We start from the raw sequence: 144,179 nt of genomic DNA on the forward strand, positions 1-144,179 counted from the left end.
TCCAGCTCCATACAGCCCCCTCACTGGCAGACTTCAAAAAGAAACTCATGACCTGCTTCTTCGATGGAGACATAGCGCCCAGATACCCTTAGGGATGACAGTGCTGCACTGAACAAATGCAGTTTGATGGAGTGATTGATTGATACAGATGGTGATCCGGATACTTCCTCAAAAGGAAAATATGTCCAGGGTAAGAATGTTCAGTACATTCTATTTCACATAACAGAGGTATTGGGATTTCCACAAAAAAACCAGGACGATAAATGGTTTTATGTACAATCTAGTGGATCTGCAGTAGATGATCTCCCGCACCTCAATCTGATTTAGGAGATTATTTGTAAAGAGTAGAAAGATATTGAGAAGAAGAATGTACCTAGGTTTCTCAATGAAGGATAACTTATTTAGAAACATGATAAGAACCTTCCCTAGATCCCAAACGTAAGCTCAAATGTCACCTCTATGGGTTCCTCCTCTGCCCTGTATTGTGAAGATTCCCATTATCCTATCAGCTGAAAAGAAAGTGAGTATGCCTGAAGAAATTGTATGCTGCCTTTTATTTTGGTTTTCTAGGTAGTATATATGCTGATTATGCCTTCCATGGCCTCTTAAAGGATTTTGAGAAGTTGTATGACTGAACATACAACTTCTCATTCTGACCAGGATGGCAATTCGGTCAAAGGTTTGTCCAGTGTGCTTTTGACAATTTATGGGCCTCTGCAGCAGGAGTAATGGTGGCTGACAATAGAACCTTATTGCTCAAACCTTGGAAGCTTGAATCAAATCAAACATCCTGGATACAGAGGTTGGCCTTTGAGAAAAATATTTAGCACCTCTATAAGTTGTTCTGTGGACAGAAATTCATCTTTCAGAAGCAGGAACCTTTAGTGACAAAAAGACTCTAAGCATCCTACTCTAGGCCGGGCTCGAGGTCCCGGAGCCATGTTTGGCAACAAAACCTGGCCACACGTGAAATCAGAATGTGGCTCAGAAATTACTATCCAGAGGTGGTTGCCAAACTTCAATATTTCCTACCTTATGGACTTTACATTTCACAGACCAATGTATGCTCTTGATCATTCGAGAAGGTTACAAATCTTTCATTGTTTGTTTTCCCTTCCCTTGTTCATTTTACATTACTATAAGGGAAGGGATGTGTTAGGATTTTAAGTCATCTCCCTCTTGTATGTTCCCTTTCTGATGTCATTGTGTGTGTTGGATGCTGAGCGCTAGGGCTGGTCATACTGTCACCTGCTACAGGACTCGAAGGAGCAGCTGCCTGAGACAGAGGAGGAGCCTGCCACTAGCTGCTTCCCACCTGCCGTGACGCACGTATAGCTCTGCAAGATCTCCCAGGATGCGGGACCCCCAGTGCTGCGGCTGGTAACACTGCCCCCTGCTACAGGACTCAAAGGACCAGCTGCCAAAAACAGAGAGGGGGCCTGCCACTAGAATCCCCTGCCTGCCGTAATGCGCATATAGCACTGTGTTGTAAATAGATGTCACTGCAACCATGAAGTGAGTAAGAAGTCCTTTATTGAAGATCACAGGAAGAGACAAGGTGCTCCCCAACCAATAATTGGAAGGGAGAGGGCAGCTCTGTGGAGTAGGTGTCAGGTTGCTCTTTTAATAGCTCAGAACTGTATTGCATGACAGCGGCCCAATAGTACAACGTGTTATTGGGAAAGGCCCAGCCACCTCGGTTTTTAGGCAGACATAGTTGTCTGAGTGCCCTCTTGGGTTGTGAGTATGCCCAAATAAATTGTGTATATATTTGATGGAATTTCATAAAGTTGATTTTGCTGAATTCTAGAGGTATTGTGCGGAAATAATATAGAAGTTTGGGGAAATAGGTAATTTTTATGGCATTACATCTGCCAACTAAAGTGAGATGCAGGTTATTTATTGTCTTCAGTGCTTTCTGGTTTGTGTGGCGAGCGGTAGTAGGTTGTAGGAAACAATTTCGTCCAGATTAGAAGAAATAGGAACTCCTAAATTTTTGGCTTTAGGTACCACCCTATGGTCAGTCCAAGAGATTTGGCTATTTGGTATTATCTGGGTCTTGTTTTTATTAAGAGCATAGCCAGAGAGCTTCCCAAATTTGCTTGCCTCCATTTTCAGGCCCGCTATGGCTCTTAGGGATATGGTAAAGTAATGGCCAGGTCGTCTGCATAGGATAGAATTTTGGTACTGCAGCCTTGGTAGCTAACAAGTTGGATGTTATGGTTGCTTTCGATCTGTTTAATAAAAGGCTCCAAGTAGAGGGCAAACAGCAAAGGGGAGTAGGGACAGCCCTGCCTGGTGCCTCGGGATATCTCCAGTTGCCCGGTTAATTGTCCATTAATAGATAAACAAGCAGAAGGTTTTAGATAGAGTGCTTGTACAGCCTGCATAAGCTTTGGTCCAAAACGCATCCTCTTCATGACAGCCCACAGGTATCTCCAGAAGACCCGGTCAAAAGCCTTTTCGGCGTCCAGTAGTGTTAAAGACATCGGGTCTCCTGCTGCCTGTGCGGGATCAAATAGGGTAATTGCTCTCCTAACATGCTCTGTTGTGCCCTTTTTTGGGATAAACCCATGCTGCCATACTGATACGAGGGATTCCACCACTGAGGAGATTCGGCTTGCCAATACTTTAGAAAGGATCTTGGAATCACAGTTGATGAGTGTTATTGGCCTATATGAACTCATATTAAGCGGGGTTTTATCTTTTTTAGGGAAGATTGCTTTCCTGATATTAGAACAGGAGGATGGGGGCATGGCCCCGCTGAAGATGGATGTTACTAACTCTGTTAATATTTGTTGGAGTTGAGGTGCAAAGACCTTATAAAATTCCACGTGGATACCATCCAACCCAGCGGCTTTCCCATCAGGAAGGAAATTAAGGGATTCCTGTATCTCTTCCCAGGTAGGACTTAGGTCTAGTACTTCGCTGGTGTCGGTGGAGAGTGTTTGGAGATTGATCTCATTCAGATATTTAGAGATGTCATTCTCAGTTATATCAGCCGGGTCTTTATTCTCCTTAGTGTATAATTTTGCATAAAAATCCTGAAAGCCCTTACATATCAGATCGAAGTCTTTGGTCTCTTCTCCTGTTTGGAGTTTAATTGTGTGTATCTCATTGCTTGAGACCTGCTGTCGGGTCCTAACCGCCAAGTGGTGCCCTATGCGATCGCTACATTCATAATTTTCCTGCCGTGTACCTGCCCATTTTGCTGCTGATTTTTCCAAGACAATCGCTCCGATTATAGCTCTGGCCAGGACAACCTCGTCTTGAATACCCTCGGTGTTTAATCCTGCTTGGATAGCTTGGGTTAGTTTAGTTTCAGCAGTCTTAAGCTTCTCCTGGAGATCGCTTATCAGAAGCTTCTCCTTTTTATTTTTGCCTGCTGAAAAGCCAAGAGTCTCGCCCCTGATGCCTGCTTTAAGTGTGTCCCAGACAATCGCCAAGGAAGCTGACCCCATGTTTATTTCTAGGAAGTCCTGTATCCAACCCCGCATATGTGTCTGATATGTTAAATCCTGTAGTAAGGCTTTCCCAAAGCTCCAGGTGGATGGTGTTCTAGGTTTTCCCAGCCCCTTGATGTTAAGAATAAGAGGGTTGTGGTCAGACATAAAGCGCGGGGCTATCTCAATGGCGCTGTTGTTAATGAGAGAGGATGATATAAAGAAATAGTCTAGCCTGACAAGGTTGTGGCGAGGGGCATAATAGAAAGTGTAGCAGGGTAGGGGAGGATTCAGACAAGCCCAAGCGTCTTTTCATCCATGCGTCTCAACCAGATTAATCAAGGCCTGAAAGACCAGGGGCTTTCTGCCCTTATACTTCCAGCTGTTATCAAAATCGCAGTTACTGGGCAGATGTAGATTGAGGTCGCCACAAAGAATCATGGGAGTGGGCCAGTGGGCAGGTTCCCCTGATACGAAGTTGATAACTCCAGGATCATCCGTATTACTACCATAGATTGAGCATAGTGTAAAGGGGGACCACCAGGAAGAAGACATTCGGTTATAGCCCGTCTACCTAGAGGGTCCGCTTTGACCCAAGGAGTATTAAGACGTAGCCTTTGCCCCCAAAACTTTTAACCCTAAAGAGTCAAGCAGATATTTCTGTGAGCCTTCAATGTGTGTTTCCTGCAGGCAGTAGATGTCACCCCTCAAAGTTCTGAGACCCTGAGACACACTTTGCCTATTGGAGCGATCATTAAGCCCACAAATGTTTACACAAACGATTCTTAATGTATCTATGTTAACCATAAAAAAAAGAATTTGCAGTATCCGTTCAGTGCCATGAGAAATACAATCTACTTGTGTGTACAAATGGTGACTAAAAGGTGATTTACAGCAAATTTCTGTGCCCATTTTTCCAATAAAAATATGTGTGCCCCCCTCCCCCTCCCCCTTCTTTGAGCAATCAGGTAAACCCTGAATGATGACAATCTTCAGCCACGCCGGAATGAGAAAAAGAAGACTCTATATGGCCAGTAGTAAAATAAAAACCTTCTCATAGTTTACTGTGTGTAGGCTAACAAGGTAAGAGGAAGAAAGAAAGAAAATCAAACAAAAACGACACAGAGGCGTCAGTGCGTGTGAAAGAAAAAGAACAAAAAAATAGTCTGTAGTAGTCTATATAGGCACCCTGGGGTGGGCAGCTACAACTCAATTCATCTGTTACTTCTTTTGGACTTCAACTCGTCCAGGTATTCCCCAGCCTTTACTTCGGAGAAGAAGATTTTGGTTGATCCATTGGAGATGACCTTAAGTCTAGCGGGATTCATGAGATACACGTCCGCCCCTTGTTGCTAAAAAGGTAGAATTAGTTGTCTTAGGCGCCATCTGCGCTCCACTGTCTGATGACAGAAGTCTGGTTTAGCAAAGAAAGTTATTCCATTGGCACCTTTTTTAGAGTTGAAACGGGCTTTATCGTAAATCATCTCTCTGAGAAGGAAATTTCCGAAATACACCAGAAAAACCCTTGGATGCCCTCCAGCTGGGTTATGTTGTTGCTTTAGATGAACGGGAAAGCGATGCGCCCTCTGCACCTCATTGTCCCAATCCCAGCCTAATTCATCAGGGAAGGACTCTTGAAGCAGCTTAACGATGAAACGTCTTGGGTCATCCCCCTCCTTTCCTTCAGGAATGCCAAGTAAGCACAAGTTGTTTCGACGCTGGCGGTTTTCCTGATCCTCCATCTTTGTCATTAGGTCAACCATGCAGGCTGTGTTGGACTCCCCAAGTTGTTTGGCGGCCAGGCTTTCTGTCTCTAGATGGTCTGTTTGTGCCTCGACCATGGTAACACGATCGCTGATGTCGGAGCAGGTTTTGTTCAGGCGCCTTAGTCCACCTTGCAGTTTCTTAGCAGCGTTTTTAGCTGCGCGGTTATCTGCCCGGACCGCTTCTTGAAACTCCTTAATTGAGGCTAGTATGGAAGCTATCAGAGACTAGCAGCAGGTTCGAGGGCAGATCCAGATGAAACTGGACAGCTGGGAATTGAGGAAAAGGCATTTTAAAGCTTGTGTGACCCGGCAGTCCAAAGAGGAAGCCAGCCTTATGATTTGTGGAGTCCACTTATTTCTCCTCAGTACAAGTAGGAGCACAGGTCCAGTCTTCAAGACTCTTCTCGGGTCACAGATAGCATGTCCAGTCTTCCTCTGTTATTCCACAGGTGTAGAAGTGATCTGAGGAGAGTAAGGTGGCTACTTCTTAACCAATGGGGTAAACTGTTCCCAGGGGTGGCCAGGGGTTCCCAGCACAACCTATGTGTTTTAATGTAGAAAATCTCCCTGTGTCCCTCTGTGTCCAAAACCAACATAACAGAGCGTTCCCTTCCTTGTGCACAGCTCCACCGTGTGGTCACTCAAAACTAGTTGCGAGGGCAACTCTTCTCCCACTTGGCATGGTGCCTGACTGGCTACAGGGACAAAGGAAGGGGCTGGATGTTAGCTACATCTGCCTGTTACAGGATAGGGCCCATTGAAGGTAATTACGTTCCTGGGACATCTAAGCTGGTCAGCCTGTCCAAGAAAGAGAACACCTCCCTACCCCTAAGGAGTTTGTTTCAGCTTCCAGTAGCAAGTTCACACCACATGAGGGGAGCTACGTGGCTCCTGAGTGACAGTTTGAAGTTCATGCAAATTGACGTCTAGAAGATTTAGGCAGTCAAAAGGTAACTTTTCTAAAACTACCCATTCTAAATATTTATAACAAAAACATATTTACAAGTCAATTGGGCTTGTAATAAATATTTTGAAAAGTCAAACATGTACTCTGCACCTACTTCTTAACTGAAGAGAGCAAATAGTGAACGTAAAATGGTATATCGATGCTTTCTTGTGGAACAGATAACCCTTCTACAGAGAAAAAAATACTGTGAGGGATTTTTCACATTAATGACATGTCTAAAATTACAATCAACTAACATTTATTCTGGGGTTCAAGGGGTGTGTTTTAAGACCATCGCACAGTTATATCCCCCGTGATAGCATACAGAAAAACAAAAAATAACTGTGGGTCTGACAAAGAATTCAAAACATGCTATGTGTAGCTGGCTATGTATCTGTTATTCCTCTAGAGATGGAAGACAGAAAGGACAGTAAACCACTGTGGAAAAATGTCCATCAGTTACGCGATAGTGGGCGCCCAGTACATCATGTGGTCTACTCCACAGTAGTATAACCACCACTCTATCACCATAGATCAATATTGGAGAAGAAGAGTGATGGATGGATGTCTGGTGGATTGAGTTGTCGTAACTGTGAGCAGTGCAAAAAATTAAAGTGTGAAAATTGAAAAGTATAAGATTGGATGGTGCATACAATTTTCTTTTATTCTGGCGTTAAGCACCTCCAAGGTTAAAAATAAAGTGCAAGTAAGTCAGGTGGTTCAAACAAATACCTTCTGACTGGGCTATCTGGTCGACATGTTTCTGCGGTTATTGGTCAAGTGTTACCATCCGCTTCCTCAGGACCCATTAACTTAGTTGCTACTGCTAAGTAAATAATAAGTGAAAATAGGACAATATACAAACATACAAAGTGTCACCTGTACACTTCCATTTTCTCCTGTGAGTGTCCATTTTTGATATAGCCAGCGAATCCACATGTAATGAAAAACACAATAACATAGCACTCACATTAGTTAAGGCTATCCCAAGACACAATTTGTCAATATTTGTGATGTTATATCTAGGTCAAAGTTACCTTAGAGTATCCCACATTGTTAAAATAATAATCAATGTCTCACCTTAATTTGTAAGGGAAAACGCCTCACCTCACCTGGCAAACAGCTCAGGAAAATGAAGCACCGCTCTGTAGTGCAGAAAAATGTATACAGGGTCAGTGTCAATAAAGCGCAGTGTCTGGCAATAACAGAAGCCCAACCAAGGTGGGTGCCCAGAAAGACATTCCACGCATGGGGGGCCCGTTAAACTATCGTTATGCCCGTAAATATGCCGGATGCGGTGTATTCACCATCAATGTGCCGTGATATCAGCAGTCAGAGTGTTTCCAGAGCTGTGGTGTAGGTAATTGTTATGTCTATTGAGTTATTCGCCAAAGATAGATAGGAGAGAGACGATCCTCCAATAGGCGAAATGTAATCATGGTCTCACAATGTTAATACCATCAAAGAAAAGTGCATCTCTATCGGTAATGTCGCTCGCTTCAATAAGACTAAGACCTAGTCATGAGCGCTCCCACCCATTCTGGCAAGCGGCACATAACGAGCGCTGCTGGTCTATCAAAGAGTTAAATGAAGCCCCTCCTGCTGCCTTACCTATCCGTCGGTACTTCTGACAGCCGGCCGGGCTGTTTGGGGAGGTGCCGTGTAAGACGACGTGCACTTCCTTATTGATTCTGTGCCTGCGCATCAGATCATGCGCGCAGAGGCCAGAACTACCGCTACTCATGGGAAGTGTAGTCCGCATGGGTGACAGCGAGCGTGCATGCGCGCGAGTGTGATCAAAAAACTACAGAAAAGGGAAATGTAGTTCATTGAAAGGGCTATGCAATCGCGCTCGTTTCAGCCAGTAAATAGACCTAGTGACACGTCACCATACCGAGGGGCATATCTGTAGTTATATTAATTTATTTTAGGCTCAATTCATAATATTAGTCAGATACCGGCACTGATGACTCGGTGATATAATTGCAACTATCATCGCATGGAAGGTCCCTGAATGTAAAGAGACTCAGTGAAGTTCGAGACCGTATTCTATCTTAATGCGGTCTCATTGCGTCCCTTGTGTGAAAGTGTCCACCACACATGACAATTATTGGTGTGTTGAGCAGATCTACTGTAGACTGCCTAGTGTTTTCTGGTGTAGATTCTAATACAGTCAGTCTTAGGGTGGTCAGATGATCCGGAGCTCTCTTGTTAAGGAGCGACCCAGTGTGTATAGAGCTAAAAGCCCATCTTAGCGTGGAACAGGGGATTACTATTAAGCAGTGGGCCTAACAGTGACTCTATCTGGACACCCTCTGGGTAGGTTCTGTTCCATGTCTCATTGGCCAAGCCTAACTCAGGATAGCAGACGATGGCCAGCCAGGCAGATTTCTCAGAGTTCATGCATTGTCTACAGTGTCATCCACGGGATGTCTTCGTTGAGCCCGTTCTTGTCGCAGTTAAGCTTATAGACCCATTTTTGTTCGATTCTGAACAAATGTCTGGATATGTCCGTGATGTGGTTGGGAATGTTGGGTTGTTCTAACACAGTCCACTCAAAGTCCGTGGGTCTGTGCCCTACTTGAATGAAGTGATTGGTCAGTCTTGTTGACTGCTTTTGGCATCTTATTGTGCTCTTGTGTTCTGAGATCCTAGTCTTCACCTTACGGGTGGTCATGCCAACATATCTCAAGGCACACGGGCAGGTAATTAGATAAATCAAATTACTGCTGTTGCAGTTAGTAAACCTTCTCTGTTCCCAAGGTCGAGTGGTTCCTATATCTACTGAGGTAGTTCTTCTCGTTTGCGGACATGCCGCACAGCTGCCACAGGGGTGGTGTCCCGTCACTGGTGGCATATTCCAAGAAAAAGAGCGGCTAACAATAACAGGGAATCCTTGTTGGAACCACCGGTCCCCAAGACTAAGAACGACAGGCTTACTTGTGTAAACACTTTTAGCACAAGATCTAACGCCATACAACGCATTGTCCGCAAACACTGGAGGATCCTAAATACAGGAGAAGATTCCCTTCCACAACCACTTTTTGCATTCAAAAGAGCGACGAGTCTGAGAGACAGACTTGTACATACCAGACCTCCACCCAAGCCAATCCATCAAGTGGGAACTGTTTGGAATATGCCACCAGTGACGGGACACCACCCCTGTGGCAGCTGTGCGGCATGTCCGCAAACGAGAAGAACTACCTCAGTAGATATAGGAACCACTCGACCTTGGGAACAGAGAAGGTTTACTAACTGCAACAGCAGTAATTTGATTTATCTAATTACCTGCCCGTGTGCCTTGAGATATGTTGGCATGACCACCCGTAAGGTGAAGACTAGGATCTCAGAACACAAGAGCACAATAAGATGCCAAAAGCAGTCAACAAGACTGACCAATCACTTCATTCAAGTAGGGCACAGACCCACGGACTTTGAGTGGACTGTGTTAGAACAACCCAACATTCCCAACCACATCACGGACATATCCAGACATTTGTTCAGAATCGAACAAAAATGGGTCTATAAGCTTAACTGCGACAAGAACGGGCTCAACGAAGACATCCCGTGGATGACACTGTAGACAATGCATGAACTCTGAGAAATCTGCCTGGCTGGCCATCGTCTGCTATCCTGAGTTAGGCTTGGCCAATGAGACATGGAACAGAACCTACCCAGAGGGTGTCCAGATAGAGTCACTGTTAGGCCCACTGCTTAATAGTAATCCCCTGTTCCACGCTAAGATGGGCTTTTAGCTCTATACACACTGGGTCGCTCCTTAACAAGAGAGCTCCGGATCATCTGACCACCCTAAGACTGACTGTATTAGAATCTACACCAGAAAACACTAGGCAGTCTACAGTAGATCTGCTCAACACACCAATAATTGTCATGTGTGGTGGACACTTTCACACAAGGGACGCAATGAGACCGCATTAAGATAGAATACGGTCTCGAACTTCACTGAGTCTCTTTACATTCAGGGACCTTCCATGCGATGATAGTTGCAATTATATCACCGAGTCATCAGTGCCGGTATCTGACTAATATTATGAATTGAGCCTAAAATAAATTAATATAACTACAGATATGCCCCTCGGTATGGTGACGTGTCACTAGGTCTATTTACTGGCTGAAACGAGCGCGATTGCATAGCCCTTTCAATGAACTACATTTCCCTTTTCTGTAGTTTTTTGATCACACTCGCGCGCATGCACGCTCGCTGTCACCCATGCGGACTACACTTCCCATGAGTAGCGGTAGTTCTGGCCTCTGCGCGCATGATCTGATGCGCAGGCACAGAATCAATAAGGAAGTGCACGTCGTCTTACACGGCACCTCCCCAAACAGCCCGGCCGGCTGTCAGAAGTACCGACGGATAGGTAAGGCAGCAGGAGGGGCTTCATTTAACTCTTTGATAGACCAGCAGCGCTCGTTATGTGCCGCTTGCCAGAATGGGTGGGAGCGCTCATGACTAGGTCTTAGTCTTATTGAAGCGAGCGACATTACCGATAGAGATGCACTTTTCTTTGATGGTATTAACATTGTGAGACCATGATTACATTTCGCCTATTGGAGGATCGTCTCTCTCCTATCTATCTTTGGCGAATAACTCAATAGACATAACAATTACCTACACCACAGCTCTGGAAACACTCTGACTGCTGATATCACGGCACATTGATGGTGAATACACCGCATCCGGCATATTTACGGGCATAACGATAGTTTAACGGGCCCCCCATGCGTGGAATGTCTTTCTGGGCACCCACCTTGGTTGGGCTTCTGTTATTGCCAGACACTGCGCTTTATTGACACTGACCCTGTATACATTTTTCTGCACTACAGAGCGGTGCTTCATTTTCCTGAGCTGTTTGCCAGGTGAGGTGAGGCGTTTTCCCTTACAAATTAAGGTGAGACATTGATTATTATTTTAACAATGTGGGATACTCTAAGGTAACTTTGACCTAGATATAACATCACAAATATTGACAAATTGTGTCTTGGGATAGCCTTAACTAATGTGAGTGCTATGTTATTGTGTTTTTCATTACATGTGGATTCGCTGGCTATATCAAAAATGGACACTCACAGGAGAAAATGGAAGTGTACAGGTGACACTTTGTATGTTTGTATATTGTCCTATTTTCACTTATTATTTACTTAGCAGTAGCAACTAAGTTAATGGGTCCTGAGGAAGCGGATGGTAACACTTGACCAATAACCGCAGAAACATGTCGACCAGAAAGCCCAGTCAGAAGGTATTTGTTTGAACCACCTGACTTACTTGCACTTTATTTTTAACCTTGGAGGTGCTTAACGCCAGAATAAAAGAAAATTGTATGCACCATCCAATCTTATACTTTTCAATTTTCACACTTTAATTTTTTGCACTGCTCACAGTTACGACAACTCAATCCACCAGACATCCATCCATCACTCTTCTTCTCCAATATTGATCTATGGTGATAGAGTGGTGGTTATACTACTGTGGAGTAGACCACATGATGTACTGGGCGCCCACTATCGCGTAACTGATGGACATTTTTCCACAGTGGTTTACTGTCCTTTCTGTCTTCCATCTCTAGAGGAATAACAGATACATAGCCAGCTACACATATGTCTAAAATTAACCCTACTTATGTCCTGATTTTAAATACCATAGCCCCTATCTTATGGGTCCTGCAAGATGTTTTAGCCCAATCCCACACTTTTATTTTGTTACAAAATATAATGTATCCAATCTTTAAAGTCATTCAATAATCAGAAATAAATTAAATCAAGGGATTAATACTGAAATGGGATTTCATTTAAAATAATGTATCAATTGGATTGAAAGGCACATATTACTGTAAATACACAAGCCAAAATAAAACATTGCTGAAAAAATTATTTAAAACCGAGGCTGTTCATTTTATTAAAATTTTGTGGCGCATCCAAATATACAAAAACAGCCTTGATAATTCAATGATCAAATGACAACTAATAGTTTGCACACAAGAGCCACCAAATGAACTGTGACGGATTGACGCATGGGACGCAGTGCACATCTTTTACAACAGGAGGCGTAGGAGGGGAAGTGTAGAAAGTTAAAACAAGATTGTATTTGAAATCTGACCCTTCGCTGCACTGCAGAAATGTGTCATGTTGCCGTCTTTGAGTGACCGTTTTGATTGATTATGAATTGTGCAGAGAATGTTCTAGACTCCAATAACTCCTGAGTGGTGAGTTCATTTTGTTAAATTGCTATCATAGCGGCGTGTTCTAGCGGATATATTTATAGCGCCAAAGTACAATTTGGCGGGCAAAGTCATAAAGTGTTGTAGCTCGCAGTTAATCATCTTCATAAAATATCAAAGGCATCTCTTATGGTAATAAGGATTTATTTTAAGGATTCTTTTTAGTACAGCTGCCAAAGTGAGGCATTTCTCATGATTCATGGATTGTTAGAGAACTAAAAAAGGCAAGCTATAAGAGTACTTACTATCAAATACTGTTAATTTACCATGTCTTTTCACAAACTGAAGATTCAAAGCTACCAGGCATTTCACTGGTCCGAAATGTTGTGTGTGCATTTTCAATTTACATCACAATTAAGTGCACCTGTGTCAAATTATGAAAACTAAAAATGTAGAAATGCATTTTAATGCAAAATGAATTGACATATTAATGGGTACAGCTTTTAGTCTGAAAATGTTTCTGACCTTCATATAAATTATCCCCTTTCACACAGGAATCTGCATGAAAGGGGCGTGCACTGGGTATCGCTGTGGGCATTCCACCGCAACACCTATTGCTTTTTGATGCTGCCCCATATTTACAAGAATTTGTAAATCTGAGGCAGCCCCAACGCCACTGATTGGCGCAGCAAGGAGAAATACTTTAATTTCTTATTGTTTTTGCTCTTTAAATATGTGCTGCATTCTGCAGCAAACATAGAAAGAGGAAATCTCCTTTAAAGATTGTTTATGTTCAGGAAGGGAGACCTGAACACATAAACAATCATCCCTGCAACACAACAAGGGTATCTGAGTTGGAACTAGGCAGCTTTATTTTAGCGCCAGTGCAGAGTAAAACACAGGGGTTTGCTGTATTCTTGTAAATACGGCGCATCCCTGCATTTTTTAAATGACGCAGCACGGTGCTGCTAAATTGTTTGAAGCATCCCACTGCGCCATTTGCTAGTAAAATTACCTCTGGGTATTAAGATAAGCTACATGCGTAAAAGGTAACTTCTGATGATCACCATGGCCGCCATTACTTAAAAGAACAGAGTTCAAGATTAACAAATGGGAAACTTCATTCATAAATGTACACACAAATAGACGCACAGCTACAGAGGATCATTTGTTCTGTGTAAACGGTATCAAAGGATACATTCAGAAGAGTGCCTGTGTATAGATGTTTGCCGGCTGGTCTCCATATGCTATACAAATCAGCCACAGCACAGAATTTCACATACAATTAGGAAAGGATTTTTAATACACAAAATACTACACTCATAGTATACTTATACGCAATGCATGTTATGTATGTAGAATGGGGCACAGTGTACAGATATGCTGTGCAACACTCCAAATGGGGGAAAACAGCTACACTTGTCCACATTCACACACCAGCCAGAAATAGCAATCTCCAACACATAAGGTAATATTACAATAGGTAATAATAAGGGGGTATTTCTGGGAAGAGCACGATCACACATGCAAACAAGTACAATACACACAATGGGAAGAATACACAACAAGCAATGGAAATGCAATAGGTCTCGCATTTGTTCGAGTTAGAGCTATTGGCGTTGTTTAATGATAATTTCTTTTACCCATGTGTTTTGGTTTGGAGTAGAGTGTATGTATGTGGTGTGTTGTGGAATTATGTAGGTTGGATTGGATTTGTTAGTTGTGGAATTGTGTGGCGTGGAACTGTGTGGATTTCTGTAGTAGAATTATGTGGCATTGTGTTCTGTGGAATTATGTGGATAGTAATTATGTGGTATTCAGTATAGTAGCATTATGTGGAGTGGTGTTGTGCGTTAAGGAGCATAATTATGTGGAACGGTATTTTGTTTTGTGGAGTGTTATGTAGTGGAGTTTATTTATGTGGTGTGCTGTTGAATTGTGTGGCAGGATGTGCAATTTGTGGTGTGGATTGGACATATGTGTTGTGTAAATGTGTTGTTGAGTCGAATTATGTGGTTTGGTGTCAAATTATGTGGTGTGGATTAGAAATGTGTGGAGTTGAAATGTGTGGCCTGGATCAGTATGGATAGCTTTGCCTTTTTGGTGATGAAAATAAAAAAATAGGTAGGAGATGTGTGTCATTGTTGTGTGAATACACATAATGGGGCATACTGTTGCTGTCATTTTACATATTTATGCAAAAGCAAATTTCACACAACACTATATTTGACGATTTGTGAGTTTGGTCTGTGAGTTATCTTAGCTGGCGGTGTTGTAATCTAAGAATGTTTTGAGGCTCTCCCGAATGCACACATTTTGCATGTTGGGTCTAGGGCAAGGCCACTAGAATTATGATGCAGAATAGGCCAAATTATGCAGAATGGTTGACTAAAATAAGCGGCATGAAAAGGAAAATTATGTGGTATGACAGTATCACTTCAATATTTTGTCATTTTTGCACTTTTTAATGCTGTCTGGACACATGTTGCACCTCATTAGTTTCAGTTTAACATCTGAACATAGCATATGCAGGAGAATGGTGACCAGTCCATCTTGCAAAGGGTCTTTCACTGTACTGCAAGATGTATAGCTGCATTTTAGGTCACTTTTGAAACGTTTGAGCTTTAAGCAAAAACTATTTGGTCAAAATCCTTAGATTATGCAGCAGGTAATGGATTATGTGCTAAATGCGACAGATCCATAAATATTCCAAAAATGCAACAGCATCACAATTGCATAATTCCAGCGGATTTGGTCTAGGGAGAAAGACATGCACAGTGTCTGGCTTTTCAGTCAGTGGCAGATTACATACTGGTATTTGTAGTATGTGCATAGAACTAACAGTATGAAAAGTGCTGTTAGATACAAAGGTCAGACTCGCAGTGGTACTTGATATAAAGCAAAGACTGATTGACGATATCAGGACATTTGCCAACCAACCATAGGCCAGGAAGGTAGCCACCATTATTGCAGCAGGTTCAGGGCTCTGTGTCCCAGAGTTCTGTGGGGCCAATTGAACCCTGGTGATTGCTGTATTTTTGCTACTACAACCAAAGGGGGCATTTTCCTTGCTTACACCTGGGCCTGTGGGCGAACTTGCTTGGCTCTGTCAACAGGGTGGCTAACGAATACTGGCACTATAAATGTGTGATGGAAAAGGACTATATTTACACATGTGTGATGGGATACGATTACTGGCACAATAAATGCTTGCTGTACTCTAAAGATGGGATGCCATAAACATGGGCAAGCCTACGGCTGCAATAGTTGTGTGATGGGGCATGGTTAGTGGTACAAGAAAAGGAAAAGGGAGGTGCGTAACCGAGGGTTAATAAATCATAAGGGTGCTCTGTTCCAAAAAGTGGATTTTATTAGAGTAAAGACCAGGTAAATGATGGAAGTGCATTGCTACCTGTAGACACCTTTTTAAAAATAAAAACAAACGTCCCAATGTGTTTGCCTGGAACAAAAACCCAGGAGGAATAAAACAGATAATGACTAATAATTTAAAAAACATGAGGAGTGTGAGATATATTTTTAACAAAACAGGTTGGTCATCCCCAACCTCCTTTAAATGTTGCTACTTTGCAGCAAACCCTGCTTGCACCAGATAGGTAGTCAACCATAACAGTTCCAGCTGAGAGGCCCACTAAAAGTTAAGGCTCATCACAGATAACCAGTCTAGACACGAAGGTAAATGGGTGACAACAACCCCACTCCGCTGGCGTAATTAGAGTAAAATCATGTCTTCAACTGGAAACCCAAAATGCAAGCTTTATTCCTGCATGGTCAGACTTGCCATTCAGACACTGAAACACTTCCTGGTGGCCTGCACACTCTGAAGCAAGGATTGAAGCCATTCTTATAGAACTTTGCAAATGAGATTAATGAATTAGCCTTGTCCTGAGCCTGTTGAATACCATGAACAGAAAACACACAAGCCTTTAACCTGGCTATTAAGACAGCCCTGCGAATTGCTGCAGATTGTGTGCAGCAAACACCAGGGGGTAACCAGTTTGACATAACCGCCCGAGTTTGGTGTTGACTGTTGCAAGCAATGAACAGTGAAATAACATTTCCCAAGAAGGAAGAGACAACTGCACTGATGAACTCTGGAATCTTAAGCATCACTAAACACAGGCCCCCGTGATAGGTGGACAAGAAGCTGGCCTATGCAGGTTGCACTTGCCACAGTCATGGTCAAAACGAGGAAAGCATATGAAATCACTACAACTGATTTTAGGCTCAAAGGCATCTAAACATACTGCAAAGCTGCCCATCGCACTCACAGCACACGATGTAAATAAGATGACATTTTCGGTTTATTATATAGACAAGATATTGTGTGGCTGTAGCACTGCACGATATATACAGAAGCAGAATGTAGGCAACTAAAAGCTTAGTGATGTACAAGGCCGGGCATCATCTGGACCAAACCTAAATCAATATATACACACTACCATTGGAAACATGTACCAAAGCTCTAATGCATCTAATCACCAAGGAATGCATGAATATGTATCCACGCGCATACAAATATTTATGGTGTGTACTATTGTACACTCTCACATAGGTTCACCACTGCATCGATGCAGAAGCAATCTCCAAAGGGTCGATTTTTCTTTTGTTACGTTTTTATCATTGTAAAGCGTTTATGCGGATTTCAGGGCTGGGCTACTGTAGTAATCTTGTGATAAATAAATCAAAGATGGATCTTAGATGAAAGATTTATTTCAATAAAATTAGCACGTTGTAATTTACATTCGAATAAAAAGGTCAAATCCACATCAGAAGTTCTTTGAAATCCCGATCGTCACCAAATATTTGTAGTAATATTGTGATAAATAAATCAAAGATGAATCTTAGATGAAAGATTTATTCCAATAAAATGAGCACGTTCTTACACATCAGAGGTCAAGAAGAAACTGACCATCAGTGAATGTACAATGGAACATGGAACACAGACCTATTCAAAAGAGTATGCATTATACGTTATATGAAACACACAATACAACATACTATTACTACATACTACAGTTACTATTACAGTATTTTTTCAAGAAAGTTTAAAAAAAGAGAGACCAGTATATGGGCTATTGACAAAAGTCAAACATGACCAGAGCAACGATTTTGGTGATTCTTTTAATTAGTGGATCAACATCAGCAACTATTTTAGCAGACGCACATTTTGCAGAATGCAGTTTTTGAATACTCATATATTTAGTGGGAACATGAAAGGTCAATGGGGGGACCCAGGGAGAGCCGTGCGCGAGCCGGTCTCTCCCCGGGTAGGTTTGCGCTAGGAAATGGCCACGACAGGTGGGGTCCTGATTAGTGAGGGACAGGTGGGGCAATTAGGGTCAGCGCGAGGCAAGGGTTCATTGCGCACTAGGGAGGCGGGCAGAGAGTTTCGTTTCTGTAGTCTCCGCTTCCTCGCGCTGCTGTGGGGCTCTGGCTCTTTGGTGCGGCTCCCCGCCCCCTCCTGACGGAGCAGACCTGCACGCCCAGGTTTCCCCATGGCCTCCCCCAGGACCGTGACTGTCGTGACCCTGTCCGTGGCTCTCGGGCTCTTCTTCGTTTTTCATGGGAACCGTTACGCTGACCCCGCGGCTCAGCAAGGATGCGTACAGGGAGATGGTGAGTGCCACGCGCCTGGGAGTGGGCTGGGGTGCTACAGTGCCTTTTGTCTCCTCCTTGGCACCTCGATGCCGCCAGGGTGCCTTGGCACGGCTTGGGAAGGGGGCAAATGCGCAGGGCGAATGCCTTCGTGTCTGGTGCATTTCACTGTGGTTCGGGTGCTCCTGGCACCCGAGGTTATTTTGTAAGACACATGTCCATTAGAAGTGGCCATTCGGAATCGGTGTTAGTACACTAGAAGTTTGATGCCTCCATGCATATTTGCATGTTGGCAAAACGCCGTTAATTTATACGGTTAGTCACCGGCCGGTGCAGCACTACCGATCCTCACTCACCGACATCCACATGCAAGATCCTTGTATGATGGTGGGCGAGGGAGGGTTGCTGGGGTCATATCGCTGCTTACAGGGCCATGGCAGCTTCGGGGAAGAGTTTCTGGGTATTCGACACGGAAGGCAGCAGAGGCCGTTTGGCAATGCTTTTCTATCTCATAGTCAATTGTGGTCAGCGTCTGGGAATATCGGGGGGAGGACCCTGATTATTGGGAGCAGCCCTCACTCGGCTGTTCCTTTATTTTCTTCTCTCTGTTTTCTTTGCTGCGGTTTGGTGTGGCGCGGGTTTTTTCCCAGGGGTGTCGGAGCACTTTGCAAGGAAGCTGGATTGCAACTGCTGTTTTCTCTTTGTACTCATTTTGGGAACCTTTTTGTACCTTGCACACTCCGTTTTCCCTTGTAACACACAGTATGCTTCCTCTCCCATTTTGTTTGCCTTTGATACTTGCACCGGTGCCCCCATTGCCTACGTTCCATTAATGCTTGTGCCTGGTTGTCTAGCTTATATTGCAGTATTAGGCTTCTACTTGTTTTTTGTTTTCTTTTGAAACCCACACTTTTGTCACTTTTTCCTTATGGCGCTTTTGCTACCCATGTCTTTTGTTTTCTCAGAATTGTCGTTTTTTTACATCATGTTCCTTAACGTCTGCTTTTGTACTCTGTTCTAGTGTGATGTTCTCCTCCTGTATCAGTCTTTTTGGGGAGCGCTCTGGCGCCTTCGGGTGGGGTTTGCGCTTTCTGGAAACGCGTGTATGGCTGAATAACTACATACCTATATAACTTTCAGTTTTGTATGAATTGCATGGGGGATGCACAGAGGGAACTTGTGAGGGTGCAGCCTGTAGGGTTGCACAACGAGGAGGCTGGTGCTTATAGTTATCTCTGTATCCATGAGAGGGGATGCGCATGGGTATACTCTAGGGGTTCCTTAGGACTTGGAGAGTAAAGAGGGCTCCTGCATATCTAGTGTTTCGAGTTCTCTATATATACGTAGGGAGGGGAAGCGAATGGATATACTCTGAGCGTCGCATCGGCTTAGTTCTGGGTGCAATGCCCCCCCCCCTCGTGCCCCTGTTTCTCCGGTGTGTAGTGGGGCTGGCCAGGTTTCCCTACGTCTCTCCACTTAAATTGGCAGGGCTTATGTGCTGTCCCCCCTCTCCCAGCAGGTTCAGCCTGGGGCCCTTGGTTCACTTGTTTCCTCCGTCGGCTTGTTTGTGGGGTGTGGGGGTGTGTTGCCACCGAGCTCCGCTCCTTTTCCGTTGGGAAGCAAGGTGGTTGGGCCTGACTCTTTGCTTGCTGCGGTATCCTTGTCCGGGAGCATGCTTCAGGGGGCGATTCATGCGCGGTTGTTTCCACTGCTGCGGCGGGGGTTTGTGGGTATATCAGTACGGTGCAGTCTGGCTTGGGCGGCAAGGATACAGCTACAGTACGTCGGTCCTCGGCTGACAGGACACAGTTACGGGCTGAGCAGGAAGCGTTTCAGTCTGGGGCGGAGGGCTCTGAAAGGGGATCTGGAGCGGATTTCTCTTCTGGTTTGTGAGGCGCAGTGCGCAGCGAACGTATCCAAGGGCATTCCTACGTTGGTGGACTTGGTGCTGGCAAGTTGCCTAGGGGCTGTGGTGTTTATGTTGGACATGATGATGACCTTATTTTGGATGTCTCTAATGATAACATGGAGGGGGTGAATTACCAGTTGAGGATGTTGCACATGTTTAAGTCACAACTGAGAGGGGTGGGTTGGGGCAATCTGTTTCTCTCAGTATTTTGCAGGAGTCCTGTGCGGACCATGCAAAAGATCAAGTCTCTTCGTCAGTCAAGTCACGTCAAGGGGACCCTGAGTTGTTCAACGGAGAATGTTGCAGTGTCGAACGGTACAGTGGCTGGTGGTCTGTTTGGCAACGAGGGGAGAGTCTCCCAGTTTTGTACTAGATCTCTTGGTATTGGGGATGAGTTTGTTGGGGAGCAAGTTGCTCTTCAAACGCTGCTTGTGCGGCAACCTAATGTGAATACAAAGTTTGGAGGGGACGATGCCGCCATTTCACATGAGCGGTCAGGGGACTCTGTTGCGGGCTACCCCAACGGCAGTTTTTGGGGAGGGGAGAGCGGAAGAGGTTTCTGGAGCGGATTCCTCTTTTCAGGAACAGGGCGCAGTGCGCAGTGATGGTATCCAATGGGAGTATTATGATGGAGGTGTGGGAGATGGGGGGATTCCTGGTGGATGTGGTAAGTATGTGGAGGGGACGATGCCGCCATTTCACTTGAGCAGTCAGGGGACTCTGTTGCAGGCTGCCCCAACGGCGGTTTTGGGGAGGGGAGAGCGGAAGAGGTTTCTGGAGCGGATTCCTCTTTTCAGGAACAGGACGCAGTGCGCAGTGATGGTATCAAATGGGAGTATTATGATGGAGGTGTGGGAGATTCCTGGTGGATGTGGTAAGTATGTTGAGGATGATGTCTTGCATTGGGATATTGACGATGATGATTTGGAAGAAGGAGAAGTACGTGATGGGGCGGTTAGAAATGTTGCCATAAGTGTTTGGAAAGGGGGTGTGGGGCAATCCCATGTTGTTCGTTTTTTGCAGGAGTCTGGTGCGGACCACGCAATAGCAAGGGGAGAGTCTCCCCGTCAAACGTACTCGTTCTCTTGGTGTTGGGGATGGGGATGTTGGTGAGCAAGTTGCTCTTCCAAGCTGTCTGAGCGGCATGCTGCTGTGAATGGTAAGTTACAAGGGGATGTTACCGCCGTTCGTGCGGGGCGGCCAGGGGATGATGCTCACACAATGACTTCAAGTGAAGGGGACCAGTCTGTTCACACAAAGTTGCCTTATTCTGGAATTGGTATGCCGTTGGGTTCACACTTATCGGAGCAACTCAGTCTGGAATTTGGAGTAGCGAGTTTGTTGCTGTTTTTCGGTTGCCATCTCTGGCAAATTGGCGGGGGTCTCTTGTAATGGGCTGCTGCGGTGGGGAAGAGATCCAGTGGGGGGGGGGGTGTTGGTCAAGACAGTTTTGAAGGGCCTGGGTAGGCTGCAGTCTGTTTCCAGGTGTTTGCGTTGACCGGTCACTTTTGAATTAGCTCCAGTAAATGTTGTTTCGCTTAAGGGGTTGCTGTTATGATGAGTTTGAGTATTTCGAATTTAGGTTGTGTTTTGTGTGGTTATTTTTTCGGGGCCTTTCGGGCCTCTGCGCTTTTGGGGTTGCGCACCAGGGGGGGCATGACCAGTGCGGCAGTGGTTCTTGAACCAGATAGGTTGCGCATCTGTTTGCGCGCTTCCAAAACGGACCAGCTGGGTAGGGGTGAGTGGTTTTTTTTTTTTCTTGGTAGTAGTGGTGTTGTGGTTTGTTGCCCGGTGTGTGTGTGGGTGTGGGTTTTTGAAGTCTTGTGTTTTTTCGTCTGGTGTGATCTTTTGTCTCGCTGATGGCAGTCCCGTTACAGTTGTCCAGTTATTGGTTGTGTTACGGAAGGTTTTGTTAGCTCTGGGATTGGAGTCTGCACGATTTTATACCCATTCTTTAGGATTGGGGCGGCGACTGAGGCTGCCCGGCGGGGGTGGGACTGGTCTCGGATCCGGAGAATTGGGAGGTGGAGGTCAGGGTGTTGCGAGAAATATGTGAGAAAGTAGCACATCTTTGCTTCGTTAACATTTCTTTTTCTACTAGGTCCCTGGCTCGGGCTGGCCGGCTTAAAACGGAGGGTGTGGATTATTTGACACTCCTTCGTGAGGTGGGCTGCAGTGGCTGCGGAAGGACAACATTGTGGGCGATCTTTAGGTCTTACCAGTTTACCACATGAGGTTGTTTGGCATGGTATTGGAGGAATGCGTTCGGGGGGTTTGTTTACTTTGCTGGCTACTCTTGGTATTAAGGGTGGGGGCCACCGGACCTGCTAGTCATTCATCTGGGCGAGAACGACCTGGTCTCTTTATCTGGCTTAACTTTGATTAACACAATGCAAATGGATCTGGAGGTACTCAGAGACGCATGGGCGAGCACCATGGTGATCTGGACAGAATTCGTGCCTCGACTTCACTGGACTACTGCACGGGAGGATTCTGCGATGGACAAGGCGTGGAAGAAGCTGAACCGTTCTATGCGATTGTTTTGTAAAGATTTGGGTATTTATGCTTTGTCTCACCCTCATTTGCAGGTTTCGAATGGCACCTTTCGTGCGGATGGTGTCAATCAATTTATCTTTTAGAATTACAGGATTTAATTGCAAAAGTTCTTGATGTTCAATTGTGGTGCTCTCAGAGTTCAATTTAACTGTTGGGGTGGGGCAGGAAAACTCTAAAGGTTTTCCTGGGTGGCGGATTTTAGTGGGGGGTGGGCAGCCTGGAGCAGGTTGGTCTATCCTCAATAGACAGTTGTAGGAAAGGAAGGGGTATACATAAGAGTTAGGGGCTTCTGGTTTGGTTAGGTTTAACTTGGTGGGGGGTTTATCAGTGGCTAGGAATGACCTGTTAGGCTGATAGCAATTTGAATTAATAATTAAATAAATAAATAAAGAAGTGGTTTGATGTTTTGTCTATAACCTGTCTTAATAAAGTGGCCTTTCTTGCTGACTAAGAAGTTGTGGACATGGACTTTATTGCGCGAGGGGGGACCCGGGGAGAGCCGTGCGCGAGCCGGTCTCTCCCCGGGTAGGTTCGCGCTAGGAAATGGCCACGACAGGTGGGGTCCTGATTAGTGAGGGACAGGTGGGGCAATTAGGGTCAGCGCGAGGCAAGGGTTCATTGCGCACTAGGGAGGCGGGCGGAGAGGTTCGTTTCTGTCCCACCCACCCTCCCCCTTTTTTCTTTAGGCCTTTTTTTTGTTTTTGTTTTTTTTCCCGTGCTTTCCGTGCTGGTTTTGTTGTTTTTTATTTTTGCCACTTTAAGACAGGTTGTTTTCCTTTGTAGGCGGATTTTAGTGGGAGGTGGGCAGCCTGGAGCGGGTTGGTCCATCCTCAATAGACAGTTGTAGGAAAGGAAGGGGTATACATAAGAGTTAGGGGCTTCTGGTTTGGTTAGGTTTAACTTGGTGGGGGGTTTATCAGTGGGTAGGAATGACCTGTTAGGCTGAGAGCAATTTGAATTAATAATTAAATAAATAAATAAAGAAGTGGTTTGATGTTTTGTCTTAAACCTGTCTTAATAAAGTGGCCTTTCTTGCTGACTAAGAAGTTGTGGACATGGACTTTATTGCGCGAACGAAAGCACTCCGAAATTGTGGATTTGCTGAATACCCAGTTCCTCCGGTCAAGGTACGGGAAAGTGTGAAGGTTTCAAAGGGCCCCTGTTTTTGAGAGTGAAAAAATAAAAAAAAATTCTGCAACCAAAGACGAACTTGCAAAAAGTAGTAAGGCAAGTTGTGAAGGCTGCCATGAGAGAGTTGCGGATCACTCTCCACAAGGAGTAGACGAAAGTAACGCGTGGTTCAGTCACTGCCAGGTTTAGAAGTGCAATGGGCGATATGCTGCATTCCGGCACCCATGGAAGGTGCGGGCATGCTGGCTGGTGGACTTACATGGCAACATGAATTATCACAAGTCTCCCTTACTTGGTTCTTTTTGGTGTCCTGCATTCGTGCTCAACAGCGTGGCGGCCATTTTAGGATCAGGTATGACCAACCTGGGTTGCTGACAAACCGGTAAACGTGTAACATAGGAGGGGAAGAGAAACAATGAGTGGGAGATTGCAAATGCATCCACCTTGTTGAAAGATAAAGCAGTGCTGCGGCCGCGCCAATTAAAAGCAAACATATAACCCACTTCTGCAGTGCATGTCAGGTCATTAACAATAACGAGCAAAGGATCAGGATGGAAGAAATAACAAGAGAGAGCGTGCAAAAGCGTCCCTGTGCTTAGAGATGAAGCGTAGCGGCTACTCTGATTATAAGAGTCATACAGCATCAAGGTGTGATTTCAGAAAGATCCTTTTCTTCTTTTCTATCCTTTCTCTTGAACGTAAATAAACTTCTTTTCTTGCCTTTTTGAGTTTCCGCTCTTTCTTCTCTTATTCTTTTTTTTTCTCACGCGGGATTCTCTACACCAACTGAGTTGCTCCACTCCCTCTGTTTCTTTATCCACACCCTGCTAGCCAATCGTCTCCAGCTGTTGTAGGGGAAGTTACAATGACTACAATGGATTATTATAAAATAGGAAATATTTATTATGCATAACTGAGATAAGTCGGTGTCCCTTTCCAGGCTAGCAGGCAACTTCCCAGTCAAGCCAAGACATAGAACACCCCTACAACGAAAGATCTAAAAAAAACACAACCCTTAAAGGTAAAGGACAACATAAGCTAATTGAGAATACAACAGGTATCTGCATTAAAGCTGTCAGGATCCGTAGGCCGGTAAAGAACTGACTGCCCGATAGCGAAGTAAGAACCAGGAAGTCCCGACAAAAAACTACAATTCCAGCGTCCATAGCATTAGCACGCTCCAAGTGACTCAGACGCTGATTCAACCCGGATAGAGGGACGCCAGATGCTCCAAACACTGCCGATTATTTTGGGATTTCCTGCAACTGAAGCAGCATTTCTATCCCGAAATTCAATGTGGTAAGGGTGCCCCTCGCACCTCGTTCTTGTTCTTTGTTTAATATTAATGGTGCATGAACACTCGAGAACAGGCTTTCTCAGCATTTTCTTGGCCCATGCTTCTCTGTTGGGGAAAACAGCGTTTTCGGCTGTTTCATGCAGAGAAGCCTAGTGGGCAACATTTGACTTGTACCTTTCTGGATTTTCTGGTCCATTTGAGGGCAAGCTCCTTGCTGCCTTGTTGGCGGAACTGCACAGTCGGCGGTTCCTTGCAGAGAGGCGCTTGTGTTGTTAAAAGCGCTCCGCTCCTTTGTTTGTCATTCCCTGTTGGCGAGACCAGATGCTCCTGGGTTCTCATGCAGGGAGTGGATCCTTTTCATTTGGCGATTGTTTCTTGGATTATGTATTAACATTCAGTTGAATTCACTATACCTGTGGATCTTTGAAACTTGCCTTGCTCATACTAGCTCACCAATGCTCAAATCAAGATTGCCTTGTGATTAGTGAATTCCTCCAGTGGCGCGCCTTATGTTTTCAAAGTGCCAAAAGTAATGTGCACTTCTTCTTTGGTTTTATTCATGCATGGTCTGTTCTTATATACCATTTCCTAGGAGAGAGATAAGAGGGCATCAGGAAGTTCCTATATTGCTTTTGGGAAGATTCCACAAATTACCAGGTTAGGTGGTGTAAATATATGTTACTCCGATGACAGAGTGATTTGTGGTGTATGTGTAATAATGATGGATGTTTTCTCCTCCGTTTAGTGTTTCATGTTGAAAGTCGGCGATCCCCCCTCTTCTCTCTTCTGGTAAAAACCCCTCTTTCATTTCCTTTATAGGTGTTATATAGATTCACTAGATATACCTCACAGAGCGTTCACCTGTTTTGTTATATTGTTGCACCAAACTGGGTATTTACGATGTTTTTCCTGTGTCATGCATAGGTCTCCCTCCATGCTGTTCCTACCCTGTCCGTTCTCCGCTTTGACTATCCCACTAGTCCTCGTGTATTTATATTCTGGACTTGAGGGCAGTTGAGAGGTGGACTCGTTTTGAGCATCAGCATAATCCCAAAGATTCTGGAAGGTGGAACATGACAAAAGCGTACGGCAAAAGAAACTGGATGAAAAAAATCAATAAACATTTTTTTCTTCCAAATAGGGTGTTAAAGATGTTAAGTGTAAGAAGACTGTAGTTTACCGGTGCTCCTGCGACTGGAAATGAAGTGAGGTATTGGCTGCGGGATGAGTCAGCAGGCTGCAAAATAGAGTGACCCTGGAGAGAACCACTGGTAAGCAGGAAGTGGGAACAGAGTGGATATATTGGTTACAGCAGGTGTTGCAGCAGCACATGTGCTGCCATGCTCGACCTAAAAAGTATGCACACCTGAATTAGATTACAAAATAATTGCCCAGCTATTTAAATCCTAAACTCATTTATTACTTAACTAAAACATTCTAAGACCCTAAAAGGGAGCACTTGATCTGTGTCTCAAACGACAGGCATAAGACACATATTTGGGCACAGCAATACTATTAGTTCTTTCTTAAATTATTTTAGGATCCTTACTGCAGCCAGGATCTGTTCTGTCTAATATGATGATATGCAGGGCAGACGAAGAATAAAATTCTTCAGTTTCTATATTATTCTTACAAATGAGAGAAAAATGTGAACAGTCTGTGAATGCTCGCCGTTCGCTGCGAAAACAATGTGCTGGAAATTCCAAAATCTAAACCTCAAAAATAGTGCTCTCACTTCAGGCAGCTGTAACCGGTCCATGAACTATTTGAATGCCATTGATTTTTAAAATCTAGAACCTTCTCCATCTGGCTTGCTGTGCTTGATTCTAGCCACCCTATTCCACATACATACTGCCAGTATCCCTTTTTTCATGGAGATTACTGCTTCCTTAAAGATAGACAAAGGATCGATCCAGGCCTCCTGAAGGTCCTGCTTATAGAACAAGGCCTTAGCCAAATTGAACCATTACTCTCAGTTCTGCAAGTGCCTTCATATAATGGTGTAATACACTAATAGGCCATATTCACACACAATAAGGACATTATTTGAGGTTTCCTCTATGCTTTAGTTCCAAATACAGATGTACAGGGATTAAAGGAGCAGTTTGTGGCATTTTAAGAATGGATCAGATTATGCTAGTGACACTTTAGGTATGCTCAGGCCACAGAACTTTCTCGTTACTTGTTGCAAGAGTTATTACATTTCTTGAAATATTAGCTCGAAAACAGACCTTAGCTTTAAATTCTACTGATTTTCCAATAATTTTTTTCAGTGTCATACACTTTTCAGGGAATGCAATGATGCTCAGAGTATCTTTGGTTCCCTTATAGCGTATTTTGCTTTTTGCCCTGCACAGTTTATTCATCTCGAGTGAATGTGTGATATCTGATTGGTAATTTTGTTGGATCAGCCTTGGCTATTCCTTTGTTAATGACATTGCATTCCTGTTTGGACATCTATGATACGTTATGACTTCAGTTCAAGAAGATTTTTCAACACCCTGATTTGGAGCAGTCTGCTGACAGAACTCTATGTAATATCTGGTGTGCAGTTAGAATATCGAGTTTAAAATATCGAGTTGCACAAATATTGAGTCAGAAATATTGTGGTTCACAAATATCGACAGCAGGAATATCGTGGTCAGGAATATCGACTTGAGGTAAGCAATATCGATTTTAAAAATATTGAAGTGTTTAATATCGTTTGCAAAAATGTAGTTGTTAGAAATATTGATTTTTTAATTGAAGTTATGTATTGTAGTATATGTTTTAAATGTATGTGATGTATTTTTTTGTATAAGAATTGTTAGTATTTTTAATATATGCGTTAAATTACTTTTTTTAATTCAAATGTTGCGCTTTTACTTCCGTGGTGGGTTGTAGGCTTATAGGGGAATGGGGTGCGAAATAATGTAATTATATTAAATTAATTGATTATTATTTATTTATTAAAACGTGTATTTATTAATATTTGTTTAATTGAGATGATATAGTGTTAAATGTGTAAAGTAATTTATGGAAAATTATTAAATAATTTGTTGTTAATTAATAATTACTATTTATTTTTGTAATCAATTATGGTAAATGTTTTAATAATTTTAGGTGTGTGTTTTGGTGCTTATAGGTGTAAATAGTTGGAAGTAATTTATTTTTAATTGATGAATTATTAATTTGTTGTTAATTAATTGTAAGTAATTTATTGGTAATTAATCATGGTAATTGTGTAATTAATTTTAAGTGTGTGTTTAGGTGTTTATAGGTGTAAAGGGGGAGAAGTCATTTATTTTAATTAATTAAATAATAATTGGTTGTTAATTAATTATAATTAATTATTTGGTAATTTATAGGGTAATTGTGTAATAAATTTTAGGTGTGTGTTTTGGGATTTATAAGGGTAAAGGGTGTTAAGTAGTTTATTTTTTATTAATAATTATTTGGTAATTGATATTAATTAAATTAATTTAAAATGTATCATGGCAATAGTGTAATTAATTTTAGGTGTGTGTTGTGGTGTTTATAGGGTTATTGGGAAGACATTTGTGTTTAATTAATATATTGTTGTTAATGCTTATTATTTGACTTTTTGGAGGTAATTGTTTATTTTATGTGTGTTGTTTTTACTTTCAGAGGAGTAAAGGGTGGGTATTAAATGTATTTTAAATACTTTATACTTAGTTGTTAATATTAATCGTTTTTAAGTTAAAATAAGTTTTAATTGTGTGCTATTAGTTTATAGTTTAATTTAGGTGTGTGTTGTGGAAATTATAGTTTTAAAGTGTGTGCAGAGTTAATTAATGTTTCTTTTATTTAATAATCTTTTTTTAATTCATTAATAATTATGTTAATTATGGTAGTACATTTAATTTAAAATGGTAAAGTGTGTTGTTATTGGTGTGGTGTTATAGGGTAGGAAATAAAATAAATGTATTTATGTATCAATTCATGTTTTTGTTTGTAAATATTTTCTAGTTTAAGTGAATTCGTTTTTTATAATGTATTTATTATTCTATTTTATATAATATTTGTAGGTATTTGTTATATGTAATTAATATTATAATATGTTTTGATTTGTATATATTTATTACATTTTATTTAATCTTGTTTACATATTATTTATTTACATATGTATATTTTAAAAAAAAATATTTTTTTGTGAATAGTAAATTTTACCCCTCCGCTATCCAACACTTTCCCTACTGTTGCACTCACCTGAGTGGGAATAGAACATTGTACCCCTCCACTTTCCAACATTTTCCCTACTGTTGCATCCACTGGAGTGGGAATAGTATTTTTACCCCTCCGCTATCCAACACTTTCCCCACTGTTGCACTCACCAGAGTGGGAATGACAAGTTTTACCTCTCCGCTGTCCAATACTTTACCTACTGTTGCTCTCACTGGAGCGGGAATAATAATGTTTCCCTCTCTGCTACCCAACACTTTCCCTACTGTTGAACTCATTGGAGTTGGAATAGTAAACTTTACCCCTCCTCTATCCAACACTTATCGTACTGTTGCACTCATTGGCGTGTGAATAGTAAATTTTAACCCTACACTATCCTACACTTCCCTACTGTTGCACTCTCTGGAGTGGGAATAGTAAATTTTGCCCCTCCACTGTCCAGCACTTTCCCTACTGTTGCTCTCATTGGAGTGGGAATAGTACGTTTTTACTCCTCCGCTACCCAACACTTTCCTTTTGTTGCACTCACTGGAGTGGGAATAGTTATTTTTACCCCTCCACTATCCAACGCTTTCCCTACTTTTGCAATGAGTGTTTTGTGAAATTTAAGTTTAAATATTTTGTATTAGTTTAATGTTTTAATTTATTATAGATTATTGTTTTTTTATATTTTAAATAATTTATATATATATTTCTATGTTTTATATAAGTTTAACCTTTAATCTTAAATAAAAAATAATAGTTTATTAATTGTTTTAAAGCAAATACATATATGTGTATACATAAAATATGTCTGTGAGTTTATCTTTTTTAAGTTGTTTTGTTATATTTTATTAAAATGTATATTAAGGAATCGATTGCGATTTGGGAAACAAATCCGTACGATGTCTCGAATTCGTAATCGTTTCCATACAAATCGTACAAATCCGTCCGAATCGCGTAGTACGATCCGTAGGTAAAAAATCCGTCCGAATCTTTGCGAACCGTACGAAAAGCAAGGGAAAGTCCATACGAAATGGCCCTTGATGTAAGGATCCTACCAGGAATTTTCTGCAGGAGCGCCAGGAACGTCAGGAACACGTAGGTCTTCAACCTTCCACTATCACCAATAGCCTCTATCAAACCCTAGAGCGCAACGGTAATTAGGGGAATGAAGGGAAACAAAACAAGGATAAAAGGAGAGACACTCTCTGGGATTCCGCCACCTCTCCACAGCAGGTAGGTAGTTTCTAACGCCCTGTAAATAAAAGGAACAATAAGCTGTGCACTAGAGACAGAAATATAGAAGCCCTGGTGTAAACAAGTTCTAGAAGTTACCTAGCACAAATGCTCTGTTCTCTATCACAAGGTTGGGCCTCTCAGTGTAGGTGCAAAAGACTTGACTCTCTGAAGGGAAAACACAATCTTCAACATACCCATGTAGTCTCTAGGTACAGTTACTGGCTTTTAACTGTATGTAGCGAAATGTCTCACCAACAGGTATCCAATAGACAATTTATTGCCTGTAGTCGTGTAAGTTGTTGCTCTTCAATTCTGACAGTTTTTTCCTACAACACAGGTATCGGCAGAAATGAGGCAGGAGTAATGTGCATGCAACAACAATCATAGGTAATTTAAGCAGTGCTGCGCACTGTTACCGTAACCCAAAGGAGGTCCCCAGCGAAGAATCATCTCAGGGAGCTGGTAGGAGTACTGGTAGCAAGAATCCGTTCGTAGAATGTAACTCATAAAAATGGGGAAGGGGTCTAGAAAATATGGAGAACGTTCCACGCGCAGCGGGACCTCTACTAAACGGGTTCCCCCGCTGACAGAACCGACTCAACGAGACCCGGCCGGCCGACGGGACAAAATCCGGTCGGTGGGCGAAGCCACGCAACGCCAAAGCCAGCCCTGCCTACCTGTCTTCCTACGCGAGTGAAATCCGGCTGCACGGAGAGCGAGGGATACAGCTAGGACTGAGGGAAATGGAGAAGGAATCCAGGCGCAGGTGAGGAAATGATGAAAGAATCCAGGCGGGAGTAAGGGGCAGTCAGAAATCACAAAACAAGCGAAGGCAGAATCCGCGCTGGACGCGGAAAGCAGGAAGTCGGCAAACAGGCTACGGGGCAACACTAGTGCGCAAAGCCTCGTCTTCACAGGAAGTCAGGCTTTTCAACCTGCCTGACTTCCTCGCACATGCGCGGTAGGGAACCGCCATCTTGAATTTGAGATCGGCATCGGCAATCATGACACCTGAAAGTGAACAATACGATTCGTAAACATGCTGTACGACCCGTCAAGTACGATTCAGACCCGGGAATCAGAATGCGATTTGTACGGAACAAGTCGCGTATGAGCTGTGATTCGCACGGTAAATTTCGTGTATGAGTGAGCCACACAACCAAATACGAGACGAACCCCCCTGAACGAAGCACACGTATTCCCAGTAAAAACGACGCATATGAATAAGCCACAAAAGCACATACGAATCGAACCCACACTGAACGAAGTGCACGTGAACCCCTTAAAAACGTAGAATATGAGCAAGCCACAAAAGCAAATACGAATCGAACTGCCCTTAAACGAAGCGCACGCGGACCCCCTAAACACATCGTGTATGAGCGAACAACAAAATCAAATACGAGACTAACCCCCCTTAAAGAAGCGCACACTAACCCCGTAAAAACATCACGTATGAGCCAGCCACACAAGCAAATACGAGACGAACCCCACCTGAATGAAGCGCACGCGAACCCCTAAAAACAGCACAAGGATGTAGAAATCGACTCGTACCGCGACAACGTCGCGTTGCACACACAAATAAACAGAAGCAAATACAAGTAAACGAGCCGTACTGAACCATGCGGACACTGTAAAACAGCACAAGGAGGGTGAAAACGACTCACACAACACCACAAAACACGTCTCCAGTGTACAAACCATGGAAATGAATGTCCTGGCCAGATCTAAACAGGCAAACAGAGGGGCTAACTAAGAAACACCCTTTATAACACACCCACCAAAAATTCAAAATAAGCCCAACCCACAAATTGGACAAAAAAAAGGGCCCACACACACACAAACCATGATACTTTGCAACAGACACAATTAGCAAAACACACTGACAACACACCACCAACTGCACACATCCACCTTCACACATACCCCCAATCACATTCAGACCCACACACCCACATCCATACACACCGTCACCCCACACCATGTCCGCACAGAAGAATCCAAAGTTCACAACAGAGAAGATGGAGATCCTTTTAGATGAAGTCATCAGAGTCGAGCCACAGCTGTTTGGCGCATTGGTCAGACGGACCAGCATAGCTGAGAAAACTGCTGTGGGACAGGATAGTCAATAGGGTGAATGCTGTTGCACCCATCAGAAGAGCAAGGAAGGAGTGCCAGGCCTGGTGGTACGATCTGCGGAGGATGACCAAACGGAAGATGGATGAGGAGTACCAAAAGAGCCAGCACACTGGAGGTGGTGGTCCCCGCAGACCAGTACAGTACCAGCCCTGGGAGGAGAAGGTGATGGCCCTGCTACCGCCGGTGGGAGTATATGGAATTGAAGGAGTCGTAGAGCCTGGTAAATACACAAAGAACTCCTGTAACATGGGGGTAATGGCATCCACACCCCAAGTACAAAAAAGACCCGCACCAACCCCTAAGCGCCCACCGCCCACAACTACATCCAAAAACAACGCTAATGCCTCTAACATGTGTATGCCCCATTGAGAACGCAAGGCCATGCTATGTCCCATGCTACAGCAAGGACAGACCCAAAAATGGACGTCCGGTATGCTGGGAGGGTGGGTGTCACAAAATGCATTGTGGGACTCCAAATCAGACCCAATTGCATGGGCGTCCATGGGGAGGGCAGGGGGGCTCTAGCCCCCCCCCCCCCTGGATTGCCAGTGCACCTGGTGTGGGCCCAGTCAGGGCCGGACCTAGTCCATCATGCTTTTGAAATGGTGACATTGTTCCAGGTGGCAGCCCTCTTCATTGGCTCGGAAGGGTGCAAGGGGGAGGGCGAGAAGGGTGCAAGGCAAAGGGAAGAAGGGTGCAAGGGGGAAGGGGAGAAGTGTGCAAGGCAGAGGGGAGAATGGCACAAGGGGGAGGGGGAGGGGGAGAGGGAGAAGGGTGAAAGGGGGAGGGGGAGAAGGATGCCAGGGGGAGGGGGAGAAGGGAGAACGGTGCAAGGCATAGGGGAGAAGGGTACAAGGCGGAGGGGAGAAGTGTGCAAGGCAGAGGGGAGAAGGGTGCAAGGGGGAGGGCGAGAAGTGTGCAAGGCGGAGGGAAGAAGGGTGCAAGGGGGAGGGCGAGAAGTGTGTAAGGCAGAGGGAAGAAGGATGCACGGGGAGGGGAGAAGTGTGCAAGGCAGAGGGGAGAAGGGTGCAAGGGGGAGGTCGAGAAGGGTGCAAGGCAGATGGGGAGAAGAGTGCAAGGGGGAGGAGGAGAAGGGTACAAGGCAGAGGGGAGAAGGTTACAAGGGGGAGGGGGAGAAGGGTGCAAGGGGGATGCGGAGAAGGGTGCAAGGCAGATTGGAGAAGGGTGCAAGGCAGAGGGAAGAACGATGCAAGGGGGAGGGGAGAAGTGTGCAAGGCAGGCGGGAGAAGGGTGCAAGGCGGAGTGGAGAAGTATGCAAGGCAGAGGGGAGAAGGGTGCAAGGGGGAGGGTGAGAAGGGTGCAAGGCAGAGGGGAGAAGGGTACAAGGCAGAGGGGAGAAGGGTGCAAGGAGGAGGGGGAGAAGGGTGCAAGGCAGAGTGGAGAAGGGTGCAAGGCAGAGGGGAGAAGGGTTCAAGGGGGAGGGGGAGAAGGGTGCAAGGCAGAGGGGAGAAGGGTGCAAGGCAGACGGGAGAAGGGTGCAAGGGGGAGGGGAGAAGGGTGCAAGGCAGAGGGGAGAAGGGTGCAAGGGGGAGGGCAAGAAGGGTGTAAGGCAGAGGGGAGAAGGGTACAAGGCAAAGGGGAGCAGGGTGCAAGGAGGAGGGTGAGAAGGGTGCAAGGCAGAGGGGAGAAGGGTGCAAGGGGAAAGGTGAGGAAGGTGCAAGTCAGAGGGGAGAAGGGTGCAAGGCAGAGGGGAGAAGTGTGCAAGGCAGAGGGGAGAAGGGTACAAGGCGGATTGGAGAAGTGTGCAAGGCAGAGGGGAGAAGGGTGCAAGGTGGAGGGCAAGAAGGGTACAAGGCAGAGGGGAGAAGGGTGCAAGGAAGAGGGGAGAAGGGTGCAAGGAGGAGGTAGAGCAGGGTGCAAGGGGGAGGGGGAGCAGGGTGCAAGGGAGAGGAGGAGCAGGGTAGAAGGGGGAGGTAGAGCAGGGTACAAGGGGGAGGGGGAGAAGGGTGCAAGGGGAGGGGGAGAAGGGTGCAAGGCAGAGGGGAGAAGGGTGCAAGGCAGAGGGAGAAGGATGCAAGAGGGAAGGTGAGAAGGGTGCATGGGGGAGGGTGATAAGGGTGCAAGGCAGAGGGAAGAAGGGTGCAAGGGGGAGGTGGAGAGGGGTGCAAGGGGGAGGTGGCGCAGGGTACACGGGGAAGGTGGAGCAGGGTACAAGGGGAGAAGTGTGCAAGGCAGAGGGAAGAAGGGTGCAAGGGGGAGGGCGAGAAGGATGCAAGGGGGAGGGCATGAAGTATGCAAGGCCTGGTAAGCAAACAAGCAAATCCTGTAACATGGGGGTAATGGCAAGTACAAAAAATGCCCATACCAACCCCAAAACGCCCACCGCCCACACCTACATACAAAAACAACGCTAATGCCTCTAACATGTGTATGCCCCATTGTGAAGCCAAGGCCATGCTATGTCCCATGCTACAGCAAGCACAGACCCAAAAATGGACGTCCGGTATGCTGGGAGGGTGGACGTCACAAAATGCATTGTGGGACTCCAAATCAGACCCAATTGAATGGGCGTCCGCGGGGGGGGGCAATAGGGGCTCTAGCCCCCCCCCCCCCGGATCGCCAGTGCACCTGGTGTGGGCCCAGTCAGGGCCAGACCTAGTCCATCATGCTTTTGAAATGGTGACATTGTTCCAGGTCACAGCCCTCTCATTGGCTCGGAAGGGTGCAAGGGGGAGGGGGAGAAGGGTGCAAGGGGTAAGGAGAGAAGGGTGCAAGGCAGAGGGAAGAAGGGTGCAAGGCAGAGCAGAGAATGGTGCAAGGGGGAGGGGGAGGGGGAGAAGAGTGCAAGGGGGAGGGGCAGAAGGGTGCAAGGCAGAGGGGAGAAAGGTGTAAGGCAGAGGGGAAAAGGGTGCAAGGGGGAGGGGAGAAGGGTGCAAGGGGGAGGGCGAGAAGTGTGCAAGGCAGAGGGAAGAAGGGTGCAAAGGGGAGGGTGAGAAGTGTGTAAGGCAGAGGGAAGAAGGGTGCACGGGGAGGGGAGAAGTGTGCAAGGCAGAGGGGAGAAGTGTGCAAGGGGGAGGGCGAGAAGGGTGCAAGGCAGAGGGGAGAAGAGTGCAAGGGGGATGGGGAGAAGGGTGCAAGGGGGATGGGGAGAAGGGTGCAAGTCAGAGGGGAGAAGGGTGAAAGGCAGAGGGGAGAAGGGTGCAACGCGGAGTGGAGAAGTATGCAAGGCAGAGGGGAGAAAGGTGCAAGGGGGAGGGGAGAAGGGTGCAAGGGGGAGGGCGAGAAGTGTGCAAGGCAACGGGAAGAAGGGTGCAAAGGGGAGGGCGAGAAGTGTGTAAGGCAAAGGGAAAAAGGGTGCAAAGGGGAGGGCGAGACGTGTGTAAGGCAGAGGGAAGAAGGGTGCACGGGGAGGGGAGAAGTGTGCAAGGCAGAGGGGAGAAGGGTGCAAGAAGGAGGGCTAGAACGGTGCAAGGCAGAGGGGAGAAGAGTGCAAGGGGGAGGGGGAGAAGGGTGCAAGGCAGAGGGGAGAAGAGTGCAAGGGGGATGGGGAGAAGGGTGCAAGTCAGAGGGGAGAAGGGTGAAAGGCAAAGGGGAGAAGGGTGCAAGGCGGAGTGGAGAAGTATGCAAGGCAGAGGGGAGAAGGGTGCAAGGGGGAGGGGAGAAGGGTGCAAGGGGGAGGGCGAGAAGTGTGCAAGGCAAAGGGAAGAAGGGTGCAAAGGGGAGGGCGAGAAGTGTGTAAGGCAGAGGGAAGAAGGGTGCACGGGGGAGGGGAGAAGTGTGCAAGGCAGAGGGGAGAAGGGTGCAAGGAGGAGGGCGAGAACGGTGCAAGGCAGAGGGGAGAAGAGTGCAAGGGGGAGGGGGAGAAGGGTGCAAGGGGGATGGGGAGAAGGGTGCAAGGGGGATGGGGAAAAGGGTGCAAGTCAGAGGGGAGAATGGTGCAAGGCGGAGGGGAGAAGGGTGCAAGGCGGAGTGAAGAAGTATGCAAGGCAGAGGGGAGAAGGGTGCAAGGGGGAGGGTGAGAAGGGTGCAAGGCAGAGGGGAGAAGGGTGCAAGGAGGAGGGGGAGAAGGGTGCAAGGCAGAGGGGAGAAGGATGCAAGGGGGAGGGCGAGAAGTGTGCAAGGCAGAGGGAAGAAGTGTGCAAGGTGGAGGGGAGAAGTGTGCAGGGCAGAGGGGAGAAGGGTGCAAGGCGGAGTGGAGAAGTATGCAAGGCAGATGGAAGAAGGGTGCAAGGGGGAGGGTGAGAAGGGTGCAAGGCAGAGGGGAGAAGGGTGCAAGGAGGAGGGGGAGAAGGGTGCAAGGCAGAGGGGAGAAGGGTGCAAGGCAGAGGGGAGAAGGGTGCAAGGGGGAGGGGGAGAAGGGTGCAAGGCAGAGGGGAGAAGGGTGCAAGGTAGAGGGGAAAAGGGTGCAAGGGGGAGGGGAGAAGGGTGCAAGGCTGAGGGGAGAAGGGTGCAAGGTAGAGGGCGAGAAGGGTACAAGGCAGAGGGGAGAAGGGGAGAAGGGTACAAGGCAGAGGGGAGAAGGGTGCAAGGGGGAGGGCGAGAAGGGTACAAGTCAGAGGGGAGAAGGGTGCAAGGCAGAGGGGAGAAGGGTGCAAGGTGGAGTGGAGAAGTATGCAAGGCAGAGGGGAGAAGGGTGCAAGGTGGAGGGCAAGAAGGGTGCAAGGCAGAGTGGAGAAGGGTGCAAGGCAGAGGGGAGAAGGGTGCAAGGGGGAGGGGGAGAAGGGTGCAAGGGGGAGAAGGGTAGAAGGGGGAGGGGGAGAATGGTATAAGGGGGAGGTGTAGCAGGGTACAAGGGGGAGGTAGAGCAGGGTATAAGGGGGAGGGGGAGCAGGGTGCAAGGGGGAGGGGGAGCAGGGTGCAAGGGAGAGGTGGAGCAGGGTACAAGGGGGAGGTGTAGCAGGGTACAAGGGGGAGGGGGAGAAGGGTGCAAGGCAGAGGGGAGAGGAGTGCAAGGGGGAGGGCGAGAAGGGTGCATGGGGGAGGGCAAGAAGGGTGTAAGGCAGAGGGAAGAAGGGTGCAAGGGGGAGGTGGAGAGGGGTGCAAGGGGGAGGTGGCGCAGGGTACACAGGGAAGGTGGAGCAGGGTACAAGGGGAAGAAGGGTGCAAGGCAGAGGGAAGAAGGGTGCAAGGGGGAGGGTGAGAAGGATGCAAGGGGGAGGGCATGAAGTATGCAAGGCAGAGGGGAGAAGGGTGCAAGGGGGATGGTGATGAAGTAAAAAATGTGCACACCCCTATAAACATATCTGTGGACGCCCATGCCCAATTTACCTCATCCCATATGGGCCAGATACACATCCATGCACCATACTCAATGCACAGGGAGTGGGAAAGTACTGATAAGATAGCTGACACTGGGCCCTGGTGTAGGCAGCACAAGGCCCTCCTGTGAACAGTGCAAACACAAACACCAGGACAACAAGATCAGATATCTTGGACAGGAACTCACAACCACTGTCATGGCAGCATGCTCCATGGGGGGATGTCAGGTCCCCATTGGATTCTGGTAGGAAGCTGGGATTTGGAGTCAAGCGCAGAGTTCACAGCCTATCAGCTTCCGTTTCTTCAGTTTGGAATTGGAGACAGAGATTAGCTCGTTCTTGGAACTCATAAAGTTCCACTACCCTTCCTGGTTGTGCCGCAATGCTTTGACATTAGCGTTCTAGTCTTTCTGGCAAGGCGGCCATTTCGTGCACTCACGTTCTATACGCGGCGCACTTCAACTGAAGAATTTCGACGGTTGGACGCGTCTAGAAGTGCGCGCCCAAACCTTCATAGTATTGAGTCCCAGAGTCATTCTGTTTTGACATTATAGTTATTTCATAGTCCTTAGTCTCCACAGCCCCCATTTCCAGAGTCCCTTCGTCATTCGAGAAGTATCGAGTTTTCGAGTTCGCACCTTCTGTGAGTGCGGTCTGAAAGAAACTCTCATTCCCTCTGCGCAGTTCATCATCAGAGCGGTAAGAAGTTTCCATGGCGCTCTCCGCAGTGTAGTCAGCACTACGTTTCTCTGAGAGCTCTTGCATCTGTAAATATTTATATTTGGAAGTCAAGAAACCTTCCCTCTGTGAAGTGATGACAGTCTTTTGAACTTTCTAAGACTAAGGCAAGTTGGCATACCAAGACTCAAGCATTGTACATAGTTGCCATTCGCTAGCCGATTGAAAAGACTGAGAACTGTATTCTTTCTGCATGTGTTGCCGGAGTGGAGAAATCTTCAAGCAGGAAACTGAATCTATAAATTGCAAGGTTCTACAAGTATATTTGTGTATTTAAATGTATGCATATGTTGAATACAATTATATACCACCTGTGAAAGCCTTCCTGTGAGACTCGACAGCAGCTTCATTACTTCGTGCAAATCTAGCAACTATTCTCAAGCAGTATTAGCGATTTTGAGAGAGGCTAATGTCCACACATCTTCAGGTATAAGGGTTGAAGTTCAGAGTGAGTTAGAAGTAACTAGGCAGTTGGTGGGAACTGTACTAATGTTGTGCTTACTGTTTTAGGTGATATTCAACTAGCTGTAGACGTTGAAGAACACACCTGTGTGGCAGTCTCTCTTGTTTATCCACTTCCCCTTTCCCTTTCATTTCTGGACTTAGAGTTCTCTGGGTTCAGAGGTGTAGGGGAGTTGGGAAAATATCTTCTGGGTATCCAGCCTTCAGTCGTCAGCTCCCACGGAACCATAGGAATTCAGGTACCACTTCTTGACAGGGGACAGCCACACCACAAGGGAGGCCCTGTTCCAAATCAGACTCCAACTACCAGCAAAGCCTTTCACACACACACCCCTTACACAAACATAGTCTCCCGGGACATGCAATGGAGTGCCCCACTGTCATAATGGCCATGTAACACAACGAAACCAATACAGATCTGCTGAAGCATCCAAGCAAAACATGCACGGTGCAGATTCACAAGCCCCTTGCGTTTCTTTCACGCCGCCCTAGCATCACCTTTGTGATGCAGCGGCCCCACAAAAGTGGCACCATGGTGCTGGGTATTTACAAGGTGATGCATCTGGGAGATGTGTCACGTTCTAAAGCACTGTGCCAGAAGTAGTAGTTCTGGCGCGGGGGGGGGTGGGGGCATTCTGACACAGCAACGCCTCCCAAAAGTGGCAGAGTGAAACTACAAGATTTCACTCGGTCACTTTTAAGCACATGCTGCGTCAATAAACTGCGCATGCTTGAAGCAGGCGTAAGGACTGACGCCGCAATGTGCAGATAGGGCCCCACGGAGCATTGCACCCCGTTTTTCCCCCATGGTGCTCCACATTTTAAATGTGTGGCAGCCATGCTGGCATAGCTGTGGTGCACAATGACAGGCTAATCACTGCTGATACGCAGAGCTGTGCCAGTGATTGTAAATATGCCCCCACATGTCAATGACTCCTGAGCACAGATCAATCTGACCCCACAACATACCCATCCACAAGTGAACATTGAGGACAGTCCAAAGCATAGACAACTTACAGGTGGAACAGTGCCAACTACAATGTGTATGAAAAATGGATGTTGCATTAAATTACATTAACAATGTCTGTCTCTCACACCCACAGGGCAACGTGCGTAATTTACCCCCAACAAAGGGGGAGATGAATCACAGTCCCAGGCTACGCAGGACCCTGATCCCACCAACAGCGATGCCTCTCACACTCCACAGATGACCCCGACCAACCTGGGACCTCTGGTGCCCAAACCTGTGCAGTAGCTGGATCAGGAACCTCTGCGCCAACTACTACCACCATTCCTGCCACATCCCAGCAGACATCTCGGAGCCCTGCCCACAGTCAACAACTGAGCCAGTCTGACAATGAGGGACAAGGTTCGCCGGGCACCCAGGAGGTGTTAGACAATACCACCACTGCCATCCCTCAGGGGCCCCTTCGATCCGATGTGCCCACAAGGGCAGGCCAGGCTCGTGTGGGCAGGGGAGGTGGTAGTGGCGCCAGGCGGAGGTGAGAACCTGACCAGCCAGCTGGAGGGCCCAGTATTTCTCAACTACACAACATCATGGAGGCATACCGGCAGGATACCTTGGAGATCAGCCAGGTTGTGGGGAGACTCACAGAGATGAAAAACCTGAAGGCCAAGCAACACACCAGTCAACAACAACACCAAGGATGGATGGAGGCAAGACTGGCTGAGCTCCTAGCGGTGCAAAGGGGCATAAGCCATTCACTCCGTCAGATCGCTGACAACATGGAGCACCCTCCCTGTGTCACCAGGTAAGAGACTTCGAGGCAAACACCGCCACCAGGCACAGGGAGGGAAGAGGAGGAGGAATTGTCTGACGGAGCGTCCCAAGCATCGTCAAGGCCTGCATATGAGGGTCCCCCAAGGAAGGTGGGTCGTCCATGGAAAAGACAGTGAGAGGCAGCAGGCCATGCGCATCTCCCAGGTCACCTGGTCTGACACCTTCACTTTGTGTGCAACAGCATCACCTCATTGACTCTCCCACATGGACTTGCTGGTTGCAGTCTGAACAATGATGCCAAGTACTGTGGTCTGGACTCTGTTGACTCAAACTGCAAGGCATCACATCTCCCTCTGTGAACTTTGGACTCCTGGCATTTTTGTACAGCACCTATCACTCACTCACGATTCACTCACAAGACAGATAAATAAACAAAACAATCACAAGTTAAATTGGCGTTGCAGTCATTTAGCATGAGTCAACAACATACATGTGGGGATATGTCAAAGTATGCCAGAGTGTGGAACAAATTCAAGCCATCCATACACTGGGATCTGAGTCTGGTCGAGGACACACATAGGTCACAATGTATCATCAAATACATACATGGATCGCAAAACTCACCCGTGATGGTTTGAAGCTGCTGAGGGGGGTGGGCTTGCCATACTGCTCGGACAGACAGTTTTGGAAGAGTTTTATGAAGGCGTAGGTCATGGGTCATGTGGAGGTGCCCAGGGAGGGAGTATCAGGTCTGTTTGGTGAGGTGGGAGAACTATCTCCTGCATGCAGTTGTACTGTGGATGTGATGAATGGTGCCCAGGGCAAGGTTGGCTGGACGGAATTGTGGCAATGGAGTGTTGGATGGGAGACGTCCATGTACGTCTTTGGGGCTGGAGTTGAGGAGTGCCTCCTGAGTGTGGCTGAGGAGTCTGAAGGTGATCCTGCAGTTGACAGTGAGCCTATTGTAGGTATCTCAGGTGGACGGTCCTGTGGTTGTGGCAGGGCATGTTGAGGATGAGGTGTGCGGATGCACCCTGGATGTACACAAGTCCACCTGAAGACTGGTTGTTCTTCCTGCATAGAGGGCGTTGCCGTAGTTGAGTTGGCTGGTGCCATGGACCTGGGTGACTGTCTGTCTTGCCTAGGAGTGGATCTATCTGAATATCATTTGCAGCATGCGGAGGGAGTTGCAGCATAAGGTAGAGAATGTGTTGAGTTGCATGGTTATTGTGAGCGAGGAGTGTACGATGAACTTCTGCTTGCATGCGTGGGCACTGTGTGCTGGTGCGCTGGCCTGGCCGGTGTAACACAAGGAGTTGTCCCAGCTGTAAGGGGACAATCCTCAGATGATGACCTTAGTCTTGCCAAGTCCAGCCCCAGGTGACTGTTGTTCATCCATGCGTCAACGCACCTCATGCCCTCTTGAAGGTTGGATCTGGGAGTGTCTGGGTCTCTGGTGAGGGTGAGGAGCAGCTGGATGTCAATGGCATAAGACATGATGATGAGGTCATGTGCGCATGTGATGGTGGAGAGGGGGGTCATGGAGACATTAAAGATTGTGATGCTGAGAGATGAGCCCTGGGGCATGGGCCCGATGAACCCAGTGTACTACGTGCTAAAGGGGAGAGGTGGACTCCCTGGGCCTTGCTGGTGAGGTACTTTGCGATTTCATCCTGGGCCCTCCTCTGGATCCAAGTGTTGGAGATGTGTGATCTGACAGTGTGGTAGCACATGGTGTAGAATGCCGTTGAGAGGTCGAGGGGGTGAGGGTGGTGGTCTCACCATTGTTGAGCAGGGTCCAAGATGTCGTTGTTGGTGGCAATGAGGGCTGTTGCAGTGGGGTGATGACTGTGGAAGATGGACTGCGGTGGGTTTCCTGGAGGTGTTTGTTTGGAGGGAGATGGTCAGTTGCTCGTTGACTGTCTTATTGATGACATTTGCCGGGTAGGGAAGCAGGGTGATGTTCCTGGCGATCCTGCGGTACTGCAGTTCATTGTCAAAGAAGGGTCTGGGTCTTTGCATGCCTCCAGCTCCCATGGAATGTGGCGTACTCAAAGGAGACATTAATGACGTGCCGGAGGTGGGCTCCAAGGATGGGGTATGCTATGATTGAGTTGTTGTGTGGGAAGGGTCCTGAAAGAGAGCCGGAGTGGATTGTGTATATGAGCCGGGTGGTGTCTTTGCTGCTGACGGGAGTCCAGGAACTGAGAGGGGGTATGTCCTGTGGATAATAGCGCTGTCTGCCTCTGTGTGGTGAGCTTGCAGTGGTAGAATGTTGTGAGGGATCCCCTTGGCTTTGAAAGGGTGGGATGTCTTTTGGATGGCGAGCTGGGGTTAGATAGTTCACACACGATCCTGATGAGCTCCTTGATGTTGTGTGTGTTGGTGCCTATGCCCTACCTGAAGGATGACCTCTTGTCTGTGCTGATGATATGTTGATGTATGTGTGTGACGGGTTTCAGGGCTGAAAGGTAACTGATGGTTGTTTGTTTCGCAAGGTTTGCACGAGAGTCTGGCTAGACCTGTATGAGTCCAGTAGGTCTGCCTTGTCCCAGGTGGCTTAACGTAACTGGAAGATCTTCCGGTGGATCCCCACCGAGACCAGGAAGTCTAGTCTTTTGCCCGTGTTTAGCGTCTTTATCTGGAAATTGTGCTTGTTTCGCCGTCCCCTGTCCTGTTTCCCGCCTCCCTCGCCGCCCCCGCTTCCCGCCACCACTTCCGACCCCGCCCCTTTTTTCCTTGTGTTCCCTCCCCGCTCCCGCCTCCCAGCTGACCCGCCCACCCGCGCACTTCGCCTTAAATGGCGGCCGATTGTGCGCCGAAGGCGCGCCAAAGGTAAGCCCGTCTGCGCCCGTCCGCGACCGGATCGCGACCAGCGCCAGGACCCCTGGCTCCCACCGACGGAAGCCGACCCGACGAACCTACAGCGCCGCCGACCTCATCGCACTCAACACCGGCCACATCCCAGGATGTCACCGAGCCGCCCCGAAGCACACCCACGGACCCTTCAGCTGCCACGCCTGCAAGTTCACCTGCATCCGGACCTTCCCTGCACCCGCCAAGCCGAACTCCAGCAGCAACCACCTCAAGTGTATCCTGCTCAACACCCGCTCCGTCCACAGACACGCCGTAGAACTCTGGAACCTGCTCGACACCACCGCCCCCGACGTTGCCTTCCTCACCGAGACCTGGATGAACGCCTCCTCAGCCCCAGACATCGCCATCGCCATCCCAGAGGGCTACAAGATCACCCGGAGGGACCGCGACAACCAGACTGGAGGAGGCATTGCCATCATCCACAGAGACACCATCCGCATCACGACCAACACCGATGACACCCTTACCACCGCTGAACACCTGCACTTCCAGATCCACACCAACCCGAAGACCACCCTCAGAGGCACCCTGATCTACCGACCCCCGGGACCACGCACACGATTCAGCGAGGACATCGCCGACTTCGTCAGCCCGCACGCTCTCCCCTCCGCCGACTACATCCTCCTGGGGGACCTCAACTTCCACCTGGAGAACAACAACGACCGCAACACCATCAGCCTGCTCGACAACCTCGACAACCTCGGACTCAAGCAACTGGTGACCACCCCCACCCACCTCGCCGGACACACACTCGACGCCGTCTTCTCATCCAGCAAAGACGTCACCTTCAGCCACGCAACAGGACTCCACTGGACGGACCACAGCTGCGTCCACTTCTCCTTCAGAAGAACGACGATCCACCACCACCAGCAACAGGTTGCCCGAAGAAGCTGGAACAAGATCACAGCCGACCAGCTCACCGCTTCCCTGAGCCAGCACCCTCCCGCCAACTCAGCGAACCCCAGCCAGGCCGCCGACAACCTCACGAAGTGGATCAACGACTGCGCGGACGAACTCGCCCCTCTGAGAACCCCACCCAGCAGATCCTGCAGCAGAAAAACAACATGGTTCACTGACGAACTCAAGAGCTCCAAGAAGAACTGTCGAGCCCTCGAGAAAGCCTGGAGAAGGGAACCAACGACGGACAACATGACCACCCTCAAGCTCGCCACCCGGAAACACCACCAACTGATCCGCGCCACCAAGAAAAATACATACAAGGACCGGCTGGACAACAACGCACACAACTGCAAGGAACTCTTCAACATCGTGAAAGAGCTATCCAACCCCAACGCCGGAAACAATGACATCACCCCGTCGCAAGAACTCTGCAACTCCCTCGCGTCCTACTTCCACCACAAGATCACGGACATACACAACAGCTTCAACAACCAACCAACGCAAGCCACAACCGCAACGACGCCACCCACCACCACCCTCCGCACCTGGACCCCGATCAGCACCGAAGACACCATCCGCACCATGAACTCCATCCATTCCGGATCTCCGACTGACCCCTGCCCTCACCACGTCTTCAACAAAGCCGACGCTGTCCTCGCACCCCACCTGCGGGACATCATCAACACCTCCTTCGACACCGCCACCTTCCCTGAGAGCTGGAAGCACGCCGAACTCAGCGCTCTCCTCAAGAAACCCACAGCAGACCCCACCGACCTCAAGAACTACCGTCCCATCTCGCTCCTCCCGTTCCCGGACAAAGTCATCGAGAAGACCGTCAACAAACAGCTGGCCGCCTTCCTCGAGACGAATGGATCCCTCGACCCCTCACAGTCGGGCTTCCGAGCGAACCACAGCACCGAGACCGCCCTCATCGCCGCCACCGACGACCTTCGAACTCTGATGGACAACGGAGAAACAGCGGCCCTCATCCTCCTGGACCTCTCCGCGGCTTTCGACACTGTCTGCCACCGCACCCTAGTACAGCGCCTCAGCAACATCGGAATCCAGGAGAAGGCACTGGACTGGATCACCTCCTTCCTCGACGGAAGAACACAGAGAGTCCGCCTACCACCGTACAAGTCAGAGGCCACCAAAGTCATCTGCGGCGTCCCTCAAGGATCCTCACTGAGCCCCACCCTCTTCAACGTCTACATGAGCCCCCTCGCGACCATCGCACGCCAACACAACCTCAACATAATCTCCTACGCTGACGACACCCAGCTGATCCTCTCCCTGACCAACGACCCCGCCACCGCCAGAGCCAACCTGCACGAAGGGATGAGAGACGTAGCCGAATGGATGACGACCAGCCGCCTGAAACTGAACTCGGACAAGACGGAGGTCCTCATCCTGGGCTCCTCGCCCTCCGCCTGGGACGACTCCTGGTGGCCCCCCGCCCTGGGCACCGCACCCAAACCGACGGACCACGCACGCAACCTGGGCTTCATCCTGGACTCCTCCCTCTCCATGACCAGACAAGTCAACGCCGTCTCCTCGTCATGCTTCAACATCCTGCGCATGCTACGTAAGATCTTCCGGTGGATCCCCACCGAGACGAGGAAGACGGTCACCCAAGCCCTCGTCACCAGCCGACTGGACTACGGCAACGCCCTCTACGCCGGAACCACTGCCAAACTCCAGAAGAGACTCCAGCGGATCCAGAACGCCTCGGCGAGACTCATCCTCGACATCCCCCGACGCAGCCACATCTCCGGACACCTGAGAGATCTGCACTGGCTCCCGGTCAACAAGAGAATCACCTTCCGTCTCCTCACCCACGCGCACAAAGCCCTACACGACCAAGGCCCGAGCTACCTCAACAACCGGATCAACTTCTACACTCCCAAGCGCCTCCTCAGATCAACCAACCACGCCCTCGCCGCCGTCCCCCGCATCCGAAGAGCGACAACAGGAGGAAGATCCTTCTCCTACCTGGCCGCCAAGACCTGGAACTCACTTCCGACCTATCTGCGCCTGACCCAAGACCACCTCTCCTTCAGGAAGAAGCTCAAGACCTGGCTGTTCGAGCAGTAATGGCACCCCCCCCCACCCAGCGCCTTGAGACCCTACGGGTGAGTAGTGCGCTCTACAAATGACCTGATTGATTGATTGATTGAGACGGTCACCCAGGCCCTCGTCACCAGCCGACTGGACTACGGCAACGCCCTCTACGCCGGAACCACCGCCAAGCTCCAGAAGAGACTCCAGCGGATCCAGAACGCCTCAGCCAGACTCATCCTCGACATCGCCCGACGCAGCCACATCTCCTGACATCTGAGAGACCTGCACTGGCTCCCCGTCAACAAGAGAATCACCTTCCGTCTCCTCACCCACGCACACAAAGCCCTACACGATCAAGGCCTGAGCTACCTCAACAACCGCTTCAACTTCTACGCTCCCAAACGCCACCTCCGATCAGCCAGTCACGCCCTCGCCGCAGTCCCCCGCATCCGAAGAACGACAACAGGAGGAAGGTTCTTCTCCCACCTGGCCGCCAAGACCTGGAACTCCCTCCAGACCGACCTTCGCCTGACCCAAGACCACCTCTCCTTCAGGAAGAAGCTCAAGACCTGGCTGCTCGAGCAGTAGCAGCACCCCCCCCCCCCCAAGCGCCTTGAGACCCTCCGGGTAAGTAGTGCGCTCTATAAATGTCCTTGATTGATTGATTGATTGTACTTCACAGGAAAGTCCGCCAATGTTGCAAGAGTGTTGGATCAGTTTCTGATCCAGTGTGTGAGGTTGCTGGGTGTGGCGGTGGCATTGGTTGGAGTGTCCTGGTCGAGGGTGCCACGTAGCTCGTCTGTGGTGACTTAGGTCAAGCATCTCTGGTGGATCTGTAGCGGAGCGTGGGGCAGTGTGTTGCTTGTTGGAGAACTGGATGCAAATGTTGATGTACCAATGAAGGATGGTGGTGTGGTTGTCCTCCAGCCAGAAGTGGCTGTCCCCCTGCCACAGGTAGTCTGTGTAGGTTAATGGCCCGCATGCTTATGTAGTTGTTATTGGCTTAGCGGAATTGTGGGTGTAGGCCTGGAGATCTGTAGATGAGTGTTAGAATGAGGGTGGTCAGGGGGTTGGTGTGAAACCTGAAGTGCAGGTGCTTCACAATGCTGAGTGTGTCCTTCTTGTTGTATGTGACTCTGAGGGTGTACTTCTGAATGAATTGCAAATCATTCTCCTGGATTGTTGGTGTGGTCCCTGCGGGTGATCTTGTATCAGTCTGTGATGGCAATGTTGAAGTTGTGTGCTGAGGATGCATTCAACCAGGTTACTGTAATGAAGGCGATGTGTGGGGCTGTTGTGTTGAGGAGGTAACATAGTCCAATGGCGTACTGGTGGATGGAGCGGGTTTGCAGAAGGATGCACATGATCTGGTTGTACAGACATGGTCTGTGAGGCGGGGCAGCATGGTGTAGGCATGTGAAGCTGTTGTGTGTGCGCTTAGGGGTTGCCTGATAGCAGGTGGTTGATTGTCTGGTGTTCAATATTTGGAGTGTGGCTGGAGCATGAGTCTGTTATGTTACGTTGGTCATGCAAGGACCAGAGGGTCTTGCACTGTGCACGTTACAGGCGCTGATGGGCGCTGACGGTCCTGCTTTTGGCACAGAGGTGGCGCAACAGTGGCACAGACAAGCTGCTCCCTACATTAAGAATGGGTGATGGGAGGAGCATCTGGGAGGCGTGTGGGTTGCAGAATCAGGGCACTCGGTGGTGCGGTGGCGCAGGGGAGGCAGCAGCAGGAATGAGTGAACACCTGACGGCGGAAGGGGTGAGACACCAGGCAAAAAGTAACACACAAAGACAAGGAGGTTAGAAAGGCACAGTGTAACAGGTGTATGGAAAGAAAGGAGTGTCTGGTTACTCATGGGTCACTCAAAGAAAATGGATGAAAAATGACCAAAAAAGGCAGGCACAGGATCAGGCACCAAAAGGCCAAGCTGCGCCCAGGACACACAGCGTCAGCAGGTGTTGCATGCCAGTTTTGGGTAGCAACCTGCACAAATACATACTCAACCAAGTACTTCATGCACAATAGGGATCATTAGCCATGAAGAACTGCATGCATGTTGGCAAAATACACATACTCCCATATGCACACTCTTTGCCAATTATTCCATAGATAACGCATGCAAAGTAACAAGAGGTCTGCAGTGACAGTGATGAGGCACATTGTACTGTGGTGAACACATTTACTACACTAACAGATCAAGTATGTGTTGAGGCCATGCTGCATGAGCCAATCTCCATGGCCAGTGCCATTGCTCTGAGTAAATTAACAGTCATGTAATGAGTTTACCTGTACTGCTGGTGAAACAATGTGCACAGGACTGACTGTGACTCTCAGGGCCTTGAATCCATAGAAACGTGTGATGCTCAAAGTGGTCCATCTCCCGACAGCCCCTTGGTCTGAGTAGAAATGACAGACTCAAAAGGGTGATAAGGTAAGGAAAGGAAAGGAAGGAAACAGCAGGGAGGGAGTTTTAAAACAAAGGTAAACAAGCATAAGGATTCAACACTTCTTGTCACTGAATCACAGAATACCTCAGGACCTATACTGTAACAGTTGCACCTGTAAAGGAAAACAAAATCCACTGTATCCTAGTTGGGATCACAGTAATGAAAGTTCTACTAGATCTGAGGATCAAACAAGGACATAACTACACACTTACTAAGAAGGATGTTCCATACGTTTACATGTATTTATCCAGCAGTTATCAACATACCCAAAAAAGTCTTAATAGCCACATAACTGGGAAATTTGAGCTTACTTTTGGACGAGCTCTACAAGCCCCTGCTTTGAAAACAGAGATGAACAATGCACATGAATTTATAGTACATGGAAAGGTGATGAAACACCATAACACACCAAAGATTATGTTGTATGAGTTTCAAAAGAAATGGCCAATATTTTGATCCTGTTCCAAGGATTTTGCAAGTAGCACAGGGATCACAGAAGACACATAAAAGGTAGCAGAGTATTGCAGCAATATGAAGGGGCTATGTCGCTCTGCAGGCTGCTTCAAGGAAAGTTAAGCCATGCGGTCATCCTGAAAATCACAGTGTCTGAATAAGGTCCAATAAACAGAAATTCAAATGCGCTGCAGCGCGACTCACACAAAGCCAACAATCCGTCTTTATCCCAGGGAATCAGTGCAGGTCAAGAATGGAAATTACATATCCCCCGCAAGAGCCTTAAGAAGCTCGTCCAACGAGGGAGGGAATTAGGTAAACACAAAGAAGCCCCGCAAGAGCCAGTCATCGGCTGGCCCAACTGGGCTTTGAAATGCCAAACAGAACAAGCTGCTGGGCCGGATTTCAACAGAGAGAGTAATGAGGAGCGATGGCACAAAAGCACCCCAACCGTGACCAGGATATGCAGCACACCACAAGAGAATCCTGGAATTTACGGCACCCGACTGGTGCCACGGAAACGTTTACATTTGCTACTGCGCAATGTTGTGACGTCATCAGCGCAACGTTCTTGGCTTCATGGGAATAGAACTTTCTTATCAACTTACTGAGAAGGCTTGCAAGTCATTGTTCCCCACCGGCCCTGAGGAAGCGACATGACAGTGACATGACATACTGGCACAAAGGGCAATGCATCCATACGAACAGACTCACAGAACAGTTGACAGAACATGTGGTACATTCGCTGGCCCACACCTTCAGACATGACAGTGACATGACATACTGGCACAAAGGGCAATGCATCCATACGAACAGACTCACAGGACAGTTGACAGAACATGTGGTACATTCGCTGGCCCACACCTTCAGAACATGTTTGTTGGAAATCAAAATGTACTGGCACACAAGATTAAGTGGATGAGCCAAACACTTCCTGCTGCACACAGCGAGGCTGCAATTCCCCATAGGGCCTGTTGTTGTGATGTCCCACACAATGTCAACACTTGGTATCCGCAATGTGTCAAGGACAAAGTTTACACACATTGATGCCTTCACCAGAGTACACACTCCACTACAGATGACTTTCAAGAAGGGTGACTGTCATGTCATGGGAGTGGTGCAACATGTAATTTGATCCATGTGGATGAGACATGTATGCATGGTACTATAACATGCACAGAAACAGTTCCCACATATTCCCAAACCATACCAACACAAACAAGCCTGTTTTGATCTCTTACCCGAACTTACATTTACACATGTCCGTGCATGGAATGCTGATTCAGCCCACGTTGCAATCATCATGATGAATAGCAGGAGGACAAAGATGACACAAACAGACACCAGGCACAGCAACCAGGGAATGACAGACACAAAAGAGTTCACCGGTAAAAATCTTTGCAAAAGACATGGGCAGTTACGAAACAGGAACTATGTAGGACACATGCAAATTTCAAGGAAAGTCTGTGCATTACTGCGTGGCATCACATCAGCACTTGCGTGACACATCAGAACACACATCAAAGTCACTTTGCGTACAGTCAGCTGGACACACACATTGCAACACATGCCACTCAATGCTACAAGCTTGCTTACTCATTTCCAGTGACTCACAATTATGAGAAGAAGTTGCATATGAGCTGACTTCGGATATCATCCTCCTCCTCCTCATCACTTGCATCGTAACCAAGCCCTTGATCCTCAACGGGTGGATGTTCCTGCTCCTCAGGATCCAGGATGAGTGGCACTGCCTTTTCAACTGCCATGTTGTGCAGCAGCATTCACACCATGAAGATTTTACAGACCTTGTCCGGTGCATATGGAAGGGTCCGCCGGTCTTATCGAGGCACCGGAACTGGCTCTTCAGGAGGCCAAACGTCCTCTCAATCACTCGCCTGGTCTACCCGTGTGCATTATTGTACCGCTGATCTGCAGCTGTTCTTGGGTTGCGGAGTGGTGTCATTAGCCATGGCATGTTGGGATATCCCGAGTCCCCTACATAGATACATTATGTAAATAAGTGGGTCAGGAGATGCCGTCAGAGCAAAAGATACTGAAACACACAGGACAAACAGTTAACCCACCAACAAGACATGCTCGCTTGTTGCGCAGCTGCATCATCATTTGTGGCACCCTGTTACACCTCATGATGAATGCATTGTGTGCCAATCCTGGAAAACGTGCACAAACGTGGGAAATCAGCATGTTAGCAAGACACACCACAAGTGCATTTATTGAATGATAATGTTTACGGTTGCAGTATGCCTGCTCCTGTGCCTGTGGTGGCACCAAAGCCACATGTGTCCCATCAATGGACCCAATGACATGTGGCATCCCTCCCAGGGCATAGAAATCACCCTTGACATCTCTCAACTCTTCAGGAGTGGGAAATTTGATGAACTCATCAATGTGCTCCAACATGGCTGCCAAAACATCACGCAGGACACGGCTGAACATTGTCTGTGACATTCCACCTACATCAGCTATGGTTAATTGAAACGTACCGGTAGCAAAAAAATGGAGGGCTGCCATTACCTTTATCTTGGGGGTCAGCGCAGTAGGATACCTGTGTTGCGGTTGGAGATGTGGTGCCAGCTTGTTTGTGAACTCCTGAATAAACTGTTGAGTGAATCTGTAACGTCGAATGTAGGCACGTTCCCTCATTCCCTCATGGTAGCCAAGTCTGGGAATGGCCTTGTTAGAGGCGGTGCCCTGCAGGACATATTTGGGAAAAATGTAGATTAACAGTCAGCCAACATCAATGGCAATGTACATAGCACATGCAAAACTGCTACTAGACATCAGGTCACTATGGAGTCTGGCGTGTGCAATACATCCAGGACACATATGCCAGCTTGCTGGCACTCCTACAAAAAGCCACATACACCTATTGATTGACAAATCAACATGACATGCCCTGAAATGAGCTGCTGGGCCGGTGAGAGTGAACAGCCCGAAATATTACTGGAGTGACACACGTAACAATACCTACAGTGGAAGGTTGTCATCACATCCAGACAGCTGACTGCAAGGCACACGCACAGGTCACATGGAATGTCAAATGTATATATCAAACACTTTGGGATTAAGGTGTACATGTGACAACAAAACAACACAGCCATTGTCACAACGCAGACACGTATGCCTGGGGAATTATGATGTCTGATGCCATCAGACCCAACAACCGTGGGAATACACATGTGGCCTGGTGTGCGTAGATGTGAAACAATTGCCATCTCAACACAGACCCATGTACTATGCACCAACATCAGATGCAGTTTACAGAACACAAACAGCAAGCTCAATGTTACACATGACACACTCCTGTCATAGTCACAGAGGGTCATGCTGAGCGTGACATGTCAGTTGACAAAGTGCCCCAGTCCCTGGCATCAGGAGACAGGTGCCAGTAGTGATGACTGTGCTATTCCTGTATTGCTGTGCAGGACAAAATCGGACAAATGACACATGTGACAAGTGTCAAGGTGATGTGTGCCACATACTACCCCATCACACATCACATGGGTCCACAGGTAATCACACATCGATTGTGCAACAAGATTTGATGCCCTGTGCTATGTCACTGGCTGTCCCACCTAGGGCCTGCACATGAAAGTATGCAATGACAAGTACTTGATAGACATACTTGTGCCAGACATAACCCTGCATTGGCATCAGCATATGAAACGCACAGGGGAAATAGCACCGTACCCCTGCGTGTGAAACGCACCGTGGGAAACGCACCGTACCCCTGCATGTGAAACGCACAGTGGGAAATGCACCGTACCCTTGCATTGACATCAGCCTGTGAGACACACCGTGGGAATAGCACCGTACCCATGCGTGTGAAACGCACCGTACCCCTGCATTGGCATCAGCGTGTGAGATGCACTGTGAGAATAGCACCGTACCCCTGTGTGTGAAACGCACCATGTGAAATGCACTGTACCCCTGTATTGGCATCAGAGTGTGAAACGCACCGTGTGAAATGTACCATACCCCTGCATTGGCATCAGCGTGTGAGACGCACCGTGCGAAACGCACCGTACCCCTGCGCGTGAAACGCACCGTACCCTTGCATTGGTATCAGTGTGTGAGATGCACCGTGGGAATAGCACCATACCCCTGCGTGCGAAACGCACCGTGTGAAATGCACCGTACCCCTGCATTGGCATCAGCGTGTGAAACGCACCGCGGGAAACACACTGTACCCCTGCATTGGCATCAGCGTGTGAGACGCAGCGTGAGAATAGCATCTTACCCCTGCGTGTGAAACGCACTGTGTGAAATGCACCGTACCCCTGCATTGGCATCAGCATGTGAAACGCACCGTGGGAAATGCACCGTACCCCTACATTGACATCAGTGTGTGAGATGCACCGTGGGAAATGCACCTTACCCCTACATTCCGGGCGTGTGTGCGCATCGTATCACTATTGCAATGGTGCCATAAGCAAGCGCGTGAAACGCACCATACACGTGTGTGGATCTCAAAATTACTTAGGGGACACATAGGGGAGGAGTAGTAGGCCCTGATTATCACCTTGGCTGCTTGAGATATTTGCCTGCTGTGCTGGACCATAATAGAAATGGGTTTGGTCATGACGAGCTCAGCTCGTCATGAGCACACGAGCACTGTGCCTCATGACGAGCTGAGTTCGTCATGAGCACAGAAGGGGTTATATCCTGGGTGCAAAACCAACAGTTGATGGACAGAATGCAGAACAATGTCATACATTCACCCCAGTACAGAGATCTGGGCCTAAATCCATCGCTTTTTTGCACTCCACACCACCCCAGTTCAGACATGGCCATATGCAAATCAGCCGTGACCCTGTGCCTCATGGGAACAGTCCAGCCCGAACTGCCAAGCCATGTCTTTCCTGGACCGGAATCAAACATCCTAGGACCGGTTTCTGGCTGTCATGGATACTGAGATTTGAGTGTGTGCTACAGGTCCCCTGCAAAAGTCAGTTGGCCCAATAAATACAATGTTGCAAAATGATTGTCGAGTTGAAGCTCAAACTTTGAACGATGCGAATGCGTGTCAGATCTGTATGTTTAAAGGGATTGGAGGAAACGTATGATGCGAACGAATCTGACCTATCACTCTGTACTCCTCAAACTGAAAGCCCCTCAGCAGCACTGATTTTAAGGCAGCCTGAAGCCCTGAGAGGGCACTTGCCTGCACAACATTGGAGTGGACCACACTGCTGCTGTCTCTGCATCCTCTGGCAATTCATTGCTCGTACTATGGAGAGGGCCCCAGCCCTCACTGATGAGGAAAACCAGTCCCTGCTGGACAGCTTCCTACCACAGTACAGCAAGCTGTATGGGAGACCAAGGGAGCAGGTGAGTGCTGACTCCACAACCTTTGACTGTGCACCTGTTGTGTGAGTGTCACAACAGGCAGTGTGTATTGGTGGGACAGACATGCAATGTGGTTTAGAGTGAGTCCCAGGGGGTGTACATGTTGGTGTCTCTTATGCAGAGCATGATGTAGTTCATTTGTGTTCACTCCTCTCTTGCATTGTGCTTACTGTGACATTCACTGAATAGTGAGTGACACATTCAGCCGTGCCAGACCTTGGTGGCTTTATTTCCAAATGTCCTGAGGTGGAACAGTGGTCCCCCCGGAGTGACAGCTGACTGTACTCACAAATGTTTACGACTTGAGGGGACCTGTGGTGAGATTGTCCAAAGGATCTGTACACCCTCGTGGACATTTATGTGTGTGAATGTGCCTTGTCATGTGGGTGATGTGTTTCACCACTACTGCATGGCGTATGCAGCAGCTCTCCCCATCTGATGTGACAAGTAAGCAGTGCTGTGTGCCTGACTTCCAAACCTAGCACGACACCTGTGAGACCCTAGTGGGAAGTGGCACATGTGCAAAGTGAGGGTTGTATCCGCTGTCTGGTCTGCTGAGGGTTCTACAGTGGAGTGGGATATGTGACTGCTTGGCACATGCTGTCCCACACCCTGCAGTTGCATGTGTTGCCCAGTGTGTGCCATGATCAGTGAGTGTGTTGCACCCGTCACGCCATCTGTTGGCCTTCAATGCCATGTAGTGCATTGGGGCTTTCACACAGGCCAAATTCACATGGACAATGATGCAAGTCCTGTCAGCATCCTATGCCCTGTTCACATTTTCAAAGATGTGCAAGTGTGTGTCTCTGGGACATGGAGCAGGTGTACTGGTGTTGTTTCACTGTGTCTTCCTGACAGGTAACTGCCCAGGAGAAGGGGGAAATCTGGTGGGACATCGTCAGGGCTGTCAGGTCTGCGGGGGACACTCGCCGGCGCCTGCGGAATGTGCAGAAGAGGTGGAAGGACATCCGCTGCTGGACCCGGCGTATCGCCCAGGTCCAGCTGAAGCTGTCACCTCCACGTGTCCTGGCGGTGGTGTTTCCAGACCTCCATGGGCAGTTGGAGGAGAGACAGCAGCAAGGAGGGGTAGGTACCTGGCTGTTTGTTGTGTTGTGTGTCACCTGCTTTTTGAAGTGCTTTGAAGCCTGTCTACACTCCCACAGTTGTAGTGTCAGCTCAGACAGTTTATATGTGCAGTGCCTTTTCAGCTCCCCAAAGTCACCTGGTGCTCATTTTCATCCCTTCCCCTCCTTAACATGTGTCCCCTGATCTGTGTGTAATCACATTTGCACATGTTCATCTAGGGTGCAAGAAAATCAGACTGCACATTGATGTCCGCATCATGGGAGGGTGGTCTGTGACATGTGTTGGGACCTTGCCTGTGCCATGACCTGTCCATTGTGTTGGGGCTCCATATTTGTTGGCACTGATGATGACTCTCAACATAGGAGTGTAAAGTTTCAACTGCACACCCTTGCAGCACGCATGACGTATGTAGTGTCCTCAGACAGGATGTACATCAGTGGGAGATATGCATGGTGCCATGACAGTTGCTCATGGTACAGTCAGCTCATTCCAGACCCACGGATCAGTGTTCCCACTACAGTCCCCTGGAACACCCTGGCCTCCTAATCATGTGTGTCATCCAACACTGTGCCCAGTCTATGTGGGTTCAGCATGGGTCTGCCTCTGTGGCATAGGTCCCTGGCATAGTTTGTATTTTTCCTGTGTCTGCTACATGTGTCCACTGCACAGGGATACAACATTTGGCTTGTGCGTACTCACACTGGGCAGTGCCTGTGTGCCTATTCACAACAATCTGTTGATGGTTGTTTGTCACAAATCTGTTTTGCCTGCCCCACGAGTTGATGTTGGGTTACTTTTGGAATTGTTGCTGCACAGTTTTTTTTACCCCGATTCAGAGGTCTCACTTCTTGAGCTGTATCAATCACATTGACTGAGGTATGGGGGTGTTGTTCGGGAGACGTCTACATGGGCCCGCCTGATTTAGCCTTGCCAGGTCTGACCTGTGGGTGAGAATTGGCTGAACAGTGATTCACCATGCACTGCCCCTGTGATGGTGGCCAGTGATTTCATTTGGAGCTTTGCAGCCTATTTTGTTTTGTTCCAGACATGATTCAGACTCATACATTTTAGCCACATGTATGTAGTTCAGATGCAACGCTGTTTTGTGTTTGTGTGCATATATCTGTATCAACATTTTGCCTGGGGATAAGGGTGTGTCCACAATGCAGCAATGATTTTCTTCATCACAAGTGCAGGCCCATTAGCTTAAGCATTGTCCTGAGTTGGGACATGTGTGCCACTCCACATGACAGCCAGTATGTTTTATGTGCAAGCAGCTGTGTCATCAGGGAATGGATGCCCATGTGAGGACTGACATAATAAAAGTAGTGTCACATAAATGATTGTACCTTGGCACTCACAACACTTGTGAAGAGTTGATCATGTTTAGAATATGTTAATATGACAAATTGTGTAAGTGACACTTATGTGCCCGCATGATAGATGTCTCACAAGGTAGTGCACACAAAATGATATTTACACTTTAATGTAAGACGCTGGCACCTTTTCAAAGAGGCCAGTGTTTGCGATAAATGGTGTACCTTGATCTCCATATACATGTTCCCACAGTGGTCTTGGGGTCTTGAAAGTCCTTTGTAGTCGATTATACAAACTGAGGAGTGTCAAGACATCAAGACCTCCGTTGGACAATCTGCAACGCAATTTGTTTCTAACAGAGTTTTATTTAGAAGTGTGCCAGCTTTTTCAATGGATGTGGAAATGTTTTTAGTGTGCATTTCCTTGTGCGACATCTTTCATGCAGGCACATAAGTGTTCTTTTCACAAAAAGGCAAATTACCACATTCAATACATGTCGATTGTGTTAATGTTCATGAGTCCCAAGGTACCAACTTTTATTTGAATTACATTTTTGGCCAATGTACTTACAGGGCTCTGAGTGTGGTGACACCTTGGTGAGTGAGGTGGGTTAGTTTGCCCTGAGGGGCACCACTACTGTTTCTTTCTTGGTGAACAAGAGGTGGCATCACTTCATTGTACTGATCTGCTCTCCTGTAAACAACACTAGCTTCTCTGGGTATTTCTCATTCAAGTTGTGGCCTGGTGTGTTCTTTGAATCCTTGTGTCCAAGTAGCATTGTGTCTATACCAACTGGGCAGTACAAGGCTCAAAAGATGTGCAGTTATTTGGCTGTTGCTCATGAAGCATGGCATGATTTGCACTGTTACCTATCGATTTTGTGCCCACATGTCAGATGTATAGAGGTGACTGATGCATTTCTGTTTCTTCTCCTTGCCCACAGCATCATCACCCTCTTCCTCTTGAAAAAAAACTGTGGAAAAAAGAGGACTCCTTGCACAAAAGTCTATAGTCAAATCACAATCAGAGGGGTTTTTCTGAGCAAAATGATCATTTTTGAGAAAGTTTTATCATGCTCGAGAGATGTTCTGTGCCAGATTGTAGTTTCTTCGTATTCAGAAATGCTATCTTACCAACACTGCGCCGGAAGGAAGATCGCGAATCCGAATAACGTGATCGCGCATCCAAATGACGTGATCGCGTTCGCACAGTCTCGCGGGATTGTGCGGCCAGATTGCAAACATTGTGGTGCATGCGACCGGGAGAGAAAATCGAGTAGGCGAACGCAGAACCACAGTAAGTCGTTACTGCGCACGTGAGAACGCTATTGAGCGCGCGAGGAAGAAAACAACTACGCTACGCTGTAGATTGCGAAGTATTCGACAACTTCGCGTTCACTGCGAAGCGCAAAGTTGCCGGAACTTTGCAAACTCCGCAAGCGGAGCAGAGTTCACCGCCCAGGGTTATTTTTTACCAATACAAGCAGAACAGGTAGTGCTAACTGCTTGAGAAAAATGAGTCAGTCTGCTTGTAAGGCATGCAGACCACGTGCGGGCATCATTAGATTCAAATTTTTTCCCTCCAATAAATAGGGTACGAGTTTTGGTGTTCCTTTGGCCACACACTACAATAAACGTTTTTGAGAAATGTGTGTCCAAATCTAGGCCCTTCATAAATACCACAAAACTGGTAATCAAGTTCTTTAGGCTGGTAGCCCTTCTGGCGAGAAGCACTGCATCATCTGCGTATAATAATACAGGCACAACCATTTTCTCAACATGCTGAATGGCCACCCTGGCTGTAACCAGTGTCCTTTCCAGATAATTAATGTATAGCAAGAAAAGGATGGGGGAAAATACACAACCTTGGTGTACTCCATGATTAACTTTAAAAGGGGCAGTGCACTTGCCAGCCTCTTCGAATCTCACTGAGGTCAAGAGATCCAGGTGAAGGAGTCTTGACAAGGAGACCACATCTGTTTCCAGGTCCAATGCCCACAATTTTGACCTATTTATGCAATCAAATGCACTCCTTAGATCCATAATTGCAAGATGGATTGGAGTGCCCTCTATGCATTTATATTTAGCCACTATAAGATATAAATTCAAACACTGTTCGATTGTCTCTAGGCCCTTCCTAAAACCATATTGCACATATGAGAGGATATTACTCTCACTTAACCAAGAAAGGAGCCTTTCTAATACAAATCTGCCACTTTTTTTGATGGTGAAATCAAGCAGGGATATCAGGCGATAGCAACTTGGGTCATGGGCCTTACCCTTTTTAAAGAAAGGAAAAACAACTGACAAGCACTAAGAATGCAGAATCCCCTCTTGACAAACTGACTTAAAATTGGTAGTTAACACTGGGGTCTAAAAACCTGGATCCTCTTTATATAAATCCATAGGGACCCCATCTGATCCGGGCGCCTTTTTACTGGGACTGCCCTAAATGGCATTATGGACTGCCTCCTCTATGAAAAACAATCTGCCTCATGGGGAACCCTCAGTCAGTTCTTCATCTAGCATTAAAGGAATCAACAACAGAAATATGTTCACTCCAAACCTCAGGAGCAATGCGGATGGTGATTTTATCTGAGGACAAGGCCATTGATATGGCTGCCCACACAGCCTTCCTGAATGCCTGAGAGTCTTTATTATGGCAAGTGACTACAATTGCCTCCCACTTCTCATCCTCAAATTGTTCTAATGTATCTTCTGTGCCACTTCAGTAACCTGTCTTATCATCAGTTGTTGCTAAACCCCAGATATTTTCTTTTTATCCTCATACAGGACATGATCATGCTGTACCAAATGAACCTGGTGCTATTGTGTCCTTTAGAGGCATTTAATTTGGACATCCAAAAACAGTCACCACAGCTTATTTACAGTAGCGTTTGCATAATGTATTGATTTTTCATTCCTCCTCTTTGGCTGCACACTTCCTTTTTTATTCCGAAAAAATATCAGGATCTTCCACATGAGTATAATCATTTAAATGCGATTATGTTTAAATATCAATATTCTTACGAAAAATACCTTGGAATCTTACACTGAACACAAGCAGTTACTGAAACTGACTTACCAGGTGACTAGCACCCTATGGGGCAGATTTATGTTAACTGGCGCATCCCCAGGGATGCGCCAGTTAACATGCGCCACAGTGCGCCACTGCTCCGCCACCCATGGCGCGCCGCATTTATAATGCGGCGCACCATGGTGCAAGGCAGTGAGGATGCGTAACGCATCTCTCGGCGCACGGGCGGTGCATTGCAGGAGTCATGTCGCAAGTGCGACATGACTCCTGCAATGCACAGAAGCCACCTATTCAATGCATTGTGCGTCACCCTAACGCCTGCTTCAAGCAGGCATAAGGAATTGACGTAGAAAGTGGCTGAGTGAAATCTCATAGATTTCACTCAGCCACTTTTAGGAGGCGTTCCTGCGCAGGAACGCCTCCTTATGGCGCAGGGGTTTCCAACGTGACGCATCTCCTAGATGCGTCACGTTGTAAATAGGGCGCATTGTTTGCGCCGCCGTTGCGTCACATTACGTGACGCAATTGCGGCGCAAGGAGGCGCAAGGGCATCATAAATCTGCCCCTCAGTTTATTAAGGAGGATGAAGAAAGGTTGTATGTAGATGATATTTTGTTTTTTCTAAGACCCTGGAACACCATCATCAAAATATGACTTTAGAGTTAACCAGACTTATTTGCATTGTAGATATGAACGGTGTAAATGTTAATGGAGAAGAGTGAGTAGTTTGTATTTTAATTAAATATTGTAGGTCTGTCTATGCATCCAAATGAGGTTTCGATCATCCTTGAATCGTTTTCCTCTATCAATGTTAAATATAATCAAGATCTAATTGCATTTGCGTATCATTACTCTCGTTTTATTAAACATTTTGCAGAGATACCTAATGACATCACTCATGTGTTAAAAAAAGGAAACATGAAAGGAGGTTTTGGTGGGATTCTTCAGCTGAGCAATTTTACAAAGCCTTAAAAAAACATTTACTGAAGATCCAATTTTGAGTCATCCAGATACCTCTAAAACATCGATGTGAGAGAGTGATACTTCTGAAACAATGGTGGGGACAGTTCTGTTACAATTACAAAAACATTCTATCTAAGCATATGATCTCATTTATTTATGACATGTTAGTCAGAGAGTGAAGAAAAGAATCACGTTTTTGAAAGAGAACTACTTGGTATGAAAATGGTGTGTACTAAATGGAAACACCTCTTGATGGACACCAGAGAACCACCTGAAATTCATGCTGATTACTGGAATGTACAGTGTTTAGAAAATCATCAGTACAAGTAAACTAACTAGATGAATTGTATTTTCATTGCATAGTATATTTTCATTATCACCTGTATCCCTGACAAATAATTCTGGTTGTTGCCTGGTGTCCTTGGTATCATGGGTCATCGTTTACCTATGATGAGTTAATAAATGCCTTTCATTGTTGGTTTGACTTTTTGGGAATTGTTCAGTCTTTATTAGAAAGGTATAAAATAGCTCACATAGAAATGGATCTGAAGTAGATAGGGGATCTTCATATGAAGATACCTCCTGTAAAAAAGTTGAATTTCATTCAACAAGCTATTTCTAAACCTACAAAAGAATTTCAGCTTGATGTCATTAATATGTGACAGACACCTAGAGAGGGAGTTGGTACGGTGTTATGTCTGGTTCCACTGAAGAAGGTGTTTTTTTTCTACAAATTTGTGCCTAAAGTTACCAAACCTTGTAGACCTAATTTTGTTCCTAGGATTTCAGTCTCAGTTTAGATCATGTGTTTCGTCGCCAAGAGATATGTGCATTGCACCACATTCTTTCCCTTATTTTACATTGTGATTATGCACCAATTTGCTACCAGTTATGTCCCTGATTCTTGCTCCACTTTGTCCGAATCTATATTCATTTAGATACCTCATTATTGGAAAATCATTGATCGACTCTTTTCTCTCCTTGTCCAGGGTGGAAGTGCAACTTTGTTTATTCTAAACCTCCATTATTCATCATCTTCAATCAAGGACTACTTAGACTGGCAAACAGAGATTTTTTGTCTTTGTGACTTTTTCCTTTTTTTAGGAACTTCTTAAGGAGACACTTGACACCTACAATGTATATATAATGTTCAGGGTGGCACTGTGGCTACCTGAAGAAGTAACCCTTTCCTCTGGAAATCAGAAAGGAAACTTGAAAGACCTTCACAGCATTCAGTCCTTGTCAAGTGTCCTAAGAGCTTTGACTGAAATATTGGAGACATTGGAGAAACAGGGAAGATGTTTTTGAATGTTTTCTTAAAGTTGTTTATTATAAATTGATGCCCAAGACAAAGTTTCACACCTATCAGAAAAGCTGATTTCTCTGTTGATACATTTTGACAATTAGTACTGCTTTGATATACAACTCAATTTCAAAGATTCTATAGGACTGAAAAAATGAAGTATCAAACTTTAAGACATCCTCTCTGGCTACATTTTCTTTCTCCGTTGAAGGTTTAGAACCTTGTGAAATGTTCTAAGTTGGAATGTAAAATCTTCAGACTTGGAGCCAATAAGCAACTTCTCCAACATAGTTCCATCACCAGTCAGTCACAATATGTGCCTTGGTTCAGGTCCTTCTTTACCTTTGACTTTGGTGAACCACCGAAATCTATCTGACCACGCTCATTCACTAGGCAGCTACTTAGAGTACCTAGGTTCCTTTTTATCTCAGCTTTTAGATTTCAAGCTCCTGGTGTTTCTTTTTTCAAACTCCATCTCCCTACCTACAATATTTAGAATTTTTCTGCTAAGTTCCCAATTTAACTTTTATCAAATTTGGTTTAGTAATTTTATATTCTGTGTGTCTTAACTAAAATGGTGTGTTGATGTTGTTGTTAACGTACCACATACATTTTACTTCAGGTAACACCTAATGTTTTAGCAAGCTACCAAGGGCATATTCGTCACAGAAACCAGTGTGCCTAATATGAACCATACTTTGTGGTCTTGTAGGGATCTAATTACAGCTCATACCAATATTGCAGCTTTTCTTCCATACAGCTTAACATTTAGTTTTTTTATGTAACTGTTGAAATACCAAAGAGGAAGTGGCTAGGGTCCTTCTGCTTCAAATTAGCTTCAAACAATTGGTGGACTATTGATGATTTTTTATTCATTTTCAAACTGTCTCCTAATGAAGAAATAAATAACTATTGGGGCTTGGTCTGTAGTGCACAATTTCAACTCATAAAAAGCTTATTTAGGCAAGTTTTCTTTATAATATTTACATACAAATGATCAGACAAAAGAATTAAAACTATACACACAAATGTATTTCAAAATGTTACATTTTTTAAAAGTTGTATACAAATAAGCAACCATAACAAATCCATTAAAAAAGCATTGTCTTACCAGTCTGCCTCCTTTTATCCTTAACCCCTCTTCCCTCTCAAAGCAAATTTCCTATCAACCAGCAGATGTTGTATACCCCACCACTGGAAGCCCCACCCGTATCTGGAGAATGGAACATCCTACTCGTTACCTGTCAGCTGGTGAGAAAGCACATGAGAACTCGACCTCAGGACCACCACGTCCCATGGCCACCTCCGGAGCCCTGCACAGCAAAAAAACATGTTCACGCAGGGGTGAAAGGACAAGAAGTGTAGCCAAAAATGCACACATATGCAAATTGTGTCATTCATTAATTGAGCATACAATTTAATAAACAAGAATGACCCCAGTCTCAGACATTAGATAAATCTGTCTCAATGTTTATCGAAGTTCAATCTGCAACAAATTTCCACCTGCCCCTGCCATAGACTTAGAGTTTGTGCAGCATCTCACTGTGTATAGCAAAACTGAACCCAGCCTCCTTTGCTAATCTTGAGTCTAGTGGGTTCATGCACCCCAAAAGCTTTCAGTGGATTTATCATTTGGTGCAGCTTCCAGCGTTGGTACATAGTTAGGTTGTAGGTTTGAGCGAACCAAAATCAACATATCATCTGCCACCAGAGGCGTAGTTGGACGGGCCTTGAGAGAAATCGCCTGCTTCAGTAACAATTTGCCACCAAATATTAAAATTGGGCTAAGATACAGTAACTTAGTATTAACATTGGCATTGAAATAATTTTAATTTGAGAAGACACTGTGCATGTTGAATCTGAGAATCCATATCCCAGTCTGCCAACTCAGGAAGCACTCTCCCACACAACTTGACAATAAACTGCTGTGGATAATTTTCCTCTCTCCCCTCAGGTATCCCAAAACCCCTCAGGTTGTTTCTCTACGGGATGTTCTCTAGTTCTTTGATAACAGACAGAACCAGTGACGGTTGATTCTCGTGGCTCCCAATAGATTTAATTGTAGCTGCCCCAACTTCCGCCACACCCGCAACCTCTGCCAGGGCATGTTGTAGTCTTGCATTATCTTCTTCGATGTGTGACAAATGTTTTTGCACCTATGACCGCTGGACCTGTAACAAGTGCATGATTGCAGACAGAGAGAGCTCCTGTAGCTCCACTGACATAGAGATCTTACCAGATACCCCTAGGGCGGAATATCCAGAAGGGGTGCTACCTGAGGAGTTAAAAACATTCCACTGGGTGTGACTTATTTCAACACTGAGGGGGGCAGTAGAATGGTGTTCAATTGCTAGTTGCTTATCCACCCTCCTGCATGGTTGATTATAGGCCCATCTCCCAGCTCCCCTTCCTGGCAAAAGTTGTTGAACAACACGTCCATAAGACACTTTCGTCTTTCTTGGAGGAACACCAAGTGCTCCAAGCCTGACAGGCAGATTTTAGAGCCCATTATAGTACTAGTGATGCTGTCTGTACTTGAAGAACTGAGCACCCTGATTTTACTAGATTTATCAGCGGCATTCGATACAGTCAGCCATACACAGCTACTGGCCGGAATCACTGACCTGGGCATTCGTGGGCATGCACACCAGTGGCTAGAATCCTTCTTGTCAGGTCGATCCTAGAGTGTCCAATTGGATGAGGAGGTATCTGACAGGGGGTACTCTAACCTGCGGCATCCCCCAGGGCTCCACACTGTCTCCACTCCTCTTCAACATATACCTACAGCCTCTGGTGGTGGCTCTAGCCTGTATGGACTGCAGAGTCTTCAACTATGTGGACGATAAGCATCTCATCCTCCGGATTTAGAATTCGGCCCAAGAGCTGGCGCAAAACATTCCCAGATTCACAGTTAACTGGATGATGGCCAATACACAAAAAATTAACCCTGACAAAACAGAAGTCCTTTTAATCCCACGAAAAACAATCCCTGGAGTGACTACTTCTGGCCCCAAGTGCACACCCGTTCCCATTGTGAAAAGCCTGGGCGTAAAGATCAACTCCTAACTCTCCATGGGCAATCAAATCACCACAGTGGTCGGAACATGTGTAGGTCTCCTGAAACAGCTGCGGAAACTCGTCCCTCTCCTTTCAACTGCCCCACTACAGATGATTGTATCAGCAACAATTGTGTCTAGATAAGACTACGGCAATACCTTATACATCGGCCTCCCTCAGAAACGTACTAATAAATTACAGGTGGTACTGAAAGACGCAGCTAGATTGATCTTTAGGCAGCCCAGAAGGACTCACGCCACCCCTCTGCTGTGCAAGTAGCACTGGCTCTCCATCATGCAAAGAGCTAAATTTGAGGGTCTCTACATTGAACATAAAGCTATCTACGACCAAGCCCCATTCTACATTAAAGAACGCCTGGAGAATTATGTACCCGGTCGCATACTGCGATCATTCAAGGCCTGTCGCCTGGTCCTTCCACAGTACAATACTGCATCCAAAGGGGGCAGAGCATTCTCTGTAGTACTCCCACAAATATGGAACCAAATGCCTGATTACCTTCTCAAGGAACCTGCACTCCTTCTCTGCAGGAAACAGCTTAATATAGTCCTGTTCAGGGAAGCTTTGGACACAGTTTTAAGCCCTTTGCCCTGTGATGTTGTGTAACCATCGCTAATGACATTTGGCCCTCTCTCTATAAAGCGCTAAGAGACCTGGTGGTAAGTACGCGCTATAAAAAATTCAACTAACATACATATGTTGGACAGGCAGTAGACAGCTGGTATATTAGACCTTTGACCTACCCTTCAGAAGTGAACCAGTACAATAGCATGCTTCCCTTTGGGCTACAGCTTTTAACCCTATTTTTCGAGCTGGATTCAGAGAGTTGCCAAGCTGCCCATTATTCTGTGAGTCTTGCCTTTCTTCCCATTACCCCGGCCTTTCTGAGCTGGATGCTTTCTTTGGTTTGATGTGACAAAGCACCCTCACCAGAATCACAGATTATGCTACCTTCAGAGCCTCTATTAGCAAAGAGAGCAGTACTTGGGGGACTTGCTGACCTACCCTGCTCCAGTTCCGCCACCTGCTGAAAGGGCTCTTTCTGAACAATCAATGCAGGGATCAATAGCCCCTCACCTTGTGTTGCCCACACCATGCCCCCATCTCAATCTTATTGCCTCCCTTGATAAACTCCTCCAAACAGACAGTATTAGGGACAAAATCAAGGTCAGAACCATGACTCTGATAGTACTCCTCTGTATCTGTGGCCTACCCACCTGTAGAATTGCTAAAACAAATCAGGCAACCCAGCACAGCAACCTTCTTGCTCTATAGCAGGAATTGTCAAAGTCTCTGCAACATCGTTGCCAGCCTAAGTCAGTAAAACAGAGGCTAGAGCCCTAAGTACATCTCCCCCCCCAGAAGGTGCTGTTGCTACCATCAAAATATCAGCTATGGATGATTCCTTGCCTGAATCATGCCACTCCCCGCTGCAAGCGTGAAGTACGCTAGTTACTGATCCATATTTCAATTGTGTAAGTATCTGGCGACAGCACCAAATTCTGCTGCTAAGATAGAGATGATTCCTTTACCCACAACCTATCCTGAGGCTGCCTCTACAGCTTTAGCCTTTGTCACTGCTTGAGCCGTCTGCCCATGTCAGAGCACACACGTCTGAGCCGGCATCTTAGTGCATGCTACAGGGCTAAATCTAGATCCCCTGGTGGTGGCCAAATACACATTCATTGAAGAAATGCAGAGAGACTTTGCAGCCCCCAGCCACAAAACTGCCACATTCAGGGGGCCTCAACTGTGCCCTAAGTGTTGTGGTTCAATAGCTCCAGCCGCTAAAATCTGCCTCTTTCAGTTACTGCTGGGCTGTGCTGCGGTGGCCGCAGATGTGCCTCAGGAAGCAAGTTCTCTCAGCATCGGCACCAACCCACCATCTTCCTCTCCTGAGTAATTTGTTATACAACATGCTATTATCTAGGTTGGGATTACAGCATAGTTTTGCTAAATATAGTTTATTGCAATGGTTGGGTTGAAATGTATGTGTTGGAACGTTTCTGGTCTTAATCACTCTGGTAAGCAGCAGCTAGAATGGGATGAGATAACAATGTACTATACACAATTACTCTGTTTAATTGAGACCAATTTTGCAGAAAAGGACCATTTAATACTCAGGCATCTAAGTTATAACACATTTATTAGTACTTCACAGTCTGTTTCTATACAGGGAGGAGTTAATATAATGTCAGCCCGGCAATTGGAGGCTAAGGTAATTAAATCTGTAGCTGACTCAAGGTGCAGGTGGGCGATTGTTTAGTTGGTACTGCATATTTAAAAGTATGTTATCTGTACAGCATATGGGCCGAATTTTGAAAAGCCAGGAATGTTCAATGTGCTATGCCTCAAATGAATGGATTGTTTGGGGGAGGTGGTTGTAATGGATGATTTCAATTGCATAATGGATTACAGGATAGATGCCACTAATCACTCTGCCAATCCACAGATGGCTCAAAAAAGGGCAGCCATCTTAGAACTTGCCCAATTACAAGGGATGACTGATGTTTGGAGGACTTTGCACCCCACTTGGTCGGTTTATATTTTTTACTCGTCTTCACAAAAACATTATTCAAGGATAGACATGATTTTTGCTAGGAGACAGCTTATTTAGGGTGCAGATATGGAAGTCTGTCCCAAGATTACTTCTGATCATAACCTGTCGTGTAGTCCCTACTAATCCATATGACCTGCGCATTGTTCGGACAACATAAACTAAGGCATGGGGTGAAGACTGATTTCAGACACCCCTGCAGGATATGTTGCCTATGTAATAAATGAGAGAATAGTTTTTGGCAACCACTGAACATGACAACCGTGATTGCTCAGGAATGGTGAAAGCAGTACAGAACCTTTCGCTCAGTCACTCGTGCTCACCTATTCTCAGAGAAATAAACAGAGAATACACCATGGGACATTTTCAATATTATTTATTGAACCAATGTTATTCTTGCATAAAATACGTGTGCTGCAATGATCAGTAGACTGAAGGAGATAAACGTGATTTAAGCACCAAAAGCTTGAATAATAAATATAGTTCTACCATGTTGCTAAACAATTGTATACATGCAGGCATTTAAACAAGGCAGTAATCTAGCGTCCTCCTACTATGTGAACCCAACTCTTAGTGAATCTAGGTTATGTGTAGGTGTAGAGCCAAGAATATCCCCAACGGAAGGTCCACTACCATTACCTGATGGAAAGAGAGTGAAGAACCCCATCTTGTTCTAGAGTTGGACACCCCTCACAGAATGTCAGACCGCTGTGTGGTGAATTCTCAGCTTGCACAGACCCTCTGTGTCAGTGGAAGTATCTCCTTAACCACTTGGCTGCTAAGGGGTGTGCATGTAGGTCCATTGACTTTCCATTGAAATCAATGGGCCCTACATGACGAGTTACCCTTGTCATTAGCACTGAAGGGGTTAAACAATCTATCGGGATGCCTAGTATTTATAATAAAAGGCAGCCTTGTGATGTGCCCTTCAGATTAGTGATGGATATGTGGATAACATTGTCACCTCCTGGATGAAGATAGGACGACTTTTGCACCCAGTGTATAGAGAGGCCTGGTACATGATGTTCAAGGCATCGTGATAATGTTTAGCAAACCTGGGTGTTTAAAAAAAGGAGTTTCAGAAAACTAATCCAACATTGCTGTGCATGCAAATTTGTGCAAAAGTTCACAGCTGAAATATTATTTTCCAGGGCAATGTAAGAAAGAGGTTGCTGGCAAACCTGGGTGTGTAAAAAAAGGAGTTTCAGAGAAACTAATCCAACATTGCTGTGCATGCAAATTTGTGCAAAAGTTCACAGCTGAAATATTATTTTCCAGGGCAATGTAAGAAAGAGGTTGCTTTGCAACATGGGCCTAACTCGGGAATATACAAACCCTAAATTATTAACATTACGGATCACAGCTAGTGGTAGGGAGCGTTGTCTGTTCACCTACCCTCGCCACCTTTCAAATGTTGATTTTTGGACTTATGTGTCCGGGCTACTTAGCAAGTTTATTAGAATCAATACTGGAACGCCCCCGCAGATTGCATGGGATTCCATGAAGGCATATATATAAGGGATGTCACGCTACAGTTCATCCTAAATAAAATTAAGGGCATGCAGAAGAATATAATGTGGCTTCCTCAAGCAATTGTTGAAATAAAACTTCAGCATGCCCAAGCAATTTTAACTAGAGAGACAGGGGAGAAGGCAATACACCTCAAGCTAATTGAAAGTCAATGTCTGCTCAGTCAAGGGCTCAAGGAGAAGGTTGCCAATAGTTATCACAAAAATACGACTTTGCAGTATGTGTATGGTAAAAGTGTGGGTTGGGTTTATCCCAACAGATCTCTGATAAAAAAAAATCAAGGTGTGCAAGTCATAGTATAAAGGCAGTGATGGCACATTGCACACTGATCCTCAGACTACTATTGAGCAATTTTCTTCTTTTTATCACGAGGTGTACAGTGAGCCCCAAACAATCAATCAGTATGCTCTTTTGGCATATATATAGGACTGTGGACTATCGCACCTAGCAGAGAGTGAGGCATAAACATTACAGAAGGATGCCCCTGACCTATGTCTTTGATTAATGCAGATATAAAGGTGTTTGAAAAGATATTAGCCACTCGGCTGTCCCCCTACATGCAAGTTATAGCCTTACCCCAACAACACTGATTTGTACCCATTAGGAAAACCACAAGTCATACCAGTACAGCAATTGCAGCAATTGATGTGTCAGAAAGATTGGATAAAAGAATTGGATTGATCCCATTAGACGTCGAGAAGGCTTTTGACTGGGTGGTGTGGGACTGCTTGAGGGCGACAAAGGGGGGCCCTCTGAGTGGCACATGGTTTATATACAAATGACGGTGACAACCATTTTCTCAATATGTATACTTGACAAAGGCTAAATAGCTGAAACTTGTTGTTTTGCAAGTTACAAATCTGTGCCATTTACTTGGTGTGTTGCATTTATCATTCCTGACTTCTGGGATGGTTTTCTGTTGTTTATAATTGATGGTTGCTGCCATCATCGCAGGCACCGTGAGATGAGATACGGCATCAAAGCAGCTGTATGGTTACAGAAATATATATAGTTAGGATTTTTTCCCTATAGATTTTTGAAAATTCTATGTCTAATAACTTTGGCGTTTGTGGACGGAATTGGCTGAAACTTTCTGGAAAATGGAACATTTTGTTTCTGAGCAGCCCCTGGAAATTTGGGGGGGGGGTTCGTCAAGGGGGGGCCGAGAAAAAAGGGGGGTCCCAAAACGTGTTTTTAACATTGAGTTTTCCATAGGGCGGTTGGCCTCACTTTTAGCCCGAACGGCTGAATGGATTTGCACGAAACTTGGCAATATTGTAGGGACTGGTAGCCCGATGTGCCTTTGCTAGGTCTCAATATATGTGCTTCAGTGGATTTTGAGAAATTAATGTTCAAAAAAAGATATATATCTGTAACAGCGGACCGGGCAGCGCTCCGGTTCGCGGACTTTACGCGTACCGGAACTTCGCGTAGCGAAGCTGATTGGCTCTCCGGTGTCTGTCAACATTCTAAACAGTCCGGAGCGGCCGCCATCTTGTCTCTCGGTAGGATTGAGAGACAAGAGGAGGCCAAACAAAGGGGGAAATGACTATAAGGGGGCATAGTAGATCCTCCCTGACCCCCTAGGTTTAATGTGGAGGCTTTAAAAGAGCCCCGCGGGGCAAAAATTTTTTTACATTTTTTTTTGTTTTTTTGCGTGGGCGTTCTGGGCAGCGTACTATAAGGAAAAATGAATGATAGACTTTTCAAATACTGTATGTTAATTGATTGTTGGTTTTGTTGATTATTTTTTAATTTTTTTATTTTTTAAGCAATTATTTATTATTGTGATTGTGTTTCAAAATTTAATAACATTTCTAACATTTAACTAGTTTATGAATTACATATAAAAATGATTAAAGACTCAAACAATTTTTTAATATTACATACAATTTTATTTTTCAAATTGTTTTTCAAAATTTAATAGAACGTCTATCATTTGACTGTCCGATATGTCCTCTTGTTGAGTGAACATAAGTTCCCACATTTGACCGTCATCATAATGGAGTAAATGATCCACAGATTCTACACATTGAACTAATTCATAGTCCCGTGACTCATCCATGAATTCTAAGTCATCAATGGGTTCAATAACTTGTTCATTGTTGCTCTCCAGAACAATTTCGAAGGAAACATTCTGCTCACCTTCCATTTTATTGCTGTAATTTGCATAAAAAATAAATATATCAGTAGAGATAGGGCACTGTTGGGTTTAAGTTCAGACAGGTACTTGTGAGTTTATAACAGAGAAGTAATCTATGGGCACTCTATGGTTTCAGGCGTGAAGTAGTACTATTAAAAAGTGCCTGTGAAGAAGTCTAAGTAAATTCATAATTATACCACAGAAACCTAAATCAATCCATAATTATAATAAAGAAGCCTTTCTCAATGTCTAACTCTTACAGAGGGATAGTATATAACTATCTGAAAATGTTTTCAAATTTATAAAATAATATCTCACCTTCTAAAAACAAGTTTAAGTTGTGAGTGAAAATGATCTTGCAATGTAGTTCAGGAAGTAGTAGTCAAAATGGCTGTGTTTCTCTCTCTTCCTTTATATATATTCAGGTACATAACCAATCAAATGGCAGGTAAAAAAAGTAGAAAATGAAAGTAACATTTTAATTGGTTGTCAATTCCAACACTTCAGATGTGTTTTGTGAAGTAATTTACCTCAGGGTATTCAGAGAGGTCTACAGGCTAAATGGTTAAATGGAATTTCAATCAAATTTGTGAAAATGGTAGGGATTGGTATGTAGTATGAGCTAATCTATATTTGGTGAAATTGTCTCCAGTCGCTTTTCTGTAAACTACTTTCCCACCTTTTTTGATGGTGCGCTTCCCAGGGAGCGACCCGGTACGCGAACTGTTGAGCGCCCCGGTTCGCGAACCTTAAGCGTTACGGGAGTCCACCATTTTGTGTTTCGGTCGAATTAAGATACAAGATGGAGGGCAAATAATGTTCAGAATGGGTAGAAGGGGGCACGGTAGACTTATCTTGACCCCCTAGGTTTTCTGAGGGTGGCTGAGGAGGCTTATATGTGCGAAAAAAAAGACATTTTTTAAAAACATTTCGCGAGGTTAGCTCCCGGTTCGCGTACCGGGTAGCGCCCCAGGGAGCGTACTTTGTTGAAAATTTGTGAAAAATGTTACAGTAAAATAATAATTGTGAGTGATCAGATGTAGGGTAGCTCTGAGAAGAGCTTTTGGGTTTATGGTACATTTAGGTACTTATAAGTAGGTACCAATGCACAGTCTTAAATTCAGAATGAAAATTCTGTTACCCTCATCTGAGAAGTGAACTCCATCTCCTCTGTAGATATCTTGCATGTAGTAACGCAAGTTATTGTTGTACATGGAGCCCATTCCATGGTCTCTCATGTAAGCTGAAACAGATTTGTTTACATGCTTCCTCGACTTCTCAATTTGTGGACAAAATTGGTTTGACCACCTCCATTTTTGTCTTTGGCATATATTTGAATATACCAAGGCTGTTTGAGGAAAAAGTGCCATCAATTGCTCAAAGGTGTCCTTTAAAAGCATTTCCAGACCTACCCCAGTCAAAGTGCCCAAATCATTACCTCCACAGTGCACAATTAAAAGGTCAGGTTTTGGCAAATGCATAAAGGTTTTCACCAATGGTATCAATTGGTGACATTTTAATCCTCTGTGGCCAAACCACTTAATTTCCACATCTTGTAAATTGAGGTTAGGTAAATTTCTGTTCTTAGCATACCTGTGAGCCCAGTGGATATAACTATGTCCAACAATCCAGACAGAAAACATGGTGAGAGAAGGTTCTGCTGCAGTCAGATGAAGTGTGGCAATGAAATGGCAGTTGAAAAAATGTGAGTTTAAAATGAAAAAAACTGTGGAGTTTCTGTGTTAATGAAGCAGTAACAGTGATTGGTGGATTTTGATTGCTGAAAACAGAAAGTTAGGGTGCATGGATGAGTTCTTTGAAAGATGTATTTTGAATGGTCAATAAAAAATCATTAAATGAAAGATTGCACTGGATATGCAGGTGCACTGAGAGTTCAGAGTTCAATTGAAACATTGTTGTGTGAACTTGCAAACACCAGAGGTCTTCCAAGAGGTGGTTGCCATGCAAAAAAGGCAGATTGGGCAGAGGGGGGAAGGGTTTTCATTTGAAAAAAAGTGAGGGAAGAGTTTTGATTGGGTGACATGAGAGATATGTGTGAAGAATTACAGCATTTCTGTGCTTTTGATAGCTGCAGACTCTGGAGTGCATACCTTTTGCTCTGCTGAAGACAAATTGGTGTGTTTCTGAGACTGTTTTCAAACTCAAAGTATTTGCTAAGGTGAGAAAATATTTCTTTAATTTAGATAGAGAATAGTGTGCTTTAAGGAGAAAATTATGAAGAAAGTTGTGTTTTTAAAATGTTGCTTTGTCTCAAGTGTTTTACAATATATAGTTAGGAATTAGCATTTACAAAACCTTGAAAATTCACTAAAAAAACCATAGGTTATAGACCATATATAGTTAGGAATTAGCATTTACAAAACCTTATTTTACTCACACAAAACCATTGAAATTCCATATATAGTTAGTTGCACTAACTATATATCGCGCACCCGCAATCCACTGCTGATGATGTCACATATTACATCATTCATGACATGGTCAGTGACATCACTGATGACATCACTGATGACATCTCAAATGACATCACTGATGACATCACTGATGACATCTCATTTGACATTACTGATCACATCACTGATGACATCATTCATGTGATGATACGATGAACCTCTCCAGACTCTAATATAACCTTAGATACACTCAGTGTAAACAGACACTCACAGACTGTCACTCATCCATGGAGTTACTCACACACCTAGTCAGTCTTGCAAAGAATCAATCACACCTCCATTTCCACACCTTACTTATTGAAACATATAATAACACATATTTACTCTGTTATACAATCCCTGATACAAGTTCACAATAATCCATACAGCCACTCACACATTCACTGGCTCTTATGCACAGTTATTTATATATGTCAACTATCACATGTACTGTGTTTTACATATGTACTTACTTTGACATGTAGCACTGAGATATCCATTCACTCACCAATACACTCATGCACACAGTCAACCGCCCATACAGCTGTTTCCACATGCACTTTTGAACCCATACATCTAGTGAATCAACTGCTCACACATCTATGCACAGAGTCATACACCTCCCAGACACCCACACACACACTCAGTCTCCCATACAAATACTTGGGCAACTAATCAATAACCCATATAGTTAGTCATATAGCTAATGATCAACACATGCATCAGATTACAAAACAACAGACACAATGATGCACAATTTAAAACAGTTTAGTCACTAACCCATGCACTCAGTGAGACACATTTAATCACTCACTTATACAGTCAGTCATGCACCTACTAAATCCTTCATCCAGACACTTATACATCCACTCATTCTTCAATATGTAAGACATATTTTAACTTCACAGAAACATACAGTCACTGGATGTTGTCATCAGTGATGTCATCAGTGATGTCATTTGAGATGTCATCAGTGATGTCATCAATGATGTCACTGACCATGTCATGAATGATGTAATATGTGACATCATCAGCAGTGGATTGCGGGTGCGCGATATATAGTTAGTGCAACTAACTATATATGGAATTTCAATGGTTTTGTGTGAGTAAAATAAGGTTTTGTAAATGCTAATTCCTAACTATATATGGTCTATAACCTATGTTTTTTTTTGTGAATATATATATATATATTCACTGAAAAAACCATAGGTTTTACACACGTTATAGTTAGGAAGTAGCATTTACAAAACCTATGAAATTCACTGAAAAAAACATAGGTTTGACACCAGTTATAGTTAGCTGGAAATTTTACTGATATAAAACCAATGAAATTCCACGTTATAGTTAGTTGGACTCACTATAACTTGTGCGTGTAATGCACTGCTGATGACGTCACATATTATATCACTCATGACATCACTGATGACACCATCCTTGTGACACAGTGACAGACCTCCTTTCACTGTAATCTAACCCTTGAAACACATATTCAAAAATAGAAACTAAAATTTTCAAAAAAATGGAGATACCCATACCAGTTACAACAACCAATTCAATAATTCCACCATCTATATACACATGCACTAATTCACCAACAGTTCTATATAGTCACTCATACATATATTCACTAATCATATGTAGTGATACACCTACACATCCTGTTACACACCGACAGTCATCCAAATGTTATTCACACACATACTCACACATGCAAATAAACTATTGAACATCCATTTATTTGCATAAACAGCTATACACACACTACCACTTTACTTCTAAGGAAACTTACACATACTTACTCTCTTAAAAAATCACTTATAGAAACACATACTAATTTAAACAGGAACTATTACAATCCCTCACTCTCACATATACTCACTTATATACATCAATATTCACATATACTAGATTAAAACATATGTAGTTACTGATAAAGCCACTAATAAGACAGTCATTCACTCACTAACACAGACATTTACACACTCATCCACCCATACAGTCCTGCACATATGCTGTCTTCAAAACACATACAAACAGAGACTCAGTCATTCTTGCATCTATGTACTAAGTAATACTCCCACCAAAGCATGCAAACACTCATACTGATACTAAGAAAAACATCTAATAACCTATATACATACACATGTACCTACTCATCAACCCATGCAGGCACTTATACACAAAGTGAAACATTAATACATATATTTAAATATTTAAGCATTACTCACTAATATATGTATTCACTAAGATATTCAATAATATATACATATATAACACATATTTATTTTTCAGAAAGACACACATTCACTGGATGGTGTCATCAGTGATGTCATGAGTGATGTAATATGTGACGTCATCAGCAGTGCATTACACGCGCAAGTTATAGTGAGTCCAACTAACTATAACGTGGAATTTCATTGGTTTTATATCAGTAACATTTCCAGCTAACTATAACTGGTGTCAAACCTATGGTTTTTTCAGTGAATTTCATAGGTTTTGTAAATGCTACTTCCTAACTATAACGTGTGTAAAACCTATGTTTTTTTCAGTGAATTTAATTGGTTTTTAAAATGCTAATTCAGAAATATCTCGTGTATACAACCTATACTTTTGTCAATAAAGTTCTGGCAATATTTTTTTCAGAAACAAGCCGTTTTCTTCACTGTTCAAGTTGCATAGAGACTCCTTGTAAAGCGATACAGAATTAGAAAGTCTGTACCTTGCCTTTTTTTCAACGCATTAAAATTTGCCTGTAAATAAAAATAGCCTTTCTAAACTTTCGTGCACGACCCGGTGTGCGCACTCTCGGCAACAGTTCTCAATAAAATGGATAGCGCATTTCCAGGCTTTCGTGCGCGACCGACTGCGCGCACCCGCCTATATATTTCGTGAAAACTTTGCAATCTGAACTTATTGAATTTCTTCATAGACCCATCAAAGAACTTATAATACGTCAAAGAGACTAAACCTAGGCTTCTTTTTTAATATTATGAAAATTTTCATTAAATGGAGCCGAATGTCTTTTTAAACTTTCGTGTGTGACCGAATGTACACACCTTGGTATTTAAAAAAAATATATAAAAGGTTTTATACTTTAACAATTGTATGCTTGAATCGAGCTCAGAAGATATATTAAATCCGGATATGTTTGGATTTACTCCTTTTCACGTTTTGAAACTTTGCTGAATTAGACCGCTACTTCCAAATGGCGTACGTGACCAGATACTATCACCGCGTACACGTCCTGAGACGCGCATGTGAAGTCATGTGACTTGAAAACAACACTTCCAATTGGTTCTTAGTAGTTTCTATTCTGCAATTTACACGGAGCACTCCACCCACTTCTCTCACTATCTTTTCTACTCTCAAAAGAGAACAACGTTCAACACCCTTCGGAAGACTTTGCTGAAATGGCTGCCGCCCCGCATTCATCTTCCGAATCTGAAGGAAATGAGCGACTACCTTTAAAAAGAAAAAAGGAATCTTTTATTTGGCAATTTTTCACTTATCCTGAAGAACAAAAGAAAGTGAATGCGCCAAAAGTTACCTGCACGATATGCAATTCGGTTCTCTCAAGAGGAAATCCAAGAAAAAAATATTCCTTTTCCATACATACCATGGTGCGGCATGTCAAACAAGTGCACCCTGTGGAATTTGCACAGGCATCGACAAGAGCCCTGGCCACGCTATTACCATCAGAGGTGGCCAGCACATCTTCTGGTGGACGGCCTGTATCTCCATCGAGTGCTGTGATGGACTTGAGACCATATCTTGCAAAGGTGCACATGAAATGCAACGAGTGTGGAGAAATTCTTCTGTACGGAGAGCAGAGCCTCATTCTTACTAAACTAAAAATTGAGAGTCATAAATTCCCCGAGAAAAGATAAATTTCTTCATTTCATTTTGATCCTGTGTCACACATGAAAATGTTGTTGCAAGTTAAAAAAATCAAAAACTGCATGACACTGTTCCTGTCAAGGTAGCATAGCTGACGGCCTAGGGGTGGAGGACCGTTGTGCAAATACCCCGGGAAGGTCTCTGGATATGCTTGGTCCCTGAGATTCTTCTATGTCACTGCCTTCCACAATTGGCATAAGTCCTGGATGTTCGGTGCCATACTTGAGGGTTTGACCTAAAGACACGTCCTGCGGTGCCCTGGTCCAAAATCAAACAACATAACACTTGTTTTAAAAACAAAAAAAAAGTTCTTTTCAGATCTAACTCATTGTACCAAAAACAGCTCCAGGAGCATATTATAAAGGGGGTTTATCTCCCCTTTTTTGGCTTTCGTTCGTGCGCGACCGTGTGCGCGCACCCGCCTATATATTTTGGGAAAACTTCGCGATTGCAACTTATTAAATTTCTTCATAGACCCATCAAAGAACTTATATTACGTCAAAGACAGTAAACCTAGGCTTCTTTTTTATTATTATGAAAATTTTCATTAAATGGAGCCGAATGTCTTTTTAAACTTTTGTGTGTGACCGAATGTACACACCTTGGTATTTTAAAAAAATATATAAAAGGTTTTATACTTTAACAATTGTATGCTTGATTCCAGCTCAGAAGATATATTAAATCCGGATATATTTGGATTTACTCCTTTTCACGTTTTGAAACTTCGCTGAATTAGACCGCTACTTCCAAATGGCGTACGTGACCAGATACTATCACCGCGTACACGTCCTGAGACGCGCATGTGAAGTCATGTGACTTCACAACAACACTTCCAATTGGTTCTTAGTAGTTTCTATTCTGCAATTTACACGAAGCACTCCACCCACTTCTCTCACATCTCTACCCTGTTATCTGCAATTGTGAACATCAAAAGGAGCTGCGCTACGCCCCTGTAAGAGGCCTCACTCCCACTGCTGCAACGGCTTGGCAGTCCTCCAGATGCACAGGAACAGCCCCTCCGATCCATTGAAGTTCTCTGTCGTGAGAGGCCTCACTCCCACTGCTGCAACGGCTTGGCAGTCCTCCAGATGCACAGGAACAGCCCCTCTGATCCATTGAAGTTCTGTGTCGGTCTCAATACCACTTACGAAATGAAAATAAGCACTGAAGAATATTTATGCTGTAGCAGGAGGAGTACTACATGCTTGCAGAATGCATTCTATTACCTATAAAAAAGTGAAACACCCACGCTACAATCATATAGAATACTTCCTCTAAAGAAGCCTGTGAATAACTTTCGAACATCAGGTTAACCTTTTTTTCTCTCTCATCATTGTTAAAGATAAGTATTTACAATACTATATTAAACAATGCCATGATTTTTCCTTTTTAATTTTAAAAATCTTGCAATCTTTCACAAACCCAATACTCATGGCTTCTTTTTCGTGACAAAAATCTTGCAATATTACATACCTACATAGAATAACAGAAAAAACATAAAACTACAAAGGCCAAACAGTCTACTAAACGCGGATTTGTAACCTATGGGGCAGATTTATGTTAACTACTTCATACCCAGATATGCACCAGTTAATGTGCACCACAGTATGCTAGTGCTCCGTTACCCATGGTGTGCCACATTTGAAATGTGGCGCACCATGGTACAAAAACACCATACATGCGTAACACATCTGTGCTCAAAAACTAATACATTGCTAGAGTTGCATCGCAACTGTGATGCAGCTCCAGCAAGGCTCACCAATGCACTATATTCACAATGCTGCGTCAATACCTACGCCTGCTTCAAGCACATGCACAGTTTTGAAACAGCATGGGCCTGAAAGTCACTGAGTGAAATATCATACATTACAGTCAGCTACTTTCAAGACGCATTCCTTCAGAGGAACACTTACCGGTTATTAGAGGTAGATCATCCGACTCCACCGGAGGAGACCCCTAATAAAGAAGACATATATAAAATGCGGACTAGCCGCTGTATCGTGCTAGCAAACTTTAACTTAAAAATCGTTAGAAAAAACAAAAGGAATCGAGCAAAATCAGTAGGCCACTGATAGGATCTCTTTTTCACCTCGCTAAAATAGAAACATTAGGAACAACCCCTCATGAGAAATATGAAACTAGTGAGAGAAACCGAGCTCGACGCCATGATGGCTGCAAGATAGCTCGGCTCCGCCGCCCATCCCGCCCAAAATAACGACAAACCCTATACAAATATTATAAATAAATACAACACACCAGCAAAGTAACAGTGTAAAACGTTTTATTAAATAACTATTTACATGGCAGCCTGCTGCAACATGAAAACAACACTTCCAATTGGTTCTTACTAGTTTCTATTCTGTAATTTACACGCAGCACTCCACCCACTTCTCTCACTATCTTTTCTACTCTCAAGAGAGAACAACGTCCTACATTTTTCGGAAGACTTTGGTGAAATGGCTACCGTAACAAAATGATCGACTACCTTTAAGAAGAAAAAAAGAATCTTTCATCTGGCAATTTTTCACTTATCCTGAAGATCAAAAGAAAGTAAATGCACCAAAAGTAACCTGCACGATATGTGACTCGTTTCTCTCAAGAGGAAATACAACAAAAAAATATTCCTTTTCCATACATACCATGGTGCGGCATGTCAAACAAGAGAACCCTGTGCAATTTGCAGAGCGATTGACAAAAGCCCTGGCCACGCTTTTACCATTAGAGGTGGCCAGCACATTTTTTGATCGACGACCTGTATCTCCATCGAGTGCAGAGATGGACTTGAGATATTTAACTATATATATCGTCTATAACCTATGTTTTTTTCAGTGAATTTGCTCCGCCGCCCACCCCGCCCAAAATAACGAGAAACCCTATGCAAATATTATAAATATATACAACACACCAACAAAGTAACAGGGTAAAACGTTTAATTAAATAACTATTTACATGGCAGCCTGCTGCAACATCGATCCAAATGCATGGTTTTTTCAGTGAAATTCCTCCGCCGCCCACCCCGCCCAAAATAACGAGAAACCCTATGCAAATATTATAAATATATACAACACACCAACAAAGTAACAGGGTAAAACGTTTAATTAAATAACTATTTACATGGCAGCCTGCTGCAACATCTCCGCCAGCAGACGGCGTGGGGTGCACTGGAAGGGAGAGGCGGCGCGAACGAGCCTCCCCCACCTCCCCAGGTGGAGGTTTCTCAGCTACACCCCAGCGCTTCACTGATCTCCTTGTCCTCAGTCAAGCATCAATAGTAAGATTTTCATAGGTGAGTGTAGGTTCATAGTTTGCCATCTACAGACTAAAAGCCTGGAGTGGCAGTGAAAAAACCATAACTAGGTAAGAAGGAACGCAGAGGCTGTAGGAAGGACTCTGCATATGCTTGGTCCCTGAGATGCTTCGATGTCACTGCCTTCCACAAATGTCATAGGTCCTGGATGTTGGGTGCCATAGTTGAGGGTTTGACCTAAAGACACGTCCTGCGGTGCCCTGGTCCAACCATCACATATACCTGCGCCAGGAGATGGCGTGGGGTGCACTGGAAGGGAGAGGCGGCGCGAACGAGCCTCCCCCACCTCCCCAGGTGGAGGTTTCTCAGCTACACCCCTAAAGACACGTCCTGCGGTGTCTTGGTCCAACCATCACATATACCTGCGCCAGGAGACGGCGTGGGGTGCACTGGAAGGGAGAGGCGGCGCGAACGAGCCTCCCCCACCTCCCCAGGTGGAGGTTTCTCAGCTGCACCCCAGCACTTCACTCGACATAGGCGGCCGGCTCCCGGGGTCCGGCGGAACTTTTAGCCTTTTGGTGACTCTTCCATTCTGGAACTTGTCCCACAATCCGTTTGACCTGAAGACACGTCCTGCGGTGCCCTGGTCCAACCATCACATATACCTGCGCCAGGAGACGGCGTGGGGTGCACTGGAAGGGAGAGGCGGCGCGAACGAGCCTCCCCCACCTCCCCAGGTGGAGGTTTCTCAGCTACACCCCAGCGCTTCACTCGACAAGCTGAGTTGCGCCCGCTCCTGCGGCACAGTGCCTCGCTCGGCCAGCTGAATTACGCCTGCTCTTGCTATTACAGCGTCTCACCCGCCATCCGGCTGAATTGCACCCACTCTTCGGTACAGCGACAGGCGGCTGCCACGGAGCTCAGGAAATGGCGGTCGGCTCCACAGACTTGGGCCTGGCCTGCAAGGATGGCTCTGGACAACCCTGGAACTCGGACGCTTGACTGCTACGGCATGGGACCCATTCCCAAAAGAGTCCCATCAGCCTTGAAGATTCTACAAGAGTCACCGGGGCCCCCGACTCCCGCAGAGTTCCGGTGGGGAGCTTCTGCCATGATTGCTCGCAGAATGGCCACGACGTAGCCACGGGGTGCTCTCATGCTGACGCCAGCTTCAGTCTGAAACTTCCAGAAACACTGTAGACTACCAATTCAATCAGTTCCGGTGGAGCCCCAACGACGTATCGCGTTGTTGCATAATGCGTCATATGACACGCTGCGTTAGCACACCCGGAAGTGCTCCGGTGCGCGAGGCGCGAAGCGCAGCTTCCCGAAAGCAATCCGGGGCGCGGCGCGGAGCGCGTAACGTAAGCATAACAGGTCATGTGACTTGTTAATAAAACTTTTCATTGGTTTAGAAATATTTTTTGTCCCAAATGATGAAAACCCCTCCTTGTTTCCTCTTGACTCCTGCCCCCTCCCCAAGTCTTGCTCGGCCAGCTGAGTTTCGCCCACTCGTGCAGCCTACGACATGGATACGCCGGGGCGTTATGGATCAGTATGAGCAAATATACACTTGGGGATTCACAAGCAACAACAAGCCTTTGTATTTGGGGCTCTAAATCAACAACAGTGAGAGAACAGAACCGAACTAAGCACTCAGAGGCTATGTTTAAACGTAACATCATTTCCCCAAAGGTACATCACCTTACACACACATGCACTCTGATCTCCTTGGCCTCAGTCAAGCATCAATAGTATGATTTTCATAGGTGAGTCTAGGTTCATGGATTTCCATCCACAGACTAAAAGCCTGGAGTGAGAGTGAAAAAACCATAACTAAGTAAGAAGGAAGACAGAAACAGAATCTTCCTCTGCAACATCCGGCTCTGCATCGCTACTTACTTATAAATGCAGAAAAAACTCAATTAACACAAGGGCTCTTTTCAGAGCCACCTTATATCAAAGCACTCAAACTTCTGATTTATCTCCATTTTCACACTCTTCTAAATAAGTGTGCGCGCCCGAGTGCGCGCACCCCGCAACTTAAAAAAAAAAAAATATATATATATTTTCACCTTTAAGGACCTTACTGCACACCCTGAGAAAACCTACGCAGCAAGACAATCTCTACCTTCTCCCCTTTCCATGTTCCAACACTTTCAAATGAACAATATATTTACTCGCAGTGACAAAATGGCGGTCAACACTTCCTGATTTCCTTCGAATCGAACGTTAACACACGTCACGCAGCAAAAAAAAAATTTTCGCTCGCGCGCAGCCGCTTGAGTGCGCGCACCCGTGCGCGCTTACAGATATATAATTGATTTTAACTTTAATTTTCTCAGCAACTACTGAACGGATTTACACCATTCCAAAAAAAGCGTAATCTGCGAGCCGGACTCTACAGTTTTGCCAAATTTCTTATAAACCCATTCAGCCGTTCGACCTGTAGCCGTGTCTAAACGTCCTATGGAAAATAACATGGAGAACACACGTTTTGGGACCCCCCTTTTATCTCAGCCCCCGCTTCACCAATCCCCCCCAAACTTTCCGGGAAGGAGCGCAGCGGACCGAGCCATCTTCTTTGAGAAATTCGCAAAGATTCATCTACCAGAGCCAAAGTTAATCCAAATAGAATGTTGAGGATTTCCTATGGAAACTAGGTCCTAACTATAACTACCTACTGGCGACCGCCAGTAGGTAATATATATATATATATATATATATATTGTCACTCCAAGGTTGGCCACCTTTGAGTAGCACACGAGCAGCAGCTTGATTTATGTGTAGGTGAGGACGGGGATCCGCTTGTAGATGCCGCTCCATAATGGATCTGCCCGACGCATTTCGAAGCTCCATATGCTTCTCTTCAGGGGCTTTAACCGAAGCGTTGTGCGCAACCGCTAACCCACTTCTCCATGCACCACGCCGTCATCCTTGGGGGTCACGGAAGTGAAACAGCAGCCGTAGACGGGATCGAGGACGGGCCCACTTGCGGGGTCCATACAGGACTTGATTATGTGCTTTCCGCACCACACTTCTCATAATACACAGTCTCATTTGAGCCTCCCATTGGTGGGTGTGTCATATGGAAAATGGAGAAGTGGGTTAGCGGTTGCGCACACCGCTTCCGTTAAAGCCCCTGAAGAGAAGCATATGGAGCTTCAAAACACGTCGGGCAGATCCATTATGGTGCTGCATCTACAAGCAGATCCACGTCTGCACCTACACATAAATCAAGCTGCTGCTCGTGTGCTACTCAAAGGTGGACAACCTTGGAGCGACAATTTATACGCGACCGTCAGCCACGGAGTATGCACCACCCCGTCATCCTTGGGGGTCACGGAAGTGAAACAGCAGCCGTACACGGGATCGAGGACGGGCCCACTTGCGGGGTCCATACAGGACTTGATTATGTGCTTTCCGCACCACACTTCCCATAATACACAGTCTCATTTGAGCCTCCCATTGGTGGGTGTGTCATATGGAAAATGGAGAAGTGTGTTAGCGGTTGCGCACACCGCTTCCGTTTAATCCCCTGAAGAGAAGCATATGGAGCTTCGAAATGCGTCGGGCAGATCCATTACGGAGCGGCATCTACAAGCGGATCCCCGTCCTCACCTACACATAAATCAAGCTGCTGCTCGTGTGCTACTCAAAGGTGGAATACATTGGAGCGACAATTTATACGCGGCCGTCCAGCCACGGAATATGCACCACCCTGTCATCCTTGGGGGTCACGGAAGTGAAACAGCAGCCGTACCCGGGATCGAGGACAGGCCCACTTGCGGGATCCATACAGGACTTGATTATGTGCTTTCCGCACCACACTTCCCATAATACACAGTCTCATTTGAGCCTCCCATTGTTGGGTGTGTCATATGTAAAATGGAGAAGTGGGTTAGCGGTTGCGCACACCGCTTCCGTTAAAGCCCCTGAAGAGAAGCATATGGAGCTTCGAAACGCGTCGGGCAGATCCATTACGGAGCGGCATCTACAAGTGGATCCCCGTCCTCACCTACACATAAATCAAGCTGCTGCTTGTGTGCTACTCAAAGGTGGACAACCTTGGAACGACAATTTATACGTGGCCGTCCAGCCGCGGAGTATGCACCACCCCGTCAACCTTGGGGGTCACGGAAGTGAAACAGCAGCCGTACACGGGATCGGGGACGGGCCCACTTGCGGGGTCCATACACGTCTTGATTATGTGCTTTCCGCACCACACTTCTCATAATACACAGTCTCATTTGAGCCTCCCATTGGTGGGTGTGTCATATGGAAAATGGAGAAGTGGGTTAGCGGTTGCGCACACCGCTTCCGTTAAAGCCCCTGAAGAGAAGCATATGGAGCTTTGAAATGCGTCGGGCAGATCCATTACGGAGCGGCTTCTACAAGTGGATCCCCGTCCTGACCTACACATAAATCAAGCTGCTGCTCGTGTGCTACTCAAAGGTGGACAACCTTGGAGCGACAATTTATACCCGGCCGTCCAGCCGCGGAGTATGCACCACCGCATCATCCTTGGGGGTCAAGGAAGTGAAACAGCAGCCGTACATGTGATCGAGGACGGGCCCATTTGCGGGCTCCATACAGGACTTGATTATGTGCTTTCCGCACCACACTTCCCATAATACACAGTCTCATTTGAACCTCCCATTGGTGGGTGTGTCATATGGAAAATGGAGAAGTGGGTTAGCGGTTGCGCACACCGCTTCCGTTTTAGCCCCTGAAGAGAAGCATATGGAGCTTCGAAACGCGTCGGGCAGATCCATTATGGAGCTGCATCTACAAGCGGATCCCCGTCCTCACCTACACATAAATCAAGCTGCTGCTTGTGTGCTACTCAAAGGTGGACAACCTTGGAGCGACAATATATATATATATATATATATATATATATATATATATATATATATATATATATATATATATATGTATATATAGTTAACAAAGCGGTACAGGTTTCCCAGCCGTTACAGCGCTCGTTATGGGTGCCTCTCCCTACGGCAGAACCACGCCGTTTCAATATTCCAACACTTCCTTCGGCTCGCAAAAGAATTGGGGCGCACTCCTTTAGATTTCCACAGTAAGATTTTTATTCATGATCTTTTTAGCATGAAAGCGATTGATCAACGCGTTTCGATGCTGCTAGCATCTTGCTCACGATCAACTCTACACTTTTTTTCGACATGATTTAAAAGCATTCGTGGAAGTGCATTACATCACTTCCTGTTTCCTGATCACAATGCATTGTGGATACTATAGTTTTAGTTAAAAACCACTACAAAAGTGAATTTATACCAAACATTTAAATTATTTCATTTACAGATTAACACATTTTCTCATAGTATTATTTTTTCCATTTTGCTTTTTAACTTTTTAACTTTTTTAACTATTCTTAACTTTTTTAACTGGTGAGAGAGTCAATTTATTTTGCATTGTCTCATGCATTGCGTTGTAATTGTCTTGTATGCTTTGTGCCCTCTAATGGGTTCATGCATTTTTTCCCTCAAGTTTGCCAATTCCCTCCAGTGGGATTTTTTTGAAGGAGCACATGTTTCTTTTTTTATAGTCCTCTCATTTTATTCTTTTTTAGTCTTTTATTCAAATTTTTTCTTCTTTTTTTGCTTTTTGGCTTTTAATTGTTAATTTTTTTAATCTATTTTTCATCCAAAGCATGTTTTCTTTTTCACTCTTGTTTCATTTTGCAAACGTTTATGATGTTATCTTTTTAAGTGAATATATAACTCCTCTGACTGATTTAGGCCGTGCGGGCTCAGAGTTCCGAGATTTAGAATATGACGTGACTCCTTCTGCTGCAACAATTTCTCTCAGTCTCCTCCTCGAATGTTTCTTGGTATTGTTTTAATGCCAAAGAATTTTAATTTTTTCCAATCTCCATCATGTACTTGCTCTATATGTTTTGCAACCGCATTTGCTCTGTCTTTGTGGGTGGTTGCTCTCACATGCTCCATTATACGTTTTTTAAGCTCACATTTTGTACTCCCCACGTACAGAAGTGGGCATGGGCATTCTATCACGTATATAGTATATTCTGTTTTACATGTGATCAGTTGGCGTATTTCCCACCTTTTGTTGTTGGTCATTTGAATTTCCTTTGTTTGTTTTGCAATTTGAAACACTTTACACCCGTAACATTTCACGAAGCCAGTTGTTTTTAACCAATTATCATCCTTTTTCTTTGTTTTACAATGGCTATGAATCAGATGGTCTTTCAGATTTTTTGCCTATTTTGCTCACTGTGTCATCCAGATGTCAAATTTTCAAATCTTTTCCTAGTATGTGCATGATTTTATTACTGTTTTGTGAGTAATCGGTAATCAATCTTCTTGGTTCCAGTTCTTCATTTTTGTCTTGATTTGAACGTTTGAGACATTCTTCTCTGGGTTTTTCATTCGCTTTTGTCCAGCTCTTTTCTACATTGCCTGGGTTATTTTTGCGATTTTTAAACCTTATTTTTGTCATAGCACTGTGCTTGTGCCACTCCGTGTCTTCGCTGCAAATTCTTCGAATGCGAAGAAACTCCCCATATGGGATACTGGAGATGAGTGATGGTTGATGGAAACTCGTGGCTTCCAGCGTTGCATTGGTAGCCGTTCTTTTTCTGTACAGGGTGGTCTGAATTTGATTTTCCTTGATGTAAATTTGTGTGTCCAGAAACGTTACTTGCTGGTTACTCATTTCATAGGTAAATTTCATCCTTGACATACTGTTATTGATGATTTTGTAGTATTCCTCGAATTCCTTCGGTGACCCATCCCAAATGATGAGTAAATCATCTATGAAACGTATCCAACTGACGATCTTATTTGTCATTTGGTCATTTTCCGCAGCCCAAGCTATCTCCTTTTCCCAGTAACACATTGTTAAACATGCGTAGTTAGGGCTAAAGGAAAAAACCCATAGCGGTTCCATTGTTTTGCCGGTATAGCTCTTCACCAAATAAGAAAAGGTTTTTTGTAAGACATAATGAGATCATGTCCAGGAGCATTTGATTGCGATTTTTGTATTTGATATTTCGATCTTGTAGGAAATAATTGCATGCCATAATCCCTATATCATTCACAATGTTCGTATATAAGGATACGACAGTCATCGTGATCAATTGATAGTTCTCTTGCCATGGTGTGTTTTCCAATCTTCGCAATAAGACATTGGTGTCTTGTATGTATGAGCTTAATTGCGTTACATATGGTTTTAAAAAGTAATCTATGTAGTTTGATACAGGCTCCAGAAGAGATCCTTTTGCCGACAGGATCGGTCTTCCTGGTGGTTTTTGTTGATCCTTATGTAGCATTGGCAGAAAGTAAATAGTAGCCGTTGTTGGGTGGGCTACTGTCAAGTACTTATGCTCTTCATCGTCGATCAGATTCTTCATTTTCCATCCTCTTAATTTTTCATCTAAGTTCTTTTTTATTTCTGATGTAGGATTGATTTTTAGTCTCTCATAGTATTTGGTGTCTTTTAGTTGACGATAGGCCTCTATGATATAGGCACTCTTGTCCCAAATTACTATGTTGCCTCCCTTGTCGGCTATTTTTATTTCAAACTGATCATCAGATGTGAGCTTCTTTAATGCGTCCCTCTCTTGTAATGTTAAGTTGTCGTTATAATTCGAGCCTTTGATTTTATATAGATCCTGAATTACCGCGTCTTGAAAAATATCCACCTTGTTTCCAGGCGGGAGTTGGGGATACAATTTTGATTTTGGCTTCTTTTTGCTTAGACCAGCTCCTGTTTGTGCAATTGCTTGACTGAGAGATGTTTCATTATCATCCATAGCATCCAAGTTTAACAGAGTTACATAACTGTCGGCATCTTTTGCTGTTATATCTGATGTCGCATCTTCTAATGCTTGTGTATCTTTATGTTTTGCTTTGTTTTCAGCAAAGAATTTTGCCAACTTGATTTTTCTTATGTATAGATAAAGATCTATTCTGACATGTGCCAAGTTCATTTTCTTTTTGGGGCAGAAGTTGATGCCCCTCTGTAGTAGTGATATTTCCGTCTCCGTGATTGTTCTTTTTGATAGGTTCACAATTTGCAATTCATCTATTGTTTGCCCCTCCTCTGCCGCATGCTCCGTGTTTCCGTTCCAACTTTTTCTGTCTGTTTGTTTGTTTGTTCCTCTTGCCCCTTCTTGTTGTTTTTTTACTGCCCATTGGCACCCCCTTCCTCTTCCTCTTGGCTGATGTTGCATGCTGCGATTTTGTTCCCACTGTCGTTGCTGCAGCACGAGGCGAGTGTCATCTAAAAAAGACGTTTTTGTGGGGTCCATTGAGGTTCCTGGTTCTCCATCACTTGCCTCTGTGGATACCAATGATGATGCTATGGATGAGGCACTACTGAACAGATTACCCAAGCGATTCATTGGGGTTTGTTGTTTGAAATGGTAAAATTTATTTGAGAACGCAAAAATGCGTCCTTCTTCACAATCCACGGTATCACGTATGAATTTATTTTGCTTTCGTTCTCTTACTGTATCCTCATGTTTTTCAATTTGGGATTCAAGCTCCTCTTTGAATTTGATCATGTCACTGTTTAACTTTAATTGTGGTATTTCTTTTTCAGTCTCATTGAGCTGTTCCTTAATTTTGTTCAGTCCGATTTCAATATGTTTTACTAAGATTTCAATCAATCCAAGAGATGATTTAAGGATGAAATCTCCCCATTCCTGCAATAATTCATTTGAGATGTCTTGATGGCTCGGCATCAACATTATTCGCAATCCTCTGGGTACTCTTTGTACCTCTAAGTATTTTTTCAGCGTTATTAATTCCCACGATTTATTTCTTTCTTTTCGGCTTAATTTCTCCCACGTTCTTAATTTGCTCTTTGCATCCGATTTGGGTATTTCAGGTCTTATATTTTTCTCTGCTCTGTCCTTTTCCGCATTGCCCTTTTCAAACATAGATGTTAATAATTCACATCGTTTGGTTTCTCTTTGTTCCATTATCGCTTTTATGTTTTCTCTTTTTGTTTTTCGTTTTACAGACTCTTTATGTTGTTTTGTGTGGATATCCAAAACCGTACTTTACAATCCGCTCTCTTAATTTGCCTTTCACGCGCTTGCTCCCTCAATGAAGCTCAAATGCGCTTGTAGTCGCCCTCGCGTTTTGTACTTCTGGCATAAAACTGACGAATCACGCCCATTATTGCGTTAACAATACATACGGTTAACTTCTTTCTTCAGGCACATACACACTCTTACCTCCCTCCGAGCGGTGTGTAGGTCCAAATTGATTTCGCAAGAATTCCGTGTCAGCGTTCACTGTGACCGGGTGATTTATTGTAAACACAGCGGTTCAGGTTTCTCAGCCGTTACAGCGCTCGTTATGGGTGCCTCTCCCTACGGCAGAACCACGCCGTTTCAATACTCTAACACTTCCTTCGGTTCGCAAAAGAATTGGGGCGCACTCCTTTAGATTTACACAGCAGGATTTTTATTCACGATCTTTTTCGCACGAAAGCGAGTGATCAACGCGTTTCGATGCTGCTAGCATCTTGCTCACGATCAACTCTACACTTTTTTTTCGACATGATTTAGAAGCATTCGTGGATGTGCATTACATCACTTCCTGTTTCCTGAACACAATGCATTGTGGATACTATAGTTTTAGTTAAAAACCACTACAAAAGCATTTAAATTATTTCATTTACAGATTTACACATTTTCTCATAATATTATTTTTTCCTCTTTGCTTTTTAACTTTTTTAACTTTTTTAAACTTTTTTAACTGGTGAGAGAGTAAATTTATTTTGCATTGTCCCATGCATTGCGTTGTAATTGTCTTGTATGCTTTGTGCCCTCTAATGGGTTTATGCATTTTTTCCCTCAAGTTTGCTAATTCCCTCCAGTGGGATTCCCTCCACGTACAGAAGTGGGCATGGGCATTCTATCACGTTTATAGCATATTCTGTTTTACATGTGATCAAGGCCGGGGCAACCTGGTTGAAACGCGTCATGTTGGAGGAAAATAAAATTGCACTTTAAGAACTTACCTTTGGTGCGGTCCGTTCCTGTTTGAGAAGCGCTGGGTGGAGTTTTGCTCTCCGAGGACTTGTCTGTCATATCTATATATATATATATATATATATATAAATATACATATACATATATATATACATATATATATATATATATATATATATACATATATATATATATATATATATATATATATATATATATATATATATATATATATATATATATATATATATATATATATATATATATTACCTACTGGCGGTCGCCAGTAGGTATATATAGTTAGGATTTTTTCTCTATGGGTTTTTTGAAAATTCTATGTATAATAACTTTGGCGTTTGTGGACGGAATCGGCTGAAATTTTCAGGAAAATGGCACATTTTGTTTCTGAGCAGCCCTTGAATATTTGGGGGGGGTTCGTCCAGTGGGGGCCGAGAAAAAAGGGGGGTCCCAAAACGTGTTTTTAACATTGAGTTTTCCATAGGGCGGTTGGCCTCACTTTTAGCCCGAACGGCTGAATGGATTTGCACGAAACTTGGCAAAATTGTAGGGACTGGTAGCCCGATGTGCCTTTTGTAGGTCTCAATATATGTGCTCCAGTGGATTTTGAGAAATTAACGTTTAAAAAAAGATATATATCTGTAACAGCGGACCGGTTAGCGCTCTGGTTCGCGGACTTTTCGCGCAACGGAGCTTTGTGAAGCGAAGCTGATTGGTTCTCCGGCGTCTGTCAACATTCCAAACAGTCCGTAGCGGCCGCCATCTTGTCTCTCGGTAGGATCGAGAGACAAGAGGAGGTCAAAACAAAGGGGGAAATAACTATAAGGGGGCATAGTAGATCCTCGCTGACCCCCTAGGTTTGATGTGGAGGTTTTAAAAGGGCCCCGCGGGGCAAAAAAAAAACAAAATAATAATAATCGAACGGCTGAATGGATTTGCACGAAACTTGGCAAAATATTAGGGACTGGTAGCCCGATGTGCCTTTGCTAGGTCTCAATATATGTGCTCCAGTGGATTTTGAGAAATTAACGTTGAAAAAAAGATATATATCTGTAACAGCGCTCCGCTTCGCGTACTTTTCGCGTTACGGAGCTTTGCGAAGCTGATTGGTTCTCCGGCGTCTGTCAACATTCCAAACAGTCCGTAGCGGCCGCCATCTTGTCCCTCGGTAGGATTGAGAGACAAGAGGAGGCCAAAGCGAAGGGGGAAATGACCATAAGGGGGCATAGTAGATCCTTCCTGACCTCTTAGGTTTGATGTACCATTTTGCCAAGTTTGGTGTAATTCCGTTCAGCCATTCAGGCTGTAGACGTATGTAAATGTCCTATGGAAAATTGCATGGGGAAAACACATTTGAAAGTGTTGAAATTTAGAACCAATTAAAATGTTACTTTGGTTTTGTATTTGTGTGTGATGAAAGTTAATTGGTTATGTATATATGTCAAATGAGAGGAAACCACAGCCATTTTGTGATACTACTGTCTGAGGTACATTTGTGAGGAATTTTTGGTGGTGAATTTCTGGTGTTTGATTTACACAGTACTAACACTTCTGCTACTTTTAAAAAGGTGAGTTGTTAATTTGTAAGGGGAACTATGTTGTACACTTGAAGATAATTTGAAAAATGTTTTCTGTTATTTATTTGCAGTCCTTCTGTTATACTAAATACTTGATGAAGTTAGTTTTATATTATGTATTACTAAAAACGATAAATGAAAGTGATTATTTTTTTCTGCAATTTACAGCAAGCAATTTCAAAATAAAATGGCTCACAATGAAGAGACCGTGGCAATTTCTTTTGAATTGTGCACTACATTGATTGAAATTGAGAGCACCAATAATGAAATATTGTCACAAGGAGGACATGACTTGTATGATTCCATTAGATTGATTGAAATGGACAGCACCAAGAATGAAATATTGTCACAAGGAGATGACTTGAATGATTCCACTACATTGATTGAAATTGAGAGCACCAATAATGAAATATTGTCACAAGGAGGAGATGGCTTGTATGATTCCATTAGATTGATTGAAATGGACAGCACCAATAATGAAATATTGTCACAAGGAGGAGATGACTTGAATGATTCCACTACATTGATTGAAATTGAGAGCACCAATAATGAAATATTGTCACGAGGAGATGACTTGAATGATTCCACTACATTGATTGAAATGGACAGCACCAATAATGAAATATTGTCAGAAGGAGGAGATGACTTGAATGATTTTTTTGATCAATCTCTTGATGGCGAATTTATCGAGTGTTTGGAGACCATAGAGTTACAAGAATCATCATTGCAGACTTTTAATGAGGAGATTCCAGATGAGATGATTGAAGAGGAAATTACTGATGAGGACATGTTACTAGTTGTTTCAAATTTAGAAAATTCTGAAGAATAAATTTATATTTAGAAATCAAAAATTGTTTGAGACATTATTTATTTTTATTTTTAATTTATGAGGTTGTAGCGAAGTGATTGTAGTATAAAATGAGACTTATAGTATAGAGTGCAACATTTTTATGTTACATGGTAAGTTTACTCATATTTACTTCCCTTCTGCCACTATATTATCTCCAATGTGTATTTGACATCTCTTCTTCATCTCCGGCCTCCTTTCTCTCACTGTGTGTCTCCGATGCATCTTATCGCTGCTATTTTGTGTAATTACAGAAGAGAGTAAAATAAAATAGTTCGGAACGTGAAAAGGGGGCAAAGTAGAGTACTCCTCACCCCCTAGGCCTTTTTAGGCGGTCCCAAAAGGATCAGTTTCTGCTTTCCTGAGAGATTATGGTATGAGTTCCATATCCCACAATAACTTGCATTACAACATGCAAGATATCTATCTCCTATTACCAACTTTTGGAGATATTCGCGCTAAGCGCGAATATCTCCAAAAAGTAACACCTGCCCTGAGCAGTTCTTAGCCATGTTATCCAATGGGAGGTGGATAACATGGCTAAGAGTATTAGCTCGGTAATGCATGAATATCGCTGAGTTTTTAGCGATATTCATGCATTGCGGCCGTTTATTATCGCATTTGCGATAAACCTTGATAATAGTAAGGTTTATCTTCGATAATTTCTGACGATGCTTAGTGGTAAAAAATTGGTTGGTAAGCATCGTTAGCGATAAATATCGCTTAACTTTGGTAATATGCCCCAACGTCTGTTAACGTTCGATTCGAAGGAAATGAGGAAGTGTTGAAAAACATTGTCTGCGCCATCTTGCCTTTTTTGAAATGCCACACTTTTGTCGTGCACGGCAGCCATTTTAGATGTCTTGACCAGACCCACTCTCTGCACGCTGTCGATTCGTAGCATGGCTCCTCACCCTCGTAAGCATCTCCCCCAGGCACTGGTCACCACCGCTCTCTGTCTTATGCATGGGCAATAAACCTTCCCCCATATGCGCTGCTCTTCCCTGAGAATCACACTCTGTGCCCGCCCGACACCTCCCTTTCGCCCTATTCACTACCGCACCCTCTGACACTCCTCTTCCTCTGTGTCCGAATGTCCAGGCCGGTCCTAGGCTATCAGCTAGCCCTGCAGATGTAGTTTATGGCCCCAGCTGTAAAGAATCACCCCTCTTCAAAGGAGTTATAGTAGATCAAGGCCCACACCCGATGTGATCCGTCACAGCACACGCGTTCCTACTATCTGAAAACCATCCTGTATTGTGATTGGGGAGGGGACCGAGCCTGAAGCGGAAGATTCCAGGAATGACTCTTTGTACATCAAAGTTTTTACAATTATGTGTCACATTAAAAATATATAGCACTCCAACAAAGTAGTAGGAATATAAAACTTTAATAACATATAAATATATACAACAAAACAAAAACAGTAAAAACATTTAAACAACGAAGAGACCGTGGCAATTTCTTTTTAATTATCCAATAGATTTATTGAAATTGACAGCACCAATAATGAAATATTCTTGTCAGTAGCGGTCTGTTGTGCGAATAGTTCCAAGGCAGCAGAACGCGCTGAAATCTAGATGGCACGAAAGTGATGTCTAGTAAGTTGCCGCCCAGCAAAAAACGGCGTGGGGCGCCGCGGGGGTGAGTGAGTCCAGTAGGCACCACAGCTATTCTTACCGGCATTGCAGAATTACTGCTGGGGACAATGCCTGTGCTGTAGCAGGGTCACAGCAGAAACAAAAAGGATTCTGTTGAAGATGTTGTTGGTTTCAATTTGAAAACAGTTCTGGTGTCAACTGCTATGCTAATGTAGTGGTTAATGTTTTGTTTTCTCTAGAAAATGTAAAAGAGGGGGAGGCAGTCCAAAGTTCCGTTAAAAGGGCAAAGGAAAGGATCGGTGGTTTGAACTATCAGTCAAAAAGGGGAGGGGGTGCAATAATTTTTCCTACCGGGTCACACTGTGCTTTCACCGGAAGTGAGGTCTGCAGGATTGTAGTAATTCAAAGTGAGGCTGGCGCCAGCATGGGAGCGCCGACGTCCCGCGGATACAGTTTCGTCACTCCACGGGCGATCATGGCAGTCATTCCCCATCGGGGGTCGGAGACTCCCGCGGCTCCTCTAGAATCTTCAAGGTCGTGGAGGACTACGGTGGTGGAGTCAACCAGTGACCGGGCCATTTCTTTATGTTGGGCCCGCTCTTGCCAGGTCGACAGCCATTTTGAGAGTTCGGCAGCTACCGGCGATCGCGGGGTCACATGAGCGGACGGGCTCCACCCTGCCGGGCGAGACGTTGCAGCATGGCCACAGTGGAAGAACCGTTATCTAGGTCGTTCCGAAACTGTGCAGCACTGTAGTTGTTAGGATGCCACCGCCTGGAGCGCTGAGGGTGCAGCTGGGAAGCCTCCACCTGGGGAGGCGGGAGAGGCCTGTTCGCACCGTCTCTCCCTCCCAGTGCACCCCACGGCGTCTCGCTTGAGATTTGTTATGGCCGGACCAGGCGATGAGGACGAGGGGGGGGTCGGAGGCATGTGCAAGACATCCCCCTCCAGTGTTGTCGCAGCCATTATAAAAGAAAGAAGTGTCCCGTCCGTCTTCGGGCCGGGCTTCCGGTGGATGTCGGCCGGACGCCCCTGGCTCTGGCCCCATGAACGGGTTTCTTGGTTTATCGGCTGCAGCCGGATCCCGTCGGCCTCGGCCCCCCGACCGTTGGTGGTCGGACCGGAAGAGCATGTGGCGGGACTACCTGCAACTCTCAAGGGCCACCGCGGCCGGACTGGGAGAGAGAGGGGAGGGTCGAGGAGACATTCCCCCCCCCTGCAACTGTTCAGCGTTGTAAAGGCAATCCCCTGGCCGGGTCCCGCTGGTCTCGGCCTCTCCTCCGGCTACACCCTACGTTAGGATCTCCTGGCCGAGGCGTGGCAGCAGGACCTGCCTTATATGGGCTGCTCCCGGCTGGGCGTAGCCGGAACCCTGCCCCACCTTGGAAGTTTCCAGAGTGGGGGTGGATGTTCTACTGACTTGCATTTTCCCTAGTCTATCGATTTTTTTGGCGTGGCAGGCGGTGGGACAGCGAGGGGTGATTTGGTTTCTCTTACTGTTTTTCTGGTCTCTCACCACTGGCATATTTTAACGTTTTCTTGTTTCTAGGACATTAATAGGTTTTATCATTACGTTATGTTATCGTTTCTTTGTTCGTTGTTTAATAAAAGTTCATGTTCATCAGTGGCCTACTGATTTTCGTTTTCCTATTTTTTTCTTTCCAGGTTGTTTCATGGTAAAGTTTCTGTTAACAGGATACAGTGATCACTTCGTTATTATTGCATATGTCCTTTTCACTAGGGGTGCTCTCTGGTCGGGCCAGATGACGTATCTCTAGTAAATGGTCCGGGTGAAAAAGGTGCATCAATCAGTGGGGAGTAGATAGGCATGACAGATTACAACGGGGGAGAACGGTCCGCATTACGTACCCTTTCACTACTTGCAAAGATTTTCCTACGTTTATTTGCAAACAGGGAATACCTCCAAAAAGAACTAATTCCCAAACAGTCAATGTTCGGACAATCAATCAATCAATGAGGAATGAAATAGGTACGACGTGTTAAAGGCTTGCGTTACCTACCCTTCACTATCTGCAAAGGGAGATAGAATATTCCTATTCTTCCTCGTTTGCAGGTAGAGAAGATCGTTAAGAGAATTAACTTCGAACAATTCAATGCTCGATTGAAACAATCAACAAGGGGTACTGTGAACACAAATGAACGCCGCTTATATACATACGCATTGCTATTTTCAACAGGTTGTTCCTAATGTTTCTATTTTAGCGAGGTCAAAAGAGATCCCATTAGTGGCCTACTGATTTTGCTGGATTCCTTTTGTTTTTTTACACGATTTTTCGCTATCTGCAAAGACTAAACAGAGTATTGCGACTCTGTGCTTGTTTGTAAATAGAGAATGAACCAAAGAGAACAATCAATCAAATGGAGAGAGAAGCAGGCACGACGGATTACAAAGGGGGAAAGGGCTGCGTTAACTACCCTTCACTATCTGCAAAGAGAGAGTACTCCTAATAGAAATGAGGGGTGGGGGGCAGCAATCAAAGCAGATCAGTGTGCATAAACACGAAAAAAAAAATTCTTACCACGTACTTGACATTCGACAGCTTATGATATTTGCTATTAAAAAACCATTGAAATTCACTGAAAAAACCATAGGTTATAGACCATATATAGTTAGGAATTAGCATTTACAAAACCTTGAAAATTCACTGAAAAAACCATAGGTTATAGACCATATATAGTTAGGAATTAGCATTTAAAAAACCTTATTTTACTCACACAAAACCATTGAAATTCCATATATAGTTAGTTGCACTAACTATATATTGCGCACCCGCAATCCACTGCTGATGATGTCACATATTACATCATTCATGACATGGTCAGTGACATCACTGATGACAACATCCAGTGACTATGTTTCTGTAAAGTTAAAATATGTCTTACATATTGAAGAATGAGTGGATGTATAAGTGTCTGGACGAAGGATTTAGTAGGTGCATGACTGAATGTATGAGTGAGTGATTAAATGTGTCTCACTGAGTGCATGGGTTAGTGACTAAACTGTCTTAATTTGTGCATCATTATGTCTGTTGTTCTGTAAACTGCTGCATGTGTTGATCAGTAGCTATATGAGTAACTATATGGGTTATTGATTGATTGCCCAAGTATTTGCATGGGAGACTGAGTGTGTGTGTGGCTGGATGGGAGGTGTGTGACTCTGTACAGATCAATGTGTACTTTTATCAATGATTGTATAAGAGAGTAAGTATGTGTTAGTATATGGTTGAAAACGTAAGGTGCTCTATGTTTAACTGTATAGAGTAGAAAATGGAAGTGTGATTGATTCTTTACAGGACTGACTAGGTGTGTGAGTAACTCCATGGATGAGTGGCAGAGTGTGAGTGTCTGTATAGGTGTATGAGTGCATATGATTGTGTTGTAAACATGAGTGATTGTATGTATGAATGATTGTATGGGTGAATGAGTGAATGTGTGTGTAGACGTAGGAATCAGTGAGTACGTATGTAGTAACTAGTATTGGTGTGTCAATGGTTTCAAAAATTATACTCTGTTTTTAACACTGGGTGAAACAGAGGTTATATTAAAATGTGAGGAGATGCATTGTATTGTCACATGAATGATATCATCAGTGATGTGGTCATTGATGTCAAATGAGATGTCATCAGTGATGTCATTTGAGATGTCATCAGTGATGTCATCAGTGATGTCACTGACCATGTCATGAATGATGTAATATGTGACATCATCAGCAGTGGATTGCGGGTGCGCAATATATAGTTAGTGCAACTAACTATATATGGAATTTCAATGGTTTTGTGTGAGTAAAATAAGGTTTTTTAAATGCTAATTCCTAACTATATATGGTCTATAACCTATGGTTTTTTCAGTGAATATATATATATATATATATATATATATATATATATCAAACCAAAAGCATTTCTCCCATTGTTGAAAGCGCACTTGACTGCAGGCATAATTTACACAAAACCAGCAATTTGTCTACAGAATGCATTTATTTTCGCCTTACGCGTTTCAGAGCCACAAGCCCCTTGTTCACAGCCAATCTTCAAGTCTAGGCAAAAACGTTGAAAACCAAACCTGTCCCCATTAGTAGAACACTCTGGGACATTCTGTCGTTTGGGCTATAGTTGGGCTACATCTGGCTGATATTTGGGCTACATTTGTTTTTTTTTGTCTCTGGTGGCCATCTTTGGGCTACATTGGGCTACATTGGGCTACATTGGGCTACATTGGGCTATAACATATATATAGCCCAATGTAGCCCAATATATATTTTTTCAAAGTTAATTTTCACAAAAACCACTGGAGCATATATCTTGAGATATAGCAAAGGCACATCGGGGTACCAGTCCCTATAATTTTGCCAAGTTTGGTGGAAATCCATTCAGCCGTTCGGGCTAAAAGCACACGCTCAATTCAATAAACAATCTTCTAGTAATGATAACACAGAGCACGTCTTCTTGGTCTTTGTCTTTTAATTTTCAGTGCCCAAACAAAATGTGTTTAGTCGTTAGGGGGTTACAACTCGACATCTTCAGGACTACAAGAATTTAAAAAGGCCATTTTCACGTATGGTTAACTGTTCAATTGCAAGAAAACAGTTCTCTCTTATTATGCGGCATAGTAATCCACCACTGTGACATGTCACTCCAATATGCATCTGTGCGCCAATACAAATAATAATGAGCGGAATGCCATGCATTACACATGTTCCGGTCATTAAATTGTGGCTCAAAGTGTATATACTCCAATTTACCGACGCATAACACAACATTTCTGTCATTACATTGCGGTTTACGGTGTCAAACTCTTTACAATGTGACTTAACCAGAGTATCTCTATTAAAACGTGGTGCCGATACTGTTTATTTCACCCCGAAGTATGATGCTAAAAAATTTCTGAAGTGTATAACCAGTCCACTATGGGAAAATAACCCCTTGACTCCCAATTGAGTAAGCAGCTAGCATACCTGTCTGGCAGACCCTATTCACCTCTTTGTTACACCTATCTTCCTGGAGACAATTAAAATGTGAACCAACATTGAGGTCCAATTCCGCTATCCATTATGAATACCTTAACCCATGTCCAATCACCCCCAATTTGTGGTTGCATATTAATTACCTCTCTGCAGGTTCTACTGCCATCCCGGCCGCAAATGTAATTATCCTCTGCCACGTGCAGTTTATAGAAGTAGTAAGGTAAGCCAGTGAAAAATATACAGTGCATCACTTTTTCATGCAAACTTTTCCTACCACAATATTCATAATGCCAAATGTTTCCTAAATGTCCTTTATGGCTCACCCGCAATCAGGGTGACCCTCCATACCATATTAAAAACGCTGCCTCGTTAAAGTATGTTTGTATGTTCCTCCTTAAATCAAAAAGCAATATGTTTTAGAATTCTGATCCTAATTGTGTCAAAATCTAATTCAATAACTCTCCCTGTCTGGAATCAAATCCCATACCTGTTAGCGAATACGCTCCTCTTCCCGCACTCCATGGTGTGTCGACCCAAAAGTGATTACAAACAACGGAACCAGAATATATGTGGTCCATGTCTTTCAAACACTAGAACGTCAAAGCTTGGACATATCCTGATATTACAAACATTGACATTGAACAGAAAGATGCCAACAGCCCATGGGGGTTTCATGGTTGGACTTCCAGTCCCAGAATACTTTGTAATTTCACTCTCCTGAGTGTGATTTGCCTAATAAAAGGGAGAACGCTGGAAATCTGTTTTTTAGTATTCCTCTTAGCAGTAAGCCTTTGAGGAAGGGCAGTAGCCCAAAACGTGTCAGGTAACTGCTGATGGCGGGTGTGTCAGGAACCTTCCATGACCCAACAAAGCCAACCTGTGAGTGTGTCTCACCCTGCAGGAACTTGTAAGTTTTAATAAATCTGGCCATCCCGGCTGGGAGGTGTACCGCCATGGGTGCAAACGGCTCTGCTGCTGTCCTTGGAGATAATGGAGCGGAACTAATTTGGCAGGTGGCAGAATGGAGGAAGGTGTGTCGGACATATCCTGCTATTACACACTATTATGTCTGCCACAATCATCTCGAGGTTGGACTATGGAAATGCTCTTTATCTGGGGCTCCCTCGAAAGCTCCTGAAGAAATTACAGGTGGTCCAGAATGATGCGGCCAGGCTGATTTTCTCATTACCACGGAGCACACGAGCGACACCACTTCTCCAGAGGCTGCACTGGCTGCCCATTGAGCACAGAGTGCAATTCAAATGCCTCCGCATAGCCCATAAAGCTATCTATGGAGAGGCGCCCAAATACATCAAAGATCGTCTGAGGAAGTACGTGCCTGGCAGAACCTTGCGCTCTTCTGAAACCTGCAAACTAACCCCTTTGAGATTCAATCTTAAATCGAAGGGAGGGAGAGCTCTGTCGGTCCTTCTCCCTCAAATCTGGAACGAGCTTCCAGCATCCCTGCAAGAGGAGGCAAGGCTGCTACCCTTTAGAAAGGCGTTAAAAACTTACCTGTTTAAAAAACGACATCCCCAACGTAAATGGCCAACTGGATGAGGGGGCCTTACCGGTAGCTATGTGTTGTGTTCCTTTCTTTTGGAAAAGCGCTTAGAGACCAGTGGTGATTTGTGCTATACAAAACTACAGTAACATAACAGTAACATAACATATTACAAACATTGACATTGAACAGAAAGATGCCAACAGCCCATGAGGTTTTTATGATTGGACTTCCAGTCCCAGAATACTTTGGGGCAGATTTATGATAACTGGTGCATCCCCAGGGATGCGCCAGTTATCTTGCGCCGCTGCTCCGCCACCCATGGTGCGCCGCATTTACAATGCGGCGCACCATGGGCAAAAACGGCACAGATGCGTGACGCATCTGTGCCGTTAAGGTGGCGCATTGCTGGAGTTGCATCGCAAGCGCGACGCAGCTCCAGCAAGGCTCGGGGGTGCCCCATCTTTGCAATGCTGCGTCAAGACCTACGCCTGCTTCAAGCAGGCGCAGGGTTTTGACGCAGCATTGGCCTGAAAGTGACTGAGTGAAATCTTCTAGATTTCACTCAGCCACTTTTGCGAGGCGCACCTGCCCCAGAACGCCCACCCTGCGCCGGAACGCCCACAAGCGGCGCAGGGCTTTACAACGTGACGCATCTGCCTAGATGCGCCACGTTGTAAATCGGTAGTAGGGATGCGCCACGTTTACGCCGCCTTGCGTGACGCAACAGCGGCGTAAACGTGGCGCAAGGGCCTCATAAATCTGCCCCTTTGTGATTTCACTCACCTAATGAAAGGGAGAACGCTGGAAAGTCTGTTTGCTGGTATTCTTCTGAGCATTTAGCCTATTTTCGAAACACGTTAGGTAACTGCTGATGACGGGTGTGCCAGGAACCTTACCTGACAACGCCAACCTGTGAATGTGCCTCGAACTACGGGAACTTGTTCGTTTTGCTAAATCCGGCTGTCCCGGCTGGGAGGAGCACCGCTGTGGATGCAAGCGGCTCCGCTGCTGTCCTAGCAGATAGCGGAGCGGAACTTATTTGACGAGTGGCAGAATGGGGGAAGGTATTTCGAGTGATCTCCAGTTCTGTAAAATTATTGAACGAGCAACCAACATAAAAATTGCAAGGAAAGGACTCTCAGTTTTTGAAAAAATAGCCTCCCTACTAGGTATCCCAAACAGATCAGCTTCTACTATAGCTTTGTGCATTTTTTCAATCGCCCTACTAAAGTATTCAAATAATCTCTCCCAAAATTTTATTAGCATAGGACAAGAAAAAAAATATGCCTCCATCCCCCTTTTAATAAGGTACCACAACGAAAACAACTATTTACCACTCTGGATACATTTTATTTAACTCTTCTGGGGTGTAAAATACCATCCAGTGAGCGAGAAATGTCATTCTTTTATAGTTTGCAGCTCACAATGTCCTATTTCCTGCAATTGATATCTTTTGCAATCTTGATAAGAAAAAACACATTGAGGGAAACCTTTGCACAGAACGGCCTGCGGAGGATTGAAGGAGGTGACTCAGTCCCACTGCTTTTACCGCCAGTACCAGGCTCAGGATTAACGGCCTACGACTTGCCGGACCCGCTGCGCGGGTCCCGCTGCGGTGAAGGACACTCTGCGAGGGTCTCAGGGGGAGCCCAAAAATCCATCAGCCACCTTGGTCATCCGGCAGGGCTGCGAGCAGGCGAGCAGGGACTCCATTGCCCAGGAGTCCCTGCGTGCAACACCTGTGGCCGCTCTCCCTGCCGGCAACGCCCCCTGACAGCGGCTCAAAACTGCAGCACTTCCCGTGCTGAATCGGGAAACCTTTGCACAGAACGGCCTGCGGAGGATTGAAGGAGGCGACTCAGTCCCACTGCTTTTACCGCCAGTACCAGGCTCAGGATTAACGGCCTACGACTTGCCGGACCCGCTGCGCGGGTCCCGCTGCGGTGAAGGACACTCTGCGAGGGTCTCAGGGGGAGCCCAAAAATCCATCAGCCACCTTGGTCATCCGGCAGGGCTGCGAGCAGGCGAGCAGGGACTCCATTGCCCAGGAGTCCCTGCGTGCAACACCTGTGGCCGCTCTCCCTGCCGGCAACGCCCCCTGACAGCGGCTCAAAACTGCAGCACTTCCCGTGCTGAATCGGGAAACCTTTGCACAGAACGGCCTGCGGAGGATTGAAGGAGGCGACTCAGTCCCACTGCTTTTACCGCCAGTACCAGGCTCAGGATTAACGGCCTACGACTTGCCGGACCCGCTGCGCGGGTCCCGCTGCGGTGAAGGACACTCTGCGAGGGTCTCAGGGGGAGCCCAAAAATCCATCAGCCACCTTGGTCATCCGGCAGGGCTGCGAGCAGGCGAGCAGGGACTCCATTGCCCAGGAGTCCCTGCGTGCAACACCTGTGGCCGCTCTCCCTGCCGGCAACGCCCATTGCCCTATTTTAATTTAAGAAGCAGCGCCTCCGCTGCGCGGGAGCGCGCGGGAGCGAAGACCGGGGGCGAAGACCGGGCTAAGAGCGGGCTGTTTGAGGCCGTTCGAGGTCTTAGAGGGCTGGGCTGGGCCACGTCCCTTGGCTGCACCTTTGCTACCTCCTTCACTAGCGGTGAGCGTGTATTCTGCTAATTGTGGCTTATTTTCACCTTGTCCACTATGTGTACACGCGTAACACGCAGCAACACTGCTAGGGGGGCCAGTAAATCTAATGGGACTTTGGATGACTTTTTAACAAAGACTAATTTGGCTATAGATGCCGAAATTACAAAAATGCAACATAGGGTTTCCCTGGAGTTGGATGCTGCTCGGAAATTGTCCCTAACCATTGCTTCCTCGAAGAAATCTTCATTAGGCAAATTTGCCTCTGCACTCACCCCAGAGCGTACAGTAGGCCCTCGCTCCTTGCTCACACAGGCAGATATACATCACCGCCCATCTTTGTCACCATGTGATCAAGTAGAGGATCTTTCACCAAACCCCCCGGAGGAGGAAGTGCCACCCAATTGTGTAGCCGGTGTTAGGCCGCAAGAAATAAGTAAGACGCCTAGGGCGGTTACGAAGGATAACAAAAATGTTAAAAAATGGCACTGCGGCAAAAGAAAAACCTGGCTAGATCTGCATTTGCCCGTAAAAAGGCAAAAATTGCGAGAGCCCAGTTTTTTAATTGCCGCCGACAATTGGGTGCACCTGTTCCTGAGGCAGCAAGTGATAAACCCCTCACAGATAACTCCTATATAGATCTGCATGCAAGTGTCACTAACCATGTTCTGGTGGGAAATGGGGGGGTTGAACAGGTTGAATGCCTATCTGGCTTAAGCAAAGATGGCGTAAGGGAGGGAAGATTGAGTGAGGACGGGAGGGACAAGAGGGGCGATGAGGAATTCGTACAAACGGTTTGGGATACTCTTAAGAAGTTACTTACCCCCCTGGAACTCAAACTTTCCAGAATGGAAAATCATCTGCTTGAGATGGATAGGACTATTGTTACACTGGCCAGCCTTAGTCTCAAGCAGATGGAAGTAAGATTTTCACAGGGAGAGGCACCCCCACAACCGTTAGAAGTGGGAGCATCTGATCCTCCCTCCCTAGGGCCCAAACCTGTACCTATACCTAAACCCCGCACTCAAATCGGGAATATTATCATCCCCACCCCAAAAGCTAGGTCTGGCCCTGCTAAAGATGTTCCAGCGCTAGTCAAACCTAAGCACACTGTCTCTCGTGCTGGGGCTGACTCATATTCCCAGCAGACCACTGTATGTCCTAAACCTGTGCCCCTAGCTGATCTGCAATCCAACTTGCAAACCCTTAATACCCAGCCACCTCCTGCTCCTGATCCAAACAGACCCAACTTCCGCGGGGGCTATATCGACTTACCACCGGAAGCTACTCCTTATGTTATAGTTTTGGCCGGTGTACCTATCCTTGGCCCATTAGCGAAAGAGGACCATTGGTCCCTCAAGAACAAAGTAATACACTGGCTCGAAACAAATAGACAGCTCCCTAACCACCAGAGAAGCCATGTACTCATGGTGCGCAGAGTACCATGGGTTGGACCGAGCCACAAATCTATTATGGGTGACTGCATTGTGGTGACCTTTGCTGATCCCCACACTGCACGCCACCTCTCCTCATGGGTCCCTAGCAAAGACGATCATACTGTTGTAGTCAGACCCCTCACTTTTTTTTACCCCCCTAGGAATCAGCATAGGATGGGTGGGGCATGGACAACGGTACAAAAGTCTGGGAATAGGGGTTTTAGAATTGGGGGACCCAGTCACAGTGCTTGGTGGCAGGGTGCTCCGACATCTAATATGTTTGGTTGCCTTGAGGAGGTCGACTGACTCGGGGTGGCGACTCCAATAAGGAAGATGGTAGACCCTAACATGAACTCCACAAAAGGAACTAGTGTAGCCTGTTTCACGTCACCAGTTGTACAACAGATAACACCTGTTAATGCCACTATCCCCCCCCTGACTGAGGTCGCGATCTCAGTTTCACCAGTAACTTGTAACACCAATAATCCTGTAACCTGCAACATTAATAATTCTGTAAATGAAATCAAAATAGCTTCATGGAATATAGCGGGGCTTCGGGGCCGCCTTGAGGATGATGATTGGGTAGATTATATCTTATCCCATGATATCATCCTCTTCCAGGAAACCTGGTCAGTTGCCCCATTGTTCAGATCTGGCTACCTAAACTTCTATAAACCAGCTGTACAGGGAATGAAGGGCAGGGCTTCGGGTGGTCTTACCATATGGCTAAGGAAAAACTTGGGTTTCACTGTTAAAGAATTAGAGGGGACGAATCCAGACCTTCTTTGCATATCCTTAAGCAAAGAGAACTGCACGGATCTAATCATTATCAATATCTATGCTAGAGGCTGTCAGGGTGGTCGGAAACAACCTATCATTAATGATCTGGAAGATCTTTTAAATGAGCACAAAAACGACCAGCTCACAATAGTAGCTGGTGACTTGAACTGCTCATTTGAACCGATCATAAACCTTGCCGAGGATGTCTGCTTAGAAGAAGATCTCATTTGGAAGATCCCCCCGTTATCAATTACTAAGGGCGTTAAGGGAACAGAGGCTGCCCTTAACTGGTTTGGGTTCTGCCTAGAATGGGGCCTCCGTGCAGTCAATGGTCGTAGCATTTCTGATAAGGAGGGAAAGCCAACTTTTGATAATGGGTCCTGCACTAGTCGTATTGATTACATATTAATCAATATCGAAGCTTGGGCTTCAGTAACAGACATGACTATTGACACCAGGCCGGAGAGTGATCATAATCCTCTCTCATTATCACTTATGGTCCCAGGACTAGGGCCCCCTCAGGTGGAATCAGATTGTCTCACATCTGACCTCACCTTATGTGACAACAGAAGGCGGGTCAAATGGTCCAGAGTGACAGCTGACCATGAGCTTGTTAATCAGATTGAAGAATTGGTCCTACAAACCAAAGATAAAATGATAGCACCCTCCGCCATTGACATGCCCAATTCCCGCAATGTTGACCTCCACGAGGCATGCTTTGCGGCCATCAAGGAACTACTTACTAGGCTGTGCCGTAAAAAGAAGGCAATTCAACCGAAGGGTTGGTATAACAAAAAATGTAGAGAATCCCATGGCACCCTTATTGCAGCTGTCAAATCTAGAAACACACTTGATATTAGGGCAGCAAGGCAGGTATATAAACGTACCATCTGGGAGGCAAAAAGAGACTGGGACGACTCATATTGGTTAGACCTCCTCCATGCATGTGAGAATTCCAACCAAACTAAGTTCTGGGAGATAGTTAGGCGGGGCAGGGGTACGGACACACTATCTCCTGAAAACAATGTCTCTGCAGCAGATTGGGTTACATTTTTCTCTGCCCAATTCATTAACCTAAATGCCCCTCAATTGGCAGAAAGTCCCTTATCAGGGTCCATATCAGCCTCATATGGGGATAAACTTATCTTTAGTAAATCGGACACGGAGCATGCACTAGGCTCGATTCAGTCTGGGAAAGCACCTGGCATTGATGCCATCCCAGCTGACCTTTTTAAATTGAACTTAGATCTGTGGGTCCCCTACATAACTATTCTAGCAAACTCTATTACAGCCGGGGAAAGGATACCTCAGTCCTGGAAAGGGGCTGAGATCATTCCGGTTTTTAAGAAAGGGGATCGATCTTCACCTAAAAACTATCGTCCTATTAGCTTGATCGACACCATGCAGAAAGTGGTCTCACGAATGGCCCTTGCTAGAATCCAGGGGTGGATGGAGCAAAACAACATACTCTCCCCCATGCAGGCAGGGTTTAGATCAGGCACCAGTACCCTTGATCAGGTGTTTCGTCTGACCATGATCTATTGGAAGGTAGTCCTTCTGGGCGGTGGTGTCATTTAGGCTGCTTTTGTCGACCTTCGGTCGGCGTTCGACCTGGTTCCCAGAGCTAAACTCTGGGATGCCTTGAGAGATATGGAATTTCCTCCTGAGCTATTAGATCTGGTCAAGCGCCTTCATGAGGACAACTTTGCACGTGTAAGATGGGGCAATCAGGGTCGGGTGACCACTAGCTTCCCTGTCGAACGAGGTGTCCGGCAGGGTTGTGTGCTGGCCCCTACCTTGTTTCTCCTGTTAATTAACCGGGTAGTTGCATTTTTTAAAGATACTAATACTGATGCACCTATCCTGGGGGGGTCAAAGTATCCCATGTTAATATTCGCTGATGACACCCTGCTCCTTTCAAGGACTCGAAGCGGCCTACAGGCTGCTTTAAATAGATTTTCTGAATTTTGTGCCACAAACGACCTCCAGATCAATGCTGATAAGACTAAATTTATGATTTTTAACAAAAATAAACCCATCTCCAGTTCATTTACATTAGAGGGTGTCCCAATAGAACAGGTTAAAGTCATGTCTTATTTGGGCGTGACCTTGGACCATCAATTAACCTGGAAACCCCAGCTAGAGGTGCTAACTCTTAAATTTGTCCGCCTCACAGGATGTCTGTTAAAGGAGCAGAAAAAAACCCTGACAAAACGCATCGCACCGGTGCTAAAAATATATGAGGCCAAGGTGAATGCTGCTACCCTTTATGGTGCGGATATTTGGGGACACAAAGGGTTGCCGGCTCTTATTAGTGCTCAGAATAAGTTTCTTAGGAATCTAGTGGGGCTCCCCCAATCTTCCCCCATAACACCATTGCTCTTAGATTTGGGTTGTAGACCTCTGGACGAGATGGCTCAATATCGCCTTATAGCTCTTTGGCGCCGCCTCTGGACGAGCCAAGAGCTTAGCTTGTTTGCCCAAGAACTAGGTGAGGTTAGGGCTCTATGGGGTGCACAGAAGATTCCTTGGCTACGGGAGGTTAAACGAATATTATACTCTATGGGCCTCCCAGAGCTATGGTTGCACCCAGAAAGCTCTATCTTCCCATCGAAAGTGGAACTTAGAGACCTGTACTGGGCTGATAAAAAATCTGCTTTGATCACACTTTCCTCTGTCACCAACCTAACAGGTCAGTTTTTAATGCATAAGATATCCCCATTTCTCGAACCTTATTGGGACTTGATAGGCAAAACACTTGATCGCAAATTGTACCACCAGTTCCGAGTGGGAACTTTGCCTATCAAATCTTTTACAGCAAAGTGGGCAAAAAACCAAAGTAACAAATGCCCCTTTTGTCCCGATCAGGTAGAAAGTCTAGGCCATATATTCTTTGCATGTCCTGTGTACAGATCACCTAGACTTAAATGGTTGAAGCCAGTTTGCGAAACACTCAACTGTAGAAGTAGTCAGGCAGCCCTGCTTAAATTAAGAGATTTACGCACTACAAAATCAGTGATTTGCATTGCGAAATTTTTGGGCTGGCTGTGGCTCATTCGCGTCAAGAAACTGTAAATTGTCCTTTTTATTTGTTTTAATGTTACCAAACTGTTATATCCAAGTCATTTCCCTTTTATCTGCTTATGTATTGGGGGATTTAATGCACAATTTTACCAAATTTGGGAAATGTTTATATATACATGTATTTGGTTGTCTTTTATGAATTTTATTCGAAAATAAAGACTTATTGAGTTGCAACTTTCTCCAACATCTTTAAAACCAGAGAGGACTCACCTTGGGAATTTAATAAGCGATACCACATATCTACTCCGGTAAACTTTGAAATAAACAATGCGGTAGCAATTCAGCCAGGGGGGAGTATTGCATATAAGATTATATCTTTTCAACAAATGAATAATTTGAATACATTAAAAAAGAGGAGTTGTTATTACTAGTACCGCTGGCCTGCACTTCTTCCCAAGTAATCATCCTGCCCTGTATAGTAAACTGGTTAACCATCCCCAAACCGGAAACATTCCATGTTTTCAGCTGAATGGGATGGATATGTAAACCTAAATCTCTACACTAAGTTAATTTTAAAGGAGAAAATACCCGAAAAATCCTTTTGTTTGAAAACAGTACGAAGTTGAAATGCAAGATCCACTAACGTTTTATATCTTGTTTTCTTTGGGAGTTTGGATGTCTTTAAAAATGTGGGAACTTGAGTTCCGGCTTCATGAATGATTTTATTAATAAACAAATTATTGACCTGCTTCTGTTTACATAATAAGCATGCTACGTAATCAAAAAATGATGATTCATAATATAAACGCATATTTGGAAGAGCTAAACCACCTAACTGAGTATCTAGTTGTAAAATCAGCAACTTAACTCTTGCTGCCTTTTTATTCCAAATAAATGACCTGATCATAGAATCGATCCCTTTAAAGAAAGTGGCATTCACCTTAATCGGAATGTTAGAAAAAAGAAATATCAAAAGAGGTAGAATAGGCATCTTAATAAGTACCACTCGGCCTATCAAAGTTAAAGGAAGATTAGTCCATTTATCAAGTAATTTCTTAATCCTTGTACTGGTAGCATCATAATTCAGCTTTGCTAACTTCCCATATTGGCCCATAACGTAAATCCCCAAATACTATATGGGATCCGTTCTTGAGGCTTGTTGTTTCAGATCATCTGGCAGGAATTCAGTCATTATATTTAAAATTAAAATATCAGTTTTGTTTGGCTTAATTTTATAACCCACAATTAGTTAGAATTTCCTAAATTCAGCCTTTGTTGACTGCAGATTAGACTTGTCTAATATTCCTATTGGCTCACATTCTAATTGCGAGTGGTTCAATAGAAAAAGTAAATAAAAGGGGTGATAAGGGACACCCTTGCCTAGTCCCGCAATTTATATCATTTAACCCTGCCTGTGCCCCATTGACTATTATCGGAGCCTGAGCCCCGTGATAAATATTTCAAAGCATAGTGATCACTGAGGACGGAATCCCAACCCTAAAAATAGCAAAAAACAAGGTATCCCAATTACCTAAATCAAAAGCTTTCTCTGCGTCTACCATCATGATGCAAGCTGGTATCTTTTTTTTATTGAAATAATCTAAAGCTTTAATCAAAAAAACGCGTAATTGTTGTCATTATACTACCCTCTATAAACCCCGTTTGATCATAATGAATCACTTCCTTTGCTGCAAAAACAAAAGGTTGAGCCCAAATCTTCATAAAAATGTTATAATCAGCATTCAGTAAACTAATTGGTCGAAATGAGTTAAGATTATTAGATGGTTTACATAACTTTACAAAACTAACTACTGTTGCCCTCTTTAATTCTAAAGATACCGTCCCACCCTTTTTAATGTAATCAAAGAATTTTTTCATAAATGGAGTCAGCTCGTTGACAAAGATTTTATTAAATTCAATGTGAATTCCATCTTCACCACAAGCTTTTGCTCCATCCAGGGTCTTAATTACTGCAGATATATCGGCCTCTATAATATCCTTTTGAAGCTGCATGGCAACACTCCGAGATATAGTTGGTGATTGAAGTAAATCAAAATACTCCTGAATCTTATCCAAATTAACTGAATATTTAGCAGTGCATACTTATCGAAAATGATCAGCAAAAATGTGAGCGATGTCTGCTCTTTCTGTCACTATAGCCTTCGTTTCTGGATCAATTATTTCTACAATACAGGCAGATTCTTGCCGAGCCCTAGTTGACCAGGCAAGCATCTTTCCAACCATTTGGCTTTCTTCGTATACTTTCTGCATATAGGTCTGTGAGCTAATTATTTCTTCTAAAACAAAAAAATCTCTAAAAGCCTTCCTGGCCTGTTCCAACTGCCCCCGTGAAAAAGAATCCTCAGATTTAGAAGTGTTGACCAATGACTGCTGGAGCTGTGCGATTATTCCTAACCGTGCCCTGGTTTTTCTAGCAGAAGCAGCTATCATCTGCCCATGGGCTGCAGCCTTAAATCCACCCCAAACTGAAAAAATATCAGCTGACCCTTCATTGATATTAAAAAAATCAATTAACCAAAGCCTAAACTGTTCTAGCCATAATGGATCTTGAAGGAGCAGGTGGTCCATCTGCCATTTGGACTTGCTCTTTTTAGAAAAACTGATTTCTAACCCGACCTGAATGTAAGAATGATCTGAAAAAGCATTTACACCAATGCTACCAGCCCTAAGGGATGATGAGCGTGAAATCAATAGAAAATCGATTTGGGATGCTGTCTGATGTTGGTGTGAAGAAAAAGTATATTCACAAGCTGTTGGGTTATGGAACCGCCTTGCATCAATTAACTGAAGGTCTTCTAGCTAAGCATCGAAGACAAATAGTTTTTTCCCCCTATATGAGGTATCCATTTTCAGATCCTGAATATAATTAAAATCACCCCCAAACACTATTTGCCCGGAGACCCCAATCAGAAGTGTATAAAGAGTATCTAAAGCAAATGTGTCACCGGTTATTGGACCATAATAATGAATAAGATTCAGAACATGTTCATTTACTTTAACCTGAATCCCAGATCCACCTCCCCAGGGAAGCCCGTTGTTCTTGAAGAAATACCCAATCAAATTCCAGTGAAAAATATATTCCAACACCCCGCACTGTAGCACCCGCTGAAGCAAAGAAAACTCTCGAGAACATTCCTGGTATGTAACATTTTAGGGTATTTGTCTTCAAATGAGTTTCTTGAATAAAAAGAATTTGAGGTTTTAAAGTAACTAACCACCAAATTAATCCTCTTTATTTATGTCTGTTCAACATACCATTAACATTAACAGATACAATCTGACATTTACTGGATATATTTTTTCTGCCAAGAGGGAAAAAAAATGAAAGAGTAAAAACATTATGAGCTGCAATATTGCACTCTATATCTACACATTGTATGGCTTTCCTAATAGCACCTGCTCTTTTCTACTGTTACCCCAAACTGCCCACCCACTACACCTCTTCCACAGACCACCCCACCCTTAAAAATTTGGCATACCGTGCTAACCACATCTTCCCCCCCAACTACTAGTATTGGTGCCCTGTTATCGCACCAACGGTGACCTCACCCCCCCCCAAAAAGATAAGTCCAAAACCACCAAACCATGATCCGAAAGAAGAAGGAAAAACCCTAAAACAGGTATTCAAAAAGAAGAACATTTTTCAAAGAGACAGCAGAATCTAAGTACTGCACTCTTGGTTCAGACAAATAAGGACATCATTGAAATTGGAACAGTAAGCTATCAAATCCAGTTATTTTCCAGTAGAAATTCCCTTGAGAAGCTCCTGCACCCGCACAAGGACAAGTTTGGATTGTTGGATTGTTGCGCAATGTAAGCCTGTGACCCTTGGGTTCTGAAGAGATGTAATAGCTTTACAAAGTCTTTATGTCTTCTTGCAGCTGTTGCAGACATGTCAGAGAAGATTCTACATTTAGCTCCATTCTCAATCTCAAACTGTCTCAACCGGATTGCCTTGGACAAAATTGTTTCCTTTATACGGTAGTCTGCAAAATTAACAAGTATAGTGCGGGTCAACTTCAAATTGGGGGAAAGATATGCTGGAACACGATGAGCCCTTGTAACAGTTGAATCACCAGAAAACTCAGGAATCACAACCTTATTCATAAAGGACTCGACCCAATTGAGGGTATCTGCTCCTTCAAGTCGCTCCGGAACACCCACTAAACGTAGTTTTGACCAACGTGAGAAATGTTCATGTTTTTCTATTTTATTTTCCATACTTATTTTCTCATGGGAGGCTTGATCTACCTGTTGCAAAAATGCAATTCATTTGGTCTTCGACCAAGAAATTGTTTGCCTCTGCCTCCTGAATATGAATTGGAAGACTGCTTCCTCTATCTTTCCTTATCGCTGATGTATGACTGCAATTTGGGATTGTTGTAATTTCTTCATGTCTTGAATTTCTTCAAGAATTATGTTAGGCATGGTTTCGATATCCATCTGATGTAAAATGGCTTTCTCGTCTCTGAGCACAGAATGGCATTCTTTAGCTCCTTGCTGTGATTCGTTATTGTCTTCAATCAACAATAAGTCTAATGATTTTGTCCTCCTTAGGACCGAAGGTACTTGTTGGCCTTGTTGATCTTGCTGGGCTTGTAAACCTTGCTAGGCTGGCATGGTAGCATTAAATTGAATTGAAATATATCTTTCACAGGCAGAAAGGAAAGAGGGAAGAGAGCGAGGAAACTGAGTCGCAATAGCCATTGCCACAGTTGAAGCTGTATTATTAAGCTGGTCCGCATCCAGATCTGGTAAAACCATCAGCTGTTCCTCTACTGATGCCGGAGCACCCTGAACCCCGGAAAAAGAGAAGGATACTGGCCCTGGAACTAATACTGGCTCAGGCTCTAGCTGTGTTTCTGGTTATGCTACTGGTGTTGTTATATCTCCTATTGTAGCTAACGTGTTATGTGCTGGGGGGTCTTGGCTAAGCTTCTCTGTCTGTGGTGAAGTGGTAGGAAGTGTCACCTTTTTAACAAAGATAGGGAAATCTCTAGCAATCTTCTGCTATTGATTTCTCAGAGCTAGAACATTTCCTGGCAAAAAACTAGGTCCTGAAACCCCTGTTAAATGTAACTCCTTTAGTAATGAATCATCAGTTTCTGAGCTTTGAGAGCTGAAGGTATACCCCCTTGATGCATTATACTTCACACTTTTGTTAGAGTCTGATTCAGCTTAGCTTTTGGCTAACTGCGTTTTTGTTTTTGCTGCAATTGCTGCATCCACTTTTCCCGCAGCTGCAGCAAGCTTCAACTGTTTCCTCATTATATAACTATTAGTTAAACACACCTGTTTCTGAATCACCAGTAAAAACCAGCCCAAGTCTCTTGTGAGGTTTTGCGTTTCAAACAATATCAGACTCACCAGTAATGCCACCCTCCTGCCACTCTCCTGCCTTAATCCACACTCAAATCACTTGGTCTTCAGTGCTTCTTGGATTTGCCAGCAGCACTGCTGTGCTTTCACTGCCCAGCCTGCTTGCTAGAACCACGCAGCTGCACTTCTCCGCACTTGTCCACCTCTCTGCACACGAAGCAAAGAGCCTCAACCCAGCAGCTGCTGATAAGCAGAAAGATGAAAAAAAGGGAAGGACGAATCCTCCACACTCTGTACTGCCCTCAGCACTCTGCAGTCAGCTGTGAGGGATATCAGAATATCCAGCGTCATGCATTCAAACCCTGCACCATCATCTGCGTTCTACATCGCCGAATTCCACCGAGTACCGCTCCATAAAGTACCGCGCAGCAGCCGGGAAGCAGTCAGGACAGCAGCCGCTCTGCGGAGGCAGCTCTGGCTCTAAGATGTCCAATAAAAGTTTTCACCCTGCAGCTCCTCGGCGTCCGCTCGCACCACGCCAAACCAACAAAGCCACCATCAACAGAGTAGGAGGAGCGTCACCGGGAACTATGCGATAGCGTGAAGCAACATACCCATCCGAAGGATGAGTGTGAACCAAGTTATTGTCAGACCTTTCTCCACTTCAGTGACCCATAAACGTCTGGAGCAACAACTTCCTCATTATATATTGGCACATTCTATCCACTATATTTTCATCCATATGTTTCCTTATACTATTATCCCACTACCCTATAGTTCTTCATACATCTCTACATTTCGTGTTTGTTGTGATAAGCTTCACAGCCGTGCAATCATTTAAACCTAACAGGTTTTTTTTAGATATACTTTTGCTAATACCATCTGTTTAGCCATTGTTGAACAATATATATCTACAGTTATGAAACATTCTTAACACAACTATGTTGGATGTTCCATCCATGAAAGAAATAAAGCAAGCATTTTCTTTAGAATTTGCACTATATTGAAGTCTGAGGGGTGTTATCGATCCAAGGTTCCCTCAGTATTCTAAAGTACAGATCTATTCCTAATTTTGTTAGAGAGATAAATTGCAATGATCAACATATCCGTTCTTGAACTGTATGGTGCTTACTTTTCAAAGAGATTCATGATCAAAAATATCACAGTACATAATAAATCCTAATTCACATAGTGCAAAATATCCAACTTCAGAAGGATACTTGATCCTTAACCTCCATGAGATCTGTAGGACCATACTAAAGTGCATAGTGCAATGTCAAATATCCTATTCCTATGCTATGCACACTATTACAATGTGGTATCAACCACATCACATGCTTATGTTTTACATAATGTGCAATTAGGTGTATAAAAAGTGCATAGTGCAATTTATAAAATACAACTGAATCATATTCCTTGAGCTTACCTAAAGTGCAACCTCTTTATAAAGGGCCATATGTTTAAAGTGTTGTGCTATCCAATTAAAATAATATAATTTTCTCAGATCATTTTAAAATCATTTTTCAAAACTTATCCTAAGAGGAAACAGATTAAATACATTTGAGAGTAGAGCAAATGAGGAGGGTGTATCAGGGAAAGGGAACGGAAGCCAGATATGAAAGAACATAAAAAAAGAGAGGAGGTGAGGAAAAAGACCTTAATCAAGACCACTCTATAACAGAAATTGAAGCATCCATATGTAGCAGTCTCATGTACAATCTTTATAAGTGCCATTATAATCAGCCTCACAATCATAAGTGGACATACAGTTCCATATCCATATTTTGGCCCCAAGGCATCTCCGTTCCAGTAGATAATGTAAATGTAAATGTAGTATACTTGTAAAGCGCACAGCTGCCCCAGCAACGGGGCGTCCCGGCGCTGTATAACTCTGGGGAACCCGTCCTGGCTTTCCCTGTGGGATGGTCCCTTGCTGGGAGTCCCCAAGGTGGAGCCAGGCATCCCCAGAATTGGTGGGGCCGTTGTGGAGATTAGGCAAGCTAATGCCCAGAGTTGCCGAGTGGAACCCCTGATTAGAGTAAGCACCGAAGCGAGAATTATCGAGTCCGCTGACCAAGGTCCACGACCCTGCCGCGTCGGGAATTGAACCCTGGTCCCAGGCTGACTTCTGCTCTCAGGCCTGCCGCCTCTAACCAGTGAGCCACACTACTCCACCAGATAATATTAATCTGAATTCCTGCTTTCTCAATCTTTTTCTTGATCACCTCCTCTAGGTTGGGCCTTAACCTCTCTAATGTCATAATAAATAAATGTTGACAGAGAACGATTATGTAAATGTATCAAATGAAAGGCCAGAGGATAGGTTATATTGCCATTCTTTATGGCCCATATTTGTTGCATTTAGCGTCTCATAGCCACACTTAAGGATATAAATGACATGATCTGTGTTGCACATGATTCTGTCCATCATCAAATGTTCTATAACCTTTGCAATTCAGCCCATATTTACATGCTTTACAAGAGTTGCATCTCACAAAAGCCTTCCATATTCCTCGTTATCCAGTTCCTTTGTTCTTTTTTTTGTTCTTTTTACTGGTCATAGTGGCTAAATGTTAAAATGTCTCCCAGGGATTTCACTTTTTTAGAGGTTATTTGTGGTCTTTTCTCTGCAATCTCCCTAAGATGGTCATCTCGTTTCAGGACTTGTTAGTTTTTTAAAGGGATCCTCTTGGTATTAAATTGGAAAATGTTTTATTCCAAAAATAACCTCTTCAGTTCCTGATCATTCCATTTTGTCTGTTCTGTGAATACAATAACTGTTCTCTCCTTTTATCCTTTGCTCTTTTTTAGCATTGTTCAATACCTTAGTCGTGTACGCCCGTTCTCTGAAATTTTTAAACATCGTCCACACTTCCTGATCATATATGTCTTCAGTTGAGCAAATCCACTAAGCTCGCAACATCTGGCTATATTGTATGCTCCATTTTAGGGCATCCAGGTGGCCCCTATTTGGGTGTAGCAGGGATTTTGTTGCTGTTGTTTTTCTATGGATCCTAGTTGTTAATATTTTATCAATAACTTTTAATTCCACATTCAAGAAATTGCACAGTCGATGGCTCTATGTGTATGTGAACCTTAGGTTACAATAATTATGATTGAAACCCTCCACGAAAAGGTTTAATTCATTTCCACACCCTTCCTACAAAATGAATACATCGTCAATGAACAGAGACCACAGTGCCACCTTCTTTGTGAATCCCTCATTTTCTTCGGCCCTGGCCACCACCCACTCCCACCACCACAAAAACAAGTTTGCATAGGTGGGGCAAATGAGATGCCCATGGTCGTTCCCTGTTGTTGCAGGTAGAAATTGCCATCAAACATGAAAATATTGTGGGTAAGGCAGTATTTCAACATTTACAATAACATCTGCATATGGTCACCCATTCCACAGGTCGATCCTTTAATAATCTTTCACTGTCCTCAATTCCTTTACTGTGCTCAATGGACATGTACAATTATACCACATCCATCCTCTTTCTATGGAATGTGATCCAGTCTCTTTATAAACTCTGTGCTGTCCTTTAGATATGATGGGAGGGCAGTCACTTATTATTGCAAAAATGAGTCCGAAAATCTCGAACTATTCTCCAGCAGTGTCCCAATTGAGCTAACTATGGATCTTTCTCGTGGGTTCACAACACACTTATGAATTTTTGGAAAGGGGTAAAGAGTGGCCATTCTTATTTTTTCATCTGTCATATTTATATGTTTCTAAATCCAATAAGCTTGATTCATGCCACACTTTTACTTTTCAAGTTGGTTTTTGGGATTGGTTCTCAGGTTAGTATAATGTGAAGAGTTACTCAATTGTCTTCTGACCACCAGATACATCTTCTAGTCCATTATAACAATATCCCCCCCTTATTTGATGGTTTTATAATCAAAGATGAATTGTTCTTTAATTCATTAATGTGCTTCCAGTCCAGTTGGGAGAAATCGCACCTCTTAGGGTTATTCTGCCATTTCCTCCGGAGTTCATTTAAGTCCTCCACAATCAATTTTTGGGAGTGATCAATATAATTTCCATGGGGGACCTGGGGGCAAAACCTGCTTTGTGGTTTCAGTCCACTTCCAACTTGATGATCTGTTGTAAAACCCATACTATGTAGGGTATCTGTAGATGTTCCAATTCTCAGGTCTTTCTCCCCCAATCCATTGTCCCTTTCATCTGATAGGGTATCTCCCTGATGCACAATATTTGGTATATGTTCCATAGCCAAGTCGTGGATGGTGATTAGCTCTGGTATAGCGGAAATTTTTAACAAGGAGGGTATCGGGTGAATTGTCACTTCAAGAAGCAGCCTTTTGGTTTTCATCTGATGATAGTTATAAAGTTTTAATTTCCTGATGTATTTATATATTTCAATTCTTGAGTCAGCATAATCCGTGCATCCAGATGGGCAAAATGTTAGTCCCAAGTCGAGTAATCTTTTCTGATTAGCATTCAATATCGTCGATGAAATGATTCAAACCTAGAGTATTTTCACCCCATATAGAGATAGATAGATAGACAGACAGACAGACAGACAGACAGACAGACAGACAGACAGACAGACAGACAGAAAGACAGAAAGACAGACAGACAGACAGACAGACAGACAGACAGACAGACAGACAGACAGACAGACAGATAGATAGATAGATAGATAGATAGATAGATAGATAGATAGATCGATAGATCGATAGATCGATAGATCGATAGATAGATAGATAGATAGATAGATAGATAGATAGATAGATAGATAGATAGATAGATAGATAGATAGATAGATAGATAGATAGATAGATAGATAGATAGATAGATAGATAGAAAGATAGATAGATAGATAGATATATACATATACATATATGTGTGGCCAGAAATAAAATGATTTCAAGCATGCTGGAGTCTGTTTCGGATTGTGGAACAGTCATTTGTAAGGAGATAAAAGTTTTGTCAGCCAGTGCCGAATTATGGCTCACCCTCCCACTCAGGAGCACTGCCAGGATCAGAAAGGAAGGGAACGCTGCACTTGGTACACAGCACAGAGCCCTCCTGCTGCCAGTAAATCAATGCTTAGCAATTTCCGGAGGCCAACGTAAAGCCGGAGAACCGACGGACTACTCCCCGTCTCTCTCGCCACGGCAATAAGCCGAAGAAATGGGGCAAGCGGATCGGCTTGCTAGCTTGTGACCGACCGTATACCCGACGGTGGACCTTTCTACCCCGATACTTTTCTTGGAAGCACTCCCCTTTGCGTCCATCTTCATTTTTTACACCCGATTAGGACCGGGTTGGAATTATCACCGGTCTGACGATACTGTCTTCAGCCTAACTTCGACAGCCCTGAAGAGTTACGGGTCCACCCCGTTATTGACGAAACACGTGTCGGCTGGTTTTCGTGTAAAACAAATACTTTCACTGGACTAAATAAATAAGAAACGAAACAACAAGAGTGGAGTTTGATCTCATCCTTTCATCGAAAGATATACAACATACCATTGAACTAACTCAGGTTGTGTGCGCTTGACCTTGCTTACGTAAAGCCGTGATCACAGGACAAAGTCCAGAGAGAGCGATAAGACGCTGGCTGTGTCTGATGTGTGGTAGTGGGGAGGAGGAAAGCAGCATTTTTCTGCATGACAGGATGCTTAACAAAGAGAGATTATTTTGACCATGGTGCATGAGTTATGGAGTGGCTCAAAGAAATAGAGAGTGCAGCGGAGCAGTTATTCAGCCATGCTGAGATAACGGAAGATGTCTCAAAAAAAAGGAAAGAGAGAGAACCTGTCAATGCCAATGATCACAAAGAGCTTTTAAAAGCACTGGAAAGGCTGATATGGTGGGAAAGAAAACCTCACACTCGTTATTTAGAAGTGGCGCAGGTCCCCAAAGGTCGGTGCATACTGATTGCACCCACATATGAACATCCTAACCCAGACATGCTGCAGGAGTGGGCTGAAAATAATGCAGATTCATCTAAGCGCAGGTTGGCAATCGCTATCAAGTATTATGATATTGACAGGCAAGCCCTACTAAAAGAAATCAATACACTCTGAGATCAATTGAGCAAATTACCAGATCAGGACATCATCAAAAAATTACAGTTGGAGATGCAAGAAAGGATAACAAATATGAGCAGACCATCAAAGACCGGAAAATAACAAAGTTAAGAAGAGATAAACTGGACTACCAGAGAGGCCAGATCTTCACATTCTCAAAGTGGTTTGAGAACATGCGATGGCAGAAGATGGCTACTGCTCTAAGAGGCAGTGCAGCACAATGGAATGAGGAGTCAGAGTCTGAATTCAACTTGAACCTTGAAGCGGACACCGACAATGAGGCCACACAGCAGAACAATAGTACACCCTCTGCAGAGGATGAGTTACGTTTTTTGCGGTGGGACAGGAATACTGATTAAAGACAATTACGGGGGCAAGAAATAACTTTCTGAGGGGGAGGTAGAGGAAAAACCGCAGGTCAAGACAAGACAAGTAAAACAAATAGGAGACGATAACATCAGTATGATCAACTTGTCTGACTTAACATTTAATGCTGAAGAAACAAAAATTCTGTCAAACAGTCTTTCTTACTGTGCCCCTGAGGATATGGACTGTGTGCAAACCCGGATTGATTGTTTTAAATTTACACAAAAACTCAGACTGGCCAAATATTTATTGGTTGCTAGGCGAGCAGAGGGGCGGCACACTGAGGCCCTGGATGACACCACAGCATTGCAGATCTTAGATATAGGCATTTTGAGAGACCTGGACAGTTCAGAAAGGGGAGGATAGTGCATGGATAGTGCACATGGGATTGTTGAAGTCCATATGTTAGTGCCTGGGCCAGTGCATGAGTACATGGGTACTGACTGGATGATTAGAGAACTGCAAGGGTAGTGCATGGTGAATTTGTAAGTGCTTGGGTTTTGGCTTAGTGATTGAATAAGTAAATGCTACTGGCTGGGTGATTGGAGGAATGCATGGGGAGTGACAGGGGGATTGCTGGACTGCATGGGTACTACCTGAGAAATTGAAGGTGTGAATAAGCAGTGTCTAGATGGTCAGAAGATTGCATGGGTAGTGCACAGGTGATTGTAGCAGTGCATGGTTACTGCATGGGTCATTGCATGAGTGTGCACAAAATTGATCCCGCACTCTTCAAATGTAAATACAAAATCAATGCAATTTCAGCAGTGTATGGTAATCAAATTCAATTGTTCTTATCGATGTTCTCCCAAGAATTCATGAGTCAAGTTTTCTTCGTCAGAAAATAATCTTTTATTCACAGATGATGATTAAAAAACAATAGCCAACGCGTTTCGTCCGTAACCGGACTTCTTCAGGGCTATATAAAAATACAAAACGTAAAATATTTACAATTATGACATTTCAATCAATATACATACAATATACAAACAATTCGTCTGATATACATATAACAATAGAAAAACCAGAAAGACCATTTTAGTTTACATTTTCTACAAGTCAGTAAGAGGTATTGTTTACCTATTCAAGGGAGAACAAACCAAAAAAAGGCTAATACGGTCATCATTTAAACACCTATTCAGTGACAGCAGCCAATATTCAACATAATCATATTTCTAATTGTAGCAACAGTAGTTCCATAGAACACCAGAACCAGTCAAAGCTATTCCCATATAGTTTTATACTTTTGACATGTTTCAAATCATTGTAGACATGATTCTTATACCGGCACAAGCATGCTAACCCAGAAACAAATAGAATAGTTTTTGTATATATACTGGGAGTATACCTTAGGCCCAGTAAGTCCCCTATCTTCCTAATCCCCTTGCTGTCCCAATCCTTCATGATTACATCCCGGAAGATTTCCCCTGGGAGTGAATGATTTGTATACAAGCGGGTGTAGTAATTGTATCTGTCTATACCCAGCTTTTTAGCCACCGCCTTCCATACATTATATGCCGCTCGTAGAGTCTTAAACCTAGTATGTTTAAAATAGCTGTAGTCAATCGTATTTAACAAGCCATTCTCAGCCTCCCCCCCCACCAGTGCCCTATATACATTTGTAAGACCTGAACTGCCAACTTGTTGCTCGGTTCCCCCTCCACCCAAAAGCCCCTGTGAGTACTGCAGGACAGCTGCCCAATAATATAATCTAAAATCCGGGGCCCCCCAGCCCCCCTTCTTCCTAGGTAGTACCATATATAGGGTTTTTCTATTGTTATATGTATATGAGACGAATTGTTTGTATATTGTATGTATATTGATTGAAATTTCATAATTGTAAATATTTTACGTTTTGTATTTTTATATAGCCCTGAAGAAGTCCGGTTACGGACAAAACGCGTTGGCTATTGTTTTTTAATCATCATCTGTGAATAAAAGATTCTTTTCTGACGAAGAAAACTTGACTCATGAATTCTTGGGAGAACATCGATAAGAACAATTGAATTTGATTACCATACACTGCTGAAATTGCATTGATTTTGTATTTACATTTGAAGAGTGCGGGATCAATTTTGTGCAAGTTTGTTTGGTAGGCCAAGCTGTTTGGCTCTCCTATATTGGGATTCAGGGGATTGTATCCCAGATCACCAGCACCTGTACCTTTATCAACTTTTATGGACTTTCTTAACAGTGCGGGCATAGTAGCCTCAATTCCCTTCTTTGTAGTTTGATTATTGTCATTGCATGGGTACATGGGTACTGACTGGATGATTAGAGTCCTGCAAGGACAGCGCATGGTGAATTTATCAATGCTTTGGTATTGGCTCAGTAATTGCATAAGTTAATGGTACTGGCTTAGTGATTGGAGGAGTGCATGGGGAGTGGCAGGGGGATTACTGGACTGCATGGGTACTACCTCGGTAATTGAAGGTGTGAATGAGCAGTGTCTACGCGGTTAGAGGATTGCATGGGATGTGCACAGGTGATTGTAGCAGTGCCTGGTTTTTGCGTGGGTTATTGCTTGAGTACATGGGTACTAATTGGATGATTAGAGTACTGCAAAGTTAGTGCATGGTTAATTTATAAGTGCTTGGGTACTGGCAGAGTGATTGGATAAGAACATGGTACTGGCTGTGTGATTGGAGGAGAGAATGGGTAGTGAAAGGGTGATTGCTGGAGTGCATGGGTACTACCTGGGTACTTCAAGTAGTGATTGAGTAGTGTCTAGGTGGTTAGAGGACTGCATGGGTAATGCACAGGGGATTGTAGCAGTGCATGTGTTAGTTCTTAGGTCATTGCATGAGTACATGGGTACTGACTGGATGCAATGTAATGTAATGTGTATACTTGTAAAGCGCACTGTTGCCAGCCGGCGTCCTGGCGCTGTATACCGCTGGGGATGATTAGAGTACTGCAAGGGTAGTGCATGGTGAATATATAAGTGCTTGGGTATTGGCGGAGTGATTGGATAAGTACACGGTACTGGCTGGGTGATTGGAGGAGTGCATGGGGAGTGACAGGGGGATTGCTGGACTACATGGGTACTATCTGGGAAATTGAAGGTGTGAATGAGCAGTGTGTAGGCAGTTAGAGGATTGTATGGGTAGTGCACAGGCGATTGTCACAGTGCGTGCGTACTGCCTGGGTCAATGCATGAGTACATGGGTTACTACTGGATGATTACAGTCATGCAAGGCAAGCGCATGGTGAATTTATATGTGCTTGGGAATTGGCTCAGTGATTGGATTAGTACATGGTGTAATTAGTAGAGAGCCTGGGGAGTGTCAGGGGGATTGCTGGACTGCATGGGTACCACCTGGGTAATCGAAGATTTGAATGAGTAGTGTCTAGGCAGTTAGAGGAGCTAAGGTGAAGGCTGTCGGGATCTTGGTCCGGAAAAAACTATCGCTAGTTGTCAACCAAGTCAAAGTTGATATTTTAGGAAGATGGGTTATTGTACGGTGTACTTTAGCTTCGAAATTTGTTTTTACAATATGCTCCGTCTATGCTAGTAATTTGGACGATCCAGGGGCTATACTTCAAGTAAGCGAAGAACTCGTTCATTGGCCGCTTCCACTTGTTCTGTGTGGCGACCTGAATATAAACTTACCCAGCTCATGGGAAACAACTAGGACATGGCCTGTCAGGGTCGTAAACCAAACGTTTTTCGTGCACTACCCGATTTAGTCAGTACTCAGGGGATAAAAGATCTCTGGGCCTCTCTGAAACCGGATCAGTTTGGCTTTACTTTTTCTCCGCTCCCCATACGTCTTTTGCCAGATTAGATTATTTTTTTGTGCCTTCCGCCTTACTACATGATTGTTCCATTGACATTGCCCCCCGACTTTTGTCCAACCAGAATCTCCTTATTTTAACTTTAGATGGCTGTGGGAGCCAGGAACCAATCTCACATTGGACTTTTGAAAAAGCACTACTATATAACAATAAATACCGAGATCACATGGCCAGATGGATGCAAGAATTCTTGGCTATAAACATTTGGACGGCCTCTACTGCGGTCGTCTGGGACACCCTTAAGGCTGGCATTCGGGGCGAGACACTTCGATTCTCTATCTGGAAGATTCTCTATCTGGAAGAATAGATAAGAGAAGGCACAAACTAGCTTGGCACAGGGGCGGGTGATTGAAGCAGAGAGAAAACTAATTCATGCGGTCCAGGCCGGATCAGGAATCGATGAGGCACAACTGGTGGTTATGGTAACTAAATCAGAGATGGGTGCAATATTAACAGAACAAATATCTTTGAAATGGGCAGCATCCAAATAAAAATGTTACGAACTTGGAGAATGTATTGGCCATCAACCCGCCATTGCAATCAGACAGCAGATAACAACTAACACTATCAATACAATAAATATAGACAATGTAGGAACTACTGACCCTAATAAAATAAAGGATGCTATTAGGAACTATTATAAGGAACTGTACACAGAGGACATAGAAGGAACTAATATGGACATACAGACCAAAATCAAGGAATATCTAGACAGCATCCCTAACTCTAAGCTTAATCAGAATGGTAGAGAAGTAATGGAAACGACCCTGACCTGGAGCGAGATTTTAATGCCACTCACCTGTCTTCCAGATGGTAAAGCTGCTGGGATCGACAACATTCCCGTAGAATCTTATAAGGTTTTTTCATTACAAATTAAAGAAATATTTACGGAGGTGGTGAAATCAATCTTTGAAGGTGCTAAACCTCCGGAGTCGTGGTCATCCGCTAAAATAGTTATCTTTCCCGAAAAGGATAAATCACCATTGGAAATGTCATCATACCAACCCATAGCTCAACACAGACTCAAAAATCTTCTCTAAAATTATCGCCCATAGACTTTCTACTAATATTGAATCTATAGTATCTATTTGGCAACATGGCTTTATACCTAAAAAAGGAACCACAGAACACATCTGCCGCTCAATCACCTTATTCGATGCCGCAGAAGTGTCAGGAGACCCGATCTCGCTGATTCTCTTGGACGCGGAAAAGGTGTTTGATCAGGTCTCTTGGCAATTTCGATGGGCTGTCATGCGTGGGATTGGTTTTGCAGCCAATTTAAGCACTCTATGCAGCTCCTACTGCCAAAATTCTCATCAACGGCCAAGAGGGAAGAGACAGGGGTGCCCCTGTTCTCCCCTGTTGTTCGCTCTATACATCAACCCTCTGATTAAAAGAATTGAGCTAAACCCTTTTATCTTGCCAGTTAGCAGGTTCGGCAGGGATACAAAAATCATGGCCTATGCCGACGATCTGGTAATCATCACCCCTGATCCCGAGACTGCTATTAGGGCCCTAGAAGCCGAAGCACAAGAATTTGGTTTAATCTCTGGTTATGCCTGGAAAAAATCCAAAACACAGATAGTTGTAAACCGAAAGATAAGTTGGGTAGATAATAGGGTAGTTAAAAGGCCAAATATTTAGGAGTCAACATAGTTTCTGATTTGGACTGCTTAGTTACAGAAAAATTCACCCCTCTTGCCACCACTATGGAGAAATCACTTCCGAAAATAGATAATCTACACTTAACTATAGTAGGAAGATGCAATTTTTTAAAGATGACGTATTTTCCTAAGCTTCTGTACTTTTTCCGGACAATCCCGCTTATTTTTAATAATCAATCATTAGCTTTGTTTCAGCAATTTTTTTCTCGGTTTATATGGGCATATTCACAGCCAAGGAGAGTATTTAGTCTCCTCTCCCTTCCTAGGGAAAGGGGAGGCTGGGCCCTCCCTAATTAAAAATATTATTATTGGGCGGCCGCATTACAACACTTCTGTGAACTATTACATAAAGACCGTGCCTTAAGCCCGGATGTATGACGGTACGACGCGTACTTTGACAACGTGTACCGTTACAACGCTACTTTTACAATGCAAGTAGGTAAAACGACTTGTGGACTCTAGGGAAGGAGTTGGATAGTAAATAAACTATTTACTATCCTGGAGCGCCCCCCAGCGCAAGTCGTTGTAACGACTTGCGTTGTAAAAGTAGCGGGGTAACAGTACCGCGTTGTTAAAGTTTTGTCGTAAAGGATGTTCCCCCTTAAGCCCCTCAGGATTGCCTTCCCCATATCTTCTAACTCTGGGAGAGAAGGTAAAAGGGTGCCTCTGGCGTCAACTTGAACTCAGTTACTTCAAGCGAGTTCGATTTAAGACTTTGCTTAGCGCCTATCAGGTCTTTAATAATGTCCGTAAGGTGTTTGGAATATCCAAATTGAACTATTATACTCTCATCAAGTGCAATGATAATCTGCCCCTGATATTTCAGAATTCATATATCCGACATTGGTACACAACAGGAATTGACAAATTAGGGGGTCTATTTAGGTCTGGTCATATTCGCCCGTTCCCAGAACGTCAAACTTGTTATAAACTGGGTGATAATCAGATCTTTCAATATCAGGCCATTGTGAGGTATTTAATGTACAAAACTGGTGGAACTGCTGGCTTTACAACTGTTGGATTAATCGATAAATTAATGAATCCTAACCTCCCCAGGATAGGAAGTATTTACTCTATTCTGAATGGACAGTGGACAGACGATTTGGACAAAACTAACGCTAAATGCCAACTTAAGTTGAACGCTTCACCAAACGTTTTTTCCTCAGCCTTTGGTCAAGCTCAAATATTTCTTCGTTCTTCCAAACTGCAAGCGCAGTTTTATAGGACTGCTTTTTTTGTATATAACACCCTCCAGAGTTGCTAAATGGTCATCTGGTTCTGGATCAAACTGCCTGCGATGTACAGTATACATCGCGGATATAGTACATATGTTTGCTATCTGCCCCAATCTTCAGCCACTGATACGAGAGGTACAAAAAATTTTGAGCAAATTATTATCTTTCAATATTCAACTTACCCCTTGTACCATTATGTTAGGGCTATATGACCAGCTAGATCCAAAGGGTGGAGGTGCACTAATCTTCGTAGCAATGACTATCTTCATGATATGCATCAACTCTTACTGCAAAGATCTGAACCCTCCATCGTTTGGCCAATGGCAAGCAAGGCTATGTACTACATTTAGGCTGGAGTGGGCTATTTACTCAAAGAAAGGCCGAAGGGCTAAACAAAGGGGCATGGTAGTCTGGGGCCCCATGGCTAATTGGCCTGAGGCTACAAACATCTAAGCCTAAAGGGGGCGGCGGGGTTTTTCTGTCTATCCCTAACTTCTTTGCTCTACCTTAGTTCCTTCTGCATTCTGCACCCCAAATCTTTCCTGGCGTACCAGCCCGCCCAGTACTTCTTTTTGTTTTGTAAGAATAGACTCACTTTTAGGCTCTGTTTTTCTTTTTGCCTAAACTATATTGGCTGCCGAAGTAAGAATGTAACCTTGAATATGCAACTTGAAAGAGTAATTGGTGTACTGCCTGTAACCATACGCAAACATTGATGATTTATTTTAATTTTTGTAGCCTTGGACCCGGGTGGGTGGGGAGGTCAGACTTGTAACTTGTTAATTCTGACTTTGTAAACTGTCGAATCAAAAAAAAGTATTGGAGATATCCAAAATAAACTCATTATTTCATGTTGACATCTTCTCAATAGGCCGAATGATGTTTTCAGAACTTTGGCATCAAAAACATAATATATGAATGTGGTAATTCTTAAGGCAACCAACATTTGAATTCCAAATGGGCATCATTATCATGTGTCCATCCTTTATTGCACTTTAAATACACAGTATAGTGTCCAGATGTTGTAGAAGGTTCATCGTGGAAAATAATTGCCACAGCTTTGAAAGTTCTTCATGAAATTGACAGTTGACTTTTCACAATATTTGTAATTTTTGATTCCAATTTTGTGGCATCTGCTCTAAAAGGTTGTAGCATTAAAATGACATATTGTCCAAATCTTTCTATAAATAATATTGATAATGTTTCAGATTTGCAGTGAGTACATTCCATATTTTGATTAGCTGATTTTACTAATTTGTTAAAAGACACTGTTTTGCAATCTGGTATTGTCATATATATGAATCGTTCAGTGTCTGTTTCAGTGGTAGAAGAAAATTAACAGTCTGTACATTTATGATCCCATCTGTAACGTACTCCAAAAACCTTTTCAATTTGTATTCCTTCACCTTTCAGTACTGCAAGCATAAACATAAGAATTTCTTGAGTATCTTGCTGTACATAAAGTGTACATTTTGATGAGCCAAAACATAAATCCAGAAGATGCTGAATACCAGAAGCACTTTGGATTTTAGTTTTATCGGTTGTCAAGTTTTCAAAAATAGAATGCAACAAAGAACAAAATATTTTTTCTTGATTCTCTATAATTTGTTGTAGAAGATTTTCTAGAACAAATATGACGTTCACAACTACATGAGCATGTCGGCGGCGTTCGACACCGTTCCCCATGATGGTCTTCTCGCCAGACTTTTCGAGATTGGCCTACGGGGGACGGTGCTCGACTGGTTTTCTTCTTTCCTAGCCGGCCACCGGCAGTCGATCTGGGCCCCGCCGGATTCCGCCGTGATGCCGCCTCTGGGAGTCGGGGTCCCTCAGGGTTCTATTTTGAGCCCGACCCTCTTTAACATCATTATGACCCCATTGGCGGCGCTGGTGGAGTCGCATGGTGCCCAGATCGTATCCTATGCGGATGACACCCAGCTCCTCTTCTCTTGTAAGAGAGGAGGCGACTTTGATGGGGAGAGCATTCGGGATTGCCTTGGGGCTGTTTTTCACTGGTTCCATCTAAACAGCCTTAAGTGCAATTCCGACAAGTCCGAAGTTCTTTTCTTTGGGTGCGATACAGAACCAGACTGGCAGACCTGGTGGCCTCGGGATATGTTCCCTCCGTCCTGCTCCTCTCAGGTCGCTAAGAATCTGGGGGTGAAGATGGATAACAGGCTTTCCTTAAAATCCCAGATCCTGGGGGTGTCGGGCATGTGCTTTGGCATCCTCAGGATGTTGCGGAGGTTTCTTCCTCTGTTATCCGTGGAACATAGGACGCTGACTGTCCAGGCTCTGATCGGGTCCAGGTTGGATTATTCCAACGTTCTTTACCTGGGCCTCCCAGAGTACTTGTTGCAGCGGCTACAAGTGGCACAGAATGCCGCTGCCAGGGCAGTCTTTGGCCTTAGCAGGCGTTCCAGGGCCTCGGGTTTGTTGGCAACGTTACACTGGCTTCCTATCCGCAAGAGGATTGCCTTTAAGGCGCTGACCTTGGCCTATAAAGCCCTTCACAAGGAGGGAGCCAAGTACCTCCAAAAGAGACTGGTCTTTTATCATCCGACCAGGTCTCTAAGGTCGGAAGCCTTGCACCTTGCAGTTGTTCCCCGGGTAAAGAAAGCGCGCCTTGGAGGCCGCTCTTTCGGACTGCTGGCATCTCAGCTCTGGAACTCTTTACCACTGGCCCTACGGGGAGCGACCAGCCTACTGGCTTTCAGGAAGGGCCTCAAAACGTGGCTGTTTACTCAGTAGCCGGTCTCCCGCTAACTTCCGGCCTATTCTTCTGTTAGTTTTTATCTTGGTGTTATGTTTTTTATGTGGCAGCATTGTTTCTTTCTCCATTAAAGCGCCGGGACACTCTTTTTGAGTAGCCGTGCGCTATAGAAATCAATAAATAACATAACATAACATAACATAACATTTCATACCTGAACTATTTTCTAACTGGTATCCTACAATATCTTCAACTGTGTCCTATTCCTTTTTGTTTGGAACCTTAACATTCTCTTGATTTTTTTTGTTTATTTATTTATTTATTTTTTGATTTTGTAAAGCGCAGCAGCTACCCAAAAAAGGTTTCCCGGCGCTGGACGGGTAGGGTGTTGAATGGACAAGTGATCAGTGCTGGTTACTGGTTAAAGAGACAGTTTTTGGTGTTCTACTGTTCTTACGAAATTGGGCAAAGTTGGTTTCCATCCGCACATGCAGCGGCAAAGAGTTCCATAATTTTGGGCCAAGGAAGGCAAAGGACCGGCCACCCATTCTGGCGAGTCTAATTCTCGGTACACAGAAATACTCCATGGAAGATGATCGGAGTTTCCGCGGAGGATTGTGGGTATTAACAAGGGCTTTGAGATACTGGGGAGCTATACCTGCTTTCATCTTAAACATGTAGCTCAGGGTCTTGAATTTAATACGACTCTCGACCCTGAGCCAATTAAGATCGCGAAGGGGACCAGAAATGTGACAGGATCTGGGGATGTTATTCAGCAATCTGGCCGCAGCATTCTGGACCAGTTGAAGACGCCTGGTCACTGCTTTGTTTGTCCCTAGGTAGAAGACATTGCAGTAGTCCAGCCGAGACGTGATCAGGGCATGGATAACGGTTCTTTTGGTATCAGTGGGCAGCATTCAGATGATCTTTTTAAGCTGCAAAAAACACAGTTGATGGACAGAATGTAGAACAATGTCATACATTCATCCCAGTATAAGAATTTGGGCCTAAATCCATCGTTTTTTTGCACTCCACACCACCCTGGGTTAGACACTGGCTATATGCAAATCAGCTCTGACCCTGTGCCTCATGGGAACAGTCCAGTCCGAACTACCAAGCCATGTCTTTCCCAGACCGGAATCAAGTATCCAAGGACCGGTTTCTGGCTATCAGCCTTCATCAGCCTGGATAGCTCGACTCCAGTGGTGTGGAGAGCCTGGGACTCACGTCTGAGCATACCCAGCCCACTCGGGGTGAAAATTGCAAAAAACACAGTTGATGGACAGAATGTAGAACAATGTCATACATTCATCCCAGTTCAAGGATCTGGGCCTAAATCCATCGTTTTTTTGCACTCCACACCACCCTGGGTTAGACACTGGCTATATGCAAATCAGCTCTGACCCTGTGCCTCATGGGAACAGTCCAGTCCGAACTACCAAGCCATGTCTTTCCCAGACAGGAATCAAGTATCCAAGGACCGGTTTCTGGCTATCTGGCTATCTGGCTATCAGCCTTCATCAGCCTTGATAGCTTGACTCCAGTGGTGTGGAGAGCCTGGGACTCACGTCTGAGCATACCCAGCCCACTCGGGGTGAAATTTGCAATAAAACACAGTTGATGGACATTCATCCCAGTACAAGGATCTGGGCCTAAATCCATCGTTTTTTGCACTCCACACCACCCTGGGTTAGACACTTGCTATATGCAAATCAGCTCTGACCCTGTGCCTCATGGGAACAGTACAGTCCGAACTACCAAGCCATGTCTTTCCCAGACCGGAATCAAGCATCCAAGGACCGGTTTCTGGCTATCAGCCTTCATCAGCCTGAATAGCTTGACTCCAGTGGTGTGGAGAGCCTGGGACTCACGTCTGAGCATACCCAGCCCACTCGGGGTGAAAATTGCAAAAAACACAGTTGATGGACAGAATGTAGAACAATGTCATACATTCATCCCAGTACAAGGTTCTGGGCCTAAATCCATCGGTTTTTTGCACTCCACACCACCCTGGGTAGACACTGGCTATATGCAAATCAGCTCTGAACCTGTGCCTCATGGGAACAGTCCAGTCCGAACTACCGAACCATGTCTTTCCCAGACCGGAAACAAGCATCCAAGGACCGGTTTCTGGCTATCAGCCTTCATCAGCCTGGATAGCTTGACTCCAGTGGTGTGGAGAGCCTGGGACTCACGTCTGAGCATACCCAGCCCACTCGGGGTGAAAATTGCAAAAAACACAGTTGATGGACAGAATGTAGAACAATGTCATACATTCATCCCAGTACAAGGATCTGGGCCTAAATCCATCGTTTTTTTGCACTCCACACCACCCTGGGTTAGACACTGGCTATATGCAAATCAGCTCTGACCCTGTGCCTCATGGGAACAGTCCAGTCCGAACTACCAAGCCATGTCTTTCCCAGACCGGAATCAAGCATCCAAGGACCGGTTTCTGGCTATCAGCCTTCATCAGCATTGGATAGCTTGACTCCAGTGGTGTGGAGAGCCTGGGACTCACGTCTGAGCATACCCAGCCCACTTGGGGTGAAAATTGCAAAAAACACAGTTGATGGAAAGAATGTAGAACAATGTCATACATTCATCCCAGTACAAGGATCTGGGCCTAAATCCATCGTTTTTTTGCACTCCACACCACCCTGGGTTAGACACTGGCTATATGCAAATCAGCTCTGACCCTGTGCCTCATGGGAACAGTCCAGTCCGAACTACCAACCCATGTCTTTCCCAGACCGGAATCAAGTGTGGCAGGGTATGCTCAGACGTGAGTCCCTTGCTCACTTTGCCACTGGATTCAAGCAAGCCGGGCTCAAGACGGCTGGAATGCCAGAAACCGGTCCTCGGAAGCTTGGTTCCGGTCCAGGGAAGACATGGCTTGGCAGTTCGGGCTGGACTGTTCCCATGAGGCACAGGGTCAGACTGATTTGCATATAGCCATGTCTGAACTGGGGTGGCAGAGTGGGCTAAAGAACGGTGATGGATTAAACTCAGATCTTTTGACTGGGTGTGAGTGCTTGATTGATTCAGATGCTCCGTCCATCACCACCCCCTTTTGTATCGATTTTGGCCGCCATAAGTGTGGCAGGATATGCTCAGACGTTAGTCCCTTGCTCACTTTGCCACTGGATTCAAGCAAGCCGGGCTGAAGACGGCTGGAATGGCAGAAACCGGTCCTAGGTAGCTTGGTTCCGGTCCAGGGAAGACATGGCTTGGCAGTTCGGGCTGGACTGTTCCCATGAGGCACAGGGTCAGACTGATTTGCATATAGCCATGTCTGAACTGGGGTGGCAGAGTGGGCTAAAGAACGGTGATGGATTAAACTCAGATCTTTTGACTGGGTGTGAGTGTTTGATTGATTCAGATGCTCCGTCCATCACCACCCCCTTTTGTACCGCTTTTGGCCGCCATAAGTGTGGCAGGTTATGCTCAGACGTGAGTCCCTTGCTCACTTTGCCACTGGATTCAAGCAAGCCGGGATGAAGACGGCTGGAATGCCAGAAACTGGTCCTCGGAAGCTTGGTTCCGGTCCAGGGAAGACATGGCTTGGCAGTTCGGGCTGGACTGTTCCCATGAGGCACAGGGTCAGACTGATTTGCATATAGCCGTGTCTAAACTGGGGTGGCAGAGTGGGCTAAAGAACGGTGATGGATTAAACTCAGATCTTTTGACTGGGTGTGAGTGATTGATTGATTCAGATGCCCCGTCCATCACCACCCCCTTTTGTACCGCTTTTGGCCGCCATAAGTGTGGCAGGGTATGCTCAGACGTGAGTCCCTTGCTCACTTTGTCACTGGATTCAAGCAAGCCGGGCTGAAGACGGCAGGAATGCCAGAAACCGGTCCTCAGAAGCTTGGTTCCGGTCCAGGGAAGACATGGCTTGGCAGTTCGGGCTGGACTGTTCCCATGAGGCACAGGGTCAGACTGATTTACATATAGCCATGTCTGAACTGGGGTGGCAGAGTGGGCTAAAGAACGGTGATGGATTAAACTCAGATCTTTTGACTGGGTGTGAGTGTTTGATTGATTCAGATGCTCCGTCCATCACCACCCCTTTTGTACCGCTTTTGGCCGCCATAAGTGTGGCAGGGTATGCTCAGACGTGAGTCCCTTGCTCACTTTGCCACTGGATTCAAGCAAGCAGGGCTGAAGACGGCTGGAATGCCAGAAACCGGTCCTCGGAAGCTTGGTTCCGGTCCAGGGAAGACATGGCTTGGCAGTTCGGGCTGGACTGTTCCCATGAAGCACAGGGTCAGACTGATTTGCATATAGCCATGCCTGAACTGGGCTGGCAGAGTGGGCTAAAGAACGGTGAAGGATTAAACTCAGTTCTTTTGACTAGGTGTGAGTGTTTGATTGATTCAGATGCTCCGTCCATCACCACCCCCTTTTGTACCGATCTTTTTAAGCCAACGCAAAATTGTGAAGCAGATGGCTGAAACCTTGTTGGCCTGGTGTTGCATAGTCAGGGTATTATCAATAGTGAATCCTAGATTTCGGACAGATTCGACTGGCAGGGGGATGGGGCCCATCTCAGGAGGCCAGTGTTTGGGGCTCCATAGATCTTTTTTTTTACCTAAGATTAAAACTTCGGTTTTACTTCCGTTCAGTTTTAAGAGATTCTGATTCGTCCAGTCCTTAATTTTTCTCAAACCTGATTGAAGGGGGATGCTAAACGTTGGGTAGAATCAGAGAGAGAAAAAGCGATCCGGGAGTCATCCGCGTAGGTGAAAAGAATAAGGCCTTCTTGTTCTGCTAGTAGGGCCAGTGGTTTCACATAAAGATTGAAGAGAAGGGGGCTAAGTATCGAACCCTGAGGCACCCCATAGGGAGACTTGTGGGTTTTTGATGTTGATGAGTTAGAGAAGATCTGGAAGGTCCGATGTGAAAGATAAGAGGTCAGCCAGCTACATGCCGCTTCGCCTAGCCCTATGGCAGTCAGTGTTTCTATAAGTATAGAATGTGAGATTGTGATGTATTCCTATAGGTACTGTATCGATTCCCCTATTCCTGACCCTGGTCTGGTTAATATTTAACTAGCAGCCATCTAACAGTGCAAAAACCGTTATCTGATTAAGCCACACCACGGCACAGAAGCGCGTTATCTGATTAGGTCATAACGCATGCCATCTAATTAGACAAGCGATATTCCTCCAGCCCCTGATAAGGCATACGGAGTTCTCAAAACAAATCAAACCTACAGCGACCTGGGAAATTCCCATAGCCATTGTTTTGATTTCACAGAGAACTTCAGCAAAAGAATGTGCGAACGAGCCCGTTCATATGACATCCTTATTGACGTATATATGTCCATCCTTACGTCAATCTCTGCACCTTTCAGGTATAAATATTACCGACATTGCCTTAAGCAAACACATGCGGTGGTGACGAGATCGGAGCAGCGAGACGTGCCGAGGAGCCCAGCAGAGAGCGAAGCCCACAGGCGCTGCCCCGCCTTCCTGACGCGCTGAGAACGAGACGCTGCCTTTCTCCTGCTGAGAAATCCAGCTCCGGCGCTTCCAAGCAGCCCTCGCAGGCAGCTGGAATATCAAGACCTGGGATAAGAGATACCAGCCCTCCATCATTCTAGATCTCAGGTACAGAACTGAATAACCCCTTGCAGAGAATTCTCGAATCAGTCCCTTGGCAAACAAACTTAACTTAAACTGCTACTTATCTACTCCCGCCCACGTATTAGGCTTAGGTCAGGTACACTGGGGTAGGCGTGGTTAGAAGCTCCAGTTGAGTATGATTAGTCAAATGTATATATGTATGTATCTATTTTATCCATTTTAAAGTATCATATGGCTTAGAAACCATATCAATGCTTTTACAGTATTATTTTATAATTCTGTCTTTACTGTATGCACTTTACTTAACTATAAGTATTACAATAATAGCGATTCATTTCTCTTGTATGAGAAAGGAGACTGATCAATAAATAACATCTTTTATTGAACACGCCCGTCTCTTCCTTTTCTCTACAATCTGGTGAAACTAAGAATGCACTGAACTGACTGAGTAAAATAAGTTGTCTATTGTTTTCACACGACTCTAGAGATACACTCTTGATTAGGGGAGAGCAAAGTTGTCATGTTCTATGGTTGTCAGAAACTAAATCCCTTCTTGTCTATCCAGGGAGGTTAAAATCCTCCTTGCCTATTCGAGAAAGTTTCTAGTGAACTCTGAGCTAGCTGGCACAAACATTAAACTTTAAGTCTAATATCGTCGGTAGAAGACCTAGTTAACCTCTGCCCTAGGTCTATACTATTGAAGATATTATTCCAATGCGCAGAGCCTATTGGGATAATAGGAACTACACTACATGGCGCCCAACCATTTGGATAGGCGATAAAACTAACACAAGACATTAGAGTAACTCAGTCGTGCTTTTTCACACAGAACCCCTTTTTTCCCATAATACTCCAAAGACGTCTGGAGTGAGTGAAAGGTCATATGTATGGTTCTTGGTTAATTCAACGTTGAAGGATACACTGTTCCAAAATATTGTGCATCTAATCTTTGTTTCCATAGAAACCTGATCTGCAAACAAACAGAATAACCTTCCTGTCAGTAAAATGACAGAAAGTGAAGAAGAAAGGGAGACAGTTAGACTAGCAGCTGAACTCCTAGTAGCAGACAATACTCTGCCGGAAAATGACCCAGATGCAATACTCATCCCGGTCAACATAAGGAAATCTATAACCCTAAAACATATAGAAAATGGACTGACACCAAGAGGTGGTACAGTCATATTCGTAATTGAGGCACACGAATATCGGCAGACAGAGGTATTCTATTCATGGATAAACTTCCCAGCAGCAAACGCTGTAACAAAGGACTTCCACTATTACAAAATAGAGGAACCTCCTAGTGAGTACACTCCTTTCGAGGAAGTGGAAATACCACTCAAATTCCAAGAGCACCTGCTCTTGTTTCATGGCGCCCTAAAACATAATAATCACATCACCAGGCTCGGTCCACTAGGTAGACCAGGAGCAACGTGAGCAACGTGACCGGTCCTAGCCGGATATACACCACATCCAGACATTGAAGAAATGCCTGCACCAGAGCTTTTAGCACAGCTAAAACAATTAATAAAAATACATAGACAATTAGTCCAATATGTAATGCGGACTTCAACAATCCAACCAGCAATTAAAATTCCACAGCTGACCAATCATCAGGGGAACACAAATAAAATTACACCTCAGAACATACAGTCCTGTCTAGGTAAAGTACCCGCAAAACGGGAACAAATTCCTTTCTGGCTAGCACAAAAAATCACTCAAATAGAGGCGGTGTTTCCAGATACCACCCCTGTTGAGAAACATAGGATTCTGACTATCTGTCTCCCAATGGGAATCGCACCACATGTGGAGGACTGTGACACTTGGTGTACCATCCATGTCAGTAATACCAGATGTGCTAAAACAGATTCAAGATGAATACAGTCCAGAACCCGCTTTAACTCTCGGTATGAAACTACTGAAAGATTTCAAGCAGGTCTCTGCAATATTATTAGCCAACATAAAGGGAGAAGCAGCAACTGTGGCGATTCGCCAGAGGTTAAAAGAGACAAATATAGCAGACCAACCATCTGAAATTGCCAGAATCATAGAAAAATCCTATGAAGAACTAGGAAGAGATAGTTTGGGTGGAATACCAGTGAAACCTCAACTAGTTGAAAGTCCTGAAAAGGTATTTATAAAAAATAATTTAAACACTCAAAAAAAGAGCTGGGATGGAAATAAACAATCCAATCCTAAAGAAAAAAGATTCCAGTCCAGAGGAAGGTCTCCTCGGCGGAGAGAAAGATCTCCTGATCAAGGATGCAAGTCTCCCCAAAGGGAGCCCTCTGTGAAAAAATACAACCTTAGAAATAGGGATAATATAAAAAAAACCTGATAGATATCAAGATATTGATACACGTCCCTCTCAATCTTTTCAGACTTCCTCGCAGAAATCGGAAAGAAGAGGACGATCAGAACACAGGGAAGAGCACGTCAAGTCCAAAGACAAAGAACCTGCTCATCAGAATAAAAAATTACAATTTCCAAAAAAGAAGGTAGCCAGTATTAAAGTAATTAACAATGCCGAGAATACTGAGGACACAGCTGAAAAACGGAGAATGGGCTCAGACAATGCTAGACAGCGCAGCAGAAGTGAGCATAGCTCGCAAAGTCCTTATGAATCATCTGGAGACAGTGGACACGAATGAATACATTCAGGTGGAAACTGCAGATACCAGAGTTAGCAAACCTCATAAAATATATGAAATAACATTGCGTATAGAAGGGGATAAGACTAGAAAAATAAGGGGTCTATTTTGGGATAATCTCTCCAAGGGCTATGACATCCTTCTAGCTGAACGAGACTGGCCTCCAGAGTTTGTCAGGGAGTGTCCACATGGCGAAGAAATAATTATGCCTGCCTTCTCAAACCATATTCCAATTCATAAAAAATATACACTTGCAAGAAAGTGGGCAGTAGCTCAAGCCCCTGCCTTATATAAAAATCATGTGGGATGGGATGAGGACTCTCCTCCTCACAAAATCCAGTTAAAATCACAACCTACTGCACAGAGGCAGTACCCGATTAAGCAAGAAGCTAAAAAACAGGTAAAAGAGATCCTAGATCAACTTGAATACCAGGGGGTGATTGAAACTTGCACCTCACAAATGAACAACCCTTTGTTTCCTGTCTCCAAGCCAGACAATTCATATCGTCTTGTTTTGGACTACAGACACCTTAACTCATGTTGCAAAACATTTGCAGTACAAAACTCGCATAGTGCTGCACTAATGAATAACATAGTGCGCAAAAAATACAAAACAACCTTAGACATTTCTAATGGATTCTTTTGTCAAAATATAGCACCAGAGAGCAGATATTTGACGGCGTTCTCAATAAATGGCACGCAAAAAAATTTCTGTCGTTTGCCCCAGGGGTTCAAGAACAGCCCAGGATTATTCTCAGCGAGAGTAACTAAATTACTACAAACATATGATGACGAGGCATTATCTTATGTCGACGACATCTATCTAACAGATGATGACTTGGATACTCACTTGAAGAGAGTGAACACCATATTACTTGGGTTCGCAGCAGAGGGTTACAAATTCAACTTTAAAAAGTCAAGAATTGCCCATCTAACAGTCCTGTTTTTAGGATATGAACTATCAAGTGAAGGCAAAAGCTTGGCTGACAATTTCCTAGAGAAATGTGCTGTAATCCAAGCACCTAGAACACTGAAAAACTTACAATCAATTCTAGGCTTCCTAAATTTCGGAAGAACATACATTATAAATTATGCAGAGAGAATTAAACCTCTCTATGATCTAATAAAACCAGATTTTAAAAGAATCAATTGGACTCAAAAACACACAGAAATTTTGAGATCCTTACAAACAGATATGTTAGTTAAAACAAAACTACAAACACGTGACAACACACGCAACCTTGTGATTCGAGTCATCCCAGGAAGATGCGGATTCACATACCTGACCTCTAATGAGGGAGAGAAGGTACCAATAGCATACAAATCACATTTGTACACAGAAGCTGAAAAAGGTCCAGCATTAAGGAAAGCATTGTTCATGCGGTTCAAACAGCTGTATCAAAAGAAAAATGCCAAGCAGACGGTAGACAGGTTACAGTCAGAACAGCAGAATCAGCTTTTGAGGCATTAACAACACCATGTAATTTACCGACAACTGCACTGAATCCAGAATGGATACAATGGGTAAATTCTGTTGCTACAGACAAAGTAAAATACTATTTTGACCCGGAAATGAAGGAATTACAATTTCTAAAATATGAGAGAGAATACTTATTTAAGAGGTTTTATATAGCGCTAATAATAATACCCTCTGCCAATCGATATTCTGCCTTTACGACAGTACGCCTGTGTAATATATACAGACGGACATGCTCAACCCTCAGTTTGGGGAGAGCTGGCTTACAACGCCACGTGCAAAATTGTAAAAGAAGTGTGGCGCGGAGGCAAATTAAGACCTCTACTTACAAAAACACACTCAGTGGAAAATAATTCAGAACAAAAAACTGAAATAATGGCATTAAAAATGGGGCTAGATAATGCCGATCGCGAATTCCCGACACTTATTGTGTGCGATTCGTATTACTGCGTCAAATCATACAATAACGATTTGCAGAAATGGATTCAAAATGGTTACAGAGATGACACAGGTGCCACAATAAAGCAGAAAGCGCTTTGGGAACAATTAGTTCTTTTAAAGAAAGAACTACCAAAAACTCACGTGATACATTCACTGAGTCATCAGCGTGATGGCGTTCACGTTGCAGGGAACTCATTGGCTGAGACAGCCACATCGGTAGCAACTAAACCGGTCTCCGTAGCTACAAAAAAGCGTACAGTAAAACACATTGACGGTGAAACTGTGCTGGCGGTGAAAACGTCATCAAAAGGCGATTGCTCAGCGCTACCGATTAATTATCCACTCAATTATACATACATAATCGATGCAAACTCAGTCCCTTTTGCTCGAATCCCTGGAGTTGGGGATAGAGTAATTCCAAACACGGACAGGAGAGGCTTGTTAATAGCAGACGCACATATGGGTGAGGGTCTCGGACACCTTAAGCTAAAAGATTCTCTAGAAGAATTACAATCAGTGTACTGGTGGCCAGGCATGAGCCTGCATCATCACATTTTTGTAAAAAACTGCCCAGACTGCAATAGAGATCGCAGTGGCGAGCGAGGAGGACTATTGCCATGGCACTTCGCTCCAGAAAAACAACAACAATAAGAATGTACCCATCACGAAAAAGCGTTATATTAACATAAGAAGACTAAATTTCACTTATGATGTAGACCCCAGCGCTCGGCTGACGTCTGGACTGTTATACAAGGATTTGCAAGTCTATAATGGCATATACGCTAGGAGCATGCTACATTTTGAATAATGTGTTCCCTTTAGCCCTCAGGCTTAAAGGGAAGCATGACCAAATGAGCATAGCATAGCGGGACTCTTCTCACTTCCTTCCTGAGGGATACGGGATGGTGTAAAGAAAAAACCAAGACATAAAGCAATCTATAACGGAAAAGGTATTAGGTTCGGGTGCTGGGTGGGTCAAACATTTAGTAAGTGTCCAACGTAGTCTAAATAACCTGCCAAGGAATTCTCTGAAAGGGTTCAGTCCGTACGAACTATTGTTCGGGACTAGAATGATGATCCAAGATCTTGATAGTCAGACTTCAGCGGTTAAAGACAAAAGCTTTGATATCAAAGATCGTTTGGCTATTTTACAGGACTTAAATGAAACAAAAAAAGACCTGAGCAACATAAAGTTGAAACAACAGCCAACAACCACTGAAGAGAAACCACCTTTCCCAGCAAGGCCTGTCTGGATTACAAAAGTCGGGGATCTAGTCAGAGAGAAGATCGCGGTAAAGAAGGAATTTGGGCCTTCTTACAGAAAAACAGTTCCTGTCTTGTCTGTCAACGGGACAAGATCAGTAGTACTACCGCCCCTTGCTGGTAAAAAGGAGAACCGAGTTGTATCCATCGACCTGGTTAAACCACAATCATGTGGCCGATAACAAACAGTAGGCCAAGTGGACTCCCAAGAAGTAGCAGAACACCAATGTTTGCTACGAATACAGAGGCTCAAACTGGAAGACTGATCACATTTGGAAAAACTACAGTGAATCAACAAGGACTATGCAACAAAGCAATGGAACTTGAACCTCTTAAAACCCAAATTAAAACTTTTCATCAAGAAACAACAACCTATGATGATGTAACTGCAGACTTTGCTAATGAAACAAAGCAAAATCCAAAAACAATTGGAACAATTGACAGAACAGCATCCGGCTACTTCATCAACTTCGATGATTCATCTGAAGACCTGAGTGAAGCAAAGAAACAGCCATCAACAAAAACTTTTAAAGACAAAGCTAAGGAACTTTTTCAACAGCTGAAAGAAACCTATCTGATTTCTCCATGGATTGAGTTTTGGGTGGCCTTCGGTGCATTTATCCTCATTCTTTGGCTCATCATGGTACTATGCTTGGGACATTTCATTGAAGGAAAATATGCTAAAATGGACACAGCAAGCCAGAAAATCAACTTGGTCCTTAAACCACACACATCTTCACACATCGAGAAAAGAGAACTTTCTTCAGTGAACTTCACAGCCAATCCTATACCAGGCGGTGTAGCATGGGACAAAACTGATTATGAAATCTATGGTCCGGTTGAAATCCTGAAGTATCCACACCAATTCAAGATCTCATTGAGTGACTTTGTAAAACCGAGCTCATTTACTGATGATTGGGACTTTGAAAGTATTAATGATATGATGTCTGATCTTGTGATGTCTGCTAAATTTACAGAACATGATTATTTGCAGGGTTCGTCTAATTATGATCAGATGTTCTGCTATAACCACTATGGTAACCATTATCTACATAAATCTGCTCAACCTAGAAATGTTTTAAATTATAACCAATGGGAACATTGTGCTACTCCTCCAAAAGACAGCTCAAAAACATTTTATGATAAATATTCATACTTTTCAGGGTTTAACACAAGTAATGCAGAAACATTTTATTTCAAATTGTCAAATAAGACAGGTATGAAGACCATGCTTACAAACACAAAATTGATATATTCCGATTCATTCTTTGAACAAATGAATACATTTGGGTTTGATTTCTGGAACAATAATATTGAAGCAAAAACTGTTTGGGGTACAAGAGATTGGCAAGTACAAGGTATAGAATCATTGTTTAGAGCCTGCATGATCCCAGAACAAATTATATTGTTGAATGACACTATTCAACAAACTACCTGTCTAGGCTTAGCCAAAATCAAAGATTTGAACAAACCGTCTATTCCAAAGCCAACAATGAACAGTAATAGCTCTATAGATGATGAGATAGACGTAAACCATATATTAAACCAAAACAGAACACATCCTGAATGGAAAAAATGGTTGATCTGGCCCACAGATACAAATAACTGTCAAGACAGATTCCTGAACAAAAAACAGGGGTTCACATTGACTAGGCCAGACCCTAGATATTCCCAAAGACAACATCCAGGGATAGTAACCACCTACAGCGTGGGCAAGCTCTGCCTTCAATGGCTACAAACGTCCACACTGGCTGAAATTAAGCAACACCTAACTTTACTTACAGAAGGTGCTGACTTGCGTGATTTCATATTGGGACCACGCAAACAGCGTCAAAAACGTTTCATAGCGGCGTCTATATATGCAGCTTATAACGAAGTTTGGAAAGTAACTCAAAATGAGACAGCAGAAAAAATACGGGAAATTGACCGTATTAATTTGGAAAAATCACTTTCT

The sequence above is a fragment of the Lissotriton helveticus genome, chromosome 5_1 (assembly GCF_964261635.1).
Source record: "Lissotriton helveticus chromosome 5_1, aLisHel1.1, whole genome shotgun sequence".
Classification (NCBI taxonomy): Eukaryota; Metazoa; Chordata; class Amphibia; order Caudata; family Salamandridae; genus Lissotriton; species Lissotriton helveticus.